Genomic DNA, 144,179 nt, shown 5'->3' with positions numbered 1-144,179 from the left:
TTGCGGCGGGGCTAGCGATGGTGCAGGTGGCCGTGCTTGTGGTGGGGCTTGTGGCGGTGCACATGGCGGTGCTGGCTGCGGTGCAGATGCTGGTGCTGCTAGTGGTGGGGGGAGGCTACAGCCCTTCCCCTTCAGCCTCGGATGGCTGGCCACTGGGTTTGCTGCTGCTGACAGTAGTAGTGCTTGCGGCGGTGCAGGTGGCGGTACAGTTGACGGTGCTTGCAGTGGTGCTTGTGGCGGTGCAGGTGGCGGTGCTGGATGTGGTGCAGGTGGTGGTACTGGCGATTGTGCTGCTAGCCACCAGGCCTTCACCTACAGGCTTAGACGACAGAAGTGCCTTGGCTGCTGTTCTGTGCCCCTTCCTGCCCTTGGCAGATGATGGTGTCACCTTGGGTCTGGCAGCTGGAGTCTTTGATGTGGCCTTGCTGGGTGGTTGTGGCTCCTTCTCCTTGCTGGATGATGCCCGTTGAACCCTCACCCCCCTTGATGGCCCGAATACTGACGGTGGCCTATCCGGAGCTGGATGGGCGCTTGGGGGCATCACATCAACAACAAGGGGATGAGTACAGTGCCCTTCATTACTACTTATACATGGTAGGGTGGTATCCAGGTAGAGAATATGGGCCTGTGGGTGCCCCAAGGCCAGGCCTGACATTGCAGAGTAGGTCTCATGTTGGGTAGAGTTCTGATGTGAAATTCCTCTAACCTACCTAGTAGACATCCACTACTCTGCATGAATGTGTGGGTTTCAGGTATGCTGCATTTGGCAGTATCTGTCCCCACACATAGCCTGGTAACTAGCATTGTAATTGGTGGTGCATTGCCTAGTGCATAGGGCTGTTCCCTGCGTGTGAGTGTGTCGTGCACGCCAAAGGTGGTGGTGGTGCTGCTATTGACCAAGTGTGTCCTTTGTCTCCCTCCCTTTTTGTTTTGTCATCCTGACCTTATGTGCATTAGCATCATCTGGCAGAGTAGCAGAGGCACAGGCGATGGAGGGAGCTGCATCCCACAGGACTCAGGAGGCAGAGTCCACCGACGATGAGGGCTCCATTGGGATGGAGGGTGAGGGTAGCACCATGGCAGAGACTGGAGGGGACAGTTTGAACACAGATTCCTCCTCCAATGGAAGCTCCCTGGTGGTGGCAGACACCTTTGGGCCCACCCCAGCAACAGCCTCCACCCCCCATACCAGCACCACCCTCCCAGCAGCCCCTCTGCTAGTTGCTCATGTCCGCTCACCTAGGAGGGTGGGCATCTCCTTCACCCCAGGCACCTCAGCTCCTGCCCCAGTTAGCCCTACTGCCCTGAGTGTGGAGGCTATTGACCTCCTGAGATCCATCTCTGTTGGGCAGTCAACCATTGTGAATGCCATCTAGGGGCTGGCAGCCCAAATGTAACAGTCCAATGCATTTCAGGAGGGCATTCACTGGCTTGGTGGCCCAACAGAGATCAATCCAGGCTCTGGCCTCCTCTCTGATGGCAGCCATTGTCCCTGTTTTTCAACCCCCCTTCCAACTTCCTCTTCCAAAGTCCCATTCCCCTCAACCCCAACCTATTCCAAGCACACAGGCAGCCGAGCATGCACACAGGACAACACACAAGAGTGGACATGGCAAACACAAGCACCACACTTCATCCAACAGGCACGCACACAAACACCATCCAGATGCAGACATACCAACATCCACTGCCTCCACTGTGGCCCCCTCCTTCTTGTCTCTACCTCCCTCCCAGTTGCGTCTCCACTCACACCTGCATGCACTACATCCTCATCCACTACCACCATCACCAGAACACCTATCAGAACACACACTACACTACCAGTCACCACCCCCACATCCATGCACACGTCCCCTGTGTCCTCTCCCACTGTGTGTGTTCCCACTCTTCCCAAAGTACACAAACGCAAGCACTCAGACACCCAACAGCCATCCACCTCAAAACAGCATCCAGCCCACGTACCTGCGCCCAAACATAGCAGACTGACACCTCCTACAACCACTCCCTCTTCCTCCACTCCCAGACCTTCTCCCTCTTCCTGCCCCATTGTCCCTAAGCAGCAATTGTCCCTCCTCCTCCCCCCCATCCTTCACATCAGACCAGGGTGGTCAAAACCTAGGCAAGCACCTCAGCCACCTAGTCCACAGGCACAGTAGTGTCTCCAGCAACTCCAGGTGGGAAAGGATCCTGACCACCAGCCAGCCAGACTGAAAGGGTACCTACCCCAAGGGCTTCATGGAAGGGCAAAGAGCCACTCCCAGCTGCAGGAAGGAAGGGCAAGGAGCCACCCCCAGCTGCAGCAAGGAAGGGCAAGGAGCCACCCCCAGCTGCATCAAGAAAGGGCAAGGATCCACCCCAACTGCTGACAAAAGTAGCAAGGAGCCATCCCCTGCTGATGGCAGGAAGGGCAAGGGGCCTGCACCAGCAGGCAGTAAGGACAAGGGGCCTGGGCCTGGGACTCTGTCGAAACCCACACCACCAACCATGCTGGTGCAGCCATCTGAGGCTACAGGGGATGGGCTGGGGCATCCCCCAACAACTAGCACTAGCAGCAGCGCCACTGGGAAGCTGTCTGAGGCTGCATGGGATGGGCTGGGGCCTCCCCCACAACTAGCACCAGCAGCAGCAGCAGTGGGCAGCTGTCCGAGGCTGCAGGGGATGGGCTGGAGCCTCCCCCAACAACTAGCACCAGTAGCAGCAGCGCTAGTGGGCAGCCACCCGAGGCTGCAGGGGAAGGGCTGAAGCCTCCCCCCACCGCCACCACCAGCTCCACCAGCAGCACCTCCACCAGAACCACCACCAGCAGCAGAAGCAGCCCCACTGGACAGCCGTCTGAGGCTGCAGGGGATGGGCTGGAGCCTCCGCCCACCACTAGCACCAGCAGCAGCAGCACCAGTAGGCAGCTGTCCAAGGCTGCAGGGGATGGGCTGGAGCTTCCCCCCCACCACTACCAGCAGCACAACTGCCACCACTGAACAGCCAGCACTGCCAGTGGAAATTCTGTAAACTGCCTCCATGGGCTGTTGTGCGGCCTGCCCCTTGCAAGGTATGACACCCAGCTGAGAGATTATGACCTTGCACTCCCCAAGATCTGCATCACAGGGCACAATGCCCCCTCCAGATCAAGTGGAGATGCCATCCACTCACCCCATCCTCCCCAAGATGAAGCTCACTGGGCTCGATGCCCCCACCAGAAACAGTGGAGATGCCATCCACTCACCCCATCCTCCCCAGGATGAAGCTCACAAGGCACGATGCCCCACCAGAACCAGTGAGGAAGCCATCCACTTGAGAAACTGTGGCCTTGCAGTCCCCAGGACAAAGCACAGGGCACGTTGCACCCTCCAGAGCCAGTGGGCAAGTCACCCACTTGAGAGACTGTTGCCTTGCACTCCCCAGGACAAACCACAGGGCATGTTGCCCCCTCCAGGACCAGTGGCGTTGTACCATCTGCGGGCTGAGGTACACCCACCCCTGAGGAGCCTGCCTGTTTTTGACCTGATGCCCCTGCAGTGTTCTCTCAGTGTTGTTACAGGAGGGAAGTGGGGCCTTGGACATTGTAATGTTGTCCTGTGGCCCACGAACATTGAGAACTGGGCAGTGTCCCTTCATTTGTAAATATGTGTATATTTTTTTATTTGGATGCACCTATTGCTACTATTTTATCTTATTACACACACTTTTATCCATTGGAGTTGTCCTTGCATTATTCCCGAGGGGTATGGGGTAAATATGTTATGTTACTGCATCTGCTTGTGTGTATGGTGTTGGGGTTGGGGTTGTTGCGTGTGTGTGTCACTCTCTTTTTCCTCCCCCCTCCGCTATGTGCTAGGTGGATGTACTCACCGCGGTCATCTTTGCCGTCGTTGGTGTTCGTAGTGGAGCAGGACGTAAATCAACATTGGGAATATGTGCAGCTCGGGCTCCATGGTGTCGTGGTTCTTCCCTAAGTCTCCACAGATGAGTCCTTTGACTGTTGAGATCTGTTTCCGACAGGCTTTTGATGTCGTTGGTACCCACCCCGGAAAAGGTGGTGGTTTCCTGTGTCGTAATACAGTGGGCGGAACATTGGCTTCCTTTTGGCTTTAGGTGGTTACTGCCGTGGTACCTATTGACTCTGCCCTGGCGGTTGGTGTGTTAAAGTGGCTGCCTGTCTAGGCTGTTTCCGCCATGGTCATATTTTTGCAGTAGATACCGCCAGCCTGTTGGTGGTATTATCGCCACTTTATCACCAATCACCAGGGTTGTAATGAGGGCCTTGCTGCATTCCTGACCTTGCAGCCAGTGCCAGATCACAATTTGGTGCCTAAAGCCAATGCAGGCACCCTTGCACCATAGTGCAAGGGTGTCTGCATTGTTGGTAGGATTGCTTTTGTGCAGGAAGGGACATCTTCCTGCACAAAACAATCTATGGAGGCATTTTCCTCATTCTATGTGTGTTGCAGAATGCAGCACACATGGAAAGAGGAAAAAAAGGAGAAATGAAAACATTTCTCCTCATTATGCTTGCTCAGGGGAGGCATAGTATTTTGGCGCTGCCCCAGGTTTACATGATTTTGTAAATCTGGGGCAGCGTTGAAATCCCCACCCACTGCAACAACCATGGAACGCCTCCTTGATGCAGAGGAAGGCAAAGCAACACTTTCCGCTGCATTGTCTTACTCCATATCTATGGGGCCATGCAAAGCCACACAGGATGGCTTTGCATCACATCATAGATATGATTGTGGGGCCTAAGCCAACAGAGCATCTAAAAAAGTGACGCTCTGGTGGCACAGGCCTTTTGTAAATAATCCCCTTATTTGTTGTGTGTGGTTAACACATGGTTACTCAAGGTCACAAGTAGATGGTCATGTGACTTGTAGTGGGAATCTGATATTTTGTCATGCTCAGTGTCTGGCGATGTGAAATGGGAGGGCTCCAATGTACCTGTTGTGACCCTGTTCTTATTCCTCTCAATCTGAGGTGAGCCTGACCTAAAAAAGGTGGTTGTATATGACTCTGGAACAATGTGGGTTGGAAAGGTGTCATAGAATATCCCTGAGGTTGGGGAGGCTACCAAGTCTGGTGGGAAGATAGACTGGACAAAGATCCATGTGCCCTTGAGGGTCTGGTTTTCTGCAGGCTTCCTTGTTCATGACTACTTCCAATAGATTTCTCTCTGCTACTGTAATGTCCCCAATTGAAGGTCCACTCATCAGTGTCTTTACTCCATCTGTTAATGCTTCTCTTGGTTTTTATTGGAATCTACAGTTGATAATCTTGTCTAGTATAAGGATAGACTTTCATGCGAGCAAATCAGAACATATTCTTATTTAATTTACTGATGCTGCTCTGCATGAGATACACTTTTGTGTCATTCACTGTTTTATTCAATTCTTTTCATCTCTTTTTAAACTGCGACCTGTGTAGTGGTTTTAAGGTGATTTACCAATTCCAAGCTCGACCCGAATTATATCAGCACTGTTCTTTACCATGTTTTTAGTCAAAAGCAACCAGTCGCAGGTACACCGCTAAGTGATCAGGGACCAATTTTGTCTGAACTGTTTATTGTCAAGGAGAAAAGTCTAGTTGGACTAGTCATAGTTATGCCTTGTGGTGTTATGTTACTGCATAACTATTCGGTAAGTATAGTTTCATGAAGGGATGTCTGCTACTATTGTTTTTTTTAGATTAGTTAGTTTGGTTCTATTGCCTAGCTGAGTAATTGATTCAGTGACTTATGTTTCTAGAAGTGTGGAAATAATGAGAATTGATTGGACCGCAGTGTCATCAAAACCTATGCCTGTGACTTCTGTCGACTCAAATTCCTGCTTACGTGGCAAATAATGGAAAAACAAATATTTAAAAGAAGATTTTTACTAAGACATTATGGCCCTCATTCCAACCCTGGCGGTCGGTGAGAACGCATCAGTAATATAGCCAACAGGACAGCGGTAATAAATAAGAAGATATGACCACAGCGGAAACTGCTCAGACAGACAGCCACTTTAACACACCAACCGCCAGGGTGAAACCAACAGGCACCACAGTGGTAACCGCCAACAGCCAGGTGGAAGACAATGTACCGCCCACCGTATAATGACAGTCCAATCCGCCACCTTTTCCAGAGCGGTAACAATAACATCAAAAGCTTGGCAGAAACACTGCACAGAAGTTAAACAACTCACTTCTGGAGACTCAAGGAAGAACCACACCGCCATGGAGCCAGAGTTACATGTCTTCCCCATGCTCATCTACCTTCTGCTCCATTACGAACACCAACGCTGGCGAAGACGACCATGGTGAGTACTGCCACCTAGCACACAGGGGAGGAGGGAGGAAAAAGAGAGTGACACACACACGCAACATCCCCACCCCCAACACCATAGACACAAAAAGATGCAGTAACATTACATATTCACCCCGTACCCCTCGGGAATAATGCAAGGACAACTACTATAGTGTAAAAAGGCTTGAATCAGATTAATATAGGTGAAATTTGTGCATCCAACATAGTTACAATGCAAGGGGCACTGGCCAGTCCTTAATCTCCGTGCCACAGGGTCACATCACGTAGTCCAAGGCCCAACCTCACTCTGGCAACAACATGGAGAGAGCCCTGCAGGGGCATTAGGTTGAAAATAGACAGGCACCTCAGGGGGACGGGGAATGGGGGGGCACCTCAGCCGGAAGATGGAACATCACTGGTCCTGGAAGGGGCAACATACCCTGTGCTTTGTCCTTGGGAGTGCAAGGCCACAGTCTCTCAAGTGGGTGATATGCCCACATGTTCTGGAGGGGGCAACATGCCCTGTGCTTGGTCCTGGAGAGTGCAAGGCCACAGTCTCTCTTGTGGGTGACTACTTCCAAGGGGACATCGTGCCCAGTGAGCTTCATTCCAGGAAGGATGGGGTGAGTGGATGGCTGCTCCTCTGGTTCTGGAGGGGGCATTGTGCCCAGTGAGCTTCATCCTGGGAAGGATGGGGTGAGTAGATGGCTTCTCCACTGGTTCTGGAGGGGGCATTGTACCCTGTGATGCAGGGGAGTGCACGGTCACAGTCTCTTACCTGGGTGTCAGACCCACAGGATTTGCAGGGGCAAGGCTGCACAACAGCCCATGGATGCAGGACTACACACTGTCTGCTGGCGGTGATGGCTGCTCAATGGTGGCAGTGGCAGTGCTGGTGTCGGTGCTGTCAGTGGTGGGGGGAGGCTCCAGCCCTTCCCCTGCAGCCTCGGACGGCTGCCCACTGAGGCTGCTGCTGCTGGCAGTGGTGCTGGTGGCGGTGCTGGTGTCGGTGCTGGCAGTGGTGGGGGGAAGCTCCAGCCCTTCCGCTGCAGTCTCGGATGGCTGCCCACTGTGGCTGCTGCTGCTGGCAGTGCTGCTGGTGTCGGTGCTGGCAATGGTGGGGGGAGGCTCCAGCCCATCCGCTGCAGTCTCTGATGGCTGCCCACTGGGGCTGCTGCTGCTGGCAGTGGTGCTGGTGGCGGTGCTGGTGGCAGTGCTGGTGGTGGTGCTGGTGACAGTGGTGGTGGTGGTGGTGCTGGTGGCGGTGCTAGCATTGGTGGGGGGAGGCTCCAGCCCTTCCCCTGCAGCCTCAGACAGCTGCCCATTGGGGCTGCTGCTGCTGCTACTGGCAGTGGTGCTGGTGGGGGTGCTGGCAGTGGTGAGGGGAGGTTCCAGCCCATCCACTGCACCCTCGAATGGCTCCACCACCATGGTTGGTGGTGGGGGCTCTGACTGAGTCCCAGCACTAGGCCTCTGGTCCTTTTTGCCTGCTGGTGCAGGCCCCTTGCCCTTCCTGCCAGCAGCTGGGAATGGCTCCTTACTCCTTTTGGCAGCAGCCGTGAATTGTTCTTTGCCCTTACTTTTACCAGCTGGGGGTACCTCCTTGCCTTTTTTTTGCAGCAGCTGGGGGTGCCTCCTTGCCCTTCCTTACAGCACTTGGTGCAGGCACCCCATCAGTGTGGCTGCTTGGTGCCCGGGATCCTCTCCCACCTGGTGTAGCTGTGGATGCTACTGTGCCCCTGGACTGGGTGGCTGAGGTGCTTGGCAGTGTTCTGACCACCATGGCCTGACATGAGGGACAGGGGAGAGGGCTAGGGAAGAGTTCAAAGTTGGAGAGGAAATGCTTCTTACGGATAATGGGGCGGGAAGAGGGAGATGGTTTGGGAGAGGAGGTAGAGGGAATGGTTGTAGGTGTCTGTCTGCAGTGTTTGGGTGCAGGTGCATGGGTTGGATGCTGTTGTGAAGTGGATGGCTGTTTGGTGTCTGAGTGCTTGTGTGTGTGTACTTTGGGAGGAGGGGACACAGACACAGTGGGAGAGGACACAGGGGACGTGTGCATGGAAGTGGGGGTGGTGACTTCCAGTGAGGGGCGTGTGCTGATAGGTGTGCTGGTGATGGGGGAAATGGATGAGGATGTAGTACATGCAGGTGTGAGTGTAGACGAAAATGGGAGGGAGGTGGAGGATGAAGAGGAGGGGACCACAGTGGAGGCACTGGATGTTGGTATGTCTGCATCTGGATGGGGTTTGTGTGCGTGCCTGTTGGATGAAGTGTGGTGCTTTTGGTTGCCATGTCCATTCTTGTGTGTTGTCCTAGGGTGCCTCCTCATCTGCCTCTGTGCTTGGGATAGGTTTGGGTTGAGGGGAATGGGATTGGGTAGAAGAAGTTGGGGGGAGGCTAGAAACAGGGACAATAGCTGCCATCGGAGAGGAGGCCAGAGCCTCGATTGATCTCTGTTGGGCCGCCATGCCAGTGTGAATGCCCTCCAGGAATGCATGTATCTGTTGCATTTGGGCTGCCAGCCCCTGGATGGCATTCACAACGGTTGACTGCCCAACAGAGATGGATCGCAGGAGGTCAATAGCCTCCTCACTCAGGGCAGCAGGGCTAACTGGGGCAGGGACTGAGGTGCCTGGGACAAAGGAGATGCCCACCCTCCTCGTTGAGCGGGCACGGAAAACATGCTGAGACACTGCTGGGAGGGTGGTGCTGCTACAGGTGGAGGCTGTACCTGAGCTTGGGTGGGCACAGAGGTGCCCACCTCCACCAGAGAGCTTCCATAAAAGGAGGAATCCATGTCCAAACGGTCCCCTCCTGTCTCCGCTGTGGTGCTCCCCTCACCAGCTGTCCAACTGGTGCCCTCACAATCCGCAGATTCGGTCCTGGGCCCTCAGGGATGCAGCTCCCTCCATCGCAGGTTCCTCAGCAACTCCGCCAGGTGATGCTAATGCACATAAGGACAGGGTGACAAAACAAAAAGGGGGGGAAGAGACGAAGGATATACTTGGTCAATGGCGGCAACACTACTGTTGGCGTACATGAAACAAACACACACACACAGGGAAAAGCCCTACACATTAGGCAATGCACTACCAGTCACAACGCTAGTCACCATGCCATGGATAGGGACACCTAACGCCAATTGCAGCATACCCGAGACCCACAGACCCCTGCCCAGTAGTGGATGCCTACTAACTTAGTTGCAGGTATTTTACATCAGAACCCTGCCCAACATGGGACCTATTCTGCAATGTCAAGCCTGGCCTAGGGGGCACCCACAGACCCACCCCTCCACCCAGCCACCAGGCGCAAGTTGTATATTGGGACACTGTACTCAGCCCCTTGTTGCTGTTGTGATGCCCCCAAGTGTCCATCCAGCTGTGGATAGGCCGCCACCAGTATGCAGGCCATCAGGGAGGTCAGGGTTCGACAGGCACCCCTTCCTTGTTGGGAGGCCATCCCCAGCTGGGCCTCCTCCGTCTTCCATGCCCAGTGTCTCAGGAGCTCCCACCGTTTGCAACAGTGGATGCTCCAACTTCTGTAGACCCCCGGGTTCTGCACGTCCTTGGCCATGGCACGCCATATTCCCTTTTTCTGATGGGTACTGACCTGCAGGGAAATGGACACAGGAAAAGCTATTAGTCCAACCGTCCTGTCTGTTACACTCATGGCCCACCTTGCCCCTTCCCAACCACATTAGCACAGACATAGCCCACCCTACATGCAGCACGCTGCCCAGGTACCATTCACCAACGCCCCCTACATGAGGTCTTCACACACAGTACTCCAGCAATTCACGCCCCAGGCATCGTACTCACGGTGTACTCACCTGTTGGTCTGGAGGCCCATACAGCATTCGGTACTAGGGTAGGACCCCATCCACCAATCTCTCCAACTCCACCGGGGTGAAGGCAGGGGCCCTTTCCCCAGTGACACGAGCCATGGTCAGTTCCAAACACAGGTCACAGCAGCACTTGCAGTATAGGTCATCTCCTGTTGAAGATCAAGTAGCAAGCGAGTGAACAGATAGAAAATGTCAGTGACGTCCGCAACAGTGCATACCGTCACTGCCATCGTACATCACCATTGACCACTGTACCCCATAGGGCCCAATGTTAACCAATGAGTAGTTGCCCAACGGTTTTTGACCGCCTCCCGCAATGGCGCACAACGTCAGCGGATATACCTCATTTCCACCTGTCCCTCCACACAGGACAGGCGGATGCCATTTCGGGGGGGTGCAGGCCATGGCTACTAACTGCATCACAGTACACATATGCACCATTTGGACCTCTCCAAAACAATGCTGTTACAATCACGACATGCATTGAAGTGTAGTGGTTGGAAATAAGAGATACTGACCAGCTGCTCACCATTTTGCCTCATAGATTGGAAACACTGCGAATGAATATCAGATGGAGACATCCGCCCGTGTACAGACCTCTGGTGGACTTGGCAACAATGGAGGACAGGCACATTATCCCCACCTATAGGCTGGACAGGGCCACAATCACAGAGCTGTGTGCCCAATTGGAGCCTGACCTAATATCTGCAAACCGTCACCCCACCGGGATCCCCCCTCTTGTGCAAATGCTATCAGTGCTCCATTTTGTGGCAACTGGCTCCTTCCAAGTGACAGCTTGGCAGCAGGAATGTCTAAGCCAATGTTCTCAATAGTGCTGACCAGAGTGTTGTCTGTACTGATTAAACATATGCACAGCTACATCGTTTTCCCCCAGGTGGAGGATTTGGCCACAGTGAAAGTTGATTTCTATGCAATGAGACATATCCCCAACATTATTGGGGCAATTGTTGGTGCACATATAGCATTTGTTCTCCCCCCCCCTGCAAAATGAAAAGGTGTTCAGAAATTGAAAGAGCTTTCACTCGATGAATGTGCAGACGGTGTGCCTGGCAGACCAGTACATCTCTCCCGTCAATGCAAAATATCCTGGATCTGTGCATGATGTCGTTATCCTGAGGAATAGCAGCATCCCATATGTGATGACTCAACTCCAGAGGCACAGGGTGTGGCTAATAAGTGAGCCCTGGTTCCCACCCAGTGGATGTTGGTGTATGGGTATGGTGTGGGCCCTAAGGGTTGGTGTGTGGCTAAAAGTTGTCCCTCAATATTTGCAGGTGAGTCTGGTTACCCCAACCTCTCATGGCTACTGACCCCTGTGAGGAATCCCAGGACAATGGAAGAGGAACATTACAAAGAGGCACATGGGTGAACAAGAAGAATTATAAAGAGGACCTTTGGCCTCCTGAAGGCCAGGTTTTGTTACCTCCATCTGGAATCCTGTACTACTCACCCAAGAAGGTCTGCCAGATCATCGTGGCATGCAGTATGTTGCACAACCTTGCCTTACGTTGTCAGGTGCCTTTTCTGCAGGAGGATGAGGCTGGAGATGGCCGTGTGGCAGCAGTGGACCCTGTGGACAGTGAAGATGAGGAGGCAGAGGATGAGGTCAACAGAAGTGCAATCATTTATCAATACTTCCAATGACACACAGGTAAGACAGTGTAACTTCATATTTAATTGACAGTTTTGTGTTTGACATTGCCACTGGCAGGCTGATTTTCCCACTTCTATGGCCACTTACTCACTGTAGCCTTTGGCATCTCTCTTTTCAGATATTTGTGCCCCACTATCGCTCCTGGTGTGTTGACAGCAGCCAACTACAGGTCATCCCTATGTATACATTTCTATACAGTAGATTTTCAATGTTTCAACCTTGTTAAACATATACATACTTAAATCATTTGACATACTCCATACGTGTATTTTTTCAAATGGTGTTTATTTCAGTGCTAAAAGGTAGCTGGGGATGTGAAATGGGCTGGGAGGATGCTGGAGGAAAGTACAGGTTGGAGTCCAGTCTATTTGTATCACAGGTGCATTGTCCAAGGGGGCATAGGAAGGTGAGCAATGGCAGTTGAAGGTGGACAGGGTGACAGAGTGGGACACAAAGGTGACAATCAGGAGAGTCTTATTTCCTGGCGGGGGTCTTGGCAATAGTCCCTGGCATCTGCCTGGATCGCAGGGAACATTTGCGGGTGGTTCACCTTCTGCAGGGGGAGGGGTGCTGGTGGCCTGTTGGTCCTGTGGCAGGACCTCCTGTCTACTAGCGGCAGCGGAGTTGGAGGGCTGTTCATCTGTTTGGCTAGTGGCAGAGGCCCACTGGGGTGCCACTGCCTCCCTCATACAGTTGGCCATGTCTGCCAGCACCCCTGCAATGGATACCAGGGTGGTGTTGATGTCCTTCAAGTCCTCCCTGATCCCCAGATACTGTCCCTCCTGCAGCCGCATGTTCACCTGCAACTTGTCCAGTAACTGGCCCATCGTCTCCTGGGAATGGTGGTGTGCTCCCAGTATCACGGTGAGTGCCCCCTGGAGAGGAGGTTCCCTGGGCCCGCCCTCCCCCTGTCACACAGCAGGCCTCCCAGCTTCCCTGTTGTCTTGCGTCTCTGTCCCCTGAACCGTGTGCCCACTTCCTCTGACCCCAGGTTCCTAATAGTCCAGTGTTAGTGGGGTCCCCGGGGATCCCTGTATTGGTGGACATACTGCTGATTGACGTGTCCTGGGGACAGAGGTATGGACCTGCTGGGTGAGTGCTGTGGTGGTGTTTCCTGAGGGGGGCGTCTCTGTGGTAGTGTGAGAGTGTGCCTGGGTAACTGACTGTCCGGAGATCTCTGATGGGCCAGGTTGGTCATCCAGATCCAGGCGAGCAGAGCTGGTGTCATCACTGTGGGCCTCTTCTGTGGGGGGACTGGATGTTGCTGGCACCTCTTCTCCAGTGATATGGGCTGGGGGACCTGTGGCAATGTAAATGCAGTGTTATTGTTTCTGCGTGTGACATCATGTGCATGGGTGTGTTGCCCTCTATAGTTATTGTTGCCCTGGCAGATTTGTCTTTAAGTGAGTAGCTATTTGGTAGGCTAAGGTGATTCTCTCCAGTGTGCATGCAGTGTGCATGCAGGTCTGTGAGGGGTGTCCATGCATTAGTGTTACATGCAGGGCTTGGTATTGGGATGAGTGGGTTGTGATGGTGGGGTATGTGGGAGGTGTTGAAGTGATGGGAGTAAGGGTACAGGTGGGGGTTTGTGATGGCATGCAGGTAGGAGGGGTGATAGTAATTTGAATTACCGGAGTTCAGTCCTCCTCCTACTCATGCCAGGGCCTCAGGATGCATGATTGCCAAGACTTGCTCCTCCCATGTTGTTAGTTGTGACAGAGGAGGTGGGGGTCCACTGCCAGTCCTCTTTACAGCTGGTTTGTGTCTTGCTGCTGTGTAACGTACCTTCCCCCGTAGGTCGTTCCACCTCTTCCTGATGTTGTCCCTTGTTCTGGGGTGCTGTCCCATGGCATTGACCCTGTCCACGATTCTCCGCCATAGCTCCATCTTCCTGGCAATGGATGTCTGCTGCACCTGTGATCCAAACAGCTGTGGCTCTAACCGGACGATTTCTTCCACCATGACCCTCAGCTCCTCCTCAGAGAATCTGGGGTGTCGTTGTGGTGCCATGGGTGTAGTGTGAGTGGTGTGGGTGAGGGTGTGTGGAGTGATGTGTTGGGGTGTGTGATGTAAGGTGCGTGGATGGTATATAGGTGATGTTGTTCTGTAGCTCTGGTTGTGTGTGTGCTCTTGCAGTCTCTCTCTGGTGGCAATTATTTCTAGTCATAAAGGTTTGTGGGTAATGTGGGTGTGTGTTTTATAGTGGTGTAGGTATGTGGGTGTGGTGTGTGTATGGGTGTCAGGTGTGTGTAGTTTGAATTGACCAATGTAGTGTTGTTTTGTTTGTGTGCGTGTATTTTGAGTGCGATGGTATGTACCACCAATGGTTTACCGCCATTGAATGTCCACCACAGTGATTCGTGGGTCATAATGCTGTGGGTGTGGTTCTGTTGGCGTACCGGTGTGGGTTTTGCTACCACCAATTTATCGCTGACCTTTGGGCTGGCTGTACAGTGACAGATTGGTACGTGTGTGTCACAATATGGTTGGCGGTTATCTGATGCCGCTGCGTTATGTTGGCATCAGTCGGCTTGGCGGTAAGCGGGATTTACTGCCAATGTCATAATGAGGGCCTATTTTTGGTCCCACAGTCTGATGTCAGTAGTCAAGACTGGACAGACATGAAAGGGTCAAACAGGAAGGTTTAGAAGGCCAAATATGCATTATTCCCCAATAACAATTGAAACGCAAAGGAATGCACAAGGTATTTGTAACAAATTCAAATTGTTGGCTTCAAAATCTTTGACCCTTTCATGTGTGCCCAATTACATTGTCATGCCCTTAAATAACGGCAATCCATACTTTATTGATGCAGGTTGAAGTAGCATTACCATGGAAGTTCACTGAGTTAACCAAAAGTGCTTTCTGTATCAGGCTGCAGTACCTTAAGCTATTAGTAGAGGACCCATAGGCATAACTAACACCTTTTTCACAAAACTGATTCCTAGTACATGCTATTCACACAGCAGAGGTGGAAGTAGGTTTTGCATGGTAGGTGTGATTGATTATGTGAGGAAGGTAGTTAGGTATGGGTAGTTTTTTAGGGTAGGGGAGGTAGGTATATATGGTTAAGTATGTGAGAAGGGTAGGTATGGTAGGTCAGGTATAATCTATAGAAAGCTAGGTTAAGGCATTTATATAGGTAGGTATGGTAAGTAAATAGGCATGGTAGCTAGAGTAGGTACTAGATCAGATAACTGCTAGGCAAAAAAATAATACAATAAAGTGGGTATTGTAGGTTTGGTATGGAAGTAATTTATAGGATGGTATGTTACCTATGGCAGGTATGGTAAGGATAGGGAAAGGAGTTTAACAACAGTATGTATGATAGGTAAGTATTTTAGATATGGCAAGTATGTACATCAGGTGGTATTTGGGGTATATTTGGTTATAATGGGAGATATGGTAGTGTTTCATGGTAAGTTACATATTATAAGTAAGTATGGTAGATCAGGTATGGCAGAAAATAATTTTAGTTTGGTATATAAAGGGGCAGCTGGCATAGGGCACTGTCCGTCATAAGCCTCAGATCTGCGAAAGTGAAAAACCCATAGGGATAGTAGGGATAGTAAAATTGAGAATAAGAATCAAACTAACCAACTAGCAAAAAATGATAAACATAATAAGGACAGTGTGAGGCATACTAGAATCCATACCACAGAGAGTCCTGTAAGGAAAACTACTTTTTACAGGTTTCCTTCCACTTTTTTCACCCATTTAGACTATTAGCTGCTGGTTTTTCAACTTCAAGAGTGCACTGAGGCCTGCTGTCCAGACCTTATCAACAGTGTTCATTTCCTTTACTGACTTACTTATAAGTCCCTAGTATAATGTGTCCAGAGCATGTAAGGCAGACTGTCCAAACAGGGCTGCAGCACTGTTTGTGCCACCTTGTGGGTGACATAGTACTAAATGGCCCCAAGCCTGCCACTGCAGACTCAAGTGCAGTATTTTCACTGCCACTTCAACTTCACCCTTAACACCAAAGGCAAGGCAACCCTATCCCTTAACATTAATTAAAAGTCTCCCCTATGAAGGCCTATAGATCCCTATGGCAGAGAGCTGTATTTTGTTAAGTAAGACAAGTATTTCTTGATATGTTTTAACAGCAACACTTCCAAATTGTTATTTTGCTGTGGGCAAAATTAGTAGTCCCATTAGCTGACACAGGGCTGCCGGTGGACACCCCAACTGGCTAATTACTGATTTGGAGAACCTAACTGGGTCATGTAAGGCATCACATTAATCTTGGCATTACATGAGACTTGCCACTTTTACTGTTAAGCAGCTTTTAGAAAGTTGCCGCTCTGTGCCTCAGCTAGTCCAGTGGTCTGACAAAGGCCCTGGCACACAGACAGATTTTACCATCTCCGAGACACGTGAAGGACTCCCAGGCTCAGGAACAAAGGCAGTGGCCAAAGAATGAGGTGTTTAGTCAGGATGTTACCCCCAGAAGTGAGCTTCAAAGGGGAAGCCACCTGTGAAGGGCAAATGGTGATAACACCTTCGAGCAGGCTGCCTTTTGTCCTGCAGACAGGTTGGAGAGAGGGGCAGAGAGGAAAGCCCACAGATTTTACTGTGAGTGTGTAGCCCTTTGGTAGTGACTCTTCTGGGGTGGGCTACCAGGCTCGTGACCGCCAAGGAAGGGTCATGCCATCTTGAGAGGGGAAAGAAAGCTGTTCTCTGGAATAGCCAGATGCCACATCAGATTGGAACTTCATCACTCAAGAGGAGGGGACCCTTTAGCCAATTGGATAGTGACTGTGTTGAAACTCGGTGCAATTATCTAGGATGAATATGGCACCATCACGCTTCAGACTAGATTTGGAGAAAGAACCGAAGGGGGACCATCTAGCTGACATTGAAAGGCGCACAGGAGAGGCTGCACCATTGTAAGGACTGCACCTGCTGCACTTTGGGCTAGTAAAGTTTGGATCATGTCCATGGCTCCTGGCTTAGGGAAAAGTTGATTTACAGCCCCAGATTGAAGATGTGAATCTAAGTGTCAGTAGGTTGGCCGGCTGAAGAACACCAGGGACATTAAAGCAGGAAGAGCCCAAATCACCAAGTTGGTAGTCACTGCAGAAGTGTTGATGCTACTGGACAGGGACACTTCAAGAGGCTTATATGAGAGAGCCAAAAAGTGCACCCTTGTCTGCTGGACCTGTGGATGTTGTCTGTTCTCAGATTCATTGCCCAAGAGAAACACTCACCCACACCAATGATTTGTAGCCTGAGCCCTGAAGCCCCCCGCAGGAGCCCGTCTACCATTGCAAAGAGAACTTTGTGGGACTCCAAGACCTGTGGCTAAAGTTATCCCACCTCTCCCATGGACCAAGGGTGCACCCAGAACTTACCCTCATCAACTGCAGAGCAACAGGAGCAGCCTTGAGCATCCTTGGCCTGCATCCCTCAGCATCAGGACACCTTCATTGTCGTCTATGGCAGCTGGCCTGTAAAGTTTGGATTTTGGTTCAAAGATGCTATACAAAGTATCATTACCGGCCTCCTAGACATCTGCACTGATAGAAATGGTCACCCATCTCGGGTCCAAGTTGCTCAACTAAATCTTTCAAACTTTTCAAACGTTTACAAACTTTTTGTTGGCCAGTGCTTGTTTGCAGTTGATATAAAAGTTATTTAATGCTTTAAAAATTCATGTCTACAGAATCTCCCAGTGGATTTTGATGATCAAGTATTAATGTTCTCCCATCTCCTCATCACTTGGCTGTCACTGAGAGGATAGAGCAAATCAATAGTACATCAATCTTTTTTAAGGCATGACCTAATGTCGGCTGGTCCCTGTTGTCAGGGAGAGATCTGTCTTTGCACGATCCATTCCTGTCTGTCAATTGGCAAATGAATGCTTCTATTGTATCATCATTATCCCAGGTTTGAAATGTGCATTCAGCATCAGGCACTGTCTGGATATTAGACACCTTGATTGCTGAAATTCATGTTGGTCAAAAACCTTCCTTGGGCATTAAGGTCATTAACCTCTCTAGTTTGTCAGTCACTGGTACACGGGACCGATGTAGTGTCGAGCAACCAAAATGAATTACCAATATTTTTGTCAAGTTTTTGGCTTAGCATTGGTTTCAGCTGAGGAATCAGTGGACATGAAGGGCTTGTGTGTTTCACATAGGCACTGTGTTTTTTTTGTTGCAGGAAGAATCTCCTGGGTTTGCCTGTGTCTCAAAAAGCATGCTATGATCAGGCGAGGTTCATGTGTCACCCAGGAACCTTTGAGCAGAACCCCTAAACTCTTTCAAACTCCAGGGGGTGTTCAAGGTCAACTTAAGGATAATAGTGGCATGGGAAGTGCACTTGTCCTCCTTTTCCATTTCATATGTATTCTGAGAAGCAAATATTGCCCCTCCTACTTCTGTCTTCCAAACTTTTGTTCTTCATTCTCAGGTGCCATTGCCCTTTTTCTTCTACAGCCACCAGTCTTCTCTAGGTTTTATGAAGTCTTTCTTTTAAGACTGTAATGTCAGTTTTGATTGTCTAGATATTGCATGTGTTCTGTTTCATACTCTAGTCTACACGACCAATGGAAGATTCAGTCTCTGTCAACTATCTCACCAGGGTGACTAAGTTGGCTTCTAGTATTGTGTATATCTCTGCCTCATGTGCTCTGACCAGCCATGGCTGGCCGTGGACAGGCACAGGTATGCCCGCCCATGGCCTGGTCTCCATTTGGTCACATCCCACACTGCGAGGCTATGCAGCTCCCTAAATACACCATCCTGCAATCAGCAAATCAACTGTTTTCCTCACAACAGAGGATGTTGGACTTAGTAGTTCAGGCCTCTTTCAGCAGTGCCTGCAGGCCAGTATAACATCCCACGTTGAGTGGCTATGCAGCTCTGTAAATGTGCCCTCTGGCACATTCATCATAGCAACTGTTTCCCCCACCAAAGGGAATGCTAGGTAAGGTAGTCTCAGCCCCCTTCAGCAGTGCGGCAGGTCGGTGAAAGCATCAGTTCAGGGTATTTTTACTCTATAGGACATGAAGAACGGGCAGCAACATGCCTCATGTGAAGAACAGTGCTTATTTATTTACTGTGTTGCTTGTGTGTAGTCTTTACAATCAGGTATTCACTGGCTGTGCTGCACATCCCATTCTACAACATTAGCCAACTCATGATGCCTTTTGGGCTTCTTCATTTTTCAAGAATATGCAGTGTGAAGGGCCATCATGGGGTCAAGCAGTCTTAAAGAGACCTCTCTTTCCCCAAAGGCAGTATATGTGTGTTCACGCTGGTGCTTTTGCATGTTATCCACCTTTACGCTTCCCTGAGACTTGGCTGATTTTGACCTGTTTTGACTGTGCCTCCAAATTTATATTAATCTCTGAGTTATTTCCCAGGGAAAAGGAAATAAAATGTAGAACATTTAGCAGTAAAACTTTGCATAGTGTCTACTAAGAAGAAGAATCAATAATAATAATAATGATGAAGACGATTGTTATTATTATTATTATTTGTTTTATTTTTACCTGCAGGTAATTAAATTAATAAACCGTGCTTTTCGAGTCCTACAAAACTGAATTTTCAGCATCATGTCTGAGCAAACAAATAAGTGTTCTGTATTAATAACAGTATTATTTTTCTTATTAAAAATGCTATGATTTTGAAGGTGGATTCTGAAGTCAGACAGTGTCCCTCTAGAGCTCCACCTTGCCTGCAATAGGTGCACACTTGTCTTCATTTTTTAAGGATTATTTCATTTTCCCATGCACCTCCCTAACTGCCACAGGTGTCTCCTTTAGAATAGATGCACATAAAGCAAAGAGTTACATCTATATGTTGGGCTATCCTGATTGGAAATTGGAATTTTATGTTATGGTGATGAGGTTTGACTTTAAAGTGGTTGGATATGTTGTTATTAATTATTTGGATAATAATTTGAGTAACCAACCACACAAAAATTATATTGACTTTGTCTGTACTATTTCAAACTGCAACAGTGGCAAATTTTACTACATGTCTGTCTTCCTTGTTTGCTTGTAGGTGTATAAGAGAAGAGACATCACCCATAGTACTGCCATACAGAAGGGCTGTTCAAAGACATGTGACTACGCAACATGTGACACCAGTGTTCTAGTCTCTCCTGTTTGTGCATCTCAGTGCCACTGCCAACTGACAGCTGTAGGATGGTCCCAAAAGGATGGTGCTGCCAATAAAGGGGCCACTGAGAAGAAGCAGAATACGACCACTGGTGTGTCAACCACAACCTTTTTCCGGAAACCTGTGCCTGATGCACCGGTCTCTGGGGAGGACGTTGGGAGCAGCACTCCTGCATCAATGACACTGCCCCAATCTAAGCCCAAACCTATGTCTGTCAGCAGGGCAGTCACTGCAATCATGGTGACGCCAACAAGCAGTGACTTTGAATTGGATTTGCCCCTTTTGCAAAGTAGTTCTTAATCATTTTAGGAAATGAGCAAAGTGGAGAGAAGCTGCAGCCAGCAATAGTAGATCTTTCTGAAGTTGGAGTTGAACACAAGTTTGAGCTTCCTGCTGAGTAAGAATCTCCTCTTTTAGAAGCGTTGGCTCCTAGGTCTCCAGCAAGAAAGAGGAAACAACCTTTCTGATGATGATCTGGGCATGGATTGGATCCCAGCAGAGTCTGAGACATGTCAGGAGAAGCAAGGGAAAATAAGGCCGGTATTTATACTTTTTTAGCGCCGCAGTTGCGCCGCTTTTTGACGCAAAAACGGCGCAAACTTACAAAATACAATTGTATTTTGCAAGTTTATGCCGCTTTTGCATCAAAAAGTGATGCAAATGCGGCGCTAAAAAAGTATAAATACGGGCCTAAATGTTCCTGCAAGTCTTTGAATTATGGAAGAGGATGAGGAGGAGGATGAGCCAGTCATTGTTATGGAAGCTTGCTCAGAGGAGACTGGCATTAACCCTCTTATTCAACCTACTCTCAGGCATGTGGCACATATATCATCACCAGAGCTCATATTTGAAAGGCCTCTGCTGAGACCTGCATCAACTTCTACCTCAGAAGTATGCACTGCCGCGGGACAATAAATGACACACTCACCTACCTCAGGTTTTTCTTAAGGCACTGGCACACTTTTCTTAAGGCACTGGCACACTAAGAAAGTTCTCCTCCCCAGTTTGGGACTTTTTATGATCATCAAAGCAGGAGGATAACAGAGAAATATGCTCCATTTGCCACACAAGTGTTTGTCAAAGGAAGCCTGGTTCACACTTTGGAACTGGAGGCCAAATGACCCATATGAAAAAACATCACATAGGCCCTTATTTATACTTTTTTAACGCAGCATTTGGCGTCATTTTCTGATGCAAAAGCAGCGCAAACTGTCAAAATATAATTGTATGTTGAAAGTTTGTGCCACTTTTGCATCAGAAAATAACGCACATGCGGTGCTAAAAAGTATAAATATGACCCATGGTTCAGTGGGAGGAGCACCCTACAAAAATTGCTGCAAGTGGTGGTGGTGAAGAGAAAGGGGAATCATCAGCTCCAATCACTGAGGGAGGTAATGAGGAAGAAGAGGGTGGCATATATAGGCAAAGCAGCCCTTTCCTTAGCAGTGCACCAGTATCACCAACCATAAAATGGAACAAGAGTCAGATATAGACACCACGGCACACAAAGACTGCCTCAAGATGCACCTGATTCCACCACCTCCTACTTCTCAGAAGTCCCCTGTGTCATTGGCTCCAGAAAGGAAGAAAATCCAGTCTCTGTATTAGGATTATTTAAGCAGGAGGGGCCCTATGACCACGCAATGGCATGTTTGTGTAATGGGAAGCTGGCTAAAATGTCAACACTGGACCTTCTTCCTTTTTCTTTTGTGGAAGGAGTGTGAATAGAATTTGTGGTGGCTATCTGCCGGAAACGGAAAGTTTCAAGTCAGTTCTATTTTGCTAGAGTTGCTATTCCTAGCACTCCATCATGGTGTGCTGCAATTCGGGTGGACAAGCTTTGCAGTAGGGTGCAGTTCACACTATCCACATGATGACAGACATGTAGACCAGTTGTCAAGCAAATTATTACATGTTCACAACTGCTCACTGGATCTCTTTTGAGGGGGTTAGGCAGCAACTATCTACAGGTTAGGCAGCAACTATCTACAGGTGCAGGGCTGAAGACGCTGTTAAGGGTATTCAGGGGCATGAATCAATAGCAATGTTTCCCATACAGCTGCAAACATCATGGAAGACTTTAACAGCAAGGTGTGTGAATGGCTGCAACCCAGAATTGTATTTAATGCAATGGAAAATGGCAGTATAATAGCCTAGCTGATGGCAGAGGGTGGCTATTTCAGGGTCCTGTGTTTGTTGCATTGAATCAACCTGGGTGTGTAGCACTTTCTTAAAAAAGAAGACATAGGCCCTCATTAGGACCTTAGCGGCAAATGCCACCTACTGCCACGGCGACAGCTGCCAACATACCATCGCTGTGGCTACCGAACGTCCACGGCATTATGACCGTAGATGGAATACCGCTAGAAGGCTGGCGGTATTCCATCTACTGTCATGGCAGTGGCTACAGTAAGGTGGCACTGCTGCCAGCAGCAGCGCCAAGCCAGCAAAACATTGCCTACTGTATCATGAGCCATTATACAGCCTGGCTGTGTTTTGCTGGCGGACGCTGCTGCTGGCAGCAGCGCCACGTACCGTCTTCTCCCAGAGGACCCCCTGCAAGCAGGTAAGTCGGGTTCTCTGAGGAGAGGGGGTTGGGGGCTGTTGTGTGCGTGAGTGAGGGTGTGTGTGACTGAGTGTGAATGCGTTCATGCGTGTGTAATGTGCGTGGGCATGAGTGGGTATGAGTGTACATGCATGTTGTGTCGTGTGTTTGCGTGTGTACCTCGAGGTATGTTTGTGAGTGTTGCTGTGAGTGTGTATGAATGTATGAATGCATGGGTGAATATGTGTATGCGTGCATGTATGGGTGTGTATCTATGTGCATGTATGTGTGTAAATGTGCGGGGTCGGGAGAGGGAGGAGGAGGATGGGGGAGGATTCTGGAGAGGGGTTGGTTGTAGGGGAGACCCTATCAGTTCCAGGGAAGGAATTGCCTGGCACTGATAGTAACTATCGCCATGGTTTCAGTGGCAGTACCAAAACCACTGAAACCATGGTGGTGGGTGGGGTCATAAGTCCAAGGGTGGCCTAGACTGAAGTCTCCAGCCCGACAGTCATTACCGCCGTGGCGATCTGTGTGGGACATTGGCTGTTTGGCTTTCGCCAAACCGCCAATGTCATAATAGTGAAGGTAGGTACCTTCAGCATGTTGGCGGTAATACCTCCACTATACCACCAACCGCAGGGGTCGTAATGACCCTCATAGTCAGAAACATATTGATCACCTTCAAAAGAATCTACACTGATTTCTGCAATTATTTTAAAGGCTGGAAACAGCCAAGGATTATTCAGTGTACTAATAGAGTACAAGTTAAAGCCTTTATACAGGAGGTGACAACGCATTGGAACTCAAACTATTAAATGTTGCAACATCTGTTTCAGCATTACAGCCAGATCAATGACTATGTCATTCAAAGAGAAGGGGATGCAATAGGGAAAAACATGACCATGGATGCAGACAATGGGGCCTCGTCAAATGCCTGATACAGATGCTACTTCCTTTTTAGGTTTTTGCATGAGAAGTCAGCAAGGAGAGTGGTGCGGTGGGCCAAGCTTTCCCACTGTTGCATCTTCTACAGAGCCAGTTAAAAGAGATGTCTAAAAGGTTTGCACTCATAGGTATGAATGAAAATGCAGAGCACATTCCTTGGTTAAAAGCCTAATCCTTCGCTTGGCTGATAGTACAAGGCTGCAAAAAGACATCATGTTTTCTGAAGAGTACAACTGTGCCACACTACTTTATCCACAGTAGAAAAACATCCTGCCCACTTCCATTTCTTTTTCTCAAAGGGATGTTTAAAAACACAAGACGTGGATTTCTTGAGCAAGCCAGAGACCTGGAAGAAAAAGTGCTGGAAAATTACTAGAGTTCCACTCCAAGGCAGAAGTTTAGAGGGGCCACCTTCAACTTCCATAGATGGAAGTCTTGTCTCACAGCAGCCAATACCAGCAACATGACACTGACAATAACAATAGCTACAGGAAAAGAAGAATTAGCCTCAACCTGTGAACTGGCTTGCTTTCAAGTGGCAGGCCTTACGTCCAGTGCAGAGGTGAAGGCAAAAAATATTGAGCAAGTAGCAGCACTACTGACCACTGAGAGGATGTTCCAAAAGTATCTGGATGATCCAAAGAGGTTATGTGGATCAAAACCCATTGGTGTATTGGTATTGGAAGATGTGCTAATGGCCTGTGCTCAGTAGGCTGGCAATAAAGTATCTGGCTTGTCCGATAGTGAGTGTGTCTTTTGAGCACGTGTTCAGTGCAGCTGGTGCAGTTGTCACAGTGATAAGGACCAGTCTATTGCCACAAAACGTGGTGAGATTGACCATGATCAAAATCAACCAACATTTCATACCACACAATTACACTGTTCCTGAAACAGCCCAGGAGGAAGAGGATGATGATTGTTGAGACTCAGGTCTGTTAGCTAACCAACTTCTGGGCAAACCACCTATAGTATGAGAAAAAACTCTACTTCCTCGACTGAGCATCCCACCATAGTACTTTTCAATAATTCATCATTGAACTTCTTTCTTTGCGAAAAAAATATAGCTAGTGGAACATCATGTTTGTGTCTGACTTATGCTGCCCAACCACTTTTTAGGCATGTGTATGTCCGGATTGGAGTTGGACTAGTGTGCAGTGAAGAAGCCTCCCCATTCCCTTTAGGACATTGGAGACAATTCCTGCCTCCCTCCCATGTCTATCCTTTTTTTCATCATGTAATCTGACTGCACCAGAAGATCATTGGTTTACAAGACTGCTAAATTGCAATGTGTTGCTTGCATCAAAGAAGGGATACAAGTGTGTGCCTACCACCATAGTTCTTGGATTGGAAGACGTAACTATTGTGCAATGAATGACAACATATTATTGAGTGATTTTGAGCTTTGATTGATGATTTATGTGGTGGCAGACAGTTAGGGAGAGTATTTAACTAATTAGTGAACTTGATTTTGTTGATTTGCAATGTTTGAGGTGCAGTCTCCACTTTTTTTTCTGATTCTTCAGAGACCAGACCAGTAAATGTATTTATCAAACACAAAACTACACAAATTACTCCAATTCTGTTTCTGTTTCTGGAATAGTTACAGAGGGTAGTATGACATCGGTATAACTTAACGAACTATAACTAACTGATATTACTATTCATATACTTACACGCTTGCATACACATGCTAGCAGATTAAGAAACAGGCTGTGTGTTAGACTTGGCATCCTTGTGTGGTCTCCCCTAACGTTTATCCTCTGTTTCCCCGGTTGTTGATGTGTGCTGGACTCTGTTTTTGCTGTTTTTGTTATACTGGGCACGTTACCACTGCTATCCAGTGCTAAAGTGCTAGTGATCCTATACAAAATGTGTATGTAATTGGTTTATCTATGATTGGCATTTTTGATTTACTGGTAAGTCCCTAGTACAGTGCACTAGAAGTGCCCAGGGCCTGCAAATGAAATGCTACTAGTGGGCCTACAGCACTGGTTGTGCCACCCACAAAAGTAGTTCTTTAAACATGGCACAGACCTGCCATTGCAGAGTCTGTGTGTGCAGTTTTAAAATGCCAATTTGACTTGCCAGTCCTACACATTCCCTTTTCTTACATGTAAAACACCCCTAAGTTAGTCCCTAGGTAGCCCCCTGGGCAGGGTGCACTGTATGTTTAAGGTAGGACATATACTAATGTGTTTTATATTTCCTAACAGTGAAATACTGCCAAATTTGGTTTTCACTGTTGTAATATGATTAAAGCGTAGATTCCCTTTGGGAGCACATAGACATATGGTCTCTGAGCTTACAATTTAAAAATACATCTTTTAGTAAAGTTGATTTTAAGATTGTGTGCTTGAAAAGGCCACTTTTAGAAAGTAAGCATTTTCTTGTTTAAACCATTCTGTGACTCTGCCTGTTTGTGGATTCCCTGTCTGGGTCAGTTTGACAGTTGGGCTGTTTTGCACCTCTATCTAGACAGTGACACAAAGGGAGCTGGGGTGTAACCTGAATATCCTGATGAGCTATCTGTGCTAGATGGGAGGGGAGGAGTGGTCACTTACACCTGAAAGAGCTGTGCCTGCCCTCATACAATGCAGTCTCCAACCGCCTGGTGTGTCTGGGGCCTGGCCTGGGCAAGGCAAGATTTCACAAACAAGAGAGACCTTCCTTTGAATTAAGCCTACTACAAAGGCCAAAATGGGTATAAGAAGGGCACCCAAAACCACAGACTTTATATAACTTCTGGACATCAAGAGGAACCTCTGCTTGGAGATGAGCTGAAAAGCTGAGGAGATGTGCTGTCCTGCCTGTGACTGTGCTTTGTGGAGCTTTCCTGCAGTTGCTGCTTCTGCCTGGTGAAAGGGGACAAAGTCTGGACTTTGTTGTACATTCCTGTTTGTGAAGAAGTCTCCAAGGGCTTATCTTGAGCTTGCCTCCTGTTGTTGAAGTCTCAGTGCCACCAAAGTCTTCCCCTGCCAGCACCTGGACTCTCTGCTGAGACTCCTGCCCTGCCAAGTGGTGCCCTATCCAGTTCCTGGGGCCTTGACAGGTGAAGCTGGCAGACCAAGATTGAAAATCCACGCACAGACTGCCGTGCAGGGAAATTTGTGAGGCAACCTAAAAGAAACAACGCGCTGCTGGATTCGCGGCTAAAATCGACACAGCGCTTGTAGCGTGGCTGGAAGATCGATGCTCGCGGCTGGAGAAACAATGCGCCGCATTTCTAACGAAGGCTGGTAACCTCACAACCCACACAGCGTAGACTTGCTATCATCGTGCAGCAGGATTTTGGACGGAAACCTTGCTAGGCATGGAAAAACGACGCAATGCCTACCTGGACCCGAGTGCTGCCCGGATCGATGCATCCTTCTCCTACAGAGAGGAAAACCAATGCACAACAACCCGACCGGAGAAGGAGAAACAATGCACAATCTGGCTTGCGGGTGAGAATTCGATGCACCGCTTTCCTTTTTCGATGCAAGACCCAGGTACTTTTCAACACTAACAGTGTTTTACCTGTTTACAAAAGGATTTAAGACTCTTTTGCTCTTAAAATTAATATCTTGAATTGTGTATGTTGTTTGTCGTTTTGGTCTTGTTTTGTTGAGATAAATATTTCCTATTTTTCTAAACCTGTGTTGTGTCATTTTGTAGTGTTTTCATTAATTTACTGTGTGTGTTGATACAAATACTTTATACCTAGAACTCTAAAGACAAGCCTGCCTGCTTGTGCCAAGCTACCAAGTGGGTGAGCGGGGCTTAGCTGAGGGTGATTCTCCTTTACCCTGACAAGAGTGAGGGTCCTTGCTTTGACAGGGGGAAACCGTACTGCCAACCAAAGACCCCATTTCTAACGCTGGACAAAAAAACAACAGTGCAAAGTAAAAGTAAAACACAAAAAACTATAGTAAAGTAGATTAATTTTTCCCTTTCTATAACAGTAAAAAAGGAAAACCCACCCTCTCAAAACACAACATACGCACCCCTCTCCCAAAACAAATTACCCCATCCCAAACAAATGTCAAGGTCAAAATTGGCCAAAGTAACAAAGCTCCCTTTTTCAACTCCCACCATCTCTACCCTCAACAAATATTCCTCCCACCAAAACAAAAATTAAAAAGGGCTAAATGAGGGTGTTCTCCACATAGGTCTGGAGATTGCCAAGGGTTCCCTCGATGTGCGCCCTTTCAACTCCAGGTGCTCCAAATGTCACAGGACTTGGCACTGGAAAATGCATTCTAAGTTGGGGGGGGCAACAGTGGTCTGATGTAAATGGGCAGCGACCAGCTGGAAGCAGCACTGGTGATGTTGTTGCCGCTTGGAGGCTGAAGAAGGTTGTAAACCGCTGAAGGAACTGGGGCCGGGGCAAAGGCAGCTGCCTCATCTTCCTCCTCTAGCAGAGCCACCAGTTGCTGATACTCTAAATGGATGACCACCAGCCTCTGATGCCACAGCTTGGCTGATATCTCCTGTTGTGTAGGTAGACCACCAGGAGCAGATATATCAAGAAAGAAATAAAAAGAAAAATAAGCAGTGCTGTGTGCAAACACTTGCTTAAAATTATAGTGGCACAATAGCAGTGCATTGCTGGTGCCCTACCGCCATTAGAATTATGATGTAACTAATTAAGATTAACAGGGCCATTTTTACCCACACATGCCTCACATAAGAGCATTGACTGCCCAAAAAGGAATTAAGGCACACCAGATTAAAAATAACACATTACCAATTAATAAGTGGCATTCTGGGGGGACACGTATTATTGTTGTTCTAAATAAATGGAGGCATGCTAGGTAGCGTGTCAGGTACTTTGCTTCTCTCTGCAGTCTGCAGCTGGGGCAGCTGTAATGGACAAGTATTATCTTACTTTAATTCCAATGGCCCTGCTCTTTTCCAAAGGATCTCAATTCTACCCTCACTATAAAAGTTTCAGATAAATAATAAAGATATAACATTGCATATGTTACATATAAAAATGTGGATATCCTGTTACTCTGCTGTAAGTAGATGGTGGGAAAAACAATGCACTGCAGTGCAAGGAAAGAAACAAAATATATAGATTGTATTTGGCAGGTGCGTTCGTCACAGAGTATCCCAGCCGCAAAGCTCAAAATCAGGCACATAGTCCCACTTTACTCCCTGGCCTCACCCTCCACCATAAATTATTTGCAAAAATATATGTGCTTGTTGGTAAGGAAAGGAATTTTCACTTACTGTACTGCAGTGCAGGTATAAGTTAGAGGGATTAGGCCTGGTAGGTAGATATTTGCTATAGAATAGTGGGGTGTCACTGATCATCATCATGTACCTAAGCTTTGGCTTGGTCAGTCACTGTAGTTGGTAGATGTCAAAAGGGATAAATGTGAACAGGCATGAATCTGTTATAGAAGCCATGAAACATATGAATCACATGTCCAGAGAAATGTGGCACATGCAAGAATTGAGTTTTCAATTTTTGGGGTGAACTGTGACAGAATGTTATAAAGAATAAATGAGTGAATTACTAGGAGGTAATTGAGTGGGCACTGGAAGAGAAGGGAAGCACACCTTGATTTCAGTTTACAATGCATTGGATATGTTGTAAATGCTGCATTAACTGAAGCAGATGCACATTGCTCAGACATCACTATTGTACTGCTGAATTGAACCATGCTGCAAGTAGGTCATGGCATGGGTGGCAGGGAGGTGATGGATGATGATGATGTGTGGGAGGATACTTATCTGCCTTGCTTAACAAATACAGTAAGCTAATGGAGTAGACTGAAAATTAGACTGCCCCCCAATTTGAGTCAAAGCTGTGATAACCAAGCAAAGTAGTCAAATGCATCCCTCTCCAGAAAAGCTCCCTCATTTCTTCACCCAAGGGATTGTCCATTCATCCTTTATTGTGCTATTTTCCCTTTGAAATCTACCATTTAAGCTTCAAACATAATTTCACCCATCCAGCCATTTGCCCATCCTTTAACCCACCTGAGCATCCTTTTATATATCCACCATTCTCCCTCCCAGGTATCCTTTCACCCATAAACACTTTCATCCATCCTTCTACCACCAGTGTATCTCCTACCACCCAGTTATGCATCATTTCACCCACCCACACATCCTTTCACTCACATACCATTTACCCTTGCTTTCTTTTAACTATTCATCCTTCTTTCCCTTTTCCATTAGCCCACCATTTGTAACAGTCATGATGAGCTTTTGTCTGCTGAGTTGCAAATATAATGTTTTTGCAGTGAGTGTACTAGTAATTGTCAATAAGCAAGCAATATGACCTACCAATGCCCTTCCCTGCTGCCGCTGGTTTTCTTCCTCCAACCGCAGTTGTATCTTGCAGACTGATTCTGCTGCTGGCCCGGGCACTGGTGGTCTATGTGGTTGGAAAAACAATTTCACATTTTAAATGGCAGAATCGCCTCCCCTTAATATTTTTTAATAACAAGTTCAACAAACTTCAACCACAATAGATCACTACTATTCTAACTTCTCCTATAACTCACTTTAGGAATTTTGTTGGTTAACTATGTTAGAAAAGCCACATAGTCAAGCCAACCAAAAAAAGCTTTGTAATAGAAGGCCAGAGTTGCAATGATTAAGTCACTGAAGCACAATGTAGCGGTGGAATAACTGGTCTATGAAGGACATATGGTGAGTTCTTGGTTGGCAAATAGAATGTGACCATTCTCATACTACTTTCCAGCCATGCTGTACTGTCATCAAAACTGCTAGTATTGTGTACTACTGTATAAATGATTGATAATACATTCAACACAACACTGGGGATCCACCATGACTATGGACGCTTTCTCATTTTACTGTTTGAGCATGAGCAAGAAAAAGAAAGCCTTCTCAAACAACATGCATAAAAAACTTTACTTGGGCATCCAATCTTCACAATAAGGTAACTGCTGTAAAATCTGTGCAGGGATAACAAGAATTTAACAAACCTTTAAAGGAACAAAGATGAGTAGGAAACAAAATGAAGACAGGCACAGTAAAAAAAGGAAAACGTATTCTAAATGAGGAGAGATGAAGGTTAGGGAAATAATAATAATATAACAGGACGTCTTATTGGGGTCAGCAGATTGGCCAGATACTGTACTGGTGGTGGCACCTCTGTCTCTCTGACCTGCCTCCTAACTAGCCCTCTTCTTCCCGTTTGGTGCTGATGTGAGAAATTAGGAGATAAAACAATAGCGTACAGTTAATCTCCCCAAAAATATTTTGACAGGCAAAGGTAAACACAGTAACATTGTACTTTTCTAAATCAGATTGCCCATACTGCCAATATAGAGTTGACCTGCTCTTAAGCTCCAAAACCTAAGCCCTATTCCAAATATCCTCAGCCTAGAGTAAATTTGGAACTACTTATGCATTGCAATGAATGATCTTTGCTTTCAATGGATAGATGTATACTACATATCACTGGGAGATTGCAATTGGGATTGTATGAGCTACATAAAGAAAGGCACAGTAATGCTAACTCACTGATATTACTTACTTACTACTACTACTATTTTAGTGACAGGACAGAGGAGTCTCCTTCTTAAATAATCAGACCAAACAAGTGCCAATGAGTATGATTAGATAGCTCAAACTGGATCACATAATATCCGTCATATCATAAACTTAACTTACACCTGAGTATGAGCAGCATGCTAATTGAAAAAAATGTTTTAACACTACAAATAAAACATTACTCAGCAAGCCCTGACACCTCCAAGCCTGCCTGCTTGTGGTCCAGTATGTCTGCCCAGCAGTGCATTATCTGGTGCTGGGTGCGAGGGACTCATGTGTGGTGGCACATCGACCGGTGCACCCTCCTCCACAGCAGTAGGTGATCCTACAGGGTGTAGCTGGTCCCAAGCCTGACACCCACTGCCAGTATGGAGGGGAGGTGGCTCTGCACATAGAAAAACAAGGGTTGCCACCTCTGGCTCTCAAGAAATGGAATGGACTGCACCTTTTAGCAGTGCTGACGACCGCAAGGTTTGTGGGCAGCTGCCGCACTGCTGCCACCGCTCCCTCTCTCGCCACTCTCACCCTGCTCTGCAACAGTGCTGGCTGGTCAAAGAAAAGAGAAGAAACAGGAAAAGGAGTGGAGAAATGAAAAACTAAAGAAGTAAAGGGAAAACCAAAAAAAGTACAAAAAAGTAATGAAAAGCAAAAAAAATGAACAAACTGTAAAATTCACAAACACAAAGACACACACTGAAACAATGCATGAAATTAAGGGTGGCTGAATCAGATAGGGGAAGGACTGAAAAGATTAAGGGTGGATTGAAAAACAGGCCCAGGCACCATGCACAGAATAGAAAACAAAATGTGTGCCATATGTGTACAGTTTCCAACTAGAGAATGTGCACTGCAGAACTAAACATCAAAAGCATAGCATGAACAGGCGTGTTGAGCATCTCCACCTGCCTACAGAATTCCACAGAATCTCACAAACGTTTTGGCCCGCTCTGTGAAAATCCCACATAGCATAACTCTGTACTCTCCACCCAGGTCTATTAAAAGTCTCTCAACATCCCAAGAGGTTCCCCCCACAAAAAAAGAGTCAGACAGAGACATGTAGAAAGTAATATATTGGGACCCCGATTATTCCTCATGTTCAATCTATTAATGCTGGGCCGAAAAACATGGAAGAAATGATAATAATAGTGGTGGCTTTAAAAGGGATGACTAAAAGACTTGACAAACTTGAAGCAGGGATGTTGAATGTATTGGACTTGTTACAAAAACAACACAACACCCCTAGTTGTCCAATGCAACCAATCGAAGAAACTATAATAGGCTCCACAGACAATATATCCAATAGCGGCCCTTCTCCCTTCTACAGCCTATAGTACCAGTACCAAATCATCATTACCAAAACAACAGAACATTTCTGGTCCTCCGTTGGAAGGAGGTCTAACCTCAAAGCATCTGTAGTAGGCTAAGGGCAGCAGCCCTCAGTAAAGCTCCTTCAGTGCAGCACTCTATAGATAGAGGTCATAGGCAATCTCCAGCCAAGGATGTTATTCACCGCCAACCCGAATCTAAACCTCATATCATGATCCTAACAGGTGTCCCTGACTTTCGTGATGAACATTCCATTTGAAGAGATTCTAACGGTTAGAAGATTTAAGTGGGTAGGGCTTTCAAGGAAGACATTGGATGGGGATTGCATAATTTGGAATTCCAAAGATCCATAGTAGGTGGAGTATATTCTTACAAGTCTTCGATACATGAACCAAAGGAGTAAAATAAAAACTACTCCTGGGCTTCTTTTATACACCGGCACAGATCCTACCAAATTTTAGGCTGTCAAAAACAAAAGCTGAAAGAAATGTGATAAATCAAAATATTTTGGTCCCAGTGAGCAATACTTTTGCCCCATTACAATGTCTGGATGAAAATAACTGACTTCTTAATTCTAATAGGACTACTTTTACATCTGATCTGCGGGATGTAACATCTCACTAGAATAAAGAAACACATGCTATTCAAAAGGCCACAGGGAAAAACACAGCTTACAATTGTGTGGATGAATTGATGGAAATGTCTACTAGTTTCTTGGCATGTAACCAGCCGGGCAAATAACCTTTAACAGATGATAGGTCTAACAGAGGCACACATAGCATGCCCACAGGTAACATGATTAACAAAGACTTTTGATGTTGATCGATTTATTTATATCTCTGAGCACAGCTGCCATGCAATCCAGCATTGGGAAGAGCAAAGGAAGGCCTTCTCAATTTGTTTCTACAGGCACAACCTTTAAAGTTTCTCTAAAAACTGTTATCATTGTCATTTTACCAACCGGTGGTACTAAGATTAGATGGAAACCCCGATATCATAATAATTTTTATAACAATAAAGTTGATGTTTCAAGGGCTAAGGTAACAAAAGCCTTGGAAAATGAAAGTGCCACCTTTCTCAGGGATACTATAAAGGATGTATTTATGATGTGGGCTGAGGATTTTAATATTGCAAATTGTTCTATTGCCTCCAAGAAGGTATGTGGCATCCGTGATATACAGGATGAGTATATTGATCACTTTAAATACCATATGAATGGGTCTGCCTTAAACAAATTAATGCCTAAATATAACATGTACCTGTAAGACTCATGCTGTTTTGGTGAAATCCCTAATCCTCCCACTTTTATTGGGAGAAGAGGGCGGAGTAATATAAATCATACTCTTACCTCTTTCAATGATAGGATCACTCCAACTAAATTCCAAGTAGGGGAGAATTATGCCAGTGACCATAATCTATTAATACTAGCCCTACAACTGCAATTACCACTGATTAAACACCAACACAGAATAACATACTTTACTCCAGTAGGACAAAATGGGTGAGAATTAAATGGACAGGAGAAGTACCAGCCATTTTTACATTAGCCATAATAACAGAAAATAAAGATCATATCCATAGTTGTGTGGTTGAAAAACACAGATAATGGAATAATTGTTAAAGCTCGTACTCTAATTTCAGACTCTATAACTCAATACCTAACCAGAGAGACTAAGAGGAAAAAACAGGGAACAAAAGGTTGCTCTAATCATATATGTACTAAGCATCTGAGGGATCTAATTAAGCTGCTTAACTCTTATGAAGAGACCATTTAGCAATTCAAAATAGTAGAACACAACATAAAATGATTTTAAAGGACCAAGAAAAAGAGAGCTTCAGGAGGCAGCGTGGGCAAAATTACTACTGCCTGCATAAATAAAGGATGACAGATTATTTTGGAAGACTGTAAATGCTCCCCCTCTTAGCGACAATTGTGTACCTAACACAGGCCCATATTTATAAGGCCCTTGCACCACCATTGCATCCCTTTTTATGACTCAATGGCAGTGCAAACTACTAAATCATATTTATGAAGCCACACAAATCCACTTTGCATGGCTTTGAATGGCCTCATAAATATGGAGTAAAGCAAGGCAGTGCAAATTATTGTGTTGCCTTATTCTGCACAAGGAATACATTCTGTGGGCATTGCTTTGGGTGTTCCCACGCAACACCCATGGATTTTGACGCATTCCCAGATTTGCAAGGCCTTGTAAACCTAGGGATGCACCAAAACGTTACACCTCCCCCCCAGGGGAGCAGTAACGAGGAAAATTATCTTCATTTACCCTCTTTCTTTGTGTACTGCATTTTGCAGCACACAAAGAAAGTGAAAAAGCAACATTGGATTTGTTTTTGCTGCAAGATGCCCCTTCTTGCACGAACACAAACCTGCATGCAGTGCAGATTCTCTTGCACCATGGTGCAAAAGTGCCTGCTTTGGTGCTAGGCTGCCAAAAAGTCACCAGTGCAGGGGGAAAGCACAGAAATGTGCTATATTGCTTAAATATGATGCAAACCTGACTTTTCCCTTTGACCCAGGGCAATTCAGCAATTTGACTTGGTGTGCTACCTTGCACCAAAATCCCATAAATGTGGGCCTCAATCTCAGCAGAGCCATGGGTGGATCATTTCTCCTCAATCTTTTTGTCATCCTCTTTAGTTTGAGTTGAGGCATTACAGTCGGACATATCACAAATTTGTATTGTCTTCTTACTCAAGGGTAAAGAGATTTAGCTAAATGCCCACAGGGTAAGCCACCCAGCCCTGGTGGTGTCCCTTTGGGCACTCTTGTTCACCAAGTTCCTGAATGCAGTTGGCTCGGGTAAGAGCTCTAATAATTTTAATTTTTAAAAAGGGATCCAAAAATGAAACAAAGTGTTGGAGACGCATTTCTCTGCTTGATTCCTGAGGCACGATGCTTGTAACGGTTTTCCTAGAAAGTTCAGAACAATGGACTGAGGATAATAACATCCTGTCTAGTGCACAATATGGCTAATAAAGAGGGATGGGTACTGTGGAACAATGCCTTAACTTAAACCTCCTAATGGGAAGTACACAAAGGTTAAGGAAGGCAATGTAAGTGCTTTAAGGATTTTAGTTGTGCATTTGACATTTTAAATCATAACAAGCTCTGGAAATTCATGATCTCATTGTAGGCTTTGATGGACATAGTATCACTTTTACCATATATGTATAGCAGTTTATTAGTGAGAGTACAGTACAGACTGCAAGGGGAACTAACAAGGCAGTTTAGAATATGAAGAGGAGTATGGCAAGGTCGTGTATTGACAACCTTTCTTTTCTCTATCTACATTAATGGAACTGATGGAAAAATTGCAGTCACTCAGTTTTGATACTCCGAGAGTAGGACTACACCCCATATTGATTCTTCTATGTGCTGATGATGCAGTCCTATTAGCCTTATCCCCAATATGCCTTATCTCCAATAAGCCTGCAGATCCTTATTAGCTTCTTCACTGGGTTCATAGAAAATATAGACTTACCAATAAATCAGGAAAAAACATTTTCCATGTCCTGTGGATGGAGGAAAGGGAGGATCCACGTGTTCTCTATAAAAGGTAGGCAAGATTTCAAAAACAAAACAATTCTGCTATCTAAGCTTGTGGTTCTCCTTTGATGGGGGCTGGAAATATCACAGAGAAATTAGCTCTGTTAATATGCTAATAAATAATGAGGGGGTCCTACTAAACTTGAGACCAAGCCAATAAAATAAATGTTGACTCTCTATAATGCCAAAATGGTCACCACAGCAGCATATGGTGCAGAAATATAGGGGATTTGAGATAACACAACTGTACAGTGACAGGACAATAAATTCCTGAGAAGACTACTCATGGTACCATACTCATTCCGTGAAACTATGACACACATAGAAATAGGTCTCTACCCGATTACTTACAATATAGAGGCTAAACCTTTGCTTTTATGGCATTCAGTCTGGTCCAACCCTGAGACTACATTTATTCAACTAATACTTAGATACTTCTTAGCACTGGATCAGGCCCAAAAATACCATGGATAGCTCACATCAGAAATAGTTTAAAATTATTGGATAATGAAGATAGGTAATTGTGGAAGAGCCCTGAAAACATTGTGCAGCTCCAGTAAATGACTTTTAAAGAGTATGGGCCTGATTACGAGTATGGCGGTCCTGGGACTGCCCTACCCTCTGTTGCAGTCCGACAGCTGCCTTCTCGGGCCGTCAGCCTGATTACAAAGATGGCGGTTGAACCACCACAAGACGGGCCGGATCTTGGATCCTGTGCCGGTGGTGGTAGGGAAAGAAGTGATCAATTGTGGCAGTGCCGATGCCAGCACCACCATGCTGATCATGACCTGCTTTTCGACTGAGCTTTTCATGGTTGGGACCCAGCTGGGACCTAGTGGGAGCCGACACCATTCCATTGCTCCAATCCTGGTGGGATCAGTATTTTCATCTGCCTCCACCTAGCTGGGAGCAAAGTTCTGTTACCTGCGTGAGAGAATACGAACAGGGTATGTCACATTTTCCCAGGCAGGAAACTGTAGTGTCCTGGGGAATACCAGCCATGAAAAGCTCAGTGGAAAGGCAGGGAAGGTGCCCCTAACAGGGCCCAGGTGATTTTGCCCGGTGGGCAGTGTGGCTGGGACACATGTTGTGCCCCCCCTGCCTGCACTGTTGATGCATACTGTTTGCCATTCACAATATTGTGCGTGGCAACAGTGTGCCTGAGGTGCATCTGCAGTGGCATGTACTTCAGGCTCAATGTATGGGCCGAAGCATGGCGCTGCAGTGCCACCACTACACACACCCAGCCCAGCAGTAGTGTTGTAATGCGGTGGTTGGAATGGCACAGCTTGGCGCCTATCTCCCGACTGGCCCAACAGCAGTCTGGCGGTCAGACTGTCAAACTCAAAATCAGCTCCTGAGTTTATGAAATGTGTGCACTGAAAAGGTAATTTTTAAGAGGACGACTGTTCGATTTTTCAGGATGCATTTCAATATCTGATGTATTTGAAGGAAATTACCATCTGTTACATGTTAGCAAAATGTCTCGCAAAGATAATAGCCGCAAGGAAAAAACTGTCAAATTTAGAAAACTGCACTTTATTAACAAATTATATTGTATAGCCTTTCTCAATAAAGTTTATATACAATTTTTAAGAGAGGAATTTATTTATTAGGAACATGGAATAATTTGAACACCATTTGTGAACTACTTTTAAATGAATCTCCTCTTATAACGATGTTTGTTATACATTTTTATGATTTTTACTGTATACATCTGACTGATACTAATATTAAGATGGGAGAGAGTTTTGAACTATTTATCTTATGAGAGAATTTCATTGTGATGAAGTGCTTTTTTCGCTTACTTTCAATGTACACTGAATAAAGATGTAATTGACTGATTGAACACATAATTTCCAAAAGCTTCCAGAGAGATAGGAGGCAGAACTGGTCAGCGTTGCCCTGCTATCTTTCAGCTAAGGCACAGAGGAACTTCTAGTGAGAGCCTTAGAGTACACCAAAAAATCAGTGAGATACAACATTACAGACCAGACGGTCCAGTATAACAGAGAATACTGAGCACATAAGTCACTGAAACATGTCAGGAGCATTGTGCAATCCAAAGGCATCACACAATTTTTATATTCCCTGTAAGGGGATTGGAAAAGCATCTTCCATTGATCAAGTTCTTTAATTCGCAGCAAATAATAAACTCCACGTAAATCCCATTTAGTAAAGAATCGAACACAATGAGTAGATTCCACAATGTTTTGAGAACAGGCAAAGAACATTTATCCCTGACTGTGAACCTATGTAGTCTTCTAAAACCATTACAATACTAATCTTAATTTTTCATTGGTTCAGAAACAAACGTGACCCAGCGAGGGACAAAGAAGGACAAATCAAACCAGTCTACAGTTTTCCCTCTAAATAAACCTTTAACACTTCCCTTTTCGCAGTTAGAGAGTAAATGCACATACATGGGACAATACCCCCCGGTTCAATTGTGGCAGCACAATTATACTCTCATGAATTGGATTTACACGGGTTTCAGGTTTAGGGAAGACTGGAGAAAAAACATGGTACTGCAGTGACAAAGACCTATTCGCTACTATAGTCAAAGCTGTCGCATCTGACATTTCAATTGAAGCTGACCAATACCTTCCTAAGGCTTAACAATGTTTGTGACAGAACAGTAAGAAAAGTTGAGCAATGTGCATAAGGATTATGCCTCTATAAGCACGGAATTTTATAATACAGCACAATTGAGAGATGCTATCAGATTAACAAAGACATTCATGTCATTACTGAAAGACCCTTGAGGTGGAAAATAATTTCTAATGAATCGGACAAGAATTAAGCTGTACTGCATCAACCCAACACTTTCAATCTCTTTTAATCATTCTTTAACTCTGTTGGAATACAATTTCTTTGGGCCTAATCCTGTTTAATACATATTCCATAAATTCCATCATCAAGCATTTCAGAATATTAACAAACTTTCCCTTTTTCTGTTTTATTGCAATTGGTCAAAGGAACTAACTATTATCAGTATTATTCCTAGAAGATCCAATATAAGGGAGCCAACATACTCTCTAATTTTCCAGGCTTCTTCAAGAGCCTTTTGGGAAATTAGAAAATAGATGCCCTTTATCAACACAATATGAGCATAACATAGCTTTGTGCAATGGTTGCTTTCATTCTCATGCAGCGTTGCTTCACACTCACTACTTGCACGCTCCCTCTATGGGATAATGACTCTGGAGATTTCAGATTTCCGGAATGCAAGGCTTTTGGGGTGTGTCGAAGAATCCACTTCAAACGTCCTTGTCTTCCTTCATCTTTCTTGTAATCGTTGTTCAATCAATAGTGTTAAAAGACTATGGCGGTCATTATGAACATGGCGGGAAAGACCGCCGACCACCGTGGCGGCGGTGAACAGAATCCCGCTGGCGCAGCGAATGGAATCCCACCATATAATAAACAAAAACCCCAACCCTGCCAAACATTCCCACACCACCACTCCCCGCCAGGACCCTGTCGGCGGGAATCACGGCCCACCCCACCCCGCCGCCGCCAACCACACCCACACCCCGCCCTCCAAATAATAATGCACAAATCACCTCAGCGGATATTGGAGGCCGGATGACCATTGGCGGCTGCGACCGCCACTGGCGGCAAGTGGGCCCAACAGCAACCACTGCACACATTGGCTAGGCTTAGCACCCACACACCTGACACACATCCAGAACACCATAAAACACCCCCAGACACACCCCATAGTCCCTTGCAATGAAACCAGGACCAGACGACGGAGCGCACTAGAGCCAGACATGAAACGCCATTACACAGGACACACATAGCGACCCACACAGGAGCACCCAAACACTGTCCCTATCCCAATGCCATCCACCACCCTTACCATGTCCCCCCAAAAAATCCACCCTTCACCGAAAGGGAGTTAAAGACAATGGTGGATGAGATCCTAAAAGTGGAGCCACAAATATTCGGTTCCGAGGTGCAGCACACACCCATCACCCGGAAAATGGAGCTGTGGCAGACCATTGTCAACAGGATGAATGCAGTGGGACACCATCCATGTACCAGGGATGACAACCGCAAGAGATGGAACGACTTGCTGGGGAAGGTCCGGGCCATGGCATCCAGGCACCACATCACAGTGCAGAAGACTGGGGGAGGACCGCCACTAACACCACCCGACTACACCGACTGAGAGGAGAAGGTACTCGCCATCCTGCACCCAGAGGGACTCACTGGACTCACTGGAAGAATTGACTTGGGTAAGTCATCTACATATACCCCATATACACCATACCTGTAATGCATGCACCACCCCACCCCACCCACACCCACCTAGACCCCTACCCCTCCCAGCCATTACCCACCACATCTACCACCCTGCATCACCCACAACTCACTACCAGACCCACATCACTCCCGCTGTGCACAGCCACCCACCCCTGCACATACCAATGATATCCATCAGGCCGGCCACCAAGTCGGTTTTGAGGACAACCAACCATAACGACTTCCATCACTGTACATAGCACATTTCACTGTATTATACCAATAAACAACGTATCTCACCTCTAACACTGTCCCCTGTCTTCAATGTTAAAGAAAGTGGAGTAATGATGCAACAGGCAGGGATAAACTTTATTGGCAAATTGTGCATGCTGGTGGTACAGTGTGTTTCAAAATATTCAAGAAGGGAATGCTCATATTGTCTGTCTCTACCATGCTGAAGAGGTCCATGACTCGCATATCATGACCAATTCCCCCTAGTTGACATGGCACACTTACAGTATCAGTCACTAACCACATATACAGGCTGAAGTCCCAGACAGTTATTGGAAGTAGAGTTGTATCAGTTGGTTTCTGGAATTGACATCTTCCCCTTCCTCATCCTCACCATCACTCTCCTCACCTCTCTGAGGTAACAGATCAGGACCTATAACACCCTCCACCTCCAAAAGGGGTATTGAACGTCTCACTGCCACATTGTGCAGCATGCAGCACGCCACAACTATTCTACACACCTTATCAGGCACATAGGCTAGGGAACACCCAGAGAAATGTAGGCACTGGAATCTAGCCTTCAGGAGACCTATAGTACACTCTATCACCCTCCTAGTATGTCCATGGGCCTCACTGTATTTCCTCTCTGCTTCCGTCCTGGGATTCCTCACTGGTGTCAGGAGCCAACGCAAGTTTGGATAGCCAGAATCACCTAGAGAAATGGTCAATACAGAGTCGTCATTGGAATGTCCTTAGTCTGACAGGCTGTTTTTCTGCAATGTGTCAGTTAGTGACAGGCACACTTACCTATGATCCACCCTCTGTCCTCTTGGAGTTGTTCCATCTTTTGTGGCACACTACTGTTCCTCAAAACGAATGAATCATGGACTGAACCCAGAAACATGGCATTCACATGGGATATGTACTGGTCTGCTGTACATACCAATTGGATGTTCATGGAGTGAAAGTTCTTTCTGTTTCTGTACATCTGTTCACTCACTCTTGGGGGGATGATGGGTATGTGGGTTCCATCAATGGCCCCAATAACATGGGGAATGTTTGCAAAGGCATAGAAGTCTGACTTGATGGCAGGGAGCTCAGCACTTTGGGGGAATCTCACATAGGATTGCAGATGTTGTAGAAATGCATTAAGAAATCTTGTAACTACCTGGCTGAACATTGGCTGTGAGAAACCAGCACCCATGCCCACTGTCACTTGAAATGAGCCTGTGGCCAGGAAATAGAGTGCGGAGAGCACCTGCACCTCAGTTGGAATGGCATGCTGATTACGATTTCCGTGAGTCAGTGCAGGATCCAGTAATGCACATAGGTCCTGAATAGTTGCACGTGTGAGTCTGTAAGTGATAATGATCCACCATGGTCCCCATATCCACAAGTGGTCTGTACACAGATGGTGCCCTTTCTCGCCACAAGGGTCGGTACCTGTGAGGGTTAAGAACAAGGAGTCATGTGCACACATACACTGGCATATTTGCTAAACACATTTACTACATTCTTCATAGTAGTGTCTGTACAATAACTGCAACCTGACAGATGTACATTGACATCACTAAGAGGGAACGGAGTAAATCATGTGGGATTATATACTCTATGCATAGAGACATAGGTGCTTCATATGGCTAGTAGGCCCAGCATTGTGACTAAATTGAATTTCAAGATGCGTAGGTGATGGCAAAAATGTCTGCCCACTGTAGTTCTGCCCCTTCATTGTGGAAGTGACCTAAGACTGCTAGCGGTTGACGTCACAGCGTACGGTAGTGCTTACAGCTGTTCGCACCCTCATTGGATAACATGGATGCCATTGGGGAATCCTGGCATATCATGATCGCCACCGGCGGTGACGGTGCATTCCGCCACGAACATACGCGTGTTCTTCATCGTGTGATCACTTGATTCCCTGATCCTGTGCGGACAAGAACTACACTCTATGTACTGCTGTGGCCTGCCTCTGGCTATAGATGTTCAACGTGGTGCAGGGGAAAGGGCCCTGGCCTTCACCCAGAAAGAACTGGAGAAACTGGTGGAAGGGGTCCTGCCCCTGTACAGCAGACTCTACTTCCAGCCAGAGGTACAGGTGAGTCCGGGTTTGGGGGGCACTGTGTGTGTAATGGATGGAGCGGATTGCTCTGATGTGCGCTCCTGTGAGCCAGGATGGGGCTTGGTGCATGGAATGCTGTGTGCCACTGTCCTGCATGTCTGTTAGTACTGTCTGTCCTATATCTAACAATCAGTCAGCTATTGCCATTGTGCATGTGCCTGACCTCTGTGTTTCTTCTCTGTGTCTCCCCACTAGGTCAGCGCCCACCAGAAGAGGGCACATTGACATGCCATCGCCAAGGAGGTACGGACCCTGGGGGTCTACAACCAGTGGAGCGCCCACTGTCGTAAGAGGTGGGAGGACCTGCGGCGCCGGGCGCGGAAGATCAATGAGGCCCAGCTGGGGAAGTCCTCCCAATGTGGTAGGAGTGCCCGTCGGGCACTGGCCCTCCTCATGCAAAGGATCATGGCGGTGGCATACCCAGACCTGGATGGGCGCTTGAAGGCTGCACAGCAGTCACAAGGGGGTGAGTACTCACAGCCCATACTTCAGCCTGGAAGGATGAGTGTGTGTGCAATAGGGCTCATGGTGGTTAGAGCAGGGATTTTGACTGGTGTCCAGCTACTGTCTGCTCCCCAAAGGGTGTAGGGGTGTCCCTGTCATGTTTCACTTACCTCAGCTTCAATGCAAAGGCAGGATATGGGTGTAGGTCAGTATACTGCTCAGTAGTCAGGGCCATGGTCATGGGCCTAGTGCACAGTGCTGCCTGTTGGGTGTGTCTGCTGGGTAGGTGTATGTCAGGCAATTGTGTATCAGCATTCAGCTACTTACAATTGTCTCTCCTGTTTTGTCTCCCCATCCCTGTTCTCTTTTGTGTGTCTGGTACAGCATCAACATCAGGCGAGGGAGCTGAGCAACATCTTCGGAGGCAGAGACAATGGATGCCCAGGGGACCAGTGGGTGGGAGGGCGAGGGGACTTCCACGGGGGAGGCTACTTCCACATGTGGTAGTGACTCTGAAACCCCCTCCGATGGGGGTCCTCTGGCGGTGGCCGACACTAGTGGACAAATCACAACTGTGAGATCTTCCGCTAGCACCCATACCATCAGTGCCCTCTCTTCTGCTCCCCACCGAGTTGGCCGTGCCCGTCCACCCAGAAAGAAGGGTGTCTCCTTCGCCCCAGGCACCTCCTCCCCTGCCCCAGTCAGCCCTGCTGCCCTCACAGAGGAGGCTATTGACCTCCTGAGAACCATGTCTGTAGGGCAGACAACCATCGTCAATGCCATCCAGGGGATAGCATCAGAGGTGTAGCAGACTAATGCATATCTGGATGGCATTGATGGTGCTGTGTCTGCCCTACAGAGATCTTTTCAGGCTCTGGCCTCCTCTTCGACGGCAGCCAGTTTCCCTGGCCATTCCGTCCCCCCTCCAACCTCCTCTACCCCTTCCAGCACCACACTCCCTTCACCCATCCAAGGCACACATTCAGACACGCAGTCAAGCACATCAACACACAAAAAGCACACTTTCAAACACAAGCACCACACCTCCCACCACAAGCATTCACACAGCCAACAGACACTTGCACACACAACAACGTCCACTGTCCCCAGTGTGCCCGCCTCTTTCACATCCCTGTCTTTCCCCTCTGCATGCACACCCTCATGCACTGCACCTTCACTCACTGCTACTGCTCCCCTTCCTGCACTCACCACAATAGCAGACAGCCATACATGCACCCCATACACCACACCTGCACTCACCGCCTCCACTGTAGTTGACACATACAGCATACTCACCCAACTTGCAGACACCCATCCAACATACATCCACACTAGCTGTCTGTCTTCTCCCACTGGGTCCACCCCCACCTCCCAAAACACTCAAACGCACCAAGACACCCACCCATCAGACATCCACCACACCACAGCATACTGAGCAGTCACCGGCATCCACTACATGCACACCTGCACCCCATACATCAACTCCCTCTGCCTCTACTCTCACGCCCTCATCCACGCCCACCCCAATTGCTCCCAACAAGCTTTTCCTCTCCGGTGTAGACCTGTTTGAACCCACTCGCCCACCCCGTCTTGTCCCCAAATGTGCCCACCTCCTTGCCCTTTCCGCTCCTTCCACATCGCTGCCCACCCCGGTCCAGCCTTCCCATTCCCGTGCCCCTTCTCCAGTTAAGAAGAAGGCCCTCTCAGAGCCTAAGGCATCCTGCTCCTCCTGAGCCAAACAGCCCCCACCCCCTTCTAAGCAGAAGCCCACCCTCCTCCAACCTCCTCATGCAAGTCAAAGTCCCACCCCCGTTGTAAATCACCACCCCCACCCACATGCCCCCATTCCGTGAGGTGCCAGCACTTGTGGGAGTCAGGACTGGCCATTGGCCCTGTTATCATCATTTAGCTCAGTGAGCTATTGAATAAAGTTTGTTTAAATAATTTATGGCTGTGGTGCTATTGTATGTCCTATGGCCAAGTTGCAGTGGCCTTCGGTCGGGTACGTCCCTCTTGGTGTGGGGTGTCTGACTATTGCTGCTGGAAAGGGTCGTGGGGGCTTTGCGGGGTGGGTGGTGTGGGTGGGTATGTAACTTTGCCCTTTCCTCCCTTGTGTTGTATGTTGCAGTACTTACTGTTGTTTTCTTTGTCGGCGGTCTTGGTCGTGTAGATATATGACCAGACTGCTCCTCTGTTGACAGTTTCTACCACCACCGCCAGCGGTGCGGAACGGACTGCCTTGTTCATAATGAGGGCCTATGTTATGGAAAATAAGCATTCTCTTTAGTGGTTGCTTTTGTTATTCACAAGTCTAATAGCAAATGCTGAAGTAAATTGCTTTTCCACTGGTCAATATACTGCCTCATCCTATTTCAAGCTCTATGATCCCAAGTTTCTTTTATCCCACAATAAACAATAACCAAACTAAAAAGAAGTCAGTCTGCAGTAAGCATAATTGCTTATTTCATGTTCAATACACACGCTTTATAAACATACAAAGGTGACAGTTGCACACTTTATATTTCTACTTGAGTCTTGGTAAGAGGATAAACTACAGGGGCTGGAAAAACCCATGAACCAAGGAAGGTGGTGCAATGAAACAGCTAGAGCTGTTATGAGCCACTGAGAGGTGTTGGGAAGCCGATTGAGAATTCAAATGGAAAAAGAAAGAAACATAAATTAAATGGGGCACGCGGAAAAACAAAGTGGAGAAGGAAAACATTTGTTAGGTGTATGTACGAACTGTGCACAAGTAAAATGCTAGTTACCAAAAGTGATGGGAGCCAATAACTGAAATGGGGTGAACCACTGCAACATGTTGTATGATGTGGTGGTTTGAAGCAACATGCGAATGACACTTGAACACACCGATGAATGAAGAGGCAAACCACCTATATTTTTTAAATAAAATAGTCTGTAGACTAAAGCTGAATGATAAGCCCGACCTAAAATTGAGACACATGAGGGAATCCAAGAAAAAGAAGATGCCTCCAAGAACTATTCCCATGCGAAAGCTGTACAAGCTTGAGTAAGTTCTTACTCTTGATCTGAATTTGACTGAGTAAGACCTTGGACTGAATTCCACATTCAGCTCTCTAAATTATGAAGAGGGGCTCTATCAGAAATGGGGTTTCCGGTTGGCTAGGGTATGCACCTAAGCCAGGCAGAACACACCCACTCTAGTCAGGGCAAAGGAGTTACACATCCAAGATAAATCCTGCTCACCCCTTTGGTAATTTGGCACAAGCAGTCAGGCCTATCCCAGAGGCAATGTGTAGATTTTGAGTAATTTGCACAATACACACAACACATGTGATGCACTATCCCCACCACAAAGAAAACACAACACCAAGTTATATAAAAATAAACTGTATTGTACATAGCATAATTCGTCCACTTACAACATTTCAGCAATCCCCTGCTATTCAAGCAGTTGTCAGCATGTTACACAATAGTTACTCTTCAGAAATCAGCGGTAGTCACACATAACACACAGGTTACTTATTCTTCTGCAACATAGGCAGTAGACAGGAATCACATTACTAAAGAAATGCACTTGTCGTAGAAATATCATAAATGCCCATACCAGGAACATTATGAAACATATAGCAAATAATAAAAACATGTCAGAATAGAATGCCCATAAAAAGAACATCAGCACATAGATGGCACATTATCAGAGAACCTGGAAAACATACCAATCCATAATGTCCATACCAGGAACATACGCAGCCCCTCACAGTTTTATATCTCTGGGGGCCACTCTGGCCACAACTGGCCCTTCAGAAGGGGGAGCCAAAGCCAGAACAATAATTGGGGACAAAACAGGGGACCTTGTGATGTGGGGGGCCTCCGGCGAGGCTTCCGCCCCAACTGCAGTTTCCAAAATTCTTTGTTGGCCACAGGAGTGATCATGCTTCTAGTGCAGGGAACAGGGGAGAGAGATTCCCCCTCGCTCCCCATGTCCTGCTTCCAGAGTGGCCCTGAGATCCGAAGGATACCTCAGATGAGATCTTCCTTCTCCTGGGGCCGACTGTGTGCACTTGCCCCCACCCAGTCCGGTGTGTGAATGTCACTGCTCCCTCCCAGCCTGCGATGGTGATTGGGCCCAAGTAAGAGATTTCTGACTCAACAGGGGTGTTTCTCTGAGCGTACCTCCCCTGGGGCACCAAAAGGGACAGGCTTGCTCCAATTTCCTTTTCTTCGTGACCCGGAGGCACAGGACGGAGTGCGATTCTAAAGCACTCAGCTTCCCAAAGGTGCCCAGGTCACCACTGCGAATCCCTTCATGGCAACGCGCTTATGAGCGTTGGGGGTAATTTTAAAGAGCCCAGGTCGTGGTGGTGATTCCAGGATTCCAGAAGGCGCTTTCAGAGCACAATGTCAATCAAATGAGGAAGGGCAACGAGATAATTAAACAGAGCGCACTTAGCACTGGGGGCACAAGCAGAAGTGATTTCCAGGCATTTTACTCGATGATGGCAGGGGTCGGGGGCCACAGCACCCAGCCCCTGGGGGACAACAGCAAAAATGGAGCGCAATGCAGCAGGGTCCAGCAGCAGGCCAGGACAAGGTGGATGCAGGCAGTTGGCAGTTCCTCATAGTGACCCAGCAGGCCATAGGTCAGCACAGAAGCAGCAGTCCAAGGAGGTTCCTGGTGAGTACCCCCAGTAGCATTCTGTGCAAAAATGTCTCCAAATTGTGGGGAAAACTCCCCTGTACTTATACTCAGTTTTTGCAGTGGTTTAACAAAGAAGGGGAGAGGAGGTTCCAACCAGTTACATCTGGTTCTGGGAGTGCCCCCTCTCGCCTCCACCACAGGCTTCAAACATCAGTTGGGGGTAATAAACCCTTTTGTGTGAGGCCAGGGCACAGCCTTTACAAATGCATGTGTGCCCTGCCCCTCCCTTCTCTCAGCCCAGGAACGCCATTCAAACTGCAGATACACCTCTGTGTCAACTCCATCCTCACTGTGTACAGGCTGTCTAAAAGGTATGCACAAAGCCCAACTGTCACTCTGCCCAGACATGAATTGGAGTCAAGCTGCAAAACACCAGAGTCATAAGCAGAGATAAATGCTCACTTTCTGGAAGTGGCATTTCGGTAATAGTAATACAAATTGCACTCGCACCAGTAACCAACATTTTTTGTAACCATTACAACCATAATAAACATGCCTATGCTATCCCTCATAAACCAGACAATACCCCCAGACATAAGGCAGTGCATTTCCAATGCAATCCTATGAGAATGGAGCCATCACAGCAGTGAGAAACCAAATGGGCTGTTTGTCACTGCCAGGACAGGCCACGCTACTAGGCACATGTCCTGCCTTCTACATACATGGCACCCTGCCCCTAGTGCTAGCTAGGGCCTACATTAGGGGTGACTTACATATAGTAAAAGGGGAGTTCTGGGGCTGGCAAGTAAATTTAGATGGCAGGTCCCTGTGCCAGAAAACTGTGCACGCAGGCCTGAGACAGGTTTGAAAGGCTATTTCAGTGGGTGGTGAAAGCAGCGCTGCAGGCCCACTAGTAGCATTTAATTTACAGAACCTGGGTATAGAGTTGCACTTTACAAGGGACTTACAGGTAAATTAAATATGCCTATTAGTATAAGCCAATCACACAAACTTTAGAAGGGAGAGCACCTGCACTTTAGCACTGATCAACAGTGATAAAGTGCTCAGAGTCCTAGAGCCAACATCGAGAGGTCAAAAAAAATAGGAGGAAGGAGCCAAAAAGTCAGAAGATGAACCTGCCAAAAAGGCCAGGTCCAACAGGTTCTGATATGGAAATGACTTTGGGTATGTAAGCTTTCTGATATCAAATTTATTCTCCAATCAAGTAGAAAGTAAAACAAGACAATATTGGTAAACACAGTTATCACACTACTACTCAGAGAAAGATTGGGTAGCCTTATTCCACATGTATAAAAAGGAACTGAGAGGAGAAAGGCATTAGTGTATATACTTTAAGATCATACACAATTTGTACAGGATGCGATCATGACTGTGAAAACCAACAGTGAGTGTAAATGACTTGTGCTGGTGGTGCGAGCTACAGAACTGTTATTTAGTGGACATGCTTTGGCCCCGCCCTGGGTTAACACAACACTGGCAAAAATAATGGAATTGCTAGGTATGGGGACTTTTCCATGCCCTCTCTCTACTATCACCCCTTTCATCCGGTCAGCTAGATCAATTTCCCCATCCCATCTCTTTTCCTACAGATGCAGGCTGCAGCAGATGTGAGAGAATAGATGGAGGCGTTTGGGGACAGATTTACTAATATTTGGACCAACACAACCTATCAAGATAACTCACTATGCTGTGTCAAATAAAGAGGGCAGGAATGCACCATAATTAATAACACATGGAACATTCCTGCTCTTCTTCTGCACTCGCTCACTGGTTGCTGCTAAGCACCAACGCTGGCACCCTTGTGCCAAGGTGTGATAGTGTCTGCTATATGAGCACAATTGTTTTTGTACAAGAAGGGACACCTTCTTGCATAAAAGCAATCCTCAGAGGCATTTTCTTCTTTCTATGTGTGCTGCTTAATGCAGCACATGAAGAAAGAGGAAATAACAAGGAGAAATGAACATATTTCTTCTTGTTACACGTCACCTGGGAAGGTGTACTATTTTCACACATTCCCTGGGTTACTAGTCAAAAGCCATGTGTGGATGCATGGGAACACCCACATTCCACCCATGGAGCGCCTTCCCAGCTCAAGGCAACACAGGGCATCAGCTTGGGCCTTGTGTTACACCAGATTTACTAAGCCACGTAGAGCCACATCTCACTGAAGCCCTTGCTTTGCCTTGTGCTGCCTTGCATGAAGCAATGCAATGCAAGGGCTTTGTAAATCGGGCCTTAGTAGGGTAGGGGCATTTTGAAGCACAATGGGTTGTTAGCAGTTAGTAGACGGAGATCACATAATTATTCCACTGCAATCTCAATAGTGAAGAAATAAGATGTGACCCCCACGCCACCTGTATTTAATTTACCCCTTGATTGCTACCAGAACCCCCTTTCCCTTACTAGTATCCAGTGGTCCAATTTCGTGTCCTATAGGAAGGCAAATGACTTTATTACTTGTTGTTGTGTTCTTTATAAAACAAAAACTGCCAGTCTATCATACAAACCTACTGTATTCATTGGTATTTTTGTGCTCTTTGTGTACTCTATGAAAACAACAATAGGGAACTGATAAATATAGATCTCTACGAGTTTAGACTTTTCCAGTATAATCTGCGTACAGTTTATCATTATTTTTATAGAGGGGATGGCCAAATGCAGAAAACACCTTGTGCCATAATGAAACAACGCAAGAAGCTCTGTTATGTACACTTGTGCTAACACAAGGACAATATTTTCTACTGTATTTCACCAAAGGTAAGCATAAGTCATAGTGTTGTAATTAGACAAAATTAGGACATTCTTGAAACAACCAGCGTGACACAGTGGATTAAGAATATTTGCCTGCCCTTTAGGCCCTGCAACTTGAATCAGAAATACATTTTTAGTTTTACAACGAACAGGAATATATTCATAGTTCAAATCTAATAATATTTCACCTGGATTGCAGAGTGAATGATTCCCCACAGAGAGCACGTATTAAGACAGAAAGCACATTGATTTTACTCCCAGTGGTGGAAGTAGGAAAGGTCAGATCTCCGAAAAAATTCTCACTCTTGCAAGATTCATGCCTGGAATGCTGCACAGATCACTTAATGAGAATAGAATACGTGGGAGACTGAACAAGTGTATCATTTTTGGCTCTGATTTCCCAATGGAAAGAGTATCAAATAATGCAATAATTTAAAACGTGTTAAAAATCTTTTATTAAGCATCTTACGTGTATCTATGTCTCTACTGTGAATTACACATCTAAAAAAGGCAGATTGTTTTTCTTTTGCTCTACCTTGAGTTTGTGACACGACTACATAATGTCACTATCTTGGCTTGTTTCGGAAAGGATTGCTGAGTTTGACAATCTTTAGGGTCTGATTTAAATGTCTTGCTTTGTATGTAGCAATGTATAATAATATGGCGCCTGATAGGTAGACTCATACACAAGGGCTACAATTTAAGATTGTAGAACCCATGCTTATGATGAAATCCCTTTAATTTCCTTGTGCTCATATTGTCGTTTTTTAGTATACTACGTTTGTGCCATTTTAACATACTGTAGCTTGGAAATACTATATTTGCCAGTGGTACGGGCAGGGTTTTGCCCTAGGGAATGGAAAATGACCTTAAAGGTGGTGACCTGTAAATCCTCTTCAGTTAGTGATTGTAAAAAAAAGGCCTCATTTTGCAAGATCACTCCATTTGGTGGACACATGCAGGAATAAGTTGATCTTCATCTTACAGGAGGGCCTGGGGCTGTACACAGCTCCTTGCATTTCTACAAACGATGCTTACCCTGTCACAGGCATTTGTAATTCACAACTGGGCCTGCACACTATATTGTCCACTGAGTGAACAAGGCATCAATCCCAGTGGGGGATGAGCTGCCACCGAGGCAGTTTTGAGTGACCACAAGGGAAGGTTTGTTCATTTTCTTGTCCTCACCTCTAAGAAGGCCACAGAAGTTCTGAACAGAGGGACAAAGATTCTTCTATGTTAGATGTAGGTATCGAAGGTCACTCTGGGATTTCATGAAGTAGGGCACACAGGAACTGCTGGGTAAGGTGTTAGCATTACTCCTACGAACTGTTTCCTTTTTGGATAGGGAGGGGCCAGGATTCACTATCCCCCACTCACCTGCTAGTGCCTGGTATAAATCTGGAACCCTCTTCAGAGCACTAGTGGATGTGTAGTAGGCAGAAGGATTACACCTGCTGTTCAGACCAGTGAAGGGAACCTTTAGGGTTGGACCTGCTGCTATGTGTACCCAGCACAAATACATTTACTCCAAGGGTAAGTCGGTTGAACTCCTGTTAAGCTACAGGGGCACTAAAGCTGCAAGAAGCCCATGTTCATCAAAAAGCCCTGCTGACCAGTCTCAACTGCTGGTTGCTAATGTTTGAGTGAGTGTTGACCAAGTGCTGTTCCTGAGGTCCTTGAACCTTTGGCTGGTGTCAGAGTGTACACCTCCTGCCTACCCCCAAATGCTGGGACTTAGAAATTTTGCCTAGAGAATGATCATAGGACCAGGACCAACCTGTGTGTCGATAGGCCAATGGTTCATCACTGTTGGGCCATTCTTCTTTGCACCAGCATACCCGATTCAGCAGGCCTGACACTAACAGGAACTGACAATGTCTGACCCTCTTTGGCAACGGCCTGTAGCCTTCCCACCTGAGGAAAATCTATTTTCAGAAGAATCTAAGTGCAAAGGTGAAAATCTTCTCCAGGTCCAATGCCTGGCAACATCCCATCAATGTTGACAGCTTTCTGGGCATGAACGCTGGGCTTTTCTTTCTGGGAGTTTTGCCCGCCATTGTCGATGGCTTCACAAGACCTCTTTTTTCATCAATACATCATCAATGAGCCCATTTTCTGATCCAGCCTGCAGTCTTGCCCTGCTGAGGATTCTACCTTCTCTGAAATATTCTGAGGCTGAAGGTAGCTCTTTGACCAACCTCGATCTCACAATCGACCTACGCTTCACTGAAGTCAGTCTTAAGCCTTACCCTTGTTCTGGTCTAGGGCGACCAGTTTTAGTTTAAGGTTTGCGCTTTTTTGTGCTATTTTCATTCAAACATTTAAAAATGTAATTTCTCCTGTTCTCCTCTTTGAATTTTTGCTGTTTTCACCTTTTGTATAAATTTGAGTGAGGTGTTTATACTGTTGTATTGTTCCCTGTTTAACTGTGTTGGTGCTTCTAAATGCTTTTCTTAAGTTAAACCTGTCTGTTGTGTTCCATAGCTACCAGGGTTTGAGGTCAGGTTTAAACTACTAAAATCTTTACTGGCCTTAACAAACATTATTAGTTGTGGTGTACTACCATCCACTCCAACTGATAGTGTTGCTGAGAAGAGATGCAGCTGATAACATATGAAATGATGTGGAGTAAATAAGGACCTGGAATTACAGAAAGTAAGCAAGTGAGGCAAGAGAGGTCAGGTGTTTTAAGAGCGGTTTGAGGAGAGACAGTCATGACAAATCACTTTCAAGATTTCCCAAAAAGATCTTCCATCACCAAGCATGTTCATTGCTGGGGGTTTTTGTTAAAAAGGTGGCCAAGTATTGCTTCTTAGAAGATAATTTTTCTTGCATTGGTTAGATGCAGAGTATTGCACTCCCATGCACACCTTTGAAGGCTGCATGTGGGAGACTACTGTTGGCACACAGACCATTAAGTGCAAACAGGCAGACTGGCACAGGGGTGCTCTGCAGGGTTAGATATTGACCTGGGGTAGGCTGTACAACTTTACTGTGCACTACCAGAGAAAGTCTGTCTTATTTACTGTTTTGTCTGTAGTGACACTTTATTATAAACATGTGGGAAAACTGCCTTAGACTGCAGTTTCACTTCTCTTTGGCCCCAATGAGCCCAGTGACATTTCGAAACGGTGTGTAACCTGTCCACAAAATAAAAGGTGCAAGATCCCCAAGATAGCTATACGACTTAGGGGTCATCCAGAATTGTTATATTTCTCTGGTTCAGCTCAGGATCAGAGCCCATGTCTTTTGTCATCCAGCTGTGCCAGGTTAATTACATTTCTCTCCAGCAGCATGAACAACGATCTCTCCACACAAGGGGAGCAATTAACAATAGTTCACTCAGCTCCTGAGGAGGAAAGGTGTGAGACTGAAGGATCTGTATCAATAAATCAGCTGTCACACTGTATAAGGAATGCGCCTGCCCAATCCCACTGAACAAAGGAGGAAGCCCAGCCCACTGTAGCCAGCACAGGGGTCTCCCTTTTGAAAACTTGGTGAGAAAGGCCTGAAAGTAATATAAGCCTGTGGCAGAGCTTGGGTTCTCAGAGGAGATGTGACTAGTGGCTCCTGGATGATGCCATCTTGAGCTAACCTAGCATGCTGTGCAGGAGGGTTGAGAAAGGGGTGGAGAGGTGATATGGCACTCTGAGATTGGCCAGGGGTGCCTGGCTTCTGGACCCTTCCACTCTCCTTTAAAAACTCTTGCACAGGGTGGATACTCTCTTGGTTGGTGGTTTCCTGCCATGGACAACTGGAAGGATGAGCCCTCTGATGCCCATGAGGGACACAGGACTCTGCCCAGTTGACCCCAGGACTAGTGGGCTTCTCTAAGTCCAAGGGCCAGTGAGACTGGCCTCTGTAGACCCCCTGGGGACCCGCTGAGGGAAGGGTGTGGACTTTTGCACCGAGAGACAAAGATCAGAAGGAAGGCTGGTACAGGGAGCCTGGAGTTCCAGCTCCCTGAAGATTACACCACCTTGGATGTGAGGAGGTCAGCTAAAACTGCCCCTGGTGGATAAAGCACACCATCAGGAGTACAGTGAGCCCAAGTTAATCATAATTGGCCCAACAGGATCCAATGTATTGCATTTTTTAACACTGGTGACCCCTTAACTTTTTACCCACAGAGAATGTGGGGTTCCACTACAGTTTCCTAACTTACCCTCAAGGTGGGCAAAGGCCTTGGGGGTTGGCGCAAGGATCATTTTATTTATTTACACCCAGGGAGGGGGCATGTGTTTGGTCCCTTCCCCAAGATCAATTTTGCCCTTGGGGCCCACATCTCCTGGGGGTGGGTGATGCTTTCAATTTTTCTGAAGAGAAGTTGTGCATGGGGCCCTTTCCCCAGAATCTCCCTGGGAACTCATCTGCTAGGCCATAAATGTGGCAGGGACCCCATCCCTAACTTCCAGGAACCAGCAGATGAGGATGCTACCATGCCTCCCCATGGTGGTAAGCCTGCTTCCTCGCCATGCCCAGGCCTGGGGGAGAGGTAGAGGCCATGTAAGAGCTCCCCCAGCAAAGCCTAATGATTGGAGTAATGGGGATGTCCAGATGGGACCAACCCCCCCAATAAATAAAAAACAGAAAAAAGAGAAGCTGCACAGCAAATGCAAGGTCTATCCGGCGTAACAGGAGGGCTGCTCAACAGGTATTCACTGCTCTAGCTGGAGCGCCCCATAATACCATTGGGGCTTTTTTGTGTGCTTTTTTTCCACTTGTGGTGGCCCCAGTGTAACAGGGGTACCATCAATCTGACCCAAGAAGCATGAGGGGGGTGCAGGAGCACAGCTTCTCACACAAAATAATGATTAAAGTGGAACTAAACCTATGTCTGTGGGGGGCGGGAATCCAAGACCCCTGTAGGGTTTCTAATCTTTCCATAGCACTCCCAAAGCTGTAGCGTCAATTCTATAGCTGCGAATGCTCATCCTCTTGTTCCTGTGGGATGCCATGCTGAGGTTCTCCGTGTTGCTAAGATCTACCTTCCAACAAGCAAACATCACTGGTGCATAGCTGAGGACAGAAATAAACTTACAAAAATAAAAATGACCAATAACAAATAAAGCAGCTACTTCAAAATGCCCACCCAAATAATTTTGGCTGAAAGTTTAAAAAAGGATTCTAACTTAAATCACTAAATGGTACTGTAAAACACTAGTCCGGGGTCCCTCAGCTGAACAACAATGAAATACATTAGGGGGTCAGTTGAAGGTGTGATGGCCCTCCTTAAGCAGTGACCACAATTCTTTTCAGGTTGAACCAATGAAGTCACTAAATTTCTGAGCTCCACCGCCTGGTAGCTATGGCACAGAGCAGAGAGGTTTAACTTAGAGGCAATGTGGAAAGTATTTATGAAACTTCAAAACAGTAATAAATTCAACACACAAGAAAAATCAAAAACTAACTAAGAAGAATAGAGTACATTTTAGCATAAAATGAACACCAAATCAAAGAAAATTCAAAAATGGGAAGCAGGGTTGTGTTTTTTAACGATTTTAAATAAAAATAGCACCAAAAAGTGTTAAGTACTGTCAGAAGTTGAGACTCTGGTTGGCAGACGTATGCATCCTGTCCATGCAGGAATCCTAGTCAGGAGAAGTCACAAAAACACCCTAAATATATCTGTTCTCATCCCCTGGTAGTTTGGCACAGAGCAATCAGGCTTAACTTAAGAGGCATGTATAAAGTGCTTGTGCAACACTTCAAACAGTAAAACAGTGGGAAAAAACACAAAAATATACCACACCCTTTAGAAAATTAGAGCTTACTTAATGAACAAAACAAGACTGAAATGACAAACATCCATTAGGTAGACCTTGAGTTATGAATTTTTAAAGAATAAATTGAAATATAGTGCTTAAAAGGCTAACAGGGCTATCTGGTCACACTAGACCAGGTCAAATCTGAAAGTTCAGGCTGACCACAATGGAGTGTAAGTCTGATCCAGGGACCAGCCTTGGCTCGCTAAAAAAGTAACTTGTTTGCATCGACGTCAAGAAAGATGTGAGGAGCAGAGGAAGCCATGCATTGTCTTCAATCCTTGGGATGAAGGTGATGCATTGGCTCAGAGCCTAACAAAGTTGGAGGTGTGTCAGAAATTGAGGCGATGTGTTAGCAGTAGGTGGTGCATTGCACTTGATCTTTGCAGCATCTGAGATGCGCCAGAGTCAATGGAAATACACCCAATCCGAGAGCCACAATGGCGTTGATGCAGGGACTGTGGATGAAGCAGCAATTTGTACCCACTTCCAAGGGCCCAGGACTGGATTGGCACCACTTGGCAGGGAAAGAGGCGCAGATGGCAGGGTCCAGGTGCTGTAGCAGGAGCGTTTGAAGGCTTTTGTATTCCTGAGACTTCAGCAAACAGAGGAAACATCAGGTGGCCCTTGGAGTCACTCTGGGTGTTGAGCTCAGGTAATTGGGTGCAGTCCTTCTCATTCAGGCAAGGAGGACAGCAGGCAGCAAGTCAGCACAGGAAGAAAGAGGTTCTTCCAGAGCAGAAGTCCAGTAGATTTGCTTACCTTGTAGCTGCACATCAGTCCTTCTTCCTGGCAGAGTATCCACAGGTGCAGAAGTGTACTAAGTTGGTAGCGTCAGATGTTCAGTCCTTATACCCAGTAGTGCTTTTGAAGTGGGGGATGCTTCAAGGAAGGAATTTGAAGTGCTCAGAGGTCCTCCCTTCCTGCCCCCGCTCGAGACTCACTGCAGGGGGGCATACAGCCCTTTATGTGTGGACACAATTTATGTGAGGCAGTGCTCAGCTCTGCCCCAATTCAGCCAGTTAGTGACCCATTGAGGTTTATCAAGTCAATGCTATCAGGGGTTGAACACAGGTTAAATTAGGATATGTTTGTGACTTACCATGACTAGGATTATGGTTCCTACTTAAACAGGGTGCATACCTCTGCCAACCAGAAAGCGAATTTCCAACGCTGGTGGCAGTGATTTGGTGGGCACTACTATTCCATATCTAAAACCAATTTGAGCTGGCTCTCCCTGATTGAAGTAACTGATTTTTTTAAGTTTGTCCTTTCTCAGCCTGCCTGTTGGATCTGTGCCTTCACCTTCAAATATGAGTTTGAGCAGGGCAAACTTGGGAGCTACACACTGGCCCTGCTCATGTAGTTTTGTCAGGAGAACAGGTAGCCTGCCAAGATAAGCATCCAAAAGGCAGAGCTACAAAAGACTTTAAGGGCATGGTCAGAGGCCCATCAATCCCCCACAAATAATGAGGAGAAGGAAGAAGTGGAACAAGACTCCCAATGACATCTTGGACTGCTATCTTTCAGGAGGGGTAACATCCTTCCAGGATTAAAGACCCCACCCCAGGCATTGAACAGTTTGTCATCCAGAGGCCTGTATCTAGATGAGCTGGAAGACAGAAGAGAGGAGAGAAAGATCAAACTAGAGCTTTCCAAACTAAAGTTGGAGAAAGATCAAGTTTTAAAAAGAGAAGAGGCTGGCCAAGAACGAAAGGTGATTGGCCTATGAACTGAGCCTCAGACAGCGTGTAATCAAGCCATGCAGGTGGAGTCCAACAGTAATGGCAGGTGTAAACCTGCAGTGTCCACTGGAGAAGAAACGGTCTACATACCAAAGGATTTGCTACCCAGCTATTTGGTGGGAGATGACCTTGATAAGTGGTTTTCAGATAGCTCTAAAGGTGCACAGGGTTCCAGAGGAGTACTGGGGGTTAGCTAGTGGAGGTACAAGCCACCAGTGGGGAGGGACATACTCCTTACACTAGAGATGGATGGCAAGACACAATACAGAGACAGGCTGCAAGAATACATGGCTAAGAGCAGGAAAATGCAAACTTTCAAAAAGTGGCATTTTCTAAATTTTAACAATAAACCTAACTTTGCCATTAAAGAGGATGCATTTTTACAACTCCATAGGTACTAACCATGACATGCCTGCCCCTTCAATTTGAGGAACTACCTCTTACTAAATGTAATAAGGAATCTCCAATGTTATCCTGTGAGAGGGGTAGGCCGCACAGTAGGAAAAAACAAATATGGGACTATTTCAAAACCAGGACATTTAAAATTTAAATATACATGTGCTTTCCTTTCAATTTTTAAATACACAGAACCCTGCCTTATGGGCTACCTAGGGCCTATCTTAAGGAGGACCCATATAGAATAAAAGGGGAGTTTAAGACTTGGCAAGGGGTTTTAAATGCCAAGTTGACATGGCAGTGTAACACTGTATTCAGGCTGCAATGGCAGGCTTGGGACATGTTTTAAAGTGCTATTTAAGTGGAAGGCACAAGCAGTGCTGCAGGCCCACCAGTAGCAATTATTTTACAGGTACTGGGCTCAAGTAATGCACTTTACTGGGGACTTAAAAGTTAATTAAATGTGGCCTTGAAGTCCTCCATGAGATCAGATAGCTTTTTAAATGAGGTTCCTATGAAGCAATTGTTTTTTGGTAGGAAAGGTCCAAGTGGGAGACATTAGAATGTCGCCTATGGAAGGTCCCTCACCAGCTAGATATTTTTTTACCTTTGTTTGGTCAAGATTTTGTTTCTGCAATTAGTCATATGGACTTCAAGAAGTGGACATGGGCTTCAAAGACTGAGGAAACACTGACACTGAGTGTAGATGCTGGTGCTGAGAGACAATGCTGGAGGGTAAAATGTTGAGTCAGTGAGTCTGTAGAAGCAGCCTAGCATGCTCATTCGTGTACCTCTTGTCTGCTTTGCTTGTCCCATTGCCTGCAACAAGTTCTGATGCTCTGAACAGGTAGGGCCCCGGTACGCTCTCTGCTCTCCATCTAGGGGCAACCCTCCATTCTCCCACCCCTTCTCACCTAATAGCCCCTTACCCTCCTTGCCTCGCCACCATTACCCTGTCAAAGTGAAGGTGAGGCCAGATCTGTTTATTTTCAGCTGGGTCAGTCTGAACTGAACCTGAATTCAGCTTTCTACAGGCAGCCAGCGAATTGGGTGAGAGATGGAATAAGGAGACGGAGAAGGGAGGTGAGCCCCTTGTGTTGGGCCTTTGTGTCCTGTGCGTGAGTTGCAGTTTTCTGCGTGAGTAGTCATGTAGCGAGCAGACCTTTCTTGGACTTTTTTAGATGAATCAAGTCATTCTCTGTTTGTGGTACTTGTGCTGCTGGTGTGTTCTTGGGTATTGTGAGATGGGAGGCATGTGGTGGGACAGAGGTGGTGCCTGAGAAAGCTGGGAAAGAGTTTGGGATGATTATTCACTAACTTCTAACAACATTCTGCGTAGTTAACAGCTCTGTAGGCAGCTAGGGTGCAGAGAAAAGGCATGCAAGAAGTGGGAGGTGGCTTTGGGGGTATTCAGTACAGCTTGTTGGGTATGAGCCATGTGTTGGCTAAGGGGTTGCTTTCTGAAAATTTTGGAAGCTATTCTATCCTACTCTACACTATGCTTTGCCTCATTTGAGGATTACACTGTTAAACTGTGCCATCTGATCAAGTTTTGGAGAAGAGAACCAGAAGGTAGTGTGTATTGACTGTTGGTAGCTAGCAACTGGCAGCTATTAGCTACAAACTTGAACAATTTGGAGATTGGAGCTGGACATCAGCATCTGTGTCTGTTCTTGTAATCTCTCCTCTATGATCTAACTTTGCATTGATAGACTGGTGCCTAATTCTATTCTACTTTTTTATTTTTCTATTACCTTTTCACTTGTTAAACACCCTCTATGTGTCAAAATAGATTATATGAATAATGACAGTAAAAAAGAGGTAGCAGAATATGAAGCAGGTGGTGCCCAGACTTTCATAGAGAGTTTACAGCCACCTAATTGCGGCCCAACTCAAAGAAAATGGCAATATCCAAATGCTTATGATGACATCCACAACACAGCCAGGGCAACAGAATTTAAATGACCTTTTAAATGACCTTCCACCACAGAAATCATAGAGTCTACCTCAATGACAATGCTGATGCTAGACTAATCCCAAATGTTTTCCAAGGAGTAAAAGGGGATCACGATCCACCTGTGCAAGTTTCTCAAATAGCACAAATCATACAAAATAAGCCAACTGGAGTTAGCAATAAGACAATCTGTAGACCCTGAAGGAATTGCAAGACACAGCATGGCATTGTGATGTAGAGCATGTCTGCCTAAATAATTTAGAGGAGTTGTGAATAAATGAGGGGCTGAGAGAGAATGAATGTGGGTAAGGCGAGACAAGCCTAGCAGTTGTGGAACCAAGAGGATGTTATGAAAGATCCCTAATCGATGGAGACCCCCTTATGTCTATTGATATAGCAAAAGCTGGGAGCAATAAAGAGGAAGCAAATTTGTGAGACTTTCCAGAGGATATATTCCTGCAAGCTAGCTCTCTATTTGGTTATGATTAATCTCTCCTCGATGTACATATTATATTTAACCTGAGAAGGGAGCTGAGAAAGGAGGATTCAAACACAGGTGCAGGAATTATGGTTAGAGCACAAGTGCACAGGAGACCTGATGAACTGGTTTAGTGCTCTTTAGAGCATAGTAAAACCAGCAGTGAAGGGCTGAAGATTCTAATTTTTGGAACATGCCCCTTTATGATCAGGAGGCTGTGAACATTCCAGTACTTGAAAATCACCAAGAATGTATTAGCTCAGAAGCATTAAATGCACTCCAAAGAGTTTTGACCTCAGTACTTGCACTATTGGGGACATCATTGGGAGGGACTGATCATGTAGCAACTATATTGACCACTATTCATCAAACCCATGTCAATTCTAAGGCTTGAAGGGAAGCAGCCACGCAGGTAAAGCAAGACTGTCAAATCTATAAAATTGCAAGAGGTGGGGTTGATTAACAACTAGGAAAAGAGAGTGTTAAATAATAAATTAGCTCAAACTGGCCCACCAGGTCATGAAGGAAACACTATAGTTTGTCTTAAGAAACATTACTGTGAGCCTGTAAGAAGGGGTGCAGAAGCGTTGAGGACATTCTGAAATCGTTTTAGAAAACTTGTTGCTGGGAACAACATTTTGCTTACTTTTGTGTAGGGGGAAAGGCTGATGGGGCTGTATTTGTGAAGAGGAAAGGAGAAATCCCCCAAAGTTAGAGTGAAGGAACTATCACGAAAGGATTCTCCAACATATGCATTGAGGTGGTTATTCTCTCAAACATGTGTGAATGAAATTAGGACTGCTTCTATCAATACAGGGGAAATAATACATGAAATAAATAATCTATTTGATGATGAACAACCAAGTGCACCACTTTGTCCATTTTTTATCTTAAAGAGGTTAGAGCAGTGGAGAACAGAGGCACTGTTTAGAAATTAAATGAAACGGATATGGGAAGGACTCATATAAAGATGAAGAAAAATGAGAAAAAGAGGAAAAACAGCACAGAATAAGAATTAGCTCTGCAAAATGGTGAAAATGGTCAAAAGTAGGAAGCCACCTAGAGAGCCTCTGGGCGAAATTAAGGTTTTAAAAGTGAGCTCTGCAAACAATGCAGTTGAAGTAGAACAATATACAGATATACCAGCAAGGGGGAAAGGAGGTGGGAAATAGTGCTTTGCATCACTTTTTCTAGATGAAATCAAACTGCAAACTACAAACACTGAGAATTTGGGAGTGAATGCAGAGTCTGACCTCAAGCAGACAAATTCAAGTGGAAGAGATATTTTAACTCGCTATTGTGAGTTCATTGATCTATTCCCTGCTATTGGTGCCACAACAGTCCTTTAAACAGGCCCAGGCTGCTGACCTATCTTTATGCAGTCCTGGAATTAAGGGAAGTACCATCTCAGGCCACTAAGAGAGTAACCCTAGTGAGTCAAACAGGAACTTACGATGTCAGGATCTGCCAAACTGCCCAAGTGGAGTTTATAACATCTAGAGTAAGCAGGATTATCCTGAATCATTCAGATGACTTTCATATCAAGGGGATAGATGTAATTTGCCTTGATTGACCAGCATTCAAAAGGAACACTTTGCAGGGACATAATACCCCCCTGAAGAAGGTTATTCATCTACCCTGCCAAGGGATTGTGGTCCAATAAAAAGTGCAAATAATCACCAGAGCCAATGTGAAGCTAAGTTCTCCACTTTAGATACTACAGCAAATAATTCTTAATGGTCAATAAAACTACTGACCACAGGAAGTGTTGCTGATAGAGAAGAAAGCCAGGACTGGTTTTGTCTAGACTCAGGTCTGACAAGTAGGGGCAAGAATAACACTGATCATCAGTCCAATTGATGAAAATGGCACCACACACCTTCTAAATGTACAAGGGTGCTATTGCTTAAGAGTATGGGACAAAGGGCAACAATGGCCAAGTGATGATTGTTTAGACATTTTGTCATGGAATGTGGTGTGTGTTTAGTTAGTAGAGTGGAGGATGGAGACTGGCTAAAATTCATCAATAATTGTACAGCTTTGTCAGAAAATGCTGTAACTGGGTTTATGGACTACATGGAATCAGCTAAGAGGTCAAAAGTAGAGTGACCAGTGGGGGGGCTTGCCACTTGAGTATCAACTAAGATGAATTGTGAGGTAAAATATTTGGATACGAATTTCCTTAGCCCTTGTGTACTGCAGGTAAGGCTAATAATGACTGCTAATGAAGCATTTATTGTTGATATTCTAAAATATATGGAGGGTCATTACAACATTGGCGGTAAAAGCCACTTACTGATGTGCAGAAGACCGCCAACACACTGCCGCGCCCGTGGATTTCCGCCACAGCTATTATGACCCACAGCTCAGAATCCAACAAAATTCAGACACCCACACAACTCCGCCACACCAAAGGTCAGTGATAAACTGGCAAAAACAAAACCTCCACCTTCACGCCAACAGAAATATGCCCATACTATCACGACCCACGAATCCACGTGGTGGTCTTTCAACCGCGGTATTCCATTGGCGGTACACACTGCTGCGCTCAAAATACACACACTTCTACAAAACACTGCCACATTGGACAATTCAAAATACACACACCTGATACACATACACACACCACTCCCACACACCCAATACAAACTAAAACACACACCCACATCACCCACAAACCCCAACGACAAAAAATTCCGAAAGAAGGCCAGAGCGAGAGCACCAGCAAGAACAACAGCATCCACAGGCAAACAACACCATCACCCACACAACTTCCATGCACAAAACACCACACACAACTACATATCACCACACTCATCACCACACACTCCACCCCACACATCACCCACACCACCGAAAGGCACGGCAAAGACACCCCAGGTTCTCGGAAGACGAGCTCAGGGTCATGGTGGAGGAAATCGTCCGGGTAGAGCCACAGCTATTTGGAGCACGGGTGCAGCACACCTCAATTGCAAGGAAGATGGAAGTATGGCGAAGAATAGTGGACAGGGTCAACACAGTGGAACAACACCCAAGAAATCGGGACGACATCAGGAAGAGGTGGAACGACCTACGGGGGAAGGTGCATTCCATGGTCTCAAGACACCACCTTGCAGTCCAGCGGACTGGCGGCGGACCACAACTAACAACATGGGAGGAGCAGGTCTTGGAGATTCTGCATCCGGAGGGCCTCGCAGGAGTCGGTGGAGGAATGGACTCTGGTAAGAAAAATCTTAACTATTACATACCCCATCCTACATGCATGCCAGCACATACCCCCACCCTCACCCCCAGCACTCCTACTCCTCACAAATGTCCCACTATCACAATCTACCCATCCCAACACCAAGCCCTGCATGCAAAAACAAAGCATGGACACCCATCACTAAAGCATACCCAATGCACATACCAATACAACCCCCTAAACCATCATCACACAAGCCCCCACACAGGAACGCCAGCACTGAAGTACACGGTCACCCACCCATTGCACACCATGACACACACAGATGCAATAATCATGCTTGTCCACCCCTGCAGGACCACTACCCAACGTCACCAGACAGGAGGGTCCAGACATCTCCACCCCACCCACAGAAGAGGCCCACAGTGATGACAGCAGCTCTGTCCACCTGGATCTAGATGACCAGTCAGGACCATTGGGGACAGTCGGTTTCCCTCACACAAGCACAGGCCAACACAGACCTTCCACCCTCTGGTAACACCAGCACCCACCCAGTGGTCCCATACCTCCGTCACCAAGACACGTCAATCAGCTGTGTGTCCACCACTTACAGGGAACCCAGAATAACCCACCACCCCAACAACAACAGGGACCTTGGGGCAGTGGTAGTGGGCACACGGTCCAGGGGACGGAGGCACAGGAACACAGGGGAACTGGGAGGGCTACTGTGCAACAGGGGGCGGACAGGCCAAGGAAACCCACTCTCCATGAGGCCCTCTCCTCCATCATGGGAGCATACCACCACTCCCAGGAGACAATGGCAACGGTCCTGGCCAAGTTTCAGGAGACCCAGCGCATGCAGGAGGAACAGTATTTGGGGTTCAGGGAGGAACTCAGAACCATCAGCTCCGCCCTGGGCACCATCGTAGGGGTGCTGAAGGAAATACTCAACACCAGGAGGGACACTGTGGCACTCCAAGGGGCCCCTGACACTAGCATGGACAATGAATTGCCCACCACCTCCGCCGGCGCTAGTGGACAGGAGGTACCGCCACAGGACCACCACACCAGCACCCCACCCCCTGCAGATGGAGAACCACCCCGCAAGCGGTCCCTGAGATCCAGGAACAAGACAGAGCACGATGCCAAGACCCCCGCCAAGAAATGAGACCACCCTGATTGTCAACCCATTTTGTCACCCTGTCCATATTGGAACTGCCCCAGCTCCACTTCCTATGCCCATATGGGCAATGCACCTATGAGACAAATAGACTGGACTCTGCCATGGACACTCCTCCGCCATTACCCCTCACCATTTAACTTCCCCCTCCAATAATTTTTATGTAAATAAACACACCTAAAACACCAAAAGATCTGGAGTCTGTCTGTGATTTCGAAATAGTGTATTTGCAATTACAGTGACACATTTCCAGGAAACAGTAATGTAAACATACCGTTGTCACACAGCTCTAGTCCATGAGGAATCTAAGCAGATGACACACAGTGGGACCCACACCTGTGAAACCGTAAGGGAAAGTGACAACTCAATGACCATACACTGGGTGAAATCGAAAGACAGGAGAGAGGTAGAAGTGTAAAAGTACTTGTAGTAGGCAGGACTGTATTCTCACCTGTGTCTCACTGGAAATATTGCTGGATGACTGAGTCCCTTTTGTCAATGTCTTCTTCCTCTGCTTCCTCCTCATCACTGTCCACAGGCTCCACAGCTGCCACACCACCACCATCTGGACCATCCTCCTGCAGAAAAGGCATCTGTCGTCGCAAAGCCAAGTTATGAAGCATACAGCAGGCCACGATGATCTGGCACACCTTCTTTGGTGAGTAGAATAGGGATCCACCTGTCATATGGAGGCACCTAAACCTGGCCTTCAGGAGGCCAAAGGTGCGTTTGATCACCCTCCTAGTTCACCCATGGGCCTCATTGTAGCGTTCCTCTGTCCTAGTCCTGAGATTACTCACTGGGGTCAGTAGCCATGACAGGTTGGGGTAACCAGAGTCACCTAATAGCCACACCCAGTTCCTCTGTAGTTGACCCATCACATAAGGGATGCTGCTATTCCGCATGATGTAGGCGTCATGCACTGAGCCAGGGAACATGGCATTCACATGGGAGATGTACTGGTCTGCCAAACACACCATCTGAACATTCATTGAATGATAACTCTTCTGGTTCCTGTACACCTGTTCACTCCTGTGGGGGGGACCAAAGCCACATGGGTCCCATCAATAGTACCTATGATGTTGGGGATATGTCCAAGGGCATAGAAATCACCTTTCACTGTAGGCAAGTCCTCCACCTGAGGGAAAACGATGTAGCTCTGCATGTGTTTCAGCAGGGCAGACAATACTCTGGACAACACGTTGGAAAACATAGGCTGTGACATCCCTGATGCCATGGCCACAGTTGTTTGAAATAACCAACTTGCAAGGAAATGGAGCACTGACAGCACCTGCACTTGAGGGTGGATTCCTGTGGGATGGCGGATTGCTGACATCAGGTCTGGCTCCAACTAGGTACACAGTTCCTGGATTGTGGCACGGTCAAACCTGTAGGTGATGATCAAATTTCTTTCCTCCATTGTCGACAGGTCCACCAGTGGTCGGTACACCAGAGGATTCCGCCATCTCCTCACATGGCCCAGCGGACGGTGCCTAGGAAGGACAACAGCGACCACAGAGTCAAACGATTCATACACAAATTCAGGCCTGTATGTGTGTTGAGAGCAGGCCTAGGTATGTGTGACGCAGTTGGTAATTAGGCCATGTGGGCCTCTGAAATGGCTGCTGCCTGACCTCTAAAGCGGGACAATGGGATGTGAGGTAACAGCGCTGGTGTTGTACACCGTCGCGGTAGGCGGTAGAACACAGCGGCGCAATGCTGCATTGGTTAACATTGGACCCTATGGGTCCCAGGAGCCAATGACGATGTACGCCGGTGGTGATGGTACGCACCACTGCGGACGTGACCGCAGCGGACGTGACCGTCATTTTCTATCACTTCAATCACTCAATACCTAATCTTCGACAGGAGAGGACCTACACTGCAAGTGCTGCTGTGACCTCGGTCTGGAAGAGACAATGGCTAGTGCGTCTGGGGAAAGGGCCCCTGCCTTCACTGCGGAGGAGTTGGAGAAGCTCGTGAATGGGGTCCTCCCCCAATACACGCTACTCTACGGTCCTCCAGACCAACAGGTAAGTACACAGGGAGCATGCTGTATGGGCTATGCATGTGTGGAGAGGGCTGGTTGTAAGAAAGAAGGGGGCCGAGTTCTGCGTGCATGAAAGACGGTGGGTGCATGTGCCACATGGCAAGGGTAGGGGTGGGGGCCACTCACTTTGACGGCGCAGTTGGTAATGACTTCTCTTCTTCTCCTGTACATTTCATGTTGGTCAGCGCCCACCAGAAGAAGGATATTTGGCGTGCCATCGCCAAGGACTTCCGGACCCTGGGGGTCCACCACAGACGGAGCACCCACTGCCGGAAGAGATGGGAGGACATTCGCCGCTGGAGCAAGAAGACAGTGGAGGCTCAGCTGGGGATGGTCTCCCAACATGGGAGGGGTGCCAGTCGAACCATGACCCCCCTGATGTTCCAGATCCTGGAGGTGGCCTACCCTGAGTTGGATGGGCGCTTGAGGGGGTGAGTACACTCTCATTCTGCTGACATTGCGCGCAGTGGAGGGATCTGGGTGGGGGAGGAGGGCTGTGGGTTTCCCTAGGCCAGGGCGAGTTCCGTAGGCTAGGCCCCTTCGTAAGGCATGGCCCTGTGGCCCCCCACCCCACCTCTGTAGAGTGCCAAATACAGGTATTGATGCCCCTGTGTCATCTATGTATGCAGATGTCATACATAGCCTTGTAGGCCATTTCCCAGGAATTGCAGTGTAGAGCCCAACAGCATGATGTAGTGCAGGGTGCTGCTGTGTCTGTTTTGTCCGCCAACGGTAGCGGTAATCCATGCACTCAACATGTCTTTCTTCTGTTTCCCCCCCTTTTTTTTGCAGTCTCCCTGTTCTTGTGTGCATTAGCATCATCAGGCGGAGGTGCAGTGGCACCGGAGCACGAGGGAGCTGAATCCCATATGGGCATGGAGGCTCACACTACGGACTCAGAATACACCAGTGGGATGGAGGGCGAGGGGAGCACCATGGCGGTCACAGGATCTGCAACCAGTAACACGGACTCATCCTCCGATTGGAGCTCCCTTGTGGTGGCGGCAACATCTGTGCCCCCCACTTCAACAGGAACAGCCGCCACCCCCCCACCAGCACCGCCCTCCCAGCAGCCCCTCAGCCTTCGCCCCGTGCCCGCTCACCCAGGAGGGTGGGCATCACCTTCGCCCCAGGCACCTCAGCCCCTGCCCCTGTCACCTCTGCTGCCCTCAGTGAGGAGGCCATTGACCTCCTCAGGTCACTCACTCTTGGGCAGTCAACCATTTTGAATGCCATCCAGGGTGTAGAAAGGGAGTTACAACACACAAATTCATTCCTAGAGGGCATTCATTCTGGTCAGGCTGCCCTTCATCGAACCGTTCAGACTCTGGCCTCAGCACTGATGGCAGCCATTGTCCCTGTGTCAAGCCTCCCCCCTCCAACTTCCTCCACCCAGACCCAATCCCCTGTACCTCTGCCTATCCCAAGCACACCATCAGACCAGCCTGCACACACATCAACACACAAGGGAAGCTCTGGCAAACATAAGCACCACACATCCCACAGGCACTCACGCAAGCATCACACACATACAGACACACCAACATCCACTGCCTCCACTGTGTCCACCTCCTCATCGTCTCCCTCCTACCTCCCAGTCTCATCTACACTCACACCTGCATGCACTACCTCTACAGCCACTACGTCCCGTACCAGCACACCCAGCAGCACACCCCGCTCACGTGCAGTCACCAGCCCCACTACCATTCACACGTCCCCTGTGTCCTCTCCCAGTGTGTCTGTGACGCCCCCTCCCAAGATACACAAATGCAGGCACACACCCACCCAACATACACCCACCTCATGACTGCCTCCAGCGCATGCACCTGCACCCAAAGCCACAAAAGTTACACCTCCTACAACCACCTCCTCTTCCTCCACGCCCAAACCCCCTCCAGCTACCCATCCCAGTGACTCCAAACAACTTTTCCTGTCCACCCTTAACCTTTTTCCCACCACCCCCCTCCGTCCAACTCATAGGTCCCGTACTAGCACCTCAGCCACAAAATCACCGGGACCAGTGGTGGCTGTTGTCACAGGTATGTAGAGTGCACTGGCCACCAGGCCAGCCAGTCTATCACGGAGCCAGAGCAGAGCCAGTCCCCCTCGTGAAGAACCAGAAGTTGGCCAGTGCCCTGCGGGAGAGGGGGAAGACTCCAGCCACTCAAGCCGATCACAGGGGTCCCGGGGGGAGTGTGGACTCTGCTGTGACTCCTCCCTAGGTGGGGAAGGGGCAGAAGAAACCCGCAAAGTCTGGGAGGAGCAGCACAGCGGAGAAGACCGCCATCATCCCCGCTGGCCAGGAGGGCCCTGGCAGCCTCATCGTCGCTGGCCAGGAGGGCCCGGCAGCCAAAGCCCAGCTCCCCAGGAGGGCCCCGCCAGCCACAGCCCAGCTGCCCAGGAGGGCCCGCCAGCCACAGCCCAGGAGGGCCCCGCCAGCCACAGCCCAGCTGCCCAGGAGGGCCCCGCCAGCCACAGCCCAGCTGCCCAGTAGGGCCCGCCAGCCACAGCCCAGCTGGGCAATGAAGGACCGCCAGCCCCGCTGGGCAATAAAGGACCGCCAATGCAAGCACCGCTGAACAGGGCAAGCACCGCTGAACAGGGCAAGGACCGCTGAACAGGGCAATGACTGCCAAGGCAAGCACCGCTGAACAGGGCAAGCACCGCTGAACAGGGCAAGCACCACTGAACAGGGCAAGGACCGCTGAACAGGACAAGGACCGCCAAGGCAAGCACCGCTAAACAGGGCACGGACCGCCAAGGCAAGCACCGCTGAACAGGGCAAGCACCGCTGAACAGGGCAAGGACCACCAAGGCAAGCACTGCTGAACAGGGCAAGTACCGCTGAACAGGGCAAGCACCACCAAGGCAAGCACCGCTGAACAGGGCAAGGACCGCTGAACAGGGCAAGGACTGCCAAGGCAAGCACTGCTGAACAGGGCAAGCACCGCTGAACAGGGCAAGGACCGCCAACTCAAGCACCGCAAGCCCATTAGCGGCAGGGGCAGTGATGCAACAGGGAATGTCACGGGGTGAGTGAAGCACTCTGGGCACCAGTCCCCCTCCAGAACCAGTGGAGACCTGCATCCACTCCGGCTGTCCTGCACAGGATGAAGTACTCAGGGCACCAGTCCCCCTCCAGAACCAGTGGAGACCTGCATCCACTCCGTCTGTCCTGCACAGGATGAAGCACTCTGGGCACCAGTCCCCCTCCAGAACCAGTAGAGACATGCATCCACTACCTCAGTCCTTGGCAGGATGAAGGACTCTGGGCACCAGTCCCCCTCCAGAACCAGTGGAGGCTGTTATCCACTTGAGAGACTGTGGCTTTGCACTCCCCAGGATGGTACAGTGGGCAACCCACCCACTGGAGAGACTTGAGAGACTGTGGCTTTGCACTCCCCAGGATGCAGCAGTGGGCAAACCAACCACTGGAGAGACTTGAGAGACTGTGGCTTTGCACTCCCCAGGATAATACAGTGGGCAAACCACCCACTGGAGAGACTTGAGAGACTGTGGCTTTGCACTCCCCAGGATGGTACAGTGGGCAAACCACCCCCTGGAGAAACTTGAGAGGCTGTGGCTTTGCACTCCCCTTGATGGCACAGTGGGCAACCCACCCACTGGAGAGACTTGAGAGACTGTGGCTTTGCACTCCCCAGGATAATGCAGTGGGCAAACCACCCACTGGAGAGACTTGAGAGACTGTGGCTTTGCACTCCCCAGGATGGTACAGTGGGCAACCCACCCACTGGAGAGACTTGAGAGACTGTGCCTTTGCACTCCCCAGGATAATGCAGTGGGCAAACTACCCACTGGAGAGACTTGAGAGACTGTGACTTTGCACTCCCCAGGATGGTACAGTGGGCAAACCACCCACTGGAGAGACTTGAGAGACTGTGGCTTTGCACTCCCCAGGATGGTACAGTGGGCAACCCACCCACTGGAGAGACTTGAGAGACTGTTGCTTTGCACTCCCCAGGATGGTACAGTGGGCAACCCACCCACTGGAGAGACTTGAGAGACTGTGTCTTTGCACTCCCCAGGATAATGCAGTGGGCAAACCACCCACTGGAGAGACTTGAGAGACTGTGGCTTTGCACTCCCCAGGATGGTACAGTGGGCAAACCACCCACTGGAGAGACTTGAGAGACTGTGGCTTTGCACTCCCCAGGATGGTACAGTGGGCGACCCATCCACTGGAGAGACTTGAGAGACTGTGGCTTTGCACTCACCAGGATGGTACAGTGGGCAACCCACCCACTGTAGAGACTTGAGAGACTGTGGCTTTGCACTCCCCAGGATGGCACAGTGGGCAACCCACCCACTGGAGAGACTGGAGAGACTGTGGCTTTGCACTCCCCAGGATAATGCAGTGGGCAAACCACCCACTGGAGAGACTTGAGAGACTGTGGCTTTGCACTCCCCAGGATGGTACAGTGGGCAACCCACCCACTGGAGAGACTTGAGAGACTGTGCCATTGCACTCCCCAGGATAATGCAGTGGGCAAACTACCCACTGGAGAGACTTGAGAGACTGTGACTTTGCACTCCCCAGGATGGTACAGTGGGCAAACCACCCACTGGAGAGACTTGAGAGACTGTGGCTTTGCACTCCCCAGGATGGTACAGTGGGCAACCCACCCACTGGAGAGACTTGAGAGACTGTGGCTTTGCACTCCCCAGGATGGTACAGTGGACAACCCACCCACTGGAGAGACTTGAGAGACTGTGTCTTTGCACTCCCCAGGATAATGCAGTGGGCAAACCACCCACTGGAGAGACTTGAGAGACTGTGGCTTTGCACTCCCCAGGATGGTACAGTGGGCAAACCACCCACTGGAGAGACTTGAGAGACTGTGGCTTTGCACTCCCCAGGATGGTACAGTGGGCGACCCATCCACTGGAGAGACTTGAGAGACTGTGGCTTTGCACTCACCAGGATGGTACAGTGGGCAACCCACCCACTGTAGAGATTTGAGAGACTGTGGCTTTGCACTCCCCAGGATACAGCAGTGGGCAACCCACCCACTGGAGAGACTTGAGAGACTGTGGCTTTGCCCTCCCCAGGATACAGAAGTGGGCAACCCACCCACTGGAGAGACTTGAGAGACTGTGGCTTTGCACTCCCCAGGATACATCAATGTGCATGGAGCCCCCTCGTGGATCTGGCGTCGTGCACTCATCCGGGTGAGGTGCCCCCCCCTACCCTTCCCCCTGAGGTGCCTGTTGTATTTCTATCTGATGCCCCTGCAGTGTTCTCTCCATCATTTCGGGTATCTTGTGTGGGCCTCGCCCATGCATTTTGGGCCCAGTGGTCCACGGACTATGAATATTGCAATACCTGGACTACTATTCGTGGTGTATATTTTGTTAATAGTGTATATATGTATATATTTGCTTACTCTGTTTTGATATATTACAATGGTTCCACTCATTTCCTTTTGTCTTTGCATTCTTCCGGCGCGGGTAGGGGGGTGTTACTGTAATGTTTGGAAATGCATTGGTGTGTGTTGTAGTGGGCGAGGGTGCGGGTGGGGGTGTTGCGTGTGTGTGTCCCTGTTTTTTCCCTCCCCCCTCCCCTGTGTCGTAGGTGCAGTACTCACCGTGGTCTTCGCCGCCGGCGTTGGTGCTCCTGGTACAGGAGCAGGAAGACTAATGCAGGAAGAATATGGAGTTCTGGCTCCATGGTGTCGTCGTTCCTCGTGGAGTGTGTAGAGGTGAGCGTTTTCCCTTTGAAATGGCTGGTTCCGCAGTGTTTTTATCCGCAGTGAATCTGCCCCGGAAAAGGTGGCGGATTGGCCTGTCATAATAGTGTGGGCGGTACATTGTCTTCCGCCTGTCTGTTGGCGGTGACCGCCGTGCTGTTTGTTTGTACCGCTGTGGCAGTCTGAGTGTTAAAGTGGCTGTCTTTGTTGGCAGTTTCCGCCACGGTCGTAATTGCAAAATTGTTACCGCCGGCCTGTTGGCGGTCTTGCCGCTGCTTTAACACCATCCGCCAGGGTTGTAATGACCACCATATTCTCCTTGGGCGATCACCTGAAGTTCAGGCTATTTGGGAGAATGTTGTCAAATGTGATGAAATGATACAGGACGTAGAGAGACACACGTAGGTAAAGGTTAGAAATGTGGTCTCTGGTTGGCAGCCAGTTGACAATGTGTCCAAGCAAGGAACCCTCATTTTAGTCAGGGTGAGAAAGATACACACCTAGGATAACCCATGCTTACCCCCTTGGTAGTTTAGCATAAGCAGTCAGGCTTTTCTCACAGGCAATGTGCAAAGTAGTTGTACCAACATACACAGTAACCCAGTAAAAACCGCAGAAAAGCTTGCAGAAAAATAGCCAAACTTTATCTGAGTAAAACAAGACCAAAACAACAAAATCCAACCTACACGAGGAAAGATAGAATTTTTCAAACATTAAACTTCAATATAGCACTTAGAAACACAATAGCTACAGTGTGGACTATTACAACGTTGTTGATGGGGTCGTTCCCAAAAATCTGATGCCACTTGCAAGGAGGGCAGCGCCAGTCACGGAGTCGCACCGCCCCCCAGGTACAGTAACCATTGGTAAACAAGGAAACAAGCCGGTGTACAGAGTCAGAAAGGTGAGGTGTGTCTGGATCTGTTGCAACATCTGTTCCTTACTGCAGAGCATGGGAAGTGATGCAGCATCAGTTCGAGGCATCGGTTACTGATGATCCAGTGGGATTGATTAATCCGGCAGGTCAACACATGCTAGTCAACCTCACAGGGTTGCGTTCATGCCACAAGGCTACAGGTGCCATGAGGGAGACAGGTGTTCTGGTCGTCAGTGACACTGCACTCAGGACTCACAAGGTCGTGGGACAACAGCGGGCTTGCAGTGTCAGTTGCCATTGTCGCACTCCAGCGGGGCGGTGGCTTTGGGTGCAGGTGGCGCTGCGGAGTCTGGCAGCAGCATGGTCCTGGAGTCACCTCAGTGCACCTGGTTCTTCCTGTTTTTAGGCCAGCTTTCACCCCCAAGGGTCCAGAAACTAAAATAGCCACCTCCTGCCTAGTTAGGGTCCACAGCAAGGGAACCCAGGGGCTGGTAGGTGAAGTCTTTGATGTCCCTGAGACTTCAGAGCAGAAAGCAAGCTCAGTCTAAGCTTTTGCAGAAACTTCAAAAGCAGGACACACAGAAAATTCCTGTCTTTGTCCTCTTTAAGGCAGGAGCACTAATTGCAGGCCAACCCAGCAAACCACACACAGCAAAGGAGCAGTACTCGTCCTCCAGCTCTTCAGCTCTTCTGCTTGGCAGAGGTTCCTCTTGATCCAGAAGTGTTCTCAAAATCTGTGGTTTTGGGTACACTACTTATACTAATTTCTTCCTTTGAAGTAGGCAAACTTCAAACTAAAGTCTCTGTTTTTCACAAGATCCTACCTTACCCAGGCCTGGCCCCAGACACACTCCAGGGGGCTGGAGCCTTGATTTTTTTTAGGATAGTCACACCCCTTTCAGGTGCAGGTGCAGGTGTCAGCTCTTCCTTCACCACTCTAGCCCAGGAAGACTCATCAGGGTATGCAGGACACACCTCAGCTCCCTTTGTGTCACTGTATAGAGGGAATTCACAGACAGCCCAGCTGTCAGTCTGACCAGACATGGATTCTGCTGGCAGGCATGGGCACAGAATGGTTAAGCAAGAAAATGTCCATTTTCTAAAAGCATATTCAAACAATCTAAAAATCAACTCTGCAAAAAGATGCATTTTAAAATTGTGAGTTCAGAGACCCCAAACTCATGATCTCTGTCTGCTCCCAATGGAAACCTGCCCTCTAGCTTGACAGATGTTTTTTTTATTAACTAAGTGCCACTATAAGTTTGAGCAGTACTTAGACATAATAACTTCACCTTTAGCATGTGCACTTTCGATTATATTTAGAATTGGATCATTACCATTGTGGGCATTTACTTTCAGATGGGAACAAACAGAAAACCCATCCGATCTCTGTCCAATGGGATGCATGACCCAAGAGAGTATTGCACATGTTTTTTTTTCCCAGGCGTATAAGAAACAGAGGGCTTGCTGGATTAGACCATTATGCAAATCTTTGGGTATCAGGGATTGTCACTCGGCCCTTAGAATCTGTAAAACAAGCCTGTGTGTGATTGTGGCATGCGCACTGGCAAGGTTTTAAGAGGCAATTCGGCATAATAGAGGCAAATTCTTATAAACTTTACTTTTAAACACAGCTACCATTTTTGTACACACAGAGTTTTAGTGAAGAAGAGAACACATTAGCTAGATGCAAATACTTGCGATTAACAGCGATTTGTAAGTGTTTGACGTTGTCTTCCTAGATTTATCTCCTCTTGCATCCAGTTTTTTGCCTTATACGATACTGACTTAACCAGTACACACCTCCTTTGTTTTAGAAATATCCCGAGCCCCAGATAATATTGATTATCAGCGCTCCGTGATACCATGATCACAGGCAAGTGTAGATCGCTAGACCCTGGGACTATTCCATGACTCGTAAGTCCTGTTTATTTTATTTCATTTTATTTTATTTTCCATACAGACTGATCCATATGATTATCTGGCCCACTGAACAATCTAATCATTTTCCTAGCTGGAAGATGTCCCTGACCATAAGTTTGGTTTCTCACACTGGAATTTAGATGAGTTTTCCAAACCCCATACCTCCTATACCATTGTGTACACGGATAAATCAGACCCTTAGTAATACAGTGATTTATACCACCCGTAGGTGTTACCAATGGGAAGTTCCTTGTCCTGATGATGACCCCATCCTGACTCACCTTATTACGGGGTCGAAACGTCGACATATCTCCAAAGAGTGGATGAGACAAATACAAAGAAACTTTGTGAAACTTCAGGGCTTCCTGGACTGAAGGACCCACTCGAAGTTCATAATTTTCTTAATACCACACTCTGCACAGACTGTATATATCACTTTCACTTACCTGCACTTCAGCACTTTCACTGTTTTTTTAGGAGCACCTATCGAGACGAATGTAAAATATAATATATATTCTTTCTCGAACAGAATAACATGTTCAATTGATATTTACATAAATAAACGTCTGGATTAATATGATCAAACTAATATATAAAGCAATACATTTCTTTTGATGTTACATTTATGGTACACATAATTTTTTTTGGGCTTGTTTAAAGACACAATTGGTATTTTTTTTATATTTAGTATCCCGCGGAAGTCTAGGTTACTTCCCCCTTGCACTGACCATTAATTCTACCACAAATAATGTTAAATTGGCTGAAGTGAAATGTAGTAGATGGGATTCTATGCCTGTCTTCTCATTGACAAATGAGAGAATGAGAACATGCCCTCAACATTTAATGTAATGTACAGAAATAATAGTGGTGGCAAAGGTGAGGGCCTTTGCTATCAGAACTATGTAAACTCTTGTAGTACAATTGAATCATCTCATGTAGTGCACAAAGGGTATTGCTAAAACATTTTAAAAGAAGGCTATTCATGTGGCCGTTAACCTCTTAGCTTCTGGGCCTTCCCCCCCCCAGTGCTGAGCCCTTTTTTGGCTATTTGGGGTAGTTTGCGCTTAGGCATTTATAACTTTTTGTCCACATAAGCTATCCATGCCAAATTTGCGTCCTTTTTTTCCAACCTCCTAGGGAGTCTAATGGTACCCAGAGTTTGTAGTTTCCCCTAAAGGAGAACAAGAAAATAGCCAAAATACGATGACAATTTCTTTTTTTCCCATAAAATGGGAAAAAAGGGCTGCCGAAGAAGGCTTGTCTTTTTTTCCCTGAAAATGCCATCAACAAAGGGTTTCTGGTGCTGAAATCACTATCTTCCCACCTTTCAGGAACGGGCAGACTGGAATCAGAAACCCACATTTTTCAACACAAATTTGGCATTTTACGGGGACACACCCCATTTTTACTATTTTTGGTGCTTTCAACCTCCTTCCAGTTAGTGACAGGAATGGGTGTGAAACCAATGCTGGATCCCGGAAAGCTAAACATTTCTGAAAACTAGACAAAATTCTGAATTCAGCAAGGAGTCATTTGTGTAGATCCTACAAGGTTTTCCTACAGAAAATAACAGCTGAAATAAAACAATATTGAAATTGAGCTGAAAACAACAGCCATTTTATTTTATGTTTTACTCTGTAACTTTCTCCTGCGATGTCAGATTTGTGAAAGCAATATACCATTTTGTCTGCTGGACTCTTCTGGTTGCGGGGATATAAAGGGCTTGCAGGTTCATCAAGAATCCTAGGTACCCAGAGCCAATAAATGAGCTGCACCCTGCCGTTGGTTTTCATTCTACACTGGGTATACAGCAAGTCATTTGCTGAAATATGAAGAGTGAAAAATAGGTATCAAGAAAACCTTTGCATTTCCAAAATGGGCTCAAGATAAGGTTTTGAGGAGCAGTGGTTATTTGCACATCTCTGAATTCCGGGGTGCCCATACTAGCATGTGAATTGCAGGGCATTTCTCAAATAGACGTCTTTTTTACACACTCTCTTATATTTGGAAGGAAAAAATGTAGAGAAAGATAAGGGGCAATAACACTTGTTTTTCTATTCTATGTTCCCCCAAGTCTCCCGATAAAAGTGATACCTCACTTGTGTGGGTAGGCCTAGCGCCCGCGATACAAAATGCCCCAAAACACAACGTGGACACATCCCATTTTTTTGACAGAAAACAGAGCTGTTTTTTTGCAAAGTGCCTAGCTGTGGATTTTGGTCTCTAGCACAGCCGGCACCTAGGGAAACCTACCAACCCTGTGCATTTTTGAAAAATAGAGACCTAGGGGAATCCAAGATGGGGTGACCTGTGGGGCTCTGACCAGGTTCTGTTACCCAGAATCCCTTGCAAACCTCAAAACGTGGCTGAAAAAACAAATTTTCCTCACATTTCAGTAACAAAAAATTCTGAAATCTGAGAAGAGCCACAAATTTCCTTCCACCCAGCGTTCCCCCAAGTCTCCCGATAAAAATGATACCTCACTTGTGTGGGTAGGCCGAGAGCCCGCGACAGGAAATGCCCTGGAACACTACGTCGACACATCCCATTTTTTGACAGAAAACAGAGCTGTTTTTTTCAAAGTGCCTACCTGTAGATTTTGGCCTGTAGCTCAGCCGGCACATAGGGAAACCTACCAAACCTGTGCATTGTTGGAAACTAGAGACCTAGGGGAATCCAAGATGGGGTGACTTGTGGGGCTCTGACCAGGTTCTGTTACCCAGAATCCTTTGCAAACCTCAAAATGTGGCTAAAAAAAAAAGTTTTCCTCTCATTTCGGTGACAGAAAGTTCTAGAATCTGAGAGGAGCCACAAATTTCCTTCCACCCAGCATTCCCCCAAGTCTCCCGATAAAAATGATACCTCACTTGTGTGGGTAGGCCTAGCGCCCGCGACAGGAAATGCCCCAAAACACAACGTGGACACATCACATTTTTTGACAGAATACAGAGCTGTTTTTTGCAAAGTTCCTACCTGTAGATTTTGGCCTCTAGCTCAGCCAGCACATAGGGAAACCTACCAAACCTGTGCATTTTTTAAAAATAGAGACCTAGGGGAATCCAAGATGGGGTGACCTGTGGGGCTCTGACCAGGTTGTGTTACCCAGAATCCCTTGCAAACCTCAAAACGTGGCTGAAAAAACACATTTTCCTCACATTTCAGTAACAAAAAATTCTGAAATCTGAGAAGAGCCACAAATTTCCTTCCCCCCAGCGTTCCCCCAAGTCTCCCGCTAAAAATGATACCTCACTTGTGTGGGTAGGCCGAGAGCCCGCGACAGGAAATGCCCTGGAACACTACGTGGACACATCCCATTTTTTGACAGAAAACAGAGCTGTTTTTTTCAAAGTGCCTACCTGTAGATTTTGGCCTGTAGCTCAGCCGGCACATAGGGAAACCTACCAAACCTGTGCATTGTTGGAAACTAGAGACCTAGGGGAATCCAAGATGGGGTGACTTGTGGGGCTCTGACCAGGTTCTGTTACGCAGAATCCTTTGCAAACCTCAAAATGTGGCTAAAAAAACACCTTTTCCTCACATTTCAGTGACAGAAAGATCTAAAATCTGAGAGGAGCCACAAATTTCCTTCCACCTAGCGTTCTCCCAAGTCTACCGATAAAAATGGTACCTCACTTGTGCGGGTAGGCCTAGTGCCCGCGATAGGAAATGCCCCAAAACACAAAGTGGACACGTCACATTTTCTCAAAGAAAACAGTGCCCACCTGTGGATTTTGGCCTCTAACTCAGCCGGAACCTGGGGAAACCTAGCAAACAGCGCATTTTTTAAAACTAGAAACACAGGGGAATCCAAGATCAGGTGAATTGTGGGGCTCTGACCAGGTTCTGTTACCCAGAATCCTTTGCAAACCTCAAAATGTGGCTAAAATAACACGTTTTCCTCACATTTCAGTGACAGAAAGTTCTGGAATCTGAGAGGAGCCACAAATTTCCTTCCACCCAGCGTTCCCCCAAGTCGCCCGATAAAAATGATACCTCACTTGTGTGGGTAGGCCTGGTGCCCGCGACAGGAATAGATCACACAACGGTCAATGTTGGTCCTCACATGAGGCAGCTGTTTTTAGTGTTTTTATCAGGACAGGTGAGGAGTCACTGGGTGGTAGGAATTTTGTGGATCCCAGCATATTCCTGTAGTTTGTGTGACAGAAATGCGAGAAAAATAGAGTTTTTATTCAACATTTCAGCTTTGCAGGATATTCTGGGTAAGAAAACTTTGGGGAATCCACACAAGTCACACCTCTGTGGACTCCCCCGAATGTCTAGTTTCTAGAAATGTTTGGGTTTAGTGTGTTTCTCTATATGGCCGCCGAACACAGGACCAAAAACACAGGTGCCTGCCTTACAAAACCAGTTTGTTTTGCCATAGATAATTTTGATGTCTCCACAATACGATTTGGGTGGTGGAATTTGGGGCTGAACTCAATTGGGGAGCTCCCAAGAGAGCACTCTCTCTCTCTCTCTGCTTGCCGCCGCATTCACCTGCTCTCTGGGTTGGGCTAACCCACTACTACCCAGTTGCACAAACAGCTTGCGAAGGGACAGCAGGACTGTCCTCATCACCTCCCTCATAATGTTCTGGAAGAGGAGTTATCAAATGGGACTCCTCCGACTGAAAAATCACTCGCAGAGTCTACGCCATTGTCCTATCCCTCAGATGCTGTCTCAGTATCTGATGTCTCAGTCTCTGATCCTATGTCAGAGCTGTCCTCTATAACCCGAGTGCCGGCAGCAGTCATCCATCAAGATGCCATCTCTGCTATTGGCTAAACTGTTGCTCTAAAACACTAGCCTACGTAGACAGTCACAAAATCGATGGTGTGTGTGAGATACGTGCAACAGTAGAGGCCACCTTACCTGCGCTTCTTCCCTCAATCAGCACGTTCTTTCAAAACACTCAAAAAACACCTTGTCACATACCATTCGTCACAGTCTTTAGCACCTCCTGCGCCCAGTCCAACAATCATTATTGGTGCTCCCACTCCCTCCTCCTCGGATTCCCTCATTACCACCCAGCAAAAGTGCCCTTCATCTCTCCATAGCCGCCCTCCACCCCGCACATACATTTCATTGGTATTATAGCGCAGGTAATGGCTGACTTTACTAATGTACTCAGCTATTTACATAAAATACAGATTTGCTCTTTGCAGTAGGCATATAAACCTTCTGCGCTTCTTTATGGCACTAAAACTGCCACTAGACAAGTCTGACCCTTTTGTAGCAGAAACATAGTCACAATACTTACTTGACTTTTTTATTGCTGCCTAAAAGCTACAGTTGAAAAGCGTCAGTTGAAGTATGTGCATTGCTTTGAAGACGCAAGCTGCAACTGCAAGACAACTGGCGGCAAATCTATATATATAAATACATACATATATATATATATATATATCACTTTTTATATGTGGGTCTGGTTTTCCTGGGGGCTGATCGCAGACCCCAGGGAAACCACACACATATTGACAAAAGTGATATATATATGACAGCCAACCACCTGAAACTCAACTCAAGCCAAACCGAAATAATCCTCTTTGGCCCACACAAAAACACCTGGGACCCCTCATGGTGGCATCATCCTAGACTCCTCCCTCTCGATGACCCAACAACTCAACGCTCTCACCTCCTCATGCTTCAACACACTCCGTATACTGAAAAAAAACATTCAAATGGATCCCCACAGAGACCAGAAAAACTGTCACTCACGCACTCATCAGCAGCAAACTTGATTACGGAAACGCCCTCTACGGCGGCACCACTCTAAAACTCAAGCGCAAACTACAGCGCATCCAGAACTCAGCAGCACGACTCATCCTCGACCTCCCCCGACACAAACACATCTCTCCACACCTCAAATCCCTCCACTGGCTCACCATTGACAAAAGGATCACCTTCAAGATCCTCATCATCGCACACAAATCACTCCACAACACAGGCTCTGCCTACCTCAACGAGAGTCACCTTCCACACCCCCACACGAAACCTCTGCTCAGCTGACCTCTCTCTCGCCTCTGTCCCCCGCATCAAACACACCACCACCGGGGGCAGATGCTTCTCCTACCTTGCGCCCAAAACCTGGAACGCCCTCCCAACCCACTTTCGCAAGACCCAAAACCTACTTCTTTTCAGGAAGGGCCTCAAAACCTGGCTTTTCAAACAGTGATCCTCCCAGCCCATTTCCCCCCTTCTATCCCCCCCAGCGCCTTGAGACCCTCACGGGTGAGTAGCGCGCTTTATAAATCTCTTTGATTGATTGATATATATATAGATCTATCTCTATAAATATATATATCTACATAGATATATCTATAGATATATCCATGTACATAGATATATCTACATAGATATATCTATCTATATATATATATATAGATCTATATATATATATATATATATATATATATATATATATATATATATATATATATATATTTTTTAGTTGTTGTATGGTTTCCTTGGGGGCCAAAATGGCCCCCAGGGAAACCATACAACATCTAAAAAAAATATTGCCCCCACAGGGGGTCGCCCTGCCCACGGGTGACCCCCTGTCCATTTATTTGTATTTTTACCTACCTTTTTTTTTTAAATATGCCCCCGGGGGGGCGGCCCGTTTTCCGAGGCGGCCGACCCCCCCAAGTAAAATCCCTGGCGTCTTGTGGTGTTTCCTGGCCCCCGATCGCAGCACAGCTGCGATCGGGGGCCAGAAAACACTTTCAGAAGGACTCGTAAGAAAGGGGAGACTCTCCCCTTTCTAACGAGGCCTTCCTGAAACTGTTTCCTGGGAGACTTCGGTGTCTCCCCTCCGCCCCCCCACCCGCCCCTTTGTGACATCAGCGGCCACAAGGCTGCTTCCTGGTCCGATGGGGAAATCAACTTTGTAACGTCAGCGCGCCGCGGGACGGGTGGGGGTGGGAGGGAGACACGGAAGCTTCAGTGTCTCCCGGGGTTATAAAAAAATAAAATAAAATCCATCGGCAACTGGTCGTGACCTGCACCAGGGAGGTAGTGCGGGCGTCGGCGACTGGCCGACGCCCGCAGTGAAGGGGTTAATGTACCTGTGTTTATCAATAACAATTCCATAAACCCTAGATGGAAAAACGGGAGTCCTCAATACAATTTTAAAATTCAGTTAATAATATCCAAAGAAGAAGCCTCACCTTGCTGCGCTGCATTAAAGGCAAAGGGCAGGAATGTGTCACATTTAACATAATACAGCTCATTCCTGCATTTTCCTTGCACTGGCACCCTTCTGGCTGTGAGGGCCAATGCAAGCCCCCTTCACCATGGTGCAAGGGTGTCTGCAATGCTGACAGGATTGTTTTTGTGCAAGGGGCAACTTCCTGCACAAACACAATCCTCGGAGTCCTCTTTCTATGTGTCCTGCAGAATTCAGCACACACAGAAAGTGGTACAAATGAGGAGAAATAAAGATATTCCTCCTCCTTACATCTTGTTATGCCTCATTTTGATGAATTCACAGGTCTACCAATAATGGTAAATCTGGGATGGGACTAAATGCATGGGTGGATGCTTGGGAACACCTATGTTCTACCATTGGAAGGCCTTCCTGGGGCAGAGTAATGAATCAGAGTGATTTGTTCTCTGCTGCATTACTCTAGATTTATCAAACCAAGCAGGCCACACAAGGTGGCCTTGCATGTGTTGATAAATGTAACTTAGTAGTTGTGTTGCTCTTATGCTCCTTTGTAAGGTGCAAAGGCAATGCAACTACTTGATAACTATGCCCCTTACTGTCCACCTCTATGAGGTTGAAGTGGCATGTGTCAATCTTCTAACTGAATAGGTTTAACCCATCCATTCATGCTGCAGTGTCTCTGTCTTTACGCCTTTGATTGGCGTTATCCACTGACATTTGATGGCATAATTTTTTAAGGGCTTTGGTGAGGCTGTCCATTTCAGTGTTCATCTCTACTCAGTGTTCAGCCAATTGATTGGGCACATTATTTAAGCCAAATGAAATACACTGCTGAACATTTTCATCTCCTTATGTTGTACATGTTGATCTTGCTTCATGGGACCCTCAAGGCCACCAAACAACTGCGTATTTTCAGTTGTAACTTCTGAGAACAATGTTTGGTTTCAATGATGGTGCCAATTGCGAGCACACACAGCAACTTGATTGGACTATGAGGCTGTTAGATAACATCCTTTTTCAATTATGGTGGTTGTGGGGAGTGTGAAGCACTGCTACCTTGTCCAAGAGTTGTGGTTGGCTGACTGTATATTTCAATAGGCTCTTCCAGCACCATCTGTGAGTCATCCTGCCCCTTCACATTTGTGCCTTCATTGTCTCCCTCAGGTTGATCTGTTTTGAGACTGGACTTATAATTAATTTTCGTCTGAGTGGAAAACACTATTTACTTTATGCTATCATTTGTTTGTAGCAGACTACAACGTGTGAATTATTGACAAAATGTCCCAAAGTACACTATGATGGTCTTTCTACAACTCCTTACTGGAAGCACTGCATTATGTTACTTGATTAATGCATATAAAAGAAAGTATTAGGTTAACAAATGTTAGAATACCAATATTTTTACACTTACTTTGAGGTGCTGATGTATCAATAACAGAAAATCCTACAACTTTCTCTGGCTCTCAGGTAGTCCTCAATATCGACTCCAGTTCAGTGACTGAAGGGACAGTGGAGGGGCCACCTCCTGTTGCCCGGGACTCAATCAACTGCACCACAATCTTCTCTTTCGTGCCGGACCTAAGGTTATAACACCTTTGCCTGATTTCTTCAATAAAGCTCTATGTGATTCCTACAGCATTGATTATCTACTGCACCTTCTGCCAAATTATCTTTATTGTGCCTTCGAGACATTGATGGATGACCTCCCAAATAGACGGTCATGATTGTTGCAGCACTCCTCTGACAGAATCTTATGTTTGTTCCTAGAAACCTGAACTGCGTGATCAGTGACATAGGCCCTCATTACAACCCTGGCGGTCGGTGTAGAAGTGGCAGTAATACCGCAAACAGGCCGGCGGAAATAAAATTAAATTACAAGCATGGCGGTTACAGCCATGCCAGACCTCCACTTCTACACTCCGACCACCAGGGTGGTAACAACCGCTGGGCTGGAGACCTCAGTCTCCAGCCCGGCAGCCGTCACTAGACCGCTGGCGATATCACCGCCATGGATTTCGTGGGGTTCTGTACCGCCACGAAATCCATGGCGGTAGGCACTATCAGCGCCAGAGAATTTGTTTCCTGGCACTGATAGGGGTCTTTGCCAACCCCCTCCCCAGAGTCCTCACCTCAAACCCACGACCCCCACACCTCCATCCAAAGGTGGCAGGACCCCCCTACATGCATGCCCACACAACTACTACACATACACACAGACATACACGCACACATACATGCACACATATACACAGACATATACGCACACATGACCCATACACACAACACCCCCGCATGTATACACGCACTCACACACCCCCTCTCCACACTCACACGCACACCCCCATGCACCCACACAACACACAATGCCCCCCACCCCCCTGCTCTAATGGACGATCACCTTACCTTGTCCTGTGATCCTCCGAGAGGGAACGGGATCCATGGGGGCTGATCTGCCGCCAGCTCCCCGTCACTAGAACACCGCCACACCTGATCCTGGGATGTGATTCGGTGGGCGGTGTTCTGATGACGTGGCGTGGAGGGGGAGCAGCCTCCACTTAACCGCCGACCGCCAGAATGGCTGCTGGCAGCTCTCCGTCCGAAAAAGGGCGGCGGGCTGCCAGCAGTCATGATACGCTGGGTGGAAAACCACCTGCACTGGCAGTCTTCAGCCTGGCGGTATCTCTGCGGTCTTTCATAAAGACCGCAGAGGTCCAAATGAGGACCATAATACTGAGTCCAAAATATCAGGATACAGAAATATTGTGTCAAAAATATTGTTGACACAAATATCATTTCCCATATACATATAATGGTAAATACTAAAATATGGAAAAAATATAGGGGGTCATTAAAACCCTGGCGGACGGTGTTAAAGGTGCTGTAATACCTCAAACAGGCCGGCGACAAAAAAAGGGAATCATGACCGTGGCGGAAACCGCCAACATAGACAGACACTTTAACACTCAGACAGCCACAGCGGTACAGACGAGCAGCGCGGCGGTCAACGCCAACAGACAGGCGGAAGACAATGTACCGCCCACAGTATCACAACCCGCCAATTCGCCACCTTTTCCGGGGCGGATTCACCGTGGATAAAAAAACACGGCAGAAACAGCTTTTGCAATGGGAAAACGCTCACCTTAACACACTCCACGAGGAAGGAGGACACCATGGAGCCGGAATTACAAATCCTACCTGCCCTTGTCTTCCTGCTCATTTATGAACACCAGCAATGGCGGCGGCAAAGACAACGGTGAGTACTGCACCTACAACATAGGGGAGGGGGGAGGCAAAAGTCAGGGACACACACACGCAACACCCCCACCCTCGCACATTATAACACACACAGCTATGCATGTCACAACATCCCAGTAACAACCCACAACCCCCCCGTAAAAATACAAAGACCAAAGGAAATCAGTCGAAAATGTGTAATGTATCAAAATACAGTTACCAAATATATACAGATATATATATACACATTCAAAAGTATATACATTACGAGAAGCAGTGCAGGTATGCACATATCAATGTCCGTGCACCACTGGTCCAAAAATGCATGGGCGAGGCCCACAATAGATACCTGTCCACAAATGGAGAGAACACTGCTGGGGCATCAGATCGAAATACAACAGGCAACTCAGGGGGAAGGGAAGGGGGGGCACCTCAGCCGGATTACAGCACCACGCCAGATCCACAACGGGGCTCCATGCCCATTGATGTATCCTGGGGAGTGCAAAGCCACAGTCTCTCAAGTCTCTACAGTGGTTGGTTTGCCCACTGAACAATCCTGGGGAGTGCAAAGCCACAGTCTCTCAAGTCTCTACAGTGGTTGGTTTGCCCACTGAACAATCCTGGGGAGTGCAAAGCCACAGTCTCTCAAGTCTCTACAGTGGTTGGTTTGCCCACTGAACAATCCTGGGGAGTGAAAAGCCACAGTCTCTCAAGTCTCTACAGTGGTTGGTTTGCCCACTGAACAATCCTGGGGAGTGCAAATCCACATTCTCTCAAGTCTCTACAGTGGGTGGGTTGCCCACTGAACAATCCTGGGGAGTGCAAAGCCACAGTCTCTCAAGTGGATAACAGTCTCCACTGGTTCTGGAGAGGGAATGGTGCCCACACTGCATTTAGCTCCCCGTGACGGTTCCTGTACCGTCACAGTCCCAGCTGTACATGGGATAACGATGCTTGATGTGGCGGTGTTTCCTTGTTCAGCTGTGCTTTGCCATGGCGGTCTCTGATCTGTTCAGCGGTTCTCTGCCCTGTTCAGCGGTCTTCACCATGGCGGTGATTCCCTTGTTCAGCGGGGCTTTGCCATGGCGGTCTCTGACCTGTTCAGCGGTTCTCTGCCCTGTTCAGCGGTGCTGTGCCCTGTTCAGCGGTCTTCACCATGGCGGTGATTCCCTTGTTCAGCGGGGCTTTGCCATGGTGGTCTCTGACCTGTTGAGCGGTGCTTTGCCCTGTTTAGCCATGCTTTGTCCTGTTCAGCGGTCTTCACCATGGCGGTGTTTTCCCTTGTTCAGCGGGGCTTTGCCATAGCGGTCTCTGATCTGTTCAGCGGTTCTCTGCCCTGTTCAGCGGTCCTCACCATGGCGGTGATTCCCTTGTTCAGTGGTGCTTTGCCATGGCGGTCTCTGATCTGTGCATTGGTGTGTGGCATGACGGTCCCTCATTTTCCAGTGGGGCTGTGGCAGCCGGGGCCCTCCTGGGCACTGACTCCGGCGGTGGTCTCCTGACCAGTGACAATACTCGTGCCCTCCTGGGCAATGACTCTGGCGGTGGTCTCCTGACCAGTGACGATACTCGTGCCCTCCTGGGCACTGACTCTGGCGGTGGTCTCCTGACCAGTGAAGATACTCGTGCCCTCCTGGGCAATGACTCTGGCGGTGGTCTCCTTACCAGTGACGATACTCCTGCCCTCCTGGGCACTGACTCTGGCGGTGGTCTCCTGACCAGTGACGACGGTGCTGGCGGTAGCGTCCCAGCCGCCGGGGAGGATGGCGCCCTTCTCCGTCGTGCTGCTCTCACCAGACTGTGCAGACTTCCTCTGGCCCGTCACCACCTTTGGAGGAGTCACAGCTGACTCTGAAATCCCCTGGGACCCTTGTGAGCAGTTTTGCCGCCCGGAGCCTTCACCCTGTCCCGTCGGCCACTTTCCAACATGAGATGCTTTACAGGGGGTGGACTGGCAGTGCTTTGGCTCCGTGTCACACTGCCTGCCCTGGTGGCTGGTGCACTCCACACACCTGTAACACGCACCCCTGGTACTGGGGTCTTTTTGGCTGAGGTGCTACTACGGAACTTATGAATTGGAGGGGTGGGGATGGGGGCAAAGAGGTCAACGTTGCTGAGGGAGAGTTTATGACGAACACTGGGATGAGTAGCTGGAGGGGGTCTGGGAGTGGAGGAAGAGGAGGTGGTTGTAGGAGGAATCACTTTAGGTGTTTTGGGTGCAGGTGCAGGTACTGGAGGCTGTCGTGACGTGGATGGATGTTGGGTGTGTGGGTGCCCGCGTTTGTGTACTATGGGAGGGGGCGTAACAGACACACTGGGAGAGGACACAGGGGACGTGTAAATGGGAGTGGGGGTGGTGAGTGCAGGTGAGCGGGGTGTGGTGCTGGGTGTTCTGGTGCGAGTCCTAGTGTCTGTAGATGTAGTGCATGCAGGTGAGAGTGTAGATGACACTGGGAGGGAGGAGGGAGATGATGAGGAGGGGGACACAGTGCAGGCAGTGGATGTTGCTATGTCTGTATGTGTCTGATGCTTGTGGGAATGCCTGTGAGATGTGTGGTGCCTATGTTTGCCTGAGCTACTTTTGTGTGTTGAAGTGTGTGCATGCTTGTCTGTTGGTGTGCTTGTGATAGGCTGGGGTACAGGGGCTTGGGTCTGGGTGGAGGAAGTTGGAGGGGGGAGGCTAGACACAGGGACAATGGCTGCCATCAGTGCTGAGGCCAAAGATTGCAGGGTTCGATGAAGGGCAGCCTGACCAGAATGAATGCCCTCCAGGAATGCAACACCGTGTTGTAACTCCCTTTCTACACCCTGGATGGCATTCACAATGGTAGACTGCCCAACAGTGAGTGACCTGAGGAGGTCAATGGCCTCCTCACTGAGGGCAGCAGGGGTGACAGGGGCAGGGGCTGAGGTGCCTGGGGCGAAGGTGATGCCCACCCTCCTGGGTGAGCGGGCACGGGGCGAACGCTGAGGGGCTGCTGGGAGGGCGGTGCTGGTAGGGGAGATAGCGGCTGTACCTGTAGAAGTGTGGGGCACAGATGGTGCCGCCGCGACAAGGGAGCTTCCATCGGGAGACGAGTCCCTGTCGCTGGTTGGTGATCCGGTGCCCGACGGTGGCGGTCTTGTGTGGGTGTCTGAATTTCGGTGGATTCCGAGATGTGGGTTATAATAGCAGGGGTGGAATTCCGCGGCGGTGTTTTGGCGTCTTCTGCACGGCGGTAAGCGCCGTTTACCGCCAATGTTGTAATGAGGGCCATAATGTTTTACACTAATATTGTAAACAACAGGACACAAATATTGATTTCCAATAAATAGACAGTATAACATAGTGCATGTTAAATATTTAATAAATAACAATAATATAATGTATATTCAAGAAATTTAAGTAACATTTATTATTGAAAATAAATATGTAATTCTATAAACACACATATAAATCTATGAACCTATATCTATCTACCTAAATATATTTATATATACATACGTCCAACAAGGTGGTCCTAATTGTGGCGTGCTTCTGCAGGCTGGTGCATATGTTAGGGACAGTCCTTCCCTTGTTAATTTTCAAAACAAACAATTGTAAACAATTGTAAATATGTTGCACTCCAGGAATGTAATCCGTTTAATTGTAATTATGTACAACACCAAAACCACCACAGACGCGTTTCAACCAACAGGTCTTGCTCACAGACCAACAGCCTATGATATCTCAAGGCCAGCAGTGACCATGTTCCCGCCAAGCGTCTTTCAAGGTTGCACACCACCAGGATTTCTACTGCGGTCGCACCGCCACCAAAACCCTGGTGGAAATTAACCATATAAAAGGAGACACTGACCTTCATGACCACAGACACGTCCAGATATGCCATGGAACCAGAACTTGAAGTCTTCCCAATGCACCTGGTGGCCCTGTGTCTTCAGAACCAGCGACGCCGAAGAGGACAAATGTAAGTACTCATACCTAGTACACACTGCAGGGCAAGGTGTTAGAACACATGCACCCACAACACACACATCCGGGACAGCTAGTGACGGACACACACACACGGAACCACACATCCATACCAACACACACACACACACCTACACACACTCACACTCGAAACACACACACACACACAAACAATACACATACCATGCACAACACACATGTGTCACACACACACACCAGCCCACACAGGCCAACACACAGGCCAACACACATATACACAACACCACTGAGTCACACATCACAACTGTAGTTACACAAACACTTGCCAACACATTGCACTGCACATCTACACATACCAACAATAACACGCAAAGACAACACACAACCAATCAACAACAGCCCACACCCACACAACATACGAAATGTCACCCCAAGCCCATAAAACACACAACACAGATGACATAGCCATCACCACACACGGGTGAATACACAACAACCACTCAATGGCACACAACACCACAACATCACCACAACACATCACACCACGTACAATGCTCTTCTCAGCCCCAGACATGCATGGAACCACACAATCATATTACACATAAAAAAACACACCAGTAGCAGCTGGACCAATGGCAGGTACAAATACACGCACATGCATTCCAGGAACAACAGCAAGCACTACCAACACCCACATACACAAATCAGACATGTTGAATAAAAGGCAGGAAAAGTAAGTCATCATCAACAACAACAGCAGGTTGGCCTGATGTATTCAAACTCAAATTTAAATATTGAACAATGTACAGGCAATAGGCCATTGACCAGGCCATGTGTCTCCGTGCCATCACACAAGTGACACCTCTCAGTGCCCCAACCTGACTACTGACTGCAAAATCACCTCCACATAGGGCATCAAGAGGCAGGTAGGCACCTTGGGGGCGAGAGGGTGGTGGTGGATGAGGTGGATGGGCTTGGAGGGATCCTTGGGTTTGGCCTTGGGTGGGGGGTCTTGGCCTAGTGTGTTTTGGTTTTGGTGGAGGGTCTTTAGGTTTGGCTATGGGGGGGTCTTTGGGTTTGGGGGTGGGCCTCTTGGCGGGGAGATGCATGGGTAACACCAGAGGGGAAAGGGAGGAGGCGGAGGAGGAAGGTCTGGACTTGGGCAGGGACACATGGTCCTTCGGGGACTGACGGGGTGGGAGAGGGTCAGGGAGCTGGGTAAACTCATAAAGGAAACAGTTCTTAGGGCATAAGGACGGTCATTGGAGAAGCGTTTGGGAGTGGGGGGAGTGGTAGTGGTTGTCAGATGTGTCTTTGTGTGTGTCATGGGTTCAGGTGAGTGAGTGGAATGCTTGTGTGTGCTGGGTGTCTGTTGGGTGGGTGGGTGAGTGTGGTCATTTAGGTGTCTTGGGAGGAGGGAGGGAGGAGGTGCTGGGAATTGCCATGCTGGATGGGTGGCTGTGTGTTGGGGTGGTGGCTGCAGGAATGGTGGATGTGCTGCATGTGAGAGTGTCAGTGGTTGTGGTGAGTGTGGATGTGGTGGCTGGGGTGGATGTCTGCGGGTCAGCTAGATGGTGACTGTGGGTAATATGTGGGTAATATGGGAGTTGTGGATGTACCAGGGAGTATTGATGTCATGCCAGCAGGTGTAAGCGGTGAAGCGTCTGTGATGGAGGGGTGGTGGGGTTGTCTGTGCAGGCAGTGGATGTTGTTGTGTCTGCAGGTGGGTGTTGTCTGTGTGTGTGCCCGTAATGGGTACTGTGGTGTTTGTGTTTGTGCATGTATGAAGGTGTGCTCTGCATAGGTGTGGGGAGAGGGGATCGGGATTGGAAAGAGGTAGGTGGAAGGGGGATGGTAGACAAAGGAACACTGACTGCCATCAGAGAGGAGGCCAGAGCCTGAAAGGATGTCTTCAGGACAGCCATGGCACAGTGAATGCTTTCCAGGTACGCATAGTTCTGTTGCACTTGAGCCACCAGTCCTTAAATGGCATTCATGATGGTGGTCTGACCCACAGAGAAGAACCTCAGGAGGTCAATAGCCTCCTCACTGAGGGCAGCAGTGCTGACTGGGGCTGTGGCAGAGGGGCCTGCAGCAAAGGAGATGCCCATTCTCATGGGTGAGCAGCATGGGCAACTGGGTTGGGAGCTACAGGGAGGGCTGTGATGGTTCTGGGGTGGTCCCAGATAGGTCCGCAAGGCAGTGTCTACTGGAGGAGAGTTCCTAGGATAATGTAGCCGATCCAGTCTTCCTGTGGCACTCCCCTCACCCTCCGTCCCACTGAGTCCCTCAGCATTGCTGGGATCAGCCTTCTGGGTCCCATGGGCTGCCACTCCCCCACTCACCTGTGCCCTTTCTCCTTCAACAGATGATGCTGATGCACACAAAGGGACCGAAAGAGAGGGAGGGAGAGAGAGAAGTTAGGGTGGAAAAGGGTCAACACCTAACTCCAATAAACAAATTTGAACATGTGCATATCTCACATCACACCTCATGGCCGGCCATGCCATTGCAATTGTACTCCAAATATGATAATACCTATTGCCCTTAGAATGTTGTAATGGACAGTTAATATTAGATGTGCACACAAGTACAGATATGGGCATGAAGAAGGCAGTGACTCACCATTGTAGCAGAGGATTTGCCAAGGGCATCTCAAAATTACATGAATACATAATGTTGGTATTCAGGGACCTCCCAGGGCACTTACCACATCATGTTCCATCCCATAGTTGTTGGGCCAAGTCCACAAAATGAGATGTACAATAGCAGCAATTGCGGTACAATCTGCCCTCATGTAAACTCATGTAGCAGTATCCCATTGTTGTTTCCCTACACATCCCAACACTTCGAAGGTGACATATGTTTGCATAGTCACCTATCAGGGCAATACTCCTGTCCCATTGAGCCCCTTCTTGTGGTGGAACTGTGAAACCAGACCAACAAACAGTCCATGGAAGCAAGTGTACAGTACAATACATTCTCAGTTCATGTAGGAGACATACACAGATGGGATTGCACGTACACCTCTGATACACTGATGCCGATGGTTAGAGGTGGTCAGACACAATGCTTAGGTTGACAAAACCACCCCAACCATGGGAAATGTGACATTTAAATCCAGTGACGGCATTGTCTTTATCACACATAAATCATATTTACCCTGCTGGGTCACTGATACCCACTTTTGTTATGTGTCTACCATTGTCCACAATCACAGTATTCCAGTAGTAGCCCACCCAATCCCACTAAAGCCCTGACAAGGATGAGGTAATAGTCAGTACTCACTCCCTTGTGGCTGCTGTACTGCCCTCAAGCACCCATCTACCTCAGGGTAGGCCAATGCCAAAATGCAGGCCATTGGGGGGGTCAGGGTCCAACGGGCACCCCTCCATCATTGGGAGGACATCCTCAGCTGAGCCTCTGCAGTCATCCAGGCCCAGCGTCTCAGGTCCTCCCACCACTTCCGACAATGGGTGCTCCACTGGCTATGGACCCCCAGTGTCTGCACTTGCTTGGTGATGGCACGCCAAATCCCTTTTTTCTGATGGGTGCTGATCTGGATGGGTGACCCAGACAGTTGGATAAAGTGATTAGGACTGGCAAAAAGTAGACAGCAACGGTCTACACACATCAGACACACCAAATCGCCATCCACTCACATCAGAACAGGTCACACTCCTAATATCCATACCTCCAGCATGCACATACTCCATGGCTGGTATGCCTACGCCATTCACAGACCCCTACTACACACGACAATTGCATGGGGCTCACCTGCTCATCTGGGACTCCATACATTTGTCCATACAGGAGTAGGACCCCTTCGCCCAGCTTCTTCAGTTCTTCTTGGGTAAAGGCCTGGGCCCTATTACCTGTAGGATGTGGCATGATACCTCCCAGAAACAGTACACAGCAGCTCACGTAGTGGGGGTGGTGCTTGCAGCAGTGTCAGGAGTCAAGTGAGCTAAGCAGTAGAAAATGGCAGTCACGGTGGCCGCGTACATGACCATCACCACCGGCAGTGATCATCATTGCCCCGGTCCCCATAGGCAGAGATGTTAACCAATGAGATGTTGCACGGTGGTTGCGAGCACCTACCGCCATGGCGGCATACACCATCGGACTTACATCACTTAGATCTGTCCTATGCTGAAAGACAGGCATCTGCAATTTTTAGTACAGTAAATGGCTTGTTGTTGAAAAATAAGTGTGTCATGGTACTTATATGTCCAGAATGTTGCGCAGGCCCATGTTGTACCATCATATATTGGCACATTCATGTCACATTCAGTGCACAGTGCTGTAATATGGGCGAAGGTCACATGCACTGCATGTTTACCCACTAGCTACCTCATAGGCCATACCCTAGATCTCTGAAACATCTACATACATGCCCATGCAGGATCAATATGTGCACATAACATGGGACATCACACATGTTGTATGGCACAAAGAATGTACAGGGCCAAGAATGGCCAGCACTGATGGTAGAAATGGCCCTCCTGCATAAACAATGTGGAGTGTGTCACCTGTGTAGGAATGTACGCATAGTTTGGTGTGTGGCACAGCATTTTGTACATCTAACATGGTTGGAGTGCTAATCACATTCTACATTCTCTCCTCTCCATCTTAGATACCATGTAATGAGGAGAATGAGAAATGCACCGGTGTACCGTCCTCTAGTCAACCTCTCTACCTTGGAAGAGAGACACATTGTGCAGACCTATCACAGAATCGTATCGCCATCATAGAGCTCTGTACCCAGTTGGAGCAGGATCTACTACTTACCATCCGCAATCAATCTGCCATCCCTCACACAGTACAAGTATTGATGATACTACACTTCCTTGCCACAGGGTCCTTTCAGGTCACAGAGAGCTTGGCTCCAGGGATGTCACAGCCCATGTTCAGTTTCCTTTGAAAGATTTCCTGTCTGCTTTCCTAAAACACATGGACAGCTACATCAGGTTCCCCCATACTGGGGATTTGGCCACTGTAAAGGCAGATTTCTATGACCTTGGACACATTCCTCACGTCTTAGGGGCAATGGATGGCACCCTTATTGCTTTGGTTCCTCCCTCTGTAAAGAAACAAGTATATATGAACTGGAAAAATCTTCACCCTATTAACGTGCAGGTGGTGTGTTTGGCAGACCAGTACATCTCCCAAGTGACTTCCAAGTTTCCGGGATCTGAACATAATGCCTACATAATGGGAACAGCAATGTCCCACACATGAAGGGACATCCACAGAGAGAGAGGTCTTGGCTCATTGGTAGGTATCAATATGGATGTGTGTCTCTGTTGTAGCACCTGTCAACACATTCTTCTCTGTGGCTGTCCCTGGTTTGTAACATGCCCTGCCTTAATTTGCACAGGTGACTCAGGCTATCCTAACCTGCCCTGGCCAGTGAGGTTCCATGCCATGGATGCCAAGACACATTACAATGAGTTAAACGAAAAGAAAATGGGGTGCGAATGTAGGGGGAAACACAAAAGCGCTCAAGGAAAAAGTAAGGCACAGTAAGTGAAGAAGGTGCACTCACAGGGGACAACACCCAATCCCCTTTAAAAATCAGGAACATATGTGAGGCACTCCAACTATTCCATATGTAACATAACGTTGTTTAAAGTCCAAAACAAATAACAGTGTACAGTTCTTGATTGCCATCATGCTTTCTACTTCAAGTGTTTTGTTTGATGAAATTTCAGCCCTAAAGAAGTTGTTGGGGCTATTCCCCTGAGACGAAACACGTCTTGGCTGTTTGACTGTTGTGTACAAGAACTTCATCAACGGTGGCTGTTTAGCTGTTTGTACAAGACCTTCATCAACGTTGTACTGGAGATTTGTTTTCAACTTACTACATGATTTTGATTTATCTAACTGAAGAATTTTCATCACTTTATGGGATACAGAGTATTTCATGAATAAATTACAAGGACTTGATAATACATCAAGAACTGTACACTGCTTTTTACTTTGGACTTTTAACAACATTATGTTACATATGGAATAGTTGGAGTGCCTCACATATGTTCCTCACATTACAATGAGGCCCACGGCAGGATGAGGCATGTGATTGAAAAGAATTTTGGCCTACTGAGGGCAGGATTCCGGTGTCTCCACATCTCTGGAGGTGCCCTCCTCTACAGTTCCCAAAAGGTGTGCTAGATCATAGTTGCCTGCTGCATGCTCTTCAATCTGGCCCTATGACATCACAGCCCATTACCGGTAGGAGGTAGCCGCTGGACCAGTGGGTGGTGATGGTGACATGGAATGTGATGAGGAGGCCGATGAGGATGGTGCAGCACACTCTAGGACAGAGATGATCATTTAGTACTTCCAGTGAAATACAGGCATGCTGTGTGTGTTGTAGCAGGTGATATACTTGCACTTGTATTAATGACAATGTCCTTCCTGGCCACTTATATCAGGGCAGATGTACCATTTACCCATTCCTATGTGTGGGTGGTGATAGACGATTGATTGTATGTCAGAAGCAGTATGATTGGTCTCAACTCAGCCATGTTTCCCCTATGCATGATGCTAGGTAAACATCTTCTGAGGACAGTGCTATAGTGTGCTGTGTGTCCTGTCATCTCATGTCCAGATGTGAGTTCAGCTATGGACTGTGTACAGTGTATCCTTTCCGCTCCTAGTGTTTGCCTGAGCCATTCATGTCAAGTTGCCTTTGCTAACAGTCAAAGTTGTTGAGTTTAGCCCATAACTGCTGTCAGCTATAGCTATTTAGTCAAGTTCTTGTGTTTGTTGATATAGAAGTGTAATCAGTACATATTTTGTCCAATAGTTGATGAGTGGGGTCATGATGGATGAAATCATCGGCGTGGATGGCCTAGCAGTAGGTGGTGGTAGTAAAGGTCCAGTGTCCAAGGGCCATAGGTAAAATGAGGAAATTACATTGAACAGTCAACAGGGTGTGTCAGTAGCACGCATGGAGGATGTGCAGGAGAGGGTCACTTCCTGGCAGTGAGTTTGATCTTGGCATCTGCTCTAGCTGGATGCCTGGATGGACGACCATGTTTGTGGGGGCATTTCTCAGCTAAGGAAGGGCGGGGTGTCTGTGGCCTGTGTCTCCCCTGGCATGGTCTCCAGTCCACTGGCTGGCGCTGATGTAGATGGCTTAGATAAGGGGTTGCCAGTGGAAGGGTCCTGCTGCTGGGTGGAGGTGGTACACAGGATCTTGGGGAGGTCCCTGAGCATCCCTGCAATGATGGCCATAGAGGCATTGAGTGCCTGCCACTGATGCAAGGCCTCCTGGTGGTATTCCCTCTGCAGCCTTTGGTTTCCCCCAAGATGGCAAGTAATTGGCCCATTGTGTCCTGGAATTGTTGGTATGCTCACAGGACTTGGGACATGCAGTCCTGGTTAGTTGGCTTTCTTGACCGGCCCGTCCTATGGCTCACATCAGCTGCTGTCTTCTTCCAGCAACTGAGAGCTGTTTCACAGTTCTTGCTTGCTGAAACTGTAGTGATTGCTGTGACTTGGTGGGAGCTGTCAAAGCTCCTCCGAAGTCAGAGCAAACAGCTATGTCCTGGTGGTGTGCACCCCGGACATAGCAGGAGCCAGCCCTGGAAGGTGGCGGTCCTCATGGCCTTTACTGGATCCTCAAGGGGGGGCCCCATGGCTCCCTCCATCGTTAAACAGCCCTAGGGAGGTGGTGGTCCCAGGGGATCCACAATAGACCCCCTTCATTATTTAAATTCAGCCCCGGGAGGCAAAGGGCCCCTGCACACAATTTAATATTAGCCCCGGGGAGGTGGCAGTTCTTGGGGCATAAAAATGCCCTTTGAAGAGGCCACATGTGCTCCACTTCTTTCTTTTTCACATGGTCCCAGGACCTTGTCCACCTAGGCGTTTTCTCCAAAACAAGCACATAGCCCAACACCAACACTTCCTGGTTGAAGGGTTGGCAGCCAATCAGAGCTCTGCACGAGATCAGGAATATTTGCGAAGCGCTATCTTCCTGCCACATTTTGTGTAATTCCATCCAACGGTTCAGTCTGTAGTCGTGTCTAAAATCCCTATGGAAATAATATTGCGAAACATACTTTTTTTGATCCCCCCACCTTTTTCTCAACCCGCTTGACGGATCACCCCAAAACGTTGCATGTACAGTATTCTCAGGAACACTTTTTTGGGGAAAAAAGTTTGTGAAGATTCATCAAACGGAACCAAAGATGTAGGCAAGTCAAACAAAGCTTTTTAGAAGGAAACATGGTCCTAACTATAACTACCTATTGATGAGGTAATATATACTTATAAATATAATTTATATGCAGATATCATAAAGTTTAAAAAAAAACAATAATATTACAGATATGTAAAAATATAAACACATATATTAAACTCTGGAAATAATAACATTATATTTCATAGGGGTAAAATGTACTATTCCCACTCCAATTTGTGCAATAGTAAGGAAAGCTTTGGACTCTTGAAAGGTAAAATGTACTATTCCCACTCCAATCTACACAACATTAGGGAAAGCACTGGACTCCAGAGGAGAAAATTTACTATTCCCACTCTAGTCTGTGCAATAGTAGGGAAAGCGTTGGACTCTGGTGAGGTAAAATGTACTTTTCTCACCCCAGTCTGTGCAACAGCAGAGAGAGCGTTGGATGCTGGGCGAGTCAAATTTACTATTCCCACTCAAGTCTGTGCAACAGTAGAGTAAGCGTTAGATTCAAAATGGGTAAAATGTACTATTCCTACTCCAGTCTGTGCAACAGTAGAAAACGTTTTAGGCTCAGGAGGGGTATAGTTTACTATTCCCACTACAGTCTGTGCAACAGTAGGAACAGCATTGGCCTCTGGATGGGTAAAATTTCCTATTCCTATTGCAGTCTATGCGACAGTAGGGAACGTGTGGGACTTCAGAGTAGTGAAATTTACTATTCCCACTCTAGTCTGTACAACAGAAGGAAAAGTATTGGATTCAGAAGCGGTAAAATGTACTATTCCCATTGCTGTCTATTCAACAGTCGGGAAAGTGTTGGACTCTGGAGGGGTAAAATTTACTATTCCCACTCCAGTCTGTGCAACAGAAGGGAAAGCGTTGGACTCCGATGGGGCAAAATTTACTATTTTCACTTCAATCTGTGCAACAATACAGAAAACACCTGACTCCGGTGAGGTGAAATTTACTATTCCCACTCCAGTCTATGCAACGGTAGAGAAAGCACAGAAAAAAATAGTTAAATTAAAACAAATAACATAATTTATTAACTCTATTAAAAATATAAAAATGATAATACAAAAATTGTATATTTAGATTTAAACAGCATTTACTCAATTTAAATCGTATTTTTTAAAAACTCAATATAAACTAAACAAATGTTATTAATTGATTATTTATTTAAATTCCAACATTATATTCCCACAAAAGTAGCAGCCCAAATTAGAAAATAATTAAAATAAAAAAGTCTAGCAAAATTACCATTGTAATTATTAAATGAAGGATTAACTGATAATTAATACTGATATTGAAATATTTACACAATTATAATGCAGTTAATACACATTAATAAACAATTAATGATTAAGTAATACATAATTAACATCCTCCATACAATTACAAAACAAACAGCTCATGCCTAAAATATAAAATAAAAAATAAAATATAATATTTACACAATTAACACATTTATTAATCATTTAAAAATGAATACATTAATAATTAATTCATATTTAATTATCACTTAATTAACTTCCCACCCTGTAACCCTACAAACCTAACAACCCTCAAATAATGCATAACATAAAAAATAAAAGTATGAAACAATTTTCATAATTATAATTCAATTGGATGTTTTATTAAAACATAATAATTAATAATAATTAATTAATATGTTTATTAATTTGCTATCCTATACCCCTACAAACCCAACAACCCGCAACAAATATGAAGCATAAAAACATAATTATTTAACTATTTCCATAATTATAATTTGAATAAATAGTTTAATAACAATTAAGAAATCATTAATAATTAATAACACCTAATTACCTTCACACCCAATACCCTGAAAATTACACAACCCACTACGACACTATAAATCACTATTATCAATTAAATTGAAAAAATTATGAACTTCAAATCTCAGACTTCATTAAAAAATATTAACAACACTTATACGAAGAATTTAAAACATACACAATTGAAATATAACTAAAATCATAAAGATAACTTAAAAAAACAATGTTTGCTACTATATTATTGAAAATGATATTAAGGACAGAGAATTACTGTTAAAATCAATTTTATTGTCATCAATATTTTTGCATCATGATATTTCTGTATCACAATAAAGAAAACTCAGGTCCTCACTACGAGGCTGGCGGTCCTCAGACCTCCAGCCTCGTGGTCGGACCGTTGCTAAAGTGGCAGCCCGACCGCGACTTTATGACCGCGGTGTTACCGCCATGGTCAGACTGCCGGCACCACCACTTTTCAGCCACCCTACAGCTCGGCGGTGCCGTCGGTCCCAATCCGCTAGGGCAGCATCGCTACCCTGAGGATTACAACCACACTTTCTCCACCAGTGTTTATATGGTGGTTTCACCGCAATGCAAAGGCTGGCGTAGACGGGGTGAAGTGCGACAGTGTGGGGCCACCCCTGGCCAGCTCCATCATGCAAATCACTGTCTGCTTGTTCTAATGTGAGCCAGCATCAATGATATTGTGTGTTTCCCATTGGGAACTGTGTTTCTTCCTGCTGACTCAACAGGAAACTCATAATAGGGGTCACAGAAGGGCAGTCGCAGAAGCGGTAACCCAACCAGAGGAGTTTGGAGGGAGGTCTTTTCTGCCTGCCAAACTTATAATTAGGGCCTTAGTGTTTGTGTGACTTTATATTTTTAAGCCAATATTTTGTCCTAACACTACATTTGCTCCTTTCCAGACTTGAAATGCAAAGCACTTCTTGGTTTCGAGGTCACTTTCTAGAAAAAGGAAGATTTTTTCTGTATTTTGTGGTCACGTTTGGAATTAGTGACCAAATTCACAATTTAGATGATCACAAAATATATTTACCAAAATAAAGAATCGGCTACTTTGTGAGTCACATATTGTAACCATAAATTGTATGGACATTCTGATTTGCAATTTCATATTTGCGATTCACAAATAATCGCACTTCGGAAATTGCAGATCAGGATTTTTGTACATTTAGCCCTCAGTTCTACTATCTGTTGCCCATGGAAAGGCTATAGCACATCCTTTGTCCATCCGGTGGGGTCAAGTGTGGTAGAGGAATAAAAGAGGTTTTGTGCTTTATGCATGTTTTGACTTTGGTGTCTTCCCTTACAATGATATTATTAAAGATCTTCAACCTCTCTTTGCTTAAGAAGGCTGGCAGCTTCACATGTATCTCAGATTCATCTCCCTCATCATAGGAAGAAAACCCAATCCTTTATTGAGCCCTGTGACTTGCACTTCATCTACTCTTCAGTCACTAAGATTGACATCAAGTCAATCTGTGGCTTTGAAAAGGTTGTTGTTGGTCCCTCTATAAAGTCCTTGTTTTTAATAGAGATGCTTGTGGATGTCAATAGATTTGTGTACTTCTTCATCTTGTGAATTGTTTCCTTGGCTTCTTCCTAAAAAGGCATCAGGTGACACAATATGGGAGGGTAAGCTCCTTGAAAATCCAATCTGCAGCCAGACCGCCACATTACAACCCTGGCAGTCAAACCATAAGGTAACCACCAGCTCTGCTCGGATCTTGGATCCCACTGTCTGGCAGTGGTGGAGGTCCCAATCTATAAGGGCAGTGCTGCAAGCTGGTGCACCCTGCTTGCTAGAGTATTGCTGCCTGCTTGATTATGAGCCGGAGACAATGCTGTAGTCTCCAGCATAGAGGTCGCCACGTAGGTGGTAGCCACCCTGTTGGGAGTTTGGCGGAGGGAATTTTCCATCCGCCAAACTTATAATGTGGCCCATAGTGTTTAAACTTAATTTATCTTATCTGAGATGAGAGAAGAATGTGATTCACAGAGTGTTAGAAATGGGGTCTTTGGTTGGCAGTCAGGTTACCCCCTGTCCAAGCAAGGACCCTCACTCTAGTCAGGGTAAAAGAGAATCACCCTCAGCTAACCCCTACTTACCCTCTTGGTAGCTTGGCATGAGCAGTAGGCTTAACTAACACTACCAAAATGACACAACACAGGTTTGGTAAAATAGAGAATATTTATCTAAACAAAACAAGACCAAAACGAGAAAAATCCACAATACACAAGTCAGGCTATCACTTAAAAAGCAAAAAGAGTCTTCATGTAGTTTGAAACACACACTAACATTGTTAGTGTGAAAATGTACCTTGGGTGCGTCAAAATAACCCCGCAAGGGCTTGCAATGCTCGATTTCACTCACAAGCGAGACCTTGCATCATTTCTCCTTTCGTTGGGTCAGGGCGCATCGTTTCTTCTCTCTGCAGGATAGCGATGCGTTGATCCGGTCAGCTCTCTCGGGTCCAGGCAGGCCTTGCTTTGTTTCTATATGCCCAGTGGTGCTTGCGTTGGAAATCCAGCTGCACGATGATCCAAAAACACGCAATTTGGCACTTGCTCACCTTAATAATGAGCCTGCCTTCTGCAGGGCCTCTAACACTCTCCAGAGGTGCTGCAGGTGTTCCTCACATGTAGAACTAAACACAGCAGTGCCATCCAGGTACGTGGTGCTGAACTCATCCAACCCATCCATCACCTGGTTGACCAACCTCTGAAAGGTGGCAGGGGCATTCTTCATCCCAAATGGCATGACTTTAAATTGAAAGTGTCCATCTGGGGTAGAAAATGCTGACCTCTCCTTGGTTCCCTCAGTTAAGGCAATCTGCCAGTAACCAGATGTTAAGTCAAACGTACTGAGGTACTTGGCAGCTCCCAACCGGTCAATGAGCTCATCAGCTCGGGATGGGGTGTGCATCAGTCTTGCTGACCGCATTGAGTCCCCGGTAGTCTACACAGAATCTGAGTTCTGGAGTTGCACCAGGTGCAGCAGCCTTTGTGACCAATACCACTAGGCTGGCCCAAGGACTGCTGGAATGCTCAATAACCCCTAGGGTAAGCATTTTGGTTACTTCATCCTTAATGTATGCCCTCACCATGTCAGTCACCCTGTAAACGTTTTGTTTAATAGGCCTACTGTCCCCAGTGTCCACATCATGTGTGCACAAGTGTGTGACTCCTGGTATCAGGGAAAACAGTGAGGCAAACTGTCCCAGCACGTGGCAACAGTCAACCTGCTCCTCCTCAGTCAGGGAGGGGGAGAGGATCACTCCCTCCACTGACCCATCTTGTTCTCCTGCAGACAGGCGGTCAGGATGAGGCTCACTCTCCTCCTTTACCCTTATCTGTGGCAAGGAGCATGGACAGTTATGTCCGCTCAAAGTGAGGTTTGAGGAGGTTGATATAAAGCACCCTTAAGGTGTTCCTTGGAGACCGCAAGTCCACCAGGTATGTGACTTCACTCTTGCTCTCCACCACCTCAAATGGCCCAGTCCACTTATCCTGGAGAGCCCTAGGCTCCACTGGTGCGATCACCCACTCTTTCTGACCAGGTTGAAACTCAACCAGAGTAGCATTCCGGTCATACAACCGTTTCATATCCTCCTGGCTTGCCATCACCCACACTTTTTGACCAGGTTGAAACTCAACCAGAGTAGCATTCCGGTCATACAACTGTTTCATATCCTCTTGGCTTGCTTCCAGGTTTTCCTGAGGGAGACTTCTGAAGCAGGCAGTCTGGTTTCTCAAAGCCATCATGTAGCTAAGTACTTCCTGGGGAGGGGTTACTAGGAGCTTTCTCCAAAGCCTCCTTCACCAGACTCAAAGGTCCCCTCACAGGGTGGCCATAAATGAGCTCAAAGGGACTAATCCCAAGTCCCTTTTGAGGCACCTCCCTGTAAGCAAACAGAAGGCATGGCAAGAGGACGTCCCACTTCTGCCCCAAGGGCTCTGATAGGCCCTGAATCATGCCTTTCAAGGTGTGGTTGAATCTCTCAACCAGACCATTACTTTGGGGAAGGTAAGGGACTTAATATACGTGGATAAGAAGTTGTACCCCGATCAGATGCCACTTCCTTGGAGAACCCCATGAGGGTAAAAATCCCCATCAGTGCACAACCCACCACAGGGGAAGTGACTGACCTCGGAGGAATGGCTTCTGGGTATCGGGTGCCATGGGCCACCAAGACCAGGATGAACCGGTTGCCCAAGGCTGTCTTGGGGTCCAGAGGCCCCACAATGTCAATACCTACCCTCTGAAAGGGAGTACCAACCAGACGTAAAGGTTTGAGGGGAGCCTTACATTTCCCCCCATCTCTTATTACTTGCCTGACAAGTCTGGCAAGACCTGCAATGTGCACCTGAGTGCCTGAGCATTAGGGGGCCAGTAAAAGTGGGTGACAAGCCTCTCAAAGGTCTTGTCCTGCCCCAAATATCCAGCTAAAGGCACGTCATGAGTAGGAAGGCCCTGAAGCACTGGGGTACCACCAGCACACAGGCTGACCCAGGCTCAGGAACCTTAGGCTCACTATACAGGAGGTCATCCTCCCAATAAATCAGGTGTGATCCTGGCTCCTTGCCAGCCACCTGGTCTGCAGCCTGCTGCTGCAAACCCTCCAGAGTAGGGCATTTTTTCTGTGCTGCACAGAATGCTTCCCTGGTGGGCCCCCATTCCTGCTGCCACTGCGACAGCTCAGGGACCTCACCCAGTTCAGCCACCTGTTCCCCTGTAGGCTAAAAGGGCGTCGTCGTCAGGCTCTGCCTCCTCCTGGACCGTGGGAACTTCTAGGGCCAGTTTCCTGTGCCCCCTGCCCTTCCTCTTTTTAGGGGTCCCCTGGGCCACTGTTTCAGGCTCCAGGGGCTCTTGACTACCCTGACGGGCTGCCATTGACTGGGTGAATATTCATTCCCACCCAGGCAGCCCCAACATCTCCAAGTGGGTCCTGTGTTCCACCTACATCCAAAGGGAATTCTCCAGGTCATTGCCTAGCAAACAATCAACAGGCATAGTTGGACTGTTAGCTACCTTCAAGGAACCTGAGCCCCCCATTCAAAGGGAACCTGTGCCACTCTGCACAGGCTCTGAGTTGTCCACTGAAACTACTTGGAGAAGTACCCAGGGATCAATCTGCTCTTCAGACACCAGCTGACTCCTCACTGTAGTCATGCTGGCTCCTGTGTCTCTCAGAGCCTTCACCCTCTGTCCATTGATGATGACCCACTGCCTGTACTTCTTAGTGTTTTCAGGTACTAGGGTTCTCTGGACCATCCCACTGTCCCCTAGTAAGACAAGGGTCATCTCAGCTGGTTCCCACCCACCTGAAACCAACTCCTCTCCAAGCGCTACACTGGCCAAACCCTGGGACGGCTCACCAGTGGGTGCTGGTGTACTTTTGGGGCATTTGGGGTCCCCCCACACATGACCCACCTGGTCACATGCATAGCACTTATGTGGGGGACCACCTGCCATTGTGTTCCCTTTGAAGAACCATGGGTTCTTCTCACTGGGGGTTTGGGAATCCTTACCTTGGGAATCAGTTTGGGGCCCTTTAGAGAACTCCCCCTGTTTATCCTTACCCACCCTTTTCTTCTGAGAGGGACCCTGCCCACCCTTGGCGTGGTCTCCCCCATACCTCTTTTGGACCCTGGTGCTCTCCAGTGGTCCGCTTCCTGCGCAAGCTTCCTGGGATCAGTCAGCTTGCTGTCAATCAGGTGCTGGCGCAGCTCTGGAAATCATAAACTGTACAAATGCTCCCAAGCAATCAGATTGTAAAGCTCCTCATACATAGTTACCTTACTGCCCTTCACCCAACCATCCAGTGACCTGCAATAAGAATCAACACATTCCAACCATGTTTGGGATTCCTTTTTCTTAGAGGACCTAAACTTGTCCTTATACTGCTCAGGGGTGAGACCATATCTTATGAGTAGGGCATCCTTCATGATAGTATAGATGAGATTCTGGGCATCCCCTAAGGCTGTCAGTGTATCCCTCCCCTCCACCTTAAAATGCTTCCACAGAGCTGCCCCCCAATGAGCTTCAGGGACCAGATTCACATGGAGAGCAGACTCACACCCCTTGAACCACAAGTATATGTCATCCTCCCTCTTGTAATCCTTCACTAGGTCTTTTGGGATGTGTACCCTTCTTTCAGGCTGCACTGTGCTGTTGCTGCCACCACCTCTACTAGACTGGCTCCTCTGAACTCCTTTAAGCTAGGTTCATGAGCCAGTAGTATTGTCCTTTCTTCAATGGCCATCCTCCTATCCTCCCTTTCCCTCTCCACCTTGAGCTTGAGCTTTTCCAGCTCCAATTGGTACTCTCTCTCTGCCTGTCTGTCCTGCAACTCTTCAGGTGTCAGACCCTTAGATGAGACACTGCTACCTGCCCTGGAGACCTTCTCCCTGGACATAACAGGCCCACCCTCAATACCATTGTGTATGGAACAATATTCCTCCTCCTCCTCATCATCTCCCTCATCATCTGTGTGCTCTTGGCTGTCACCCAGGCCCTCAGCGCCTTATGCAGCTACTCCTTCTTGGATGAGCTCTTAATGGGACAGTCAAAACCTTTACAGAACTGCTTCAACTGAGCCTTGGTATAACTCTCTAATTTCTCTACTTCAAAACTACCTCCAACTGATGCATCTCCAGCTTGGGACATGATGAAGATTCAAAATCAAGTGCAAACTTCCACAGGCAGAAAATCAAGTTCCTAAATGAAGTGTCAAAAAAGTCAGTCAAGGGATCAGTGAGAAATAAAACAAAAAGAAGTTCCAAAGAGAAAAGCAAAAATCATAAGACAAGTAGTATGTGGTCACAAAGTGGTCTGAACTCAAACTGTAGTGTACACTTAATTACTGTATGTCAGGTAAAAATACAAGTTCAATCCCATCCGCTGATCACCAATGTTAGAAATGAGGTCTTTGGTTGGCAGTCAGGTTATCCCCTGTCCAAGCAAGGACCCTCACTCTAGTCAGGTTAAAAGAGAATCACCCTCAGCTAACCCCAGCTTATCCCCTTGGTAGCTTGGCACGAGCAGTAGGCTTAACTTCAGAGTGCTAGGTGTAAAGTATTTGTACCAAAACACACTGCAACTTAAATGAAAACACTACCAAAATTACACAACACAGGTTTAGAAAAATAAAGAATATTTATGTAAACAAAACAAGACAAAACAACAAAAATCCACAATACACAAGTCAAGCTATCAATTAAAAAGCAAAAAGAGTCTTCATGTAGTTATAAACACACACTAACACTGTTAGCATGAAAATGTACTTTGGCTGCATCAAAATAACCTTGCACGGGCAAGTGTGGGAAAAAAGGGCTTGCAACGCATCCATTTCACTCACGAGCGAGACCTTGCATTGTTTCTCTTTTCATCGGGTTGGGGTGCGTCGTTTCTTCTCTCCGCAGGAGAGTGATGTGTCGATCCTGTCAGCTCTCTCGGATCCAGGCAGGCCTTGCATTGTTTTTACACACCCAGCGGTGCTTGCGTCAGAAATCCAGCCGCACAATGATCTGAAAACAACACAGTGTGGGTTGCAATCTCCCAGCCTCTGTCAGCGATGCTCCCAGCCCCATGCGTCGATTCTTCAGTCGCGTTACTGGCGAGCGTAGATTTTTTGCCATGAAGCTGTCAGCGCGTCGATTTTTCAGCCACAGATCGGAGTTGTGTAGATCTTTTTGCCACACAGCGTTATGTGCGTGGATTTCTTCCTCTTAGGCTTCCAGCTTCTCCTTTCAGGGTCCCAAGAACTGGATGGGTACCACAGGGCAGAGTAGGAATCTTTCCAGAGACTCCAGGTCATGGCAGAAATAAGTATTTGCAGTCCCTGAGACTTCAGACAACAGGAGGCAAGCTCTAAATCAAGCCCTTGGAGATCTTCACAAGATGGAAGGCACACAAAGTCCAATTTTTGCCCTTTCACTCTGGCAGAAGAAGCAACTGCAGGATAGCTCCACAAAGCACAGCCACAGGCAGGGCAGCTCTCCTTCCTCAGCTATTCAGCTCTTCTCCAGGCAGAGGTTCCTCTTGATTTCCGGAAGTGTTCTAAGGTCTGTGGTTTGGTTGGCCCTTCTGTAGGAGACTTGCATGGCTTATAGTGGGTACCTGATGGTACTTACACCTTGTGCCAGGTCCAGCTATCCCTTATTAGTAGATTAGTAGTGTTCTAGCAGCTTAGGCTGATAGGGGTAGCTATAGAAGAGCAGCTTAGGCTGAACTAGGAGACATGCAAAGCTCTACTATACCACTTATATCATGTAGGTACTATATCATAAGAAAGACGATACTCTGCGTTACTAAAAATAAAGGTACTAAAGGTACTTTATTTTAGTGACAATGTGGCAAAAATATCTCAGAGGATATACTCCCTTAGGAGGTAAGTAAACTACGCAAAATATACACACAAACCAAAATCAGTTGAGTAAACAGTTAGAAAAGTAGTGCAAACACTGTAGAATATAATAGGATGCAATAGGCCTAGGGGCAACAAAAACCATATACTAAGAAAGTGGAATGCGAACCACTTAGGGACCCCAGGCCTAGTGTAGTGTTTAGAGGGTTGCTGGGAGTGTAAGAAAACACTAAGGGTGTCCAAGATACTACACCCCAAGACCCTGAAAAGTAGAAGTAAAATAACCCTACTTCCCCAGGAACACACTAAAGTCATGATAGGAGATTCTGCAAAGACCACAACCGACTGCAAAGCACTGAAGACGGATTCCTGGAAGGAAGGAGCCCAAGTCCAAGAGTCATGAAAGTGTCCAGGCGGGCAGGAGCCCACTAAACCCCGGATGAAGGTACAAAATGGCTGCCTCTGGATGGAAGAAGCTGAAGATTCTGCAACAACGGAAGATGCCAGGAACTTCTCCTTTGCACAGAAGATGTCCCACAGAATTCTGGAGGATGCAGATTTGTTTCTATGCATAAATACTGCAAACAAGCCTTGCTAGCTGCAAAGGTCACAGTTGAAGAAAAAGGGTGCTGGCAGGGCCTAGGAAGGACCAGAAGGTCGCCACTTGGAAGAGGAGACAGAGGGGTCCCTCAGCAATACAGAGAGCCCATGCACAAGAAGGCAGCACCCGCAGAAGTACTTGAACATGGGTTCAAGAAAACTGAAAATGGCAGTTGTCTCAACACTACAAAGGAGGGTCCCACAAAGTCGGTGGTCAACTCAGTGAGTTGAGCAATGCAGGACAGAGTGCTGGGGACCAGGGCTGTGCTGTGCATGAAGGAGTCCTTGCAAAAGTGCACAGAAGCCCTAGCAGCTGCAGTTCACACAGTAAACAAGATTACTGTCTGGCTTGGGGAGGCAAGGACTTACCTACGCCAAATTTGGACAGATGGACCACTGGACTGTTGGGGTCACTTGGATCTAGCTCCTGTGTTCCAGGGACCACACTCGTCACAATGAGAAGGGACCCAGAGGACCGTTTAAGTAGAAGTTTGGTGCCTGCATTAGCAGGGGGAAGATTCCGTCAACCCACAGGAGTTCTTCTTGGCTTCCGGTGCAGGGTGAAGGCAGACAGCCCCCAGAGCATGCACCACCAGGAAACAGTCGAGAAAGCCAGCAGGGTTAGGCGCTACAATGTCACTGGTAGTCTTCTTGCTACTTTGTTGCAGTTTTGCAGGCATCCTAGAGCAGTCAGCAGTCGATCCTTGGCAGAAGTTGAAAATAGAGATGCAGATGAACTCTGGTGAATTCTTGCACGTCGTTATCTGAGGAAAAGCCCACAGGAGAGACCCTAAATAGCCCTCAGAGGAGGATTGGCCACCTAGAGAGGTAAGCACCTATCAGGAGGGGTCTCTGACATCATCTGCTGGCACTGGCCACTCAGAGGCCTCCATTGTGCCCTTACACCTCTGGATTCAAGATGGCAGAGGTCTGGGACACACTGGAGGAGCTCTGGGCATCACATCTGGGGTGGTGATGGACAGGGGAGTGGTCACTACCATTTCCTTTGTCCAGTTTTGCACCAGAGCAGGGACTGAGGGTTCCCTGAACCAGTGTAGACTGGTTTGTGCAAGGAGGGCACCATCAGTGCCCTTCAAAGCATTTGCAGAGGCTGGGAGGGGCTACTTCTCCCCAGCCCTTAACACCTATTTCCAAATGTAGAGGGTGTAACACCCTCTCTTAGAGGAAATCCTTTGTTCTGCCTTCCTGGGACTGGGCTGCCCAGCCCCCAGGAGGGCAGAACCCTGTCTGAGGGTTGGCAGCAGCGGTAGCTGCAGAGAAAACCCCAGAAAGTTGGTTTGGCAGTACCTGGGGTCCATGCTGGAGCCCCGGGGATGCATGAGATTGGCATCCCGATACCGAATTTGGCATGGGGGGACAATTCCATGATCTTACACATGTTACATGGCCATATTCGGAGTTACCTTTGTGAAGCTACATTTAGGTACTGACCTAAATCTAGTGCAAGCGTGTAATGGTGTCCCCACACTCACAAAGTTCGGGGAAATTGCCCTGAACTATGTGGGGACAACTTGGATAGTGCCAGGATGCCCTCACACTTAGTAACTTTGCACCTAACCTTCACTAAGTGAGGGTTAGATATATAGATGACTTATAAGTTACTTAAGTGCAGTGTAAAATGGTTGTGAAATAACGTGGACGTTATGTCACTCAGGCTGCAGTGGCAGTCCTGTGTAAGAATTGTCTGAGCTCCCTATGTGGGGCAAAAGAAATGCTGCAGCCCATAGGGATCTCCTAGAACCCCAATACCCTGGGTACCTAGGTACCATATACTAGGGAATTATAAGGTTGTTCCATTGAGCCAATTAGAATTGGTGAAAATGGTCACTAGCCTATGGTGACAATTTTAAAGGCAGAGAGAGCATAAGCACTGAGGTTCTGGTTAGCAGAGCCTCAGTGACACAGTTAGGCACTACACAGGGATACACATACAGGCCACAAACTATGAGCACTGGGGTCCTGGCTAGCAGGGTCCCAGTGAGACATATAAAACACACTGACAATTAGGGTTTTCATTATGAGCACTGGGGTTCTGGCGAGGAGGATCCCAGTGATACAGTAAAAACACACTGACATATACTCACAAACAGGCCAAAAGTGGGGGTAACAATGCTAGAAAGAGGCTACCTTCTTGCACCTTCTTATAGCCATTTTCTATTTTGAAGTATGCCTACTTCAAAGCAAAGTCTTTCTTGATTGTGAAATCCTGCCTTGCCCAGGCCAGGCCCTAGACACTCACCAGGGTTTGGAGACTGCATTGTGTGAGGGCAGGCACAGCCCTTTCAGGTGTGAGTGACCACTCTTCCCATCCCTCCTAGAACAGATGGCTCATGTGGAAATGCAGACTACACACCAGCTCCCTTTGTGTCACTGTCTAGTGTGAGGTGCAACCAGCCCAACTGTCAAACTGACCCCGACAGGGAATCCACAAACAGGCAGAGTCACAGAAATGATATAAGCATGAAAATACTCACTTTATAAAAGTGGCATTTTCACACACAATTTTAAAATCAACTTTACTAAAAGATGTATTTTTAAATTGTGTGCTCAGAGACCCCATACACCACATGTCCATCCGCTCCCAAAGGGAATCTACACTTTAATCTGATTTAAAGGTAGCCCCCATGTTAACCTATGAGAGAAACAGGCCTTGCAACAGTGAAAAACAAATATAGTAATGTTTCACTGTTAGGACTTTTAAAACACATTACTATATGCCCTACCTTAACAATACACTGCACCCTGCCCTTGGGGCTACCTAGAGCCTACCTTAGAAGTGCCTTACATGGAAGAAAAGTGAAGGTTTAGGCCTGGCAAGTGGGTACACTTGCCAAGTCGAATTTACAGTGAAAACTGCACATACAGACAATGCAGTGTCAGGTCTGAGGCATGATTACAGAGCTACTTATGTGGGTGGCACAACCAGTGCTGCAGGCCCACTAGTGGCGTTTGATTTACAGGCCTTCGGCACCTCCAGTACACTGTACTAGGGACTTACTAATAAATCAAATATGCAAATCATGGATAAACCAATTACATACACCTTTGGTGAAGGAGCACTTGCACTTTAGCACTGGTGAGCAGTGGTAATGTGCCCAAAGTAAGAAAAACTGCAAATCAGAGTCCAGCACACATCAACAACCTGGGAAACAGAGGCAAAAAGTTAAGGGAGACCACGCCAAGGATGAAAAGTCTAACAGAGGGAGATAAAGATGAGGTCGGAGGCACACTCAGTTATTCAATGATTCAGATTTACATCCTTTCAATGAACTCATGTAAATAGTACATTTCTTAGGAGAAACAATAGGAGAATATTAGAGTAAGTCAGCTGTAAACTAAGCCACAGAGGGATTATTGCAGTGAGAATGCCTGAAGGAAGTTCAGGTATAGTGGATACTTTTTAGTAGCTAAATTGGGGTGAATCTGAGAGTTCTCTACACTAAGAAAAGGGAGTGAATTTCATCCATATTCTGCCCTGAAGGGAAGAAAGAGGGATATTTTCAGAGATGGACAGGCAAGTATCCAACATGAAGAAAAAGGGGACAGAAAATCATCCATTCAGATAAAGTGAAGAAGATGACAATAATAGAACTAAGATATAAGATGGGTCAAGTTGATGTACGGGGTATAGATAGAGAGATCATGCAATAAGGTGATGCCAGGAACAGCAATTAAATCTTGTAGAACCATGGGCTCCAGTTTAGTAGGGCCATGGAACCGTTTACTTTGGTCACCTAGAACTGTAAAGTTGTCATATATAACAATGAAAAGGGCTATAAATGTCTCTATGTGTGTGTGTGTATTTACCATGAAAAGATTCCTTTGTTAAATGTAAGGTATGGTTCCTTTTGATTGTAAGACATTAACGTATTAAAATAAAAGGGTCTGGAATTATTTGAAAAAGTTCAATTAAAGTGGCATTATGGTTGTGACACAAAACCTTAGAACTACTGAAGCTTGTGTTTTATTGTTTACTACACAAATTGTGTTTCTCATGACTCTGTCATACACTGCACAGAACTTCCTTACTTCACAGAAGACATTGTTGTAAACATTGTAAAATACAATATTGATTACATTAATGATTAGATGAAATATAACATCTCCAATGTTAAAGATTACATTTTTATTAGATATTACATATAGCTGCATTATTGATATAAAGCACCATACTTATCATTCAACCATGTACAGTAGAGATGGGAAAACATTCAGGCCCAACTCCATTGTGACCAACCCTAACTTAGGTGGCCCTTAGCTCTATACAGTGGTTTTGCCTGGGGTCTGACATTAAGCCAGATCATGCACTTAATTCCTGTGCACCTATTTCCTGCTGTTCATGACCTTTAGTCATGACTATTGGGAACTGGCTGCTGGGCCGATGACCATGACCTGTACCCACTTGCAGTGGGATCTAGCCATGAGACACATAGGACATTGGCCATTTCTAGTGTGCCCACATCCTATTGCACTGCTGCAACCAGCCTTGTGCCAGTGGAGATTGCTCAGAGAACCTGGCCATGCAAAATTGTCAATGAAAACAACTATTGCTGCACTTGATTTTGTTGCATCAACATCAGCCTTCAGTGTCACTCACAAGTACAAAATATGCTTCCTTTATTGTCTAAAAACTATGCCATCAAGGGTGACTAAGTTATGATTGAGGGCACCACAGATGTGGACAGCTAGAATCAGGTGATCTTTTATCGTGCCATTTACGAGGATTGTGCTTACCCACTCTCTTGCTGAAGCTAAGTCATTTTAGTAGAAAGTAACATTTATCATTAATAATGCACTAATTTGGACTCTTCTGCACTTCTATTCTCTTTCCACAATGCCATTTTCAGTCTATTCCATCTCTCCTTTGCCAACCCTTGACACCTTGTGTCTTCCATCTATTCCTATCCCATTCATCATACTCACTGACCAACCAACACCTTGGCCTGCCCCCAGTAACCTGGTTAGGTCGAGACTCAATATTTATTATCAGGAAGATATACCAGCTTGCCCTCCTGGACTGACTCACTGCCTTGAGTAATTGCTGTCATGATTTTTTGTAAAGTGTTTTTTTTTGTAAATTGTAATTATGGTCTTGTTTTCTGGACCCTTAGTTACTTCTTGTATTTTACCTCCTTGCTGTGCGTTGTTGTTGCCTGTACTTTGTTCGTCTGTTGTTTCCTTTCATTCTTTCCTGCTGTTTTTCCCTCCCAAACCCTCCCACCTCCCGACACACCAAAGGCAAGACCATCTGCACCTGTCTCTGCCTTGACTGCTCCCAGCAGCAGGAACCCTGGCCGTACTCCCACCCCACAGACTCTGGAACACAAACACAACAGCAACTGGTGTCTCACATCACCCCGCCCATTCCCATCACATCCCACACAGCAGGACTATTCACATACAACCACTGTTATACTCCTTTACCCCAGGACTGACTGCCATGACTGCCACCAATGCCTTGCCATCCCTGCCAATGGAGATGGGCTCAGAACACCTCTGGTGCATCCTATTCAATACCAGATCACTCTACAAACACACAACCTGGTCTGGGATGCACTTTCCACCCTCGTTCCTTATGTAACCTTCATCACAGAGCCCTGGCTCAGCCCTGCACATTGTCGCGTCAACACCCCAGGTTACAAAATGAAACACGGAGACCGCACCAACAGGCATAGAGGTGACATCACCATCATACATAAGGAATCAATCAGATGCACCATCACCAGTGACAAAACCTCACCCCTCATGGAACACATAGATTCCAGCTTCACCCCACCAACAGCATCACCATCAAAGGCACACTTGCATACAGACCACCAGGACCAAGAACTGGCCTAGTGACAGCATCACTGAACTCATCACCCCACTCACCATTGAATCTGAACACTACATCTCCTTGGTAGACCACAATTACCACCTGGGTGACCCCACTGACACCAACTCCAACAACCTACTGGAAAAACTGGACAGCATCACCATCAAGCAGCCAGTCACAGTCCCCAAGCACAAAGCAGGACACATGGTGGACCCCTGAAAAATGTCCCGGAAGAGGATCAGCTATAACCACACCATGGAACTCACTTGGTCAGACCACTACATCATACACTTCACCCTTGCTGGAAACCCCCACACTGCCTCCATCTGCCACAGTGCCCACCCCACGGCTGAGCCAAAGTCACTCAGCAGCAATAAATTGACATCCTCAGCACCTCACAGCCCAATGTCACCACTAACTTGGATCAGGCAGTATAAAACTTTAATGACTGAATCATCAGTGCCGCTGACCTGGTCACCGGTCCAAATCAGCCAAGACCTTTACAACCACCAAAAAAGCAGCTGGTACAACCCAGAACTCATCAAATCAAAACACAGTTGCAAACAACTGAAGAGAAGATGGTGCACCTGCAAGAACAACGCCAACTAAGCCACCTTCAAAATGGCCCTCAACACCTACCACACTCAAATCAAAGCTGCAAAAAGAGAGGCCATAACCCTCCTGGATAAGAACAGCATCAATCAACCCCAGGCACTCGTCACCATTGTCACAGAGTTTGGCCAACAGCCACCAAAAACTCCATCCCACACTCATAAGAACTCTGCAATGCTCTTGCCAGCCACTTCCACTACAAGATAGAAACCATATACAGTAACCTCGATCCCCAACCCTCTGACCTCCCCAGCATCCCATCAACCTCCACCATCGACCACCCGCTCACTTCCTGGGGACAACTCAGCACAATGAACATGATCACACTCACGAGCTCCATCCACTCGGGGGCACCCACCAACCCTTGCCCCCACAGGATCTTCAACCTCAGAAGAAACAAGATCAGCCCCCAGCTAACCACGATCCTCAATGCCTCATTAACCACAGCCACTTTTCCAGAATCCTGGAAACACGCATAGATCAGTCCCCTTCTCAAGAAGCCCGCTGAACACCCTAGCGAGCTTGAGAATTTCTGCCCAATCTCTTGCTCCCAATCCTTGCCAAAGTCCTGGAGAATTGCCATCAACCTCTAACTCACTGAACAACTGGAGAGGAACAACCTGCTTCAGAGCCAATCACAGCACTGACACAGCTCTGATCACTGCAACAGATGACTTCTGTGCCCTGCTCGATGGAGGAGTAGCACCCACCATGATCCTGCTCGACCTCTCTGCTGACTTCAACACCATCTCCCACCACACACCGATCAACTAACTATGCCAGATTGGGATCACAGATAATGTGCTCAGGTGGATGGCATCATTCCTCATGGGATGCACCAAGAAAGTTTGCCTCCCTGCTTCACATCACAGGTCAAACACAGCTTCTGCAGCGTCCCCAATGCTCATCCCTAGGCCCAATACTCTTCAACAGCTACTTGTCACTACTCACAACATCAACATCATCTCTTATGCTGATGAAACTCAGCTCTCCCTCTTGCGCTCAACAGACCACATCAAGATGAAGACCAACTTCCACAACTGTATGAAGAGTGTATCCGCCTGGATGAAGGACAACTGCCTGAAGCTCAACATGGAAAAAACAGAGGTCCTGATCTGTGGCAGCCACTCAATCCTCGGGAACAAATCATGGTGGCCACCCCCACACCGAAAGTTCACACCTGCAAACTAGGCATCATTCTCAACAGCAAACTCTCCATAAAATGACAGGTCAACGCAGTTTCCTCAGCCTGCTTCCACACGCTCCGCAAGATCATTAAGTGGCTCCCCATCAGAATGAGGAAGACAGTGATGCAGGGCCTCATTACTAGCAGACTGGACTGTGGCAATGCACTCTACACATGCACAACCACCAAAGTCATGCAAAGACTCTAGATGATCCAGAACGCAGCTGCCAGACTGATTATCAACCCACCCAAGAGAACCCACATCTCCCAGCACCTGCAGGACCTCCATTGATTCCTGGTGTTTTATGAGAATGTGATGCCTAAATTGAAGTTTAAAGGAAGTACAGTTAAGAATAGATCATGTTGGTTGTAATGGTTGAAGCAAATAAATTTAGGAGTCATGTTAGACCCCAAAGAGTGTATGACTGTGTATTTAGTGGAAATTCCCAAATGGATCCAACAGTTCCCACAGATATTTTCAGGCAGGTTGAAAAATCTTATGGGTTTTACTTATCTCATCAACTCTAAAATTATATTTTGTCTCTGGGTGCCTCTAGATTCAAACACATGCCCTTTGAGCTAGTTTCTGCCTCAACCATTTTTCAACATATTGTACAGCCCGTTTTAAAGACCTGAAAGGTGTGGTGTGTTTACAAGATGATATGTTGGTGTATGGGTATAATGTAGAGTCACAAGACAGGAGATTTACCAAATGTCTTGAGCATTCAAAGTGACAAAGGTGTCACATTGAAGGATCAAAAATGCAAATATTGGGTTGATTGTGAGGGTTTGTCAGTGAGTGGTGTTGAGACTAAAATATCCTTAGTCAAACCTATTGGTGAATTTCCTGCATCAGAACACAAAGATCAATTAAGATCTTTTGTTGACATTTTATTCTACATATGCATTAAAGTGAGCAGAGATATTAGACCAATGTATTTCTTCTAACACCATCTGAGACATATTATCCTTGTATAGCTGTAACAGATGTAAGTTAAAGAGTTTTAGGGGCAGTGTTTCTCCAGTGCAGAAATAGGAAGGAAGAGGTGGTGGTTTTTGCTTCCACACGTTTGAAAGGAGCAGATCCCACATACTTTATAAATCATCAGATGTACCTTGGCTGCTGGTGGGGAGTTGATAGTTTTTTGTGGGGGTCTACGTTTGTAATGCTAGCTACTCCTAAAATTGCCAAATGTCAAGTCAGATTATAAAAGTATTGCTATCTGGAATACATCCCACGTTTTCAGAATATCTATGAAGATTGTTCATCATCATTACCAGTTGACTAGTCATTCATGGATGGTGACAAAGAGGTGGAGGAAGTGACTATGATGGGCTGCTCTGTATGTGTTGCAACTAGGAATTATATTCTAAAATCAGACTATCTAGAAACATTGAGTGAGGTTTTGAGCAAAATTATGGATTATGTGAAAAAAGTCAGCCAGAACCAAGACATGTAGGTAAAAAAGTGGGGCCGTTTCATCAAGTAATTGTGGATTTATTGGTAATTTAGTGTTTTCTGAGGGATTCTTATCTTTTGGTGGTTCCATCTAAGATGCATGGCAGGGTTGTGACATTAACTCACAGAGAGGTTTTGGTGGCCCAGCTTAGACAGGTGTATAGAACTCAACAACATAAATCCTTAGTGGCAAGTCCTAGGTCACTGTGCTAAGTCCTGAGGATGTGATTCCAGTAACTGATAGGACTTGGTTTAAGGTACCAGTGAGCCTTACAGGCCTGTTCAATTTGTCAAAAGAAAGCAGTAGGTATGGCATGTGTTTATCCATTATTTTTCTCATTGGACTAATGTCCAGTTTTTTGATTGGGCCATAACTTATAAAGTGATAGGATTTCTGGACAGTTGTTTGCTAGGATTGGAATTCTGGGTTAACTAGTACTGAGCAATAGTTTACAATTTACATCAGGAAAATTGAAGGAGTACTTAACTTCTTTGGAAATCGAACACTGCTCCACATTATGGGGCATATTTATACTCTGTTTGCACCGAATTAGCTTCATTTTTTTTTATTCTAAAGCGGTGCAAAACTAACTCCACATTTATACTTTGGTGCTAGACCCGTCTAGCGCCAAATTTATGGAGTTAAAGTCATTTTTTGGAAGTGGAGACCTACCTTGCCTTAATGAGATGCAAGGTAGGCGTTCTATGCAAAAAATGACTCTATGGCCTTAACGCCATATTTAGGGGCATATTTATACTCTGCGGAATATTTATCCTCTGTTTGCACTGAATTAGTGTCATTTTCTTTTTTTTACTCTAATTCGGTGCAAAACTAACTCCATATTTATACTTTGGTGCTAGACCCGTCTAGCACCAAGGCCCTGATTTCTACTTTTTTTGCGCCACATTAACGTCTTTTTTTGACAAAAAAGTGACGCAAACTTACAATATATTGGCCCTTATTTATACTTTTTGCTGCAAAACTGCACTAACTCAGTTTTGCACCAAAAAGTTTAGCAGCAGCTTGCACCATTTATGTGCACCAGCCGTGCACCATATTTATGGAATGGTGCAAGTCAGTGTAAAGAGTAGGCTAGAGTAAAAAAAAATGACTTTAGTTGGGTGGGGCTGGCAGTATAGAAGAAGAGGGTTTAGCACCAAAAATTGACTTTAGGCAGGTTAGAGTTAAAAAAAATGACTCTAACCAGATTAGCGTCATTTTATGGTGCTAAACCTACCATGCCACATGACTCCTGTCTTAGAAAAGGCAGGAGTCATGCCCACCACCCCAATGGCCAGCACAGAGGACAAGGGTCCTTTGGGTATGACCATTACACCCTGTGCCATGTATGGTGGCCCATTTCAGGGCCCCCTACAGCACTTTAAAAAATAAAATGCAATCTTACCTGTACTTACCTGGGATGGGGTCCCCCATCCTCCGCAGTCCCTCTGGTGTGGGTGGGGGTGCCCCTGGGGCCTGGGGAGGGCACTGTTCTGCTTTCCTGCTCTTATCTCACAACCGAGTTTACAGAACCTCTCTGGAATTCACTTCTGAGTTTAAAGAAGACATTTTTTGTTCACCACAAGGTTCCTGAGAGACGAAATTAGTAGATTGGAAGCACACTTTCAAAAGTAGTCGCAGCAATGAAAGCAAAATATATCAAAGTACTTCTCAGTTGCAATGTACACAGCAAAATATATGTGATTATATTATAGCATAACTTCAAAGCAAAGCATAAAAGTCAAAATTAATCACCATAGGGCCTATAGCTCAGCTTCATCTTTCTGGGGTCTGCAATTTGATGACTCCAGTCAACTGCGAGAAAGAGATTTTCTACCCAAACTAGAGACAGGCAACTGACGTCTCCGTTCCTGTCTGAAATCAAGCAGATTCCATCTACCCCTGCTGTAGCCCAGAGTCATCCTTAAAAGCAAACTCAGTGTGAGAACCGAAGAACCTTGGAGAGTGGCCAATTCTCCCGAGCTCACTCGCTCTCAGACTGGATTGCGAGGTAAACACAAAATCTACGTGCTCTTATCAGTTAAGGTCTGTTGTGAAGAAAACAGCTTGGTCCATCTTGTGGAAAAACACAGCTTGGAAAAACACAGCTCATCTGCAATGTCTCAACTGCAATGTCTAACCCCACGTTAAAGCCAATAGGCAGCTAACCTAAACATTTGGGCCCATATTTATACTTTTTGACGCTAAACTGCGCTAACGCAGTTTAGCGTCAAAAAGTTTTGCGCCGTCTAACGCCATTCTGAAGCGCCATGCGGGCGCCGTATTTATGGAATGGCGTTAGACGGCGCAATCAGACCGGCGCTGCCTGGTTTGCGTGGGAAAAAACCACGTAGACCAGACAGCGCCGGCGTAGGGGGAAAATGGCGCATGGGCGTCTTAAAATGGGGCAAGTCAGGTTACGTCGAAAAAATCGTCTTAACCCGACTTGCGCCATTTTTTAACGACGCCCATCCCCCATCAACATGACTCCTATCATTGTAAAGATAGGAGTCATGCCCCCTTGCCCAATGGCCATGCCCAGGGGACTTGGGTCCCCTGGGCATGGTCATTGGGCATAGTGGCATGTAGGGGGGCACAAATAAGGCCCCCCTATGCCACCAAAAAAAAATATAAAAAATAAAAAATTATACTTACCTGAACTTACCTGAATGTCCCTGGGGTGGGTCCCTCCATCCTTGGGGGTCCTCCTGGGGTGGGCAAGGGTGGCAGGGGGGGTCCCTGGGGGCATGGGAGGGCACCTGTGGGCTCATTTTGAGCCCACAGGCCCCTTAACGCCTGCCCTGAGCAGGCGTTAAAAAGTGGCGCAAATGCGCCGTTTTTTGCCACGCCAACTCCCGGGCGTCTCTTTTGCCCGGGAGTATAAATACCACGTAAAGGCCTGGGAGTCATTTTTTAGACGGGAACGCCTCCCTTGCATATCATTAACGCAAGGAAGGGGTTCACGCTAAAAAATGACGCACATTCCGGGAACTTTGGCGCTATTCGCCTCTAACGCCATAGTATAAATATGGCGTTAGTTGGCGTTAGTTTTGCGTCGAAATTGCGTCAAAAAAAACGACGCTATTTCGGCGCAAACGGAGTATAAATATGGCCCCAAATGTGATGTCTAATGTCATGTCAAAGCCAATAGGCAGCTAAACTGAATACAGAATGTAATGGCTAATACCATGTCAAAGCCAATAGGCAGTTAAACTGAATACAGAATGTAATGGCTAAAGCCATGTCAAAGCCAATAGGCAGCTAAACTGAATACAGAATGTAATGGCTAATTCCATGTCAAAGGCTAGCTAAACTGAACAAAACATATAGGGGGTTATTCTAACTTTGGAGGAGTGTTAATCCGTCCCAAAAGTGACGGTAAAGTGACGGATATACCACCAGCCGTATTACGAGTTCCATAGGATATAATGGACTCGTAATACGGCTGGTGGTAAATCCGTCACTTTTCCGTCACTTTTGGGACGGATTAACACCTCCTCCAAAGTTAGAATAACGCCCATAATGTGCTACTGGTGAACATTGAGCAACTAATATGCGCAGTGGTGAAACACAAAGTCATTGGTCAAACACAATTAATAGCATCACAGGCACTTGTGGGCTTATTCCATGGTGTTCCTCCATGGAAATAGGCCCACAGGTCCCCTAACGCCTGCCCTGACCCAGGCTTTAAAAAATGGGGGAAAGCGAGCTTTGCCCCATTTTTTGACCCCTCCTCCCTCCCTTGCACCATTTTTGCTTGGGAGTATAAATATGGCGTTAAGGCCATGGAGTCATTTTTTGCACGGGAACGCCTACCTTGCATCTTATTAAGGAAAGGTAGGTTTCCACTTCCAAAAAATGGCTTTAACTCCATGAATTTGGCGCTAGACGGGTCTATCACCAAAGTATAAATACGGAGTTAGTTTTGCACCGAATTAGAGTAAAATAAAAAGGTTCTAATTCAGTGCAAACAGAGTATAAGTATGCCCCTTAGCGTAAAAAAATTGCACTAATCTGGTTAGAGTAATTTACTTTGACTCTAACCTGCCTAACGTCATTTTTTTTAACGCTAGCCTACCCTTTGCACCGGCTTGCACCATTCCATAAATATGGTGCCCAGCTGGTGCTCAGAAATGGTGCAAGCCGACGCAAAACTTTTTGGTGCAAAACTGCATTAGTGAAGTTTTGCACCAAAAAGTATAAATAAGGCCCTAAGTATCAACCCAGAAGCAATGGTCCTCCCAAGAGATGGAATTGGGTGATTAAGGGCAATTTTCAGGTGTTAGTTGCAACATGTTAACTGGTTACAAAATCTGAGGAAGCTACCGCGGGCTATTTACACTACACTTAGGCCCTCATTATGACATTGGTGGTACATTCCACTTACTGCCATGCTGACTGCCTCCAACATACCACCGTCGCTGCGGATATCCGGTAACCATATTATGACAGACACACACCAATCCGTCACTATTCAGACAAACACACAAATTCGCCAGCCTAAAGGTCATTGATAAACTGGCGGTAGCAAAACCCACACCGTTAAGCCAACAGAACAACACCCATCACATTATGACCCACGAATCACCACGGTGGACCTTCTATGGTGGTAAACTGTTGGCGGTACATACCACCACACTCAAAATACACACACACAAACAAAACAGCATCACATTGGACAGTTCAAACTGCACACACCTGACACCCATACACAAACCACACCCACACCACTATAAAACACACACCTACATTACCCACAACCCTTTATGAATACAAACAATTGCCACCAGAGAGAGCAGCAAGAGCACTCACACAACCAGAGCCACATACCATCATCACCTATACACCACCCACGTACCTCACAACACACACCACAACACATAACCCCATACACCCTCACCCACACCACTCACACTACATTCATAGCACCACGACAACACCCCAGGTTCTCAGAGGAGGAGCTAAGGGTCATGGTGGAGGAAATCATCTGGGTAGAGCCAAAGCTATTTGGAGCATAGGTTCAGCAGATATCCATTGCTAGGAAGGTGGAGCTATGGTGGAAGATCATGGACAGGGTCAACGCCGTGGAGCACCACCCCAGAACAAGGGATGATATCAGAAGGAGGTCGAACGACCTACGGTGGAAGATACGTTCCATTGCAGCAAGACACCAACTCACCGTACAGAGGACTGGCGGTGGACCCCCACCTCCTCCCCCACAACTAACACCATGGGAGGAGCAAGCCTTGGCAATCATGCATCCTGAGGGTCTAGCGGGAGTAGCAGGAGGACTGGACTCTGGTAAGTCAAATCTTTACTACTATCACCCCCCTAACTGCATGCCATCATATACCCTCACCCCCATCACCCCCCCACCTCCCACACACCTCACCATCACATATCACTCATTCCAATGCCAAGCCCTGCATGCACTACCAATGCATGGACACCTATCACTACAGCATGCACACTAGAGAGAATCAGCAAGCCCACCAAATAACACTCACACAAGGTAAAGCTGCCAGGGCAATGACAACCATAAAGGACAACCCACCCATGCACAAGATGTCACACACAGAAACAATAACACTGCATTTACTTCCCCACAGGTAACCCAGCCAATGTCACCGGAGAAGAGGTGCTAGCAACATCCAGTCACTCCACAGAAGAGGCCTACGGCGATGACACCAGCTCTGCTCGCCTGGATCTTGATGACCAATCTGGCCCATCAGGGACCTCTGGACAGTCGGTTACCCAGGCACACTCTCACACCATCACAGAGCCTCCCCCCTCAGGAAACACCAGCACAGCACCCACCCAGTGGACCCATACCTCTGTCCCCAGGACACGTCAATCAGCGGTGTGTCCCCCACTTCAGGGACCCTAGGGCACTCCACAAACCCTCGACAAACAGGGTCCTGGGGTCAGAGGCAGTGGGCACACGGTTCAGGGGACAGAGGCACAAGACAAATGGGAAGCTGGGAGGACTGCTCTGCAACAGGGGGGAGGACAGGCCCAGGCAACCGACCCTTCAGGGGGCACTCACCACAATCCTGGGAGCCTACCAATATTCCCAGGATACGCTGGGCCAGATTCTAGACAAGATGCAGGACAAAATGCGGCTGTAGGAGGGACAGTACCTGGGGATCAAGGAGGACTTGTGTCCATTAACACCACCCTGGTCTCCATTACAGGAGTGCTGGCAGACATGGCCAACAGTATGAGGGAGGCAGTGGCATGCCACTGTGCCCCTGACACTAGCATGACTACTGAACAGCCCTCCACCTTCGCTGCCGCTAGTGGACAGGAGGTCCCGCCACAGGACCAACAGGTCACCAGCACCCCTCCCCCTTCAGAAGGAGAACCACCCCACAAAAGATCCCTGCGATCCAGGCAGAAGCCAGAGACTATTGCCAAGACCCCTGCCAGGAAATAAGACTCTCCTGATTGTTACCCTTGGGTCCCACTCTGTCACCCTGTCCACCTTGAACTGCCATTGCTCTCCTTCCTATGCCGCCTTGGATACTGCACCTTTGATACAAATGGACTGGACTCTAACCTGGACATTCCTCCATCATCAACCTAGCCCATTGCACTACCCCCTCTTCTATAAAGCACTGCAATAACCGCACTTTGAAAAAATATAGTATAGTGTATACCGAATGATTTCAAAATGTATTCCTTTAACAAGGTTCAAACATTGCAATTCACCGGTACAGTAATGTTCATATAGGAAAGACCTGAAGTTGGCTGCACCGAAGACACCAGGAGCAATAGTGTGGCACCAACATCTGCAAAAAGAGTTGCCAAAGGGTACAGTGAGTGGGCGTAAAAGTAGGAATTCACAGCCTGCCAGTGACAATGTCATACATCAAACTGCAAATGAAATGTGAAATAACACTGTCTTACCTGTGTGTCATTGGAATTATTGATGAATGACTGCACTTCTGTTGTCCTAATCCTCATCCTCTGCCTCCACATCTTCACTGTCCATAGGGTCCACTGCTGCCACGCGGTCATCTCCAGCCTCCTCCTCCTGCAGAAAAGGCACATGGTGGCGCAAGGCAAGATTGTGCAACATACAGCATGCCACGATGATCTGGCAGACCTTCTTGGGTGAGTAGCACAGGGATCCACCTATTAGATGGAGGCAATGAAATCCGGCCTTCAGGAGGCCGAAGGTCCTTTCTATTATCCTTCTTGTTCACCCATGTGCCTCATTGTAACGTTCCTCTGCCCTTGTCCTGGGATTCCTCACAGAGTCAGTAGCCTTGAGAAGTTGGGGTACCCAGAGTCAGCTGCAAATATCGAGAGACAACTTTTAGACACACACTCACCCTTAGGGCCCACAACGTACCCATACATCAACATCTACTGGGTCAGAACCAGGGCTCACCTATTAGCCATACACTGTGCCTCTGGAGTTGGGCCATCACACGTAGGATGCTTCTATTCCTCAGGATAAAGGCATCATGGACAGACCCAGGCTACTTTGCATTGGCATGGGAGATGTACTGGGCCGCCAGGCACACCATCTGGACATTCATGGAGTGAAAACTCTTTTGATTTCTGAACACCTGTTGATTCTGCCGGTGGGGACAAATGCAATATGTGTTCCATCAATTGCCCCAGGGATGTTAGGGATATGTCCCATTGCATAGAAGTCAGCTTTCACTGTTGCCAAATCCTCCACCTGGGGTGAAACGATGTAGCTGCACATCTGTTTAATCAGGGCAGCCAACACTCTGGTCAGCACATTGAGAACATTGGCTGTGACATTCCTGTTGCCAAGCCCACTGTCACTTGGAAAGAACCAGTTGCCCGAAATGGAGCACAGATAGGACTTGCACAAGAGGGGGGATCCCGGTGGGGTGACGGATAGCAGATTTGGTCAGGTTCCAATTGGGCACACAGCTCCGTTATTGTGGCCCTGTCAAGTCTATAGGTGAGGATAATGTGCCTGTCCTCCATTGTTGCCAAGTCTACCTCAGGTCTGTACATGGGGGACATTTCCATCTCCTTCTCATCCGCAGCAGTTGCAATATATGTGGCAAAAGAGTGAGCAGCTGGTCATTATCTGTACATTGCAACCACTACAGTTCAATGCATATTGTGATTGTTACATTATTTTGGTGTGATAGGTCCAAAATGTGAATTTGTGTACTGTGACGCAGGTTGGATCCATGGCCTGCACCCCCCTGAATTGGCGTCTACCTGCCCAGTATGGAGGGATAGGTGGATGAGAGGTAGTTCCACCGGTTGAGAACTGCTTGTAAATCCTCACTGGTTATCATTGGTCCCTATTGGGTATAGTGGCCAATGGTGATGTATGCCTGCAGTGATGGTACGCACTGCCGCGGACGTGACTGCCATTTTCTATCTGTTCACTCACTTACTACCTGACCTTCAACAGGAGAGGACCTATCCTACATGTGCTACTGTGACCTGTATCTGGAACTGATCATGGCTCGTGTGACTGGGGAAAGGGCCCCTGCCTTCACCTCGGCGGAGTTGGAGCAAATGGTGGATGGGGTCCTACCCCAGTACAGGCTGCTGTATGGGCCTCCAGACCAACAGTTGAGTACACTGTGAGTATGATGCACGGGGCATGAATGCATGGAGTGCTGGGTGTGAAGGGCTCATGTAGGGAGGGTTGGTGGATGGGCCCTGGGCAGCATGCGACATGTATGGTGGGCCATGTCTGTGCTAATGGGGATGGGAAGGGGCATGGTGGGCCATAAGTGTAACAGGCAGGATGGTCGGACTAATACCTTTCCCTGTGTCTATTTCCCTGCAGGTCAGCGCCCATCAAAAGAAGGTTATATGGTGTGCCATCGCCAAGGTCGTGCGGACCCTGGGGGTCTAAGGCAGATGGAGCACCCACTGTCGGAAACGGTGGGAGGACATGAGACGCTTGGCATGGAAGACGGCGGAGGACCAACTGGGGATGGCCTCCCAATGAGGATGGGGTGCCTGTTGAACCCTGACCCCCCGGATGACCCGCATACTGGCAGTGGCCTATCTGGAGCTAGATGGGTGCTTGGGGACATGACAGCAGCAACAAGGGTGTGAGTACAGTGCCCTTCATTAACACTTATGCCGGGTGGGGTGGCATCCGGGTGGGGGATGGGCCTTGTGGGTGCCCCTAGGCCAGGCCTGACATTGCAGAGTAGGTCCCAGGTAGGAGAATAAATTCAGTTGCACACGTGACAATAAAATAAGAAGAAATCTAGTTTCAAAGCAGTAAACAGATTGTATTATATGCACAAGTAAATAAATCAAATTAAACAAATTAAATATCCATCAGATGATATCCTATTATCTAAGTTTCCCGAAGTCCATAACAAATGTATAATTCCCTTGTTGTCTTATCAACAGTCTCAAAGTCCATCAATCCAAATATTAAATCCTTATTTGGTTTGGTTCCAATGTTGCCAATTTATATCCTTGTGTGAATTGTTTCAAAATTGCCAGTTCCATCCAACAGCTTCCTCTTTTCTCCCTTGGTCTTTTAGTCTCTTTGTCTTGTCTTTAGTCTCTTTGTCTTTGTCTTGTCTTTAGTCCCTTTGTCAACACGTGTTTCATCCAGGGAGTACCCCCAGGACTTCGTCAGGACTTCCTATAATGGTATTATATGAGTGACTTTATGTAATGAAATATTTACATAATTGAAATATTTCACGAATTATTTTGTATTTAAGTAACTTAGTGTGCTTGGTGGTGAGAGTTCTTTTGTGCACCATAACACTACTTGTGACATGTTAGTAATTTCATTGTTGCACATCTGATTCCCAATTCAAATATATGCAGGCAGTGATTAGTCTACCATACTATAAATACGTCCCCTGATATGATATGTCAGGGAAATATACATCCTGTACATGTATCACCTAGTGCTCATAAGTTATTAGTGAAGAGAAATAATTTATATCCAAAACCAATTCCAAATTTGATCCATCTAAAAAGTACATAACATACACCTAATGTAATTCTATATCTTATATAACATTAATTGATATATCTAAGGCATAAAACCCTGTATATTCGTATTAACAGTACAGTGTTTTGAGACTTCGAAACTAATATATACAACTAGTGCAGTTCAAACCATGACTATCTCCATACTTTTTGTAAAGAATCCTTACCGATTGATTATATTCTATTTTGTATGCGAGTACGCTCAAACGCCGATCGCACGTGTTTGCCGTTCCGGTATTTTAAACCGAAGCCGCCATGACTCACGGGTATTTATACGTCTCTCCAACATAGTAAAGGTAAAAAACAGACTATGCACACTCCAAAATATTCGAAACTGACGAAGGACTTTTTTGTAGGTCCCAGGTAGGGCAGGGTTCTGATGTGAAGGTCCCCCAACCAAGCTAGTAGGCATCCACTGCTGGGCAGGGATCTGTAGGTCTCAGGTATGCTGCAATTGGCATTAGGTGCCCCTATCCATGGGCTGGTGAATAGCATTGTGACTGGCAGTGCATTTCCTAGTCGAAGGGCTGTTCCTTGTGTGTGAGTGTACGCCAACAGTGGTGTTGGTGCCGTCATTGACCAAGTGTATCCTTTGTCTCTTTCCCCCATTTTATTTTGTCACACTGTCCCTATGCGCATTAGCATCATCAGGTGGAGGAGCAGAGGCACCGGTGACGGAGGGAGCTGCATTCAACAGGACCCAGGAGGCCGAATCCACCAATGGTGAAGGCACCAGGGGACAGAGGGTGAGGGGAGCACTACGGCGGAGACTGGGAGGGATAGTTCAGACATGGCTACCTCCTCCGATGGAAGCTCCCTGGTGGTGGCGGACACCTCTGTGCCCACCCCAGCTGCAGGTACAACCGCTACACCCCATACCAACACCGACCTCCTAGCAGCACCTCAGCGAGTTGCCCATGCCCCCTCACCCAGGAGGGTGGGTATCTCTTTTGCCTGAGGCAGCTCAAGCCCTGCCCCAGTTAGCCCTGCAATCCTGAGTGAAGAGGCTATTGACCTCCTGAGATCCATATCTGTTGGGCAGTCACTCATTGTGAATGCCATCCAGGGGCTTGCAGCCCAAAGGCAACAGACAAATGCATTTCTGGAGGGCATTCACACTGGCTTGGCAGCACAACAGAGATCAATCCAGGCTCTGGCATCTTCTCTGATGGCAGCAATTGTCCCTGTTTCCACCCTCCCCCTCCAGATTCTTCCACCCAATGCCATTCCCCTCAATCACAACCTATCCCAACCACACAGGCATACGAGCAGGCACCCAGGACAACACACAAAAGTGGACATGGCAAACACAAGCACCATACTTCATCATACAGGCACGCACACAAACAACATCCAGAATCAGACATACCAACATCCACTGCCTCCACTGTGTCCCCCTCATCCTACACCTCCTTCCCAGTTGCGTCTACACTCACACCTGCATGCACCACATCGAAATCCATTACCACAATCACCAGCACACCTATCAGTACACACCCCTCACTGGCAGTCACCACCCCCACATCCATGCACACGTCCCCTGTGTCCTCTCCCACTGTGTCTGTGCCCCTTCCTCCCAAAGTACACAAACGCAATCACTCAGACACCCAACAGCCATCCACCTCACAACAGTATCCAGCCGATGCACTTGCACCTAAACACAACAGACTGACACCTCCTACCACCACTCCCTCTTCCTCCACTCCCAAACCATTTCCCTCTTCCTGCCCTAATGTACCTAAGAAGCTTTTCCTCACCAACATTGACCTTTTCCCTAGCCCTCCCCCCGTCCCTCTCGTCAGGCCAGGGTAGTCAAAACCCAAGCAAGCACCTCAGCCACCCAGGCCACGGGCACAGTAGTGTCCCCAGCAACTCCAGGTGGGAAAGGATCCCGGCCACCAGCCAGCCAGACGGAAAGGGTGCCTGCCCCAAGTGCTTCAAGGAAGGGCAAGAAGCCAGCCCCAGTTGCTGGCAGGAAGGGCAAGGGGCCTGCACCAGCAGGTAGTAAGGCTGCAGGGGATGGGCTGGAGCCTCTCCCCACCACCACCAGCAGCACTGCTACCAGCACCATCACCAGCAGCAGCAGCCCCAATTGGGCAGCCATCCGAGGCTGCAGGAGATGGGCTGAAGCCTCCCCCTACCACCATCAGCAGCACCGCCACCAGCACCACCACCAGCAGCAGCAGCCCTAATGTGCAGCCATCCGAGGCTGCAGGGGATGGACAGGAGCCTCCCCCCACCACTAGCACTAGCACCACCACCAGCAGCCTCAGTGGGCAGCAGTCCGAAGCTGCAGGGGATGGGATGGAGCCTCCCCCCACCACTACCAGCAGCAGCAGCAGCAGCAGCACCACTGCCACCACTGAACACCCGTCACCACAGGCGGACAGTGTGTAGTCTTGCATCCATGGGCTATTGTGCAGCCTGGCCCCTGCAAATCCTGTGGGCATGACACCCAGCTGAGAGACTGTGACCTTGCACTCCCCAAGATCTGCATCACTGGGCACGATGCCTCCTCCAGAACCAGTGGAGAAGACATCCAATCACCCCATCCTCCCCAGGATGAAGCTCACTGGGCACAATGCCCCCTCCAGAACCAGCGGAGAAGGCATCCACTTGAGAGACTGTAGCCTTGCACCTCCCAGGACAGAGCAATAGGGATGTTTCCACCCCCAGAGCCAGCGGGCAAGTCACCCACTCGAGAGACTGTGGCCTTGCACTCCCCAGGAGAGAGCAATGGGCATGATGCCCCCTCCAGAACCAGTGGGCAAGTCACCCACTCAAGAGACTGTGGCCTTGGGCCCCCAGGACCAAGCACAGGACATGATGCCCTCTCCAGAGCCAGTGAGCAAGTCACCCACTCAAGAGACTGTAGCCTTGCACTCTCCAGGACAGAGTAATGAGCATGTTGCCCGCTCCAGAACTAGTGGAGAAGACATCCACTCACCCCATCCTCCCCAGGATGAAGCTCACTGGGCACGATGCCCCTCCAGAACCAGTAGAGAAGTCATCCACTCACCCTATCCTCCCCAGGATGAGGCTCACTAGGCATGTTGCCCCCTCCAGAGCCAGTGGGCAAGACACCCACTCAAGAGACTGTGGCCTTGTACTCCCCAGGACCAAGCACAGGGCAGGATGCCCCCTCCAGAGCCAGTGGGCAAGTCACCCACTCGAGAGACTGTCGCCTTACACTCCCCAGGACAGAGTAATAGACATGTTGCCCCCTCCAGAACCAGTGGCGTTGTACCATCTTCCAGCTGAGGTGCCCCCGTTCCCCATCCCCCTGAGGTGCCTGCCTATTTTCGACCTGATGCCCCTGCAGTGTCCTCTCCATGTTGTTGCAGGAGTGAGGTGGTGCTTTGGACTTTGTGAAGTTGCCCTGTGGCCCACAAAATTGAGGACTGGGCAGTGTCCCTTGATTTGTAAGTATGTATATACTTCTTTATTTGGACGCACATATTCCTAGTATATTTATCTTATTACCCTCACTTTAATCTATTGGTGTTGTCCTTGCATTATTCCTGAGGGGTACGGGGTCAATGTAATGTTACTGCATCTGCTTGTGTATGGTGTTGGGGATGGGGTTGTTGCGTGTTGCGTGTGTGTATCACTCTCTTTTTCCTCCCCCCCCCCTCTGTGTGGTAGGTGGCTGTACTCACCGTGGTCATCTTCGCCGTCGTTGGTGTTCGTAGTGGAGCAGCACGAAGAAGAGCATTGGGAAGACATGCAACTCGGGCTCCATGGCGGCATAGTTCTCCCCTGAGTCTCCACAGGTGAGTCGATTCCCTTCTCTGCAGTGTTTCCCCCAGGCTTTTGTTGTCGTTGGTACCGCCCTGGAAAAGGTGGCAGATTGGCATATCTTAGTGCAGTGGACGGAACATTGTCTTCCACCTGGCTGTAGGCGGTTACTGCCTGTTGTTTCCGCCTTGGTGGTCGGTGTGTTAAAGTGGCTGTCTGTTTGAGCTGTTTCCACCGGGGTCATAATTTGATGGTAATTACCGCCGGCCTCTTGGCGGTATTACGACCACTTTATCACCGATCATCAGTGTTGAGGGCCTTAATGTTGAGGCAAATGTTTCACTTTTTATCTTATTCACTGGAAGGGTGCCTTCCAGCAAGATGATTCATCCTTTGATGGGCAAGCCAAAGTTTCCTGTTGACTAGGTGGTGCATGTGCTGAGCAAGAGAGTGGATGCTCAGCTGAGGAATGCCATGATGAAGGATCACTGTAGCAAATGACCATCTTTTGCACTGTGTACCTCTAACTTTGAGCCATGTCTGATTTTACTGGCTGCAGAACTCTGTACACTTTGCCCCCTTTTATCCTGGTTCAATTGATATTTCCCTAATTACCTAGTTACCTACTTACCTATACATCAGTGGTTCATGGTACAGAGTTTACTCAGAGCCTTTAAGATAAATGCCATTTATGCACTGCAACACCTATTATACCATCCACTACAGTTGCAGTGCAAATATGTCTTCAGGTCTATCATAGCAGCCTGATTGTAGCAATATAAAACTCCAATTTGACCTGTCAAAATGAACTCATTTAATAGGTCAAAATTTCCCTTTGAAACATTTTAATAACACATCCCTTTGTAGGGGTTGGAGGCCAAAAGCATGGTGCATGGTATTTAAAAGAAGGACATGTAAAAATGTAATGTTAACATGTCCTTACAGTGACTAGACCCCAAAAGCTATTTTCACTGTACAAAGGCTTGCTGACCCAGTGCAAAACATTAGAAAAAAATGATTAAACATTCTTTCTGCTATCTCAGGATAAGGACCAACTAAAAGCTTGGTTAAACCTTATTTGTAATATTTATGTAACGCCCAATATAATAAATGAGTTGGATTTTTGATAAATGTTAAAGAAAGGTTAGCTTTCCACCCCCTAAAGACTCTGAAGGCTAATTTGGATTGGCCTCCAACTGCAGCCCTCTGAGTGTTTAAGCCATGAAGTAGGTGTGAAAACAGCTTCCAGAGCAGAGACAGAGGCCTGTATTTTGTGTGTCACCCAGGAATTTAATTTACTTTAAGGGAACTTCAACTCTCACAGAAAGATGTCCGATGACACCTACACCGGCCCCTTTTTTATTCTACCAGTTAGGCAGGTATTGATCCCACTGGGAAAGTAGCTGTCCTAAAACTAGTTGAGAATGACCACAGAGGATTGGCTGCTAATTTACCTGCCCACACATCTGTTTGAGCACACAGGCTCTGCACAAGGAAGAAGTTTTTCACCATCTTGGATTTAGTCACAGAAGGACACTCTGGATTTGTTTGCAGTAGGAAACAAAAGAGGGTAGAGTAAACACATGGGCAACGTTGTCCTACTGCTTAGGGAGGCACCAACAGTCACCCCCACCTACTAGCTCGCACCAGGCTTGAATGTGGCATTCTCAGTCCCTTCCTTGGAGCACTAGTCGGCCTGATGGGGATCAGAAATGAAAATTACCTGCTATTGTTGACCTGTTAAGAGACAGGGAGAACTGAACTTTCTCTCCCTTGTACCCAAGAGAAAGACATAGACTCCAAGGATCATTAGGCTGACCTCCTGTTCAAACTACAGGGACACAACAACTACAAGAGGATGATTTTCTTGCAACTGTCCAGCTGACCAGCTCCGACAAAACCTGCCCTGGACCCTTCATCTGGCCTCTGCTTGACTGAATCCTAATACCCAAATGCTGTTTCTGTCGACCAGGAACCCTTAGGTCGGTCTTGCTGGATTTCTCCTACTACACCTGAAAACCTAGAATTTAGAAAATCTTTGGCTCCTAAGATGTCCTGAGATCAAGGACAAGCCTGCCAAGCCAATCCGACCAAGGTTTGTTGCTGCTGGACTGAAAATTCCAGATTCTCCTGCTCAGAAACATTTTACAACAGCAAATCTTCTGCAGCTGAACTTTGTGGAGACCTTAGCTGACCTTCTGGAGCTCAGCTTTCTCGGCTGCAGCTCGCATCCTTATCATGCTGGCAGTATCCAAATAAGACATTTTGACCAGATGAAGGTGCCAAAAATATAAAGCAAGCAAGTGATATTTCTAGAGGAACAAAATTTGAGATTTCACACCAAAATTATTCTTGACCGTGACCTCACCCAATGGCTGTGTGAAGACCTTTTTGGCTCCAGCATGCTGCCTTGCCCGCTGAGGATTTCTGACCTCTGTTTGTGAGAGCCAAGTTAAAATCTCTGACCAGGTCAAAAAGGATTGCTGTATCCGAACCCTGCTCCATCACAATTGCCTCTAATCAGGCTGAGGCCCCACATGACCATGACCAGTTGACCAAGGTTATCATACAATGCTTTTTAGTGCTGTTGTTATTTTTAAATTTAGAACTCTACAGCTCCAATTCCCCTGATTGGATTTTTGATATTTTTGATGTCATTTTATTTATTGAAAGTTACTCATTTTAGAAATTGGTTTGGATTTTTTATTGGGTTGTCTTTTAAGTTTATTGTTATTTGGTACTGCATAAATACTTTGCTCATTGCTTCTGGTGAGTTTCTTACAAACACTGATGAAGAAGGAAAGTGAAGAAAAGGAATGTGAGTTCAGATTGGATAAAGGGTATTAGTAAAACAATTAGAGATTATCTCTGATCCCAAAGAAGAGTGCTGGAACTATGAGCTGAAAGTGAATGGCATAAAGAATGGAGATTACAGTGAGGGGAGGCATACATTTAAACCTAAACAGAAGTTGGAATCTTTCCGAAGGTTGAACATGAACTCTTCTAGTATGAGGAGGCCACAGCACAACAGAACTCTTCCACGGAAGTTGAATAAGTATGTTTAGGTTTTCTTTCACATTTTGTTTTGGGTGTTTAGGGTATCCTGTTTGTAGCCAGGTGGCAGTACTATGTGGTATGACTGGGAAGCCTTACCAAGTAATACTAGCACATTACCCAGAAGTGGACCTCGGGTTTAAACCAGTAAACCTTAGCTCAGTCCTGGTAGAGTGGCAAAGAGCAGTCAGGGTACTTAGAGGAACATGTGTAAAGCATTTCACAACATCCACATGAAATATAAGTGAATTAAATGACTCCAAAGAAATCCAACACCAAATTAGAAAAATAAAGCAAATTTGTTTCTTAATTTAGACATCAAAATTAACTTTGTATCTTACATACAACCAGAGTTGTAGAGTTTAGAAGCATAGAAAAATAGATGCACTTTTAGATTTAAAACAGTTACCATTGTAGTCAATGGGGGGAAAGCACAGCATGCATTCTGTCACTTGTGGGTTGAGTTCCGTGGAGGCAATCTTTGGTTAAGGTTTTTTGGGTCCCTGACCTAGACGCAACAGACAGCATTCTGTTACCTTGCCCAGGGAGTCCAGATGCTGAATTGCTCTTGCTGTCTTTGGTGCTGAGGGGATCTGTGATGCCTGTCAAAGTTGCAGCACTTGGCAAAAATGTACTTGAGGATGGAGCTACTCTCTACCCTCAGACAGTAGAGACCTTTGGGGTCCCAGATCCTAGATTCCACAGCAGGATCCTCACTATGGGATCTCTAGGTGCAGCGGTAGACTTTCAACTGTCAATCACGGGAGGTTCATGCCAAAGATGCTTTGCCACTTCTAACAAAGTCGCCTCCTTCAGGATGCAGGATCTCAGGAGTGGGGTCATTGCAGATGTCAGTCACTATGCTGGGAACTATGTTGGAGTTGGTGATGTATGGAACCATGTTGGTTACCGGGCTCATGAACAACAAGCCTTGGCAATGGCAAAAGTAGCCCTTCATACTTCATTGACTGGAGGTTGTCCGGAATGGAGTAGTGGCTCGAAACTTAGTGAGAGACTAAATACAACTCCTGAGCCCAACTTTATTTGGTCTTACTCAGGAGGTGCCCGATGAGTTACACTTCTTGTGACACAACACGACGATTCTTATGCAGCTTGCAGGTGACTGATTCCACCAGTCAGGGGAGTCTTCTTCCAAAGGAGTCCCTCTTACTGGCTGGACCAATGAGTTTACACCAGAAGTACACATCGAGGGAAGGACCTTTGTAGAATGATGTTTTAGAATATACACATGGCATTGTGGAACAGCCCTTGATTGATGTCACTTTGCTCTGGCCTCACCCTACTGTTCATCTGTATCCATACTAACAAAAGAAATTGAATTTGCACTTGTCAGAATTTTCTAACACACTCATCTCATATTTCAAAATTGTACCACTCTATAATATTGCAAAGCATTACTTCAGATGGATATTTTATTTCAATAGCAAAAATGACTACCCACACACCAGTTGTGAGGTGCCATGCTGTAATAAATCAGACAAATATTATTATTATTATTATTATTATTATTATTATTATTATTCAATTAGAGATCAGGAGTCCATGAGCAAATACTCAAGCTAGGATTTAAAATTGTAGAAATGTAGCAATAGATTGCATGTTGCTGTTCAATGGTACATAGTCCATGAGTGCAAGAAATTGGAGTATTCATTGGGGGTGTGAGTGACCTCAAATAAAAATCACAATCCTTGCTATAGTGAATGACTAAAGTCACTAAATAAGCCTGTGTTTAACTTACAGGCAAAGTGTAAAGAATGTATACTCAAACAGTAATAAAGTGAAAACACCATAAATGAAGCATTCCAAACCAATTTAGGAAATAGAGAATATCTAAATAATTAAATGACATAAAAATAACAAAAACACAATAAGTAGAGATGTTGATATGAATTTGTAAAGATTGAATTAAAAATAGTGCCAAAAAGCACAAAGAGCCAAAGGTGATTGTCAACGAGACATTGCAGAGCAAACTGCAAGCTGTAACTGAACCAGCCTCAACATTGATAAATAGTGGGGTCCTAGTGCAGTTGTTGATATAGATGGGAAAAATCTGAGCAGGCAAAGTCTGACATTCGTGCCCACCAGGAAGGCCTTGACGCTGACATGATGCTGCTCAGCGACGGTCCTGATGATGCCCTCTACTTTCAACTGGGACAGTAGTGGTAATCCCGGTCTTCGGAGGTTCTCCAGGCAGAAACTTGACAATAAGTTTCTAAGACCCACTTCTTGCTGTTTAGGGACAGATGGAGTACACTCTAATACCAGAAGACTCTAACAATGGGATCCAGGTAAGGATCAATTGGAATTTATATGTTGTGCTCTGAGGAGATGTCTCTAGGGTCCACTTTTGTTCCAAGTGAAGCAATCCTTTATCCACTCCCACTAAACGAGTTCTGGTCAGTTCTTCTACTCCAACCTCAATTTAATGCCAGCTTGAGAGACAAAGGCGAGGCAGACCTAGGAGTGTCAGAGAACATTTTGGCACCATTTGAGAATCAGAAATGTTGCAGAAAGCATTTTGGTTTTAGAAGACAAAAATAACAACTTCTAAAATTGTTTCCAAAATAGTTATATGAAATCTGTCTTGACCATTAACTTAGATTTTACATTACTCTTAACATGAGTCTAGAACCATTTTCTAGCTACATCTAAACGGATTTTAAAGGTAACAGAGTAAATTACTGTTAACCTGTGGAAGAGCCTGCCTTGTCACAGATAAAAAGGTGACATTGTAGAGTCTGTAGGTTTTTCATTGCCAGGACATGTAAAGCATACATTGTGCATGTCCTATTCTATAAATACCATTCACCTTGCCCCATAGGCATTTAGGGCCTAACTTAGTGATGAAGAATTGAGTGAAAAGGAGGGTTTAGTCCTTTCAAAAGTTTGTTTTGTCCAGTTGAAATGGCAGTTTTGAAACTGCCCAACCAGGCAGCATTGGCAGGCCTGGATACTTGTTTTACAGTGCTACTTTTGTGGGTGACACTAGGAGTGCTGCAGTCCCCAAGTAGCATTTATTTTAGAAATTGGGTCACTAGTTGACTTAGTTAGGATCCCTGGTCAAGCAACAATCACAGCTCTAGTTAGGTTAAGTGTCAGGCAAACCCTATTTTAACCTGTACTCACCCTTTGGTAGCTTGGCACAGAGCCGTCAGGCTTATTTAGAGGAAGTGTGTAAAGTAGTTGTTCAACACTTCAAACAGTAAAACATTTAAAACACCATAAAAAAAGATTCCACACTAGGTTAGAAAATGTAATTACAAAAATCCAATCAGTAGAACCGGAGTTATGAATTTTTGAAGTATAATCTGCAATGTAGCATCTAAAAGCAGAAAGCACCATCTGTGGCTATCTGTTTGTGTTGCATGGAGTCAAAGTCAAAGGTTCAAGAGAACCACGATTGAGTGCAGGTCAGATACAATTCCAGATTAGTCCTGCTGATGTTTTACCTTCTCAAGAATTATGACAAGGGTCCTGTTCACGGGGAAGACATTTTTCCAGAAGCAAAGGGAGTGTCACTGGGAATGGCTGGGTGTGCAAGGAGGAAGCCTCCATAGCAGAAGAATGGGCTGATGCTACATGGGTGGATGATGCTTGCTGTGTAAAGCGATGATCTTGCAGCTGCATGAGCTGGATGTCCAGGGGAATGATGAGGTTCCAGGGTGAACAGGTCAGGTTCTGAAGATTCCAAAAGCTTGACTTTAGGAAATTAAAAACCACACCTATGGATCAAGGACCTGAGATGCACCTCTGGGGGTCAGGAGCTCATTAAAGATGGGTGTAGGAGTTGTGGGGGGCCTGATATGTCTCTGAGCCTCAGATCAGGGAGCCAGCACACTAGCCCTTTGAGTCACTCTGGAGTCCTGGGTTCAAGATGGGTTCCTGGTCCAAAAGTTCTTCTCTAGGCAAGAGGGAAACAGGCAGCGGGTCAGCACAGCAAAGCGTCAGCTCCTGCAGAGTGACAGTCAGAAAAGTAGCAGTCCTTTTAGCAGCACAGCAGTCCTTCTTCATGGCAGAGTATCAACAGATCCAGACGGTTGCTGACGTGGTGGTGTCTGAGGACCAGTTCTTATACCCAGTGTTGCCTTTGAAGTGGAGGAGACGTCAAATACATGCCCTTGAAGTGCACAGATGTCCTCCCCTCCTGCCCTGGCTCCATTCTTAGTACATGGGGGTATGCAGCCTATTGTGTGAAGGCAGGACACCGCCTATTCAAGTGTAAGTGAGGCTAGGTCCAGTTTTTCCCTCCCATCCTGCCAGGATGGATCATCAAGTCACCATTAAACTCCCATTGGACTGTCTAAGGTGAATAAAACAAAGCCCATCTGCCACCCAGTTATGTGATCACAGACAGATGCCAGGTACCAAATGGCTAAAGTGAAAAAATTCCAACTTTGTAAAAGTTGAATTTTCACAATTTCAATTCAAAATCCAATTTCACTCAAAGATAGGATTTTAAATTGTGATTCCATACACACCAAAAAAGAATGATCTCTTCTCACTAGGCAATTATGCTTATAACTTGTAATATGGCAACTTCAATATTATCCTATGGGAGATAGGCCTTTCAGTAGTCAAAATGGAATTTAAGAGCTGTTCATTACCAGGACATGTCAAACTTAAAAGCACATGTTGTGCTTTTTAAATACATTGCACTCTGCCCAATGGACTGTTCAGGGCCCACCGTAGGGGTGACTTACATGTATTAGAAAGGAATATTTGGGCCTGACAAAAAAGTTATTTTGCCAGATTCAAATAGCAGTGTAAACCTGCAAATACAGACTGCACAATGGCAGGTCTACACCATGGTTAAATGGCGATGTAAGTGGGCAGCACAGTCATTGCTGCAGGCCTACTAGCAGTATTTGATTTACAGAACACTTAGGGCACTTTGATATGGACTTATAAGTAAATTAAATATGCCAATTGGGGATAAAACAATGTTACCATGTTTTGAGGAGCAAGCACAAGCCGACCTTAATTAAATTCAGCAGAAACAGGAGGAGAAAGGCAAGAAAGGTTGAGAATGAAAGTGCACAAAGGTCCAGCTCCAAAACATTAATATACATGCCCAAGGCACATTGTACCATATATTAAATTACATTCAATGTGGCACTTAGATCTATGCCAATTTCACAATATCTAAAAGTGGGAGCAGAAGCACTCTATCACTAATTAGTAGGGCTAGTGCCAGCAAAAATGGGAGCAGCAAAAGAAAGCTAAATACGTTAATTTAAGCTAAAGATGGCCATTCAGAACAATGGGTTGGCTGACTCTATTTCACATGGACTGAATTTCATTTGGCACTTGTTGAATATTTGGGTAAAATAGAATACAGAATGGATCATTTCATTTATTTGATTTGACATTAGTATTTTGTTATTGGAGTAATATTGTTAATACATATTTCTTTGTTTTCTTTCTGTACCTTTTACAGTACTCTGCATTGTCCAAATGGATCCTTCAAATGCTAAAAGCAGGAAACTGTCTGGTTGAGAATTTCCAGGAATATGTGCAGAAACAACTGTTCTGTGCTATTACCCCAACCCAAACTTAGTAATGTGCAGGTTAATTGAAGTTCCAGATGAGGTGAGGGGAATTTCCAGACCAACACATGAGCCAGCAACTAATGGGCCTCTCAGAGTTTAACCTCAAATTCCTTAGTTCTGTATTTAATTACCTATGATGTTCCATTCCACTAGGTCACATCTTCTTCCTCCCCAGACCTCCCATTTTTGTCTATAAATTCAGTACCATCATTGGTTCTTAAATATTACAAGGAAGTGTTGGCTATGGTAATTGGAATACATATCTCCACTTGGTATGAGCCTTTTACTTTACCTTAATTAGATAATCTTCCTTCTGTATTGCCTCAGCTACATCACCTGACCACTGCATTACAAGAGTAATACATTCTTTGTCCACTGAACTAATCTAAGTAAGTGACATACTATATATTGCTGTATTTGTTATTAGTTTAACTTATATTAGGCTAATTTAAATTTGACTAACTTCTTTAAGGGCTTCAGTGGTGGTAATCATAATTAAATTAAAAAATATTAAAATAGAGCACTGTAAAGAAAATAGAAAAATAATGAAGTGGGGTGAAAGCCCTCACACTGTATATTTAAAAAAAAGTTTTCATATATTAAAATAATAATTTGAATATAATTTTAAGAAAATACCATTAACATAAAAATAAATAATGAGGTTGAGAGGTGGGATTTATCCTACAAAATGAACTAAATATAGATTAATATGACAGGTAAAAAATTTATAGTAAAAAGTAATACATCACAATAAGCCTAATAACAAGAATATATAGCAAAATATGTATAATATATTTTAAAGATTACACTTATAAAGTAAATAAGTAAATGAATGAAACAACACATCTGTATATTTGTATAAATGTATTTATGTATGTATGTATGTATACGGTATTTCTATAGCGCAAGTCTGCATTTTGGCTAGGTTTGTGCTATAGAAATACCATATAATGTGTATATATATATATATATATATATATATTTATTTATTAAATGGTAAGAAGTATGTAATTTAATTTATCTATACTTTTGGCAACTATAAATGATAGCTTGTATTCAGAATTTAATAAAGCAAAATGTATATATATATTTAGTATATTTCATTAAAAACAAAAAATAAAAATAAATATCAATTTAGTGATTAGGTTATGCACAAGAATTCAACACAATTAAACGCCAAATGAAAAATCAGATACACTATTGAATGTGTAATAATAAGATAAATGTCAAAAATTGGCTAGGAGAGGGGTTGCAGTAAATGCACTTTGAAAATTGATGTAAAATGTACACAGATTGTGAAGACAATGTAGGGAAGGTGATGTAGTTATATAACAAAGCAATTGTGCCAGTTTTCTAAATTACAGATCCCCAGGGCTTAATAGTGCGCCTTTAAAGAGAATCGGTTCTTGTTGCCCCTTTTTTCAATGAATATCAGCGCCCGCGCAATGATACGAGCCACAGAAGTAGGAAGAAAGTCAAACTGAAGTTATGCTTTTTTGACTGAGATATATGTGCATTGCTCCTGCAACAGGGTTAGTGCAAAATACTCATGTCATACATTTGGTGCAGTTGTTAAATGCCACATATTGGCACATTTATGAACCTTTAGCACTGGGTTTACGTCACAAAAGTGATGCAATCCTGCGCATAATATTGCCCAAGAGTATCACGAAGCAGTACACAACTCTGCATCAAGGGGAAGGTCCATGGGTGAAAAATGAGCATTACCATGCAAGGTAATCCTTAAAGGTAAAACAAAACTGGCTCACTTACTTGGAGGATTCAGTGGGTTCACTCACACTTGCTGCAGTAAGCCCTAATCACTCACATATTCTCATGTATACTTAGTCATTTATTCTCCTTCTCATTCACACTTGTAGCCACTGTTACCTACTCTGACTCAGTTTCATTGACTCATGCAGTCTCAGCCATGCTCACCTAGTTCCCCTGAGTCTCCCCATGGCTTGCTCATTCTCCCTGATTCACTCAGTTTCACTCATTCTGATTCTCTCAATTTCACTGGGACTCACTCATACTTAATCAATTCCACTCCTTCTCACTCAGTCTCACTTATTCTCACCTAGTTCCCCTAAGTATCCCCACGACTCACTCATTCTCCCTGATTCACTTAGTTCGACTTGTTCCGATTCTCTCAATTTAACTGTGACTCATTCATACTAAATCCTTTCCACTCAATCTGACTCAGTCCCATTCATTCTGACTCACACAATGTCACTCTGACTCACTCAGTCTCACTGAGACTCACTCAGTGTCTTTCCATCTCTGACTTACTCATTCCTGCTCAGTCCCTCATACTCATGTGCAATCAGCTTCACTCATTCAAACTCAGTTTTACTTACCATTTTTCCATCTCAACACCAACAGCGCAAACCCACTCAACTCGTTCCGTCTATAGTAAATAGAACCAGATCTCAGAGGGGCAGCTCACCAGCACCCTCAGCAACTCCCCTGACACAACAGGCACCAACACCTCAGCCCGTAACCTCCACAAATGGATCACCAACTGGGCCGACACCTTAGCCCGTCTCCAGATGAGTACAGGGAAACACTCCTCCAAAAAACACAGTTGGTTCACGCCCGCACTCCAGGAATCAAAGGGATCATGCAGGAGGCTGGAGAAGAAGTGGAGAAACAGCAAATCCCCCCAAGACCTGGCCACCTTCAAAGCCGCCACAAGATCCCACCACAGCCTCATCAGGTCCTTCACAAAATCCACCCTACAGAACCACATCAACTCCACTACCCAGATCACCAAAGAACTATATAATGTTATCAAAGAATTCTCCAAACCACAAGCCGAGACCATTGACATCCCTTCATCGCAGGATCTTTAAGACAGACTAGCCACCTTCTTCCATCTACAACAGTTTCGGACTTCAAGACTCTCTGAGCCCACCAACAACATCCCTGCCAGTACCAGCCGAACCCCCGCGACTCCTGCATGCCTGGACCACCCTCACAACAAATGATACCCACTCCATCATGAGCAGCATCCACTCGGGAGCCCCAACATCTTGAACAAGACCAGCACCTTGATCACGCCCAAACTCTCAAAGACTATCAACTACTCCTTAGAGTGAGCAACCTACCCAAAGACTGGAAACACGCCGAGATTCCCCCACTTCTGAAAAAACCCACAGTCGACCCGACGGACGTCAAGAACTACCACCTCATCTCACTGACATCCTTCCCAGCTAAAGTCCCTGAGAAAGCATTAAACACTCAGTTACGCCAGCACATCGAGGACAACACCATCCTGGACGTCTCCCAATCAGGATTTAGAACCAACCACAGTACCAAAACTGCCCTGCTCGCAGCCATAGATGAAATCCGCACCCTCCTTGACTGTGGACAAACATCAGCAATCATCTTAATGGATATCTCAGCCACCTTCAATACAGTGTCCTATCGTAAACTATGCACCAGACTCCTTGCAGCAGGCATGTGCAGCAAGGCCCTTCGATGGATATACTCCTTCCTGACAGGCATAACACAGAAAGTCAAGCTCCCGACACACATATCAGAACCCACTGACATCAGCTGTGGAGTGCCCCAAGGATCATCACTGAGCCCCACGCTGTTCAACGTCTACATGATCTCTCTCGCCCCCATCGTCAGGAACTGTGGCATGAGCATCGTCTCCTACACTGGTGACACTCAGCTGATCCTCTCCCTGACCGAGAATCCCTATACAGCCATGAAGAATTTCAGAGACAGGATTAAGTCAGTCACCACCTGGATGAGGGAGAGCTGCTTAAAGCTGAACTCCAACAAAATTGAAATCCTCATCTTGGGACCCTCCCCACCAGCTTTGGACATTTCTTGGTGGCCCTCTACACTCAGCAGATCCCTCATCCCTATAGAACATACA

The sequence above is a fragment of the Pleurodeles waltl genome, chromosome 2_1, assembly GCF_031143425.1.
Source record: "Pleurodeles waltl isolate 20211129_DDA chromosome 2_1, aPleWal1.hap1.20221129, whole genome shotgun sequence".
Classification (NCBI taxonomy): Eukaryota; Metazoa; Chordata; class Amphibia; order Caudata; family Salamandridae; genus Pleurodeles; species Pleurodeles waltl.
The sequence above is the reverse complement of the archived record's forward strand: the minus strand, read 5'-3'. Positions refer to the sequence as shown.